This window comes from Accipiter gentilis, chromosome 8, assembly GCF_929443795.1.
Source record: "Accipiter gentilis chromosome 8, bAccGen1.1, whole genome shotgun sequence".
NCBI lineage: Eukaryota > Metazoa > Chordata > Aves > Accipitriformes > Accipitridae > Astur > Astur gentilis.
In genome coordinates, this window is record NC_064887.1 from 13,787,536 (window position 1) to 13,931,714 (window position 144,179).

The 144,179-nt window shown below is 37.9% G+C and overlaps 2 protein-coding genes across 2 annotated transcripts in view; one reads left to right on the top strand and one right to left on the bottom strand.

The window, feature by feature from the left end:
* Positions 1-9,181: 9,181 nt before the first annotated feature.
* PIGK (phosphatidylinositol glycan anchor biosynthesis class K) lies at positions 9,182-84,138 on the bottom strand. The gene is made up of 11 exons (XM_049808587.1): positions 83,574-84,138; positions 81,828-81,881; positions 79,500-79,591; positions 75,730-75,865; positions 72,434-72,545; positions 71,994-72,090; positions 71,549-71,666; positions 70,682-70,792; positions 65,563-65,735; positions 31,455-31,530; positions 9,182-9,808 (listed from the first exon to the last, which is right to left on the bottom strand). Exons 1-11 carry the CDS (start codon positions 83,709-83,711, stop codon positions 9,692-9,694), a joined length of 1,224 nt encoding a protein of 407 aa, XP_049664544.1. The 5' UTR covers positions 83,712-84,138; the 3' UTR covers positions 9,182-9,691.
* A 15,928-nt stretch (positions 84,139-100,066) lies between these two features.
* The window catches only part of AK5 (adenylate kinase 5), a 99,642-nt gene continuing 55,529 nt past the window's right edge, over positions 100,067-144,179 (top strand). The window contains exons 1-6 of the mRNA XM_049808586.1: positions 100,067-100,566; positions 102,428-102,614; positions 103,606-103,773; positions 109,885-110,054; positions 110,162-110,275; positions 123,548-123,739. Coding sequence (XP_049664543.1) covers positions 100,507-100,566; positions 102,428-102,614; positions 103,606-103,773; positions 109,885-110,054; positions 110,162-110,275; positions 123,548-123,739 — 891 coding nt within the window. The 5' untranslated portion in view covers positions 100,067-100,506. The remainder of the gene's footprint in view (positions 100,567-102,427; positions 102,615-103,605; positions 103,774-109,884; positions 110,055-110,161; positions 110,276-123,547; positions 123,740-144,179) is intronic.

The window sequence follows — 144,179 nt, forward strand, 5'->3', positions numbered from 1 at the left end:
CAAGGCCTTCAAAATAAAAAGCACAAATTTAGACAGCTCGAGCTGGTTGCCTCCGGAGCAGGAACCCAAACACTAAATTCCGTGGGCAGTTCCACCCTTGCAATCTAAGTTCCTGCCCCTCACACCAGAGTCTGGTCCAATAGTAATGTTTGGGTCTGGGGTCTTCTCTCTCTCGCTGGCTCCTTCTTCTCTTCTCTAGGAGGGTTCTTTCTCCTTCCTATTTTTTAGGTTAGTGGTTACTATGTCTCCTTTTTCTGGCTCAAACTGGTTCTGGGGCTTTCCAAATCTTACTCCTCCAGAGAACAGGTCAAGAGAACCATTAGGGAAGCTATGAGTTCTGCTTTATCGTGAACGACTACTTTCAACCAGCTAAACAAAGTCCTTAAAGCTCTCCAAAACTTATTAACAGCCTCTGTAATTTATATACATTTCTGCGCTATTATAGCCACACGATCTTACACCATTATTGCCACGCACTGTTTATGTCTCGTTCAGGTGTGGTCTGCGCACTCCTGTAGCTCAGCTTTGCCACCTTCCACAACAGCTCTTATGCTGTGATACGTGCAACTGGAATTCAGAATGATAAAGAAAATCTCCAACTAAGAACAGAAAAATACAAGCATTGCTTTCTGTTGTTTTGGCACAATGGTTGCAAGATGCCCAGCTAACAGCATTACCATACAAAGCAAAAACACAACGCACTTTGAGAAAACCTTCCATGCAAAGTGTTAAAGCACCTCAGAAAGACAAGTTAATACTGTTTATTCCTGAGTACGGAAACTGAGGGTGGGGGAGGTTAAGAAACTTACCAAGACCAAGCTACAGCCTTGGAACGAGATTTTAGAGATTCAGGTCTGCTGACAGCTGCCCCTGGCTCTAGCCAGTAGAACACATAATGGCAATTTCATATATTATATATACATACACATTAACAGGAGTATAAATTAGTATTCTGAAGGAGATGCTTACCTGGGTCTTGTCCTGCAGTATTTCTCAGGCAAATTTCATAGGAAACTTAAGTGATTTTTACCCAAAATAGCTCTAAGGAGGCAAGGACACGAGAATCTAAAAATAGCTGGAAAAACATAGAGGGATGCGGTGAGGGGAATCTAAAGAGTAAGGAATAAAACATGGTTTGTGCTATCTTGCTGTATTCCCCTGGAATGTGAAGATCAAAGTCAGGCTGGAGCTGACAGGATGGAAAGTTGTGGCTTAGTAGCAATGGCTGTCCAGCAGAAGTTTCTTTTCAATATTCCACATATCAATCACATGTGCCACAAAAACTCTGAAAAATTCTGATAATCACCTCTGACTAATGAAAACTAAGTACTCTATTTGATGCAAGGAGATGCCATTTCCAGTTCAATTAAAAACATAGCTTAGGGATAAAAAAAACATAAAGAAACAGTTAAACAGTGAAAAGAGTACTTGTAAGATGGCAAAACATAGTTCAAAAGAGAAGAAAGTACAGAAACCTTAGAGGTATCAATACTTCACCTTTCCTCATGCATCAATTAATACCGATGGCCTTGAGTTTCCAGCTGCCTACTGCAAAACCGTACCTTGCATATCACAGGATTTTATAAAGAGAAAGAAGGAGAAGAAAAAAAAACGTTAAGGACAATCTCCTTTAAAAAACCCTAGGAAATATTAAAGGGCAAGAATCTAAGGTGGTGAGAAATTTCTCTGTATTGAAGCAGAAAAGTACAAAACTTAAAGGATGTTTTGTAAAATGGCTGTAAAGTGGCTCTGCTTATGCTAAATACCATTAAACCCCCTAGATTGTTAAATGTTTTCTACACTGAAAATTACAAAATGTGAAATGTCAAATGATACCCTTCGACCACCGTGTGCACAGAGTTTCAGTACCACAGTGGAAACAAAGATGGTGACTTCTATCACGGCTGACTGTAGAACAGGCTCCGTGGTAAATGCAGACGTGTGGAAACAGACCATGAACCAGCATCTCCTTCCCTTCTGTGGCAGCCTCCCAGGGGTGCCACCAAGAGAGCACCCAGCTGTCACAGGACACACTCTTGCACTGCCAGCAGAAGAGGGAGACCTTTCTTTGTGTTGTCTATAGTTGAACACCAGACCAAGCCAAAGAAACTACTCAGCAGATGATCAACATACAGTGTCCCTTGTTCACTGTGCAACTTTGACCGGGAGTCATCAGGAGACACAAAAGACAGAAAACTACAGACAAGCAACCCAGCAACCCAGACAAATGGATGGAAAACTGTAACAGAGAACAGAATTAGCAGTCATAAAGAAGATATACTGGCTAAGTTGTAACACAGCTTTTGTAAGAGAAGTCAGGCCTTGCAAATCTATTTAAACTTCTTCAAAGTTCTGAAGCAAATGAACAAGAAGATCCAGGTGATGAATCCACTTGGAGTTCCACAACTAGTTTTGCAAGGTGTCTCTTAAAAGACTTCCAAAGAAGTTACGGTACCACAGGATAAAAGAGAAGATCCTCACCTACGGAACCCATCTGAATACAGGAAATGAGGCTAAGTGGATACATCATCAGCTTAAGGTTACAAGCAGAATTCCCCAGGAAAATATCACAATATATTTTCTCTGCTTTTCTGTACTCTTCTCTTGGCACCTACCATAGGTCATTCCTACACACACGATACAGGAGTTAGACTCTTGTCTAAATAAATAGATAAATAAAAAATATGAAAAAAAAATTGTATCCAACGAACATCAACTTGTACACTGAAGTCCAGTTACAGTCCTGCCATACTTAAAATGTGCCAGGCAGCCACAAGATCTAACAATAGTAACTGCATTCTCATTTTACTGAAAGCAATGGCAAAACATCTAGCTCAGATGGAGAGCAAGACTGGAACCTTTTTAACAGCCACGGAAAGTCCCCTTAATAATTTGGTTTCTCAGAACAGGTTCATCTCCTTTAGGAGATGCCTAGTGATATTTAAATCTGCCAGCTTCTTTACACAACCCAGACAAACTGTTAAGGTAATATTGGTAGCTTTTAGGATACTAGATAATTCCTTAAGTACAGGGAAGATAAAAGGAATCACGCATACTTAGCAAGTTACAAGGTTTTAGGACTTTGCCAACTTCACTTTGGCTATCAGATCAGCTGGATCGTATTAGTTAGGATCCAAACATACAGCATGATGCGAAGCTGTTAATAGCAAAATGAAGGAAATTCTGAAGGGAACCATTTAGTGTGGCTGAGTTGAAGGCAAGAGTTTAGGTTAGGTTTATGTTTTAACAAAAAAAGGCAAAAGAAGTGAACAGATTTATAACCTGCGAGGATATGCTTCCCCCACTGCATGCTTGCTGTAACCAAGCTGAACACAAAGCCAGAATTGAAAGAGGTTACTGGTATTCAGTGGGACTGTTCATTTGTGGTGGACAAAATTGAAACATTTCCCACTACAGCATCTTTTTTTAAAAAAATATGGCTATACATCTGTAGACAAGCATTACAGAAAACACTAAAAAGCTATTCTTTGTCACTCCGTTGCAAATGATATTGCAGAAAAGGAGCAGCTATACATAAAGGAGCAACAGCAGCAAGTGCAGAAAACCTATACCAAAAAAAATTCAAAGATAGGGACTACTGCAGAGAACAGTATGTAAGACAACTGTACAAAATACAAACGTACATTGCAGTGATACACTGATGGCCCTATTTGGCATTCTGCTCGCATTATAAAGACCAAGGGAGGTAAGAGGACCCTAAAATCATCACAATTTGAGCCATAATATTTTGAGCTACAAAAAACCACTACAGAGAAAGTAACTTAAAAAACAAACAGCAGTATCTAATGCTTCGTGATGCTCTACATTGGTAAATAACGAAGCATTTGACAAAGGAAGTAAGTACCATTATATTGGAACTGGATATAAAGAAAGGACAGAGCCTAAGCTTAAAATGCCCACTACATGCAAAACCAGTGGACCTAGTCAAGTGTTTAATATATGACAGCGTTATTCCAGTAAGTCCTGTTGCAGGCAAGAAAGGAAATGTATTTGCTATTTTGAATTAGCCAACTTTGTCATAGAGACTAGTATGACATGCCATGAATCTCCCAAATAAACCACAGCCCAGTGGCCTGGTCTCTAAAGAGCTGTGTCACCAAAGCTGTGTAGTGGTCAGCAGTGTGGAAAAAATCACTTCAGAAACAGCATCTATGCTAGAGCTTTGCCAGCACTGCTGCTATACTATCGAAACAGTCTGCTTCTGGTATAGCTTGTTTTGTACAATGGATCGCTGTAAACAATGTCACCAAAATAACCTCTGCTGACACAGTTTGCATCTCTATTAAGCCTGCTGGCCACAGCAGCAAAACTGGCTCAGTTTTGGACAAGGTTTCAGTGTTCTTTGTGCAGATACATTAAAAGAAAGAAAGACCAAAAAAAGCTTCAATCTAAAATTTGCATGGGGAAGAAGACGTGGCACAATCAAACATTAATACATGTACATCTTCATAAACTTTGAACTGAAACCTTAAATGCTATCAATTTAATCACTAAATCAGGCAGAAATCCTCATTAAGGGAGAAGTAACTCATTTCAAAGAACTTGCAAGTGAAATTAGTGAATTATGAAATGCTCATTTCAGAGTATGTTATGCAGTCTATACAAGTTTCCATCATAAAACACCAACGCTTTCAAGATGCATTTCCCTACAGCATATTATTTTTAAAATTTCACGGGAAAGAAGGAAAGCAGAAATAATAGTAGACAGCAGAGAATATTATCTTCCATGAGAAACACATTTCTCCATTGTATTTTTTCTTTTTAAATTTGCCTTTCACCACTTAAAAAACGCAAAAACTATTATGCACATTATTTTACAGAAGTGTTGAAGGGACATTTGAGAAGAGGTTTTGTGGCACATATGATCGATTTGTAGAATATTGAAAAGAAACTTTGTCAGGACAGCCATTGCTACTGAGCCGCAAATTTCCACTCTGTCAGCTCCAGCCTGACTTTGATCTTCACATTCCAGGGGAATACAGCAAGATGGTTGAGAAGACACTTTTCATTATATACGCTGCTACTGTCTGTAGTTCTTAACTTTATGGATAGATTAGTCTCTTGGGTGAAATATTTTATGTTTGTTCTCAGTCCAAAGGTGAATTAGTCTAGAAGCATGAGAAAATTCTACCAGGTCACACACAGCTCTGTGACACAGACAGAGCTGGAAGATCTGTACACAGGGACACTGAGTTTTCTGCCACCCCCAATTTTTCTCTCCTAATTGTACCACATGCAAGGGTTGCCTTCTCTCCAAATGCCCCAGACTCCACGAAATACACCATTCCCACTTTGTGAATTGCCTTCCACTTCGTCTATTTTTATCAAGTCCAAATAATTCTGCATTTGTAGAAGCTTTTCAGTTCACAACACAACAAGTAGTGGATCAAATCTAACTACTTATCGGCAACTGGCAGCATCTCATTTCCCCATCTATATTGAAGGGGTAATTAGGTCAGTTTTTTGAAGTCTTCAGACGAGAAACTTCTTTTTATTCCTTCCCTCTAAGTATCCATCAGCAAAGAGAAAGAAGAAGCTCTCAAGCTTCAAAAAAACATTGAATGACATGCTGTTAGTAGCAGGATTGCCAAGGCTGCAGACTTTGCTTGTCTGCCTCGGTGGGACAGTTCTTCAGATCTCTCTTACAGGAATACAGTACAACACCTCCCTCTCCTTATCACTTCGCAAATGCTCTCCACCCACGATAAATTCACAGTTGAATCTGGTCTTTGCTCCTTCGCAAATCACTGAGTACTATGTGCAACATAGCCCTGCTTTAGCACACAATGATGCCCATCTGAAGGTACATTAGACCATGAGATCCATTCACTTCAAGTACATTTTGTGGATGTGGTACCAGAGAATGTAAATCCCTGACTGCTGAAACAGAGGATGGAAATCAGCTCAATTTGCAGACACTCAGCCACAGAATTGGAACCAGATTACATTTCCTCTTCTGTAATCAATAATGGAGACCAGCTTTTAGGGGGAAAAAAGACACACACCCACCCACCCCCCCCCCAAGTCCCCTCTCTAGAAGAGATACACTATTGATAATGACATTTGTAAAGATACTTTTGAAGAGTCTATGATCTCTGCTAATGCTAAGATGACAGCATTTCATGGTGATAGTCACATAAATATAAAACGATTCAGCTGGCACAGACCAATGAAACGCTGATTGTCTCATCACTGCTCAGGCTTCCTTCTCCACTGATGTTTGTGGGAATCTTACTTTTAAGCTACACTTACTTGTAACAAACTGAAGAGTCATGCATTTGTGTAAACATTTGGGCATGGTCATACAAAACAGCATTCTCAAACATATACAGCATTTCATAGATAGTTCGGAAATCAAATTAAGTGCAGAGACGTGAGAGAATGTGTATGTGAGTATAACCCTACTGTTAATTTACTGTTTCTTCAGTTCAATAATAGTAATGCATTTCAATACGTGATCCTGAAAGAGCTGAAAAACTGAAATGAGGTAACTTACTTGTATTTTTATCATCCATGAGTATTCTAAACAACATCTGGCAACCCACTGCAAGACCTGTCAATGCAGTTACATAGTACAGAGTGCAGACATGAATGTACAAAATTTTGCAAGCACAGGCATGCTTGGTTCACAGACCTACGTAGACTCACAAAATGCTGAAATTTAATTCTGCTCTAGAAGTTTCTATGCAAAGAAACATCAGGAAACTGCTATCTGGCTTGTTTTCTGGATTCCATTAAAAAAGTCATCTGTGCACAACGGAGGAAGCATCTATACTGCACAAGCACATAGTTTGGCCTGCAAAACACAAATGGTTTGTGAGTGAGAATGACTTGTCTGGTTCCCAGAGCCCAGATCCCAAATTGAGTTTGAAGGGCTTTCAGGGAAAATGAAAAGATGACTAAATAAATAAATATACAAAACACATTTACAGACAATTCTGTGACATTTCTATACTTGCTTTCAGACTATAACTATTCAAGGAATAAAAGTTATCACAGTATAGAAAATACTGTCTCATTAGTGTAGCACAGGCAACTTTATGGTGACTCCGAGAACGATCTATTTCAACTCCTCACTTTGTGCGTATAAAAACGTTAGAAATGCCTGAAGCATAGTTTGCTGCATTCCAGTCAAATTGTTGTTCTCACTTCAATTTAATCACCTTCACTGGCACACTTACCGAGTGCTTCTATTCATAAATTGCATTTTAATAACCCACCTAATTGCCTCCTGCTCCCCAAGCTGATAAGCTTTTAAAAAACCAGCATCTTTGGTATCTTCTGCTACTTGCAAAATTCAGCTGAGTTCTGTAGATGTTTCTATCTATCGCTTCCTGCAAAAGGTGGCTGCAAGAGGGAAAGAGAAAAATTGAATAAGGCCTGAGGAGTCTGAGGAAGTGTAATTGCAATTGAAGCAAGGCACAAAGCTCTATCAACTTCACTTTAGTCACGTTTTAAAATGTGACAAAACTTGCCTATAAAATAAATATTTGATTAAAATATTCATTGAAAAAGAGTATCAAAGGCTGGAATATAAAATGAAAGCTAAGCAAATCCTCTAAGAAATTCTGCAGGATTCATTTCTATACCATGTCTACACATTCCTATAGTGTCTCTCTACAGCAGATGTTAGCTGATTGTTGCATTAGAAATAGCTGGGCGGGGGGAGGTTTTCTGATTTTAAGAAGTCACAATTGTATCAGATTTCAGCTATGAAGTTATTGTTTATGAAGGGTGCTATCCAAAACAACCAACCCCAAAAGCCAACACATTGTGAAGGGATCCAGAAATCCAGCACTGGGAATGCTGCTCAGACCCATTCACCTCCTCGCTCTCTGAGGGAAGCACCTCCAGCAAACAGAGCTTTCATCTTTCACATTAAGTTGCATTGCTGTTGGCAGGGGATACCTGTGCATCAGTTATAAAAAAATGTCTCATCGGCAAACTGGGAAGAAATCTCTAGTATTATTTATCACAGAATATCAGTTTACAGAACTGTAAGGACAGTGATGTAGGAATACTTTTATTTTAAATACAGATTAATTCCTGTTCCTGGTGCTTAGCACATCCTACTGAAAACAATTCCTGCTGTTCACCAAAAGTGCAACAAAGAGGTATAGCAGGCAAGTGTTTACCTCCTGATAATGGATCATTTTGTACCTTCATCCTATCCAAGCCTAGCAGATGTATGGAGAAAAAAAAATACGGTTTTAATACTCAAGAGAGGTAGTACACTGCTGTTTTTATAGTTCTCTGGCATCGGCCCTTCAAAACAGCCGGAAGCCTCAATGGCTGCCTTCTCTGTAGCCCTCCCAGTCAGTGTATACACACAGCTCTGACAAATTCACTACCCCTAAAACGAGGCTATGATGCCACAATCAATCTGAAAGAGAAGAAAGACGGACAACAAAAAATATTTATGCACTCAGATTTTTATGTTGTGTACAATGTGAAAATGCTCGATACCATATTCTAAGAAAAATATATATATTGCCTGATATTATGTGTGATTACAAATAATTCCTAATAACTTTTAGAGACACATATCTAGCATTTACACCATTTATGCATCATATAAGCTTTATTATGATTAAGCTACAGAACAGGTTCCAAAAGCATACTGCAAAAGCTTCTCCTTGCTGACAGACTTGTTTCTATACATGCACAAATTTGTTCCTCTCTTCACTACTATTAGCATATTATACAGACAAAACTCTTTTAGCATACATTCATCAGTAAATGTCCAAGAAGAACAAATCAATATGCCAAAACAGAATTTACAAAACCTAGGTGATAAAGCTCATTTTCCAAGAGCTCAGAAACTACAGAATACAATAGTACAATTTATAACATTTTTATCCTGATGCCAGAGTGTGTTTTCTTCTGTGCAAAAATGCAGTCCACTGAAAATCCTGAAAGCATCCGACTCCATATTGGCTGGAGTGAAAATACAACACCTATGAAGGGTTCCTAATGGACATGGTAAAGTCATAGTTTCACTTTTTTTGGCATTTTCTGAAGTAGATTCAGCGAGGTCATCATATATTTTTGTTTCACTTTCACTAGCTCATAGAATCCTAGACTCAAAACTGCCTAAGGTGAAAGGACTGAGCTAAGGGTTGTATTTAACACGGAAGAAAAAAGAACAAGAAAAAAAATATCAATATATTTTAGAGTACTTTTATTTTTGTGAAGAAAGCTTTCAATACGTCACACCAAAGTCTGCAAAATGGCTTAAGTTTTTATTGATAAAATGACATCTTAAATAATGTTCTGCACAACGTCTAGTTCTTTAGTGATAAGTTGACTACATCTAAGATGTACTTTGAAGTACGGGGAAAAGAATTTGCCCATTTACAATTCACAATCAACCTCAGAAATTCTGTTATTGTGTTTAGGTCCCTCCTCTTTAAGTTTAACTAGAAGGAAAAATTCCTCAGAAAACCATTAACATATGTTTAAAACAACACAAAGTTAAAAAAAAAAGTCTAACATTAAAACCATGTCAGACTCTTTTCAGAAAAAGAGGCAGAAGAGATGACTTCAGAAGAACCTTTAGAAGCAAGATCTCAACATTGTTTTTCACTACAATTTTAACACGCATACAGAACTCAGGTGACACCAATGAATCCAAAGTAGCAGTGAATGCAATCATCTTGCTTGCTCAAATTCAGAAGATGTGTTTCATGTGCTTGATTCCATATGTTTTGAAGAAAACCATGATGATCAATGCCCAGAGTCCTAAAATAAATCCTCCAGGAGGATGCCAGTCCTTTTGTTTTGGTTTCTGGAAAACAACCAAACAAACAAAACAAAAAAACAAACAGAAAGAGAAAACCAAAGAATTTATACTTAGTTTTCACATGAAACAGGCACTATGTTTATCAAATGCAAAAAAAAATCCTTGCAGTAGAGAAAATACCAATAAGCTGTATTTCTTCATAAAGTAGAAGCATCTTTCTTCTTCATGTGATGGAAAGGCTGATGGGAGGTGAGCTGCCACTCAAGCAGAGAGGTTAAGTACCACAAAAAGGCCACTAGAACTGTGCCTGAGACACCACTTTGATGGTGTGTATCAGCGTTGTGGGACATGTTCAAACTCATTTGTTTGGACAGAATTTCTCGTATCTGGTCTCATGTTAATACAAAAGAAAAATGCTTTCCTACAAGTGAAAATGTGAAAAAGAAAAGACAGTATTGTTTTTCCACTACCTAGTATGTTTTCTACAGCTCCTTTTGTACTCAGAATTATGTGAATAAACAGATACCTAACCATGTAAGAAGCTAAGATTCATTATTACAGGAATATTATAAAACAAAATAGAATTGTTTTTAATGTCAATCACATTTCCCAGGGGCCTCATTGAGTCTAACTGCCTTTCCTTAATGTAGAAATATTCTGCAATTCAAATACCTGTCCCTTCAACAATTTTTTCATCTTCACTAAAAAGCTTGAATTTGTTAAGGTCTTTTCTGTCTTACACTTAGCAGTAAGACAAGACAAAATTTCAGATACTTCATATTCAGTGAGAAATGGATTGCAGAAGGTAAGCTGTTATGTACCCCAAGATCTGTCTCTGGGGCTAAGAATAAGGTGAAGCTACACAAATACAAAATTTTAGTTAAGAATATCATGACAAAAATATCAGAATTACAGTATTTATAAGTATAACTCAGTCCCTCATACCTGTGCCTACTCTTGCCCTCAGCAGGTATGTTTTACAGATCTTCCTTCACAGACGGAGATGATTTACTATTACAATAATAAATACTGAAGTGCTTGCTGAGCTTTTTATTCCTGCCTTGCAAAAAGATCTGCACTATTCTGTCCTTGTATAGAATGAGACACAAGGGGCACAAAGAGTATTTTGGTTTTGTTGCATTTAAGTCAAATTTAAAATTCTCTTTCTGCCACCTGAATAACTATTACCAAAGACGATACTGTTTCAATTTCTGCATGAATCTGGCTACGGAAGCTTGTCACTCTCCACTAAATGTAGCAGGTGGCTGGTGAACTTTAATGCAATAAGGAACAGTTTGCAGGGTCTGTTCTTTCAAAACAGCTTTCCTATCAACAAGAAAACAATGTTTGTTGATTGCTCAGCTCCCATTTTCTAAGCTACATAATTTTAGCTTTAGGAGTTTTCTTTAAGTACCATGCTTGTAATTAACAAGTATAACAAATAGCCATGTCACCTGAGACACCGAAAGAACGTGGCACTAAAATATCAATGATTTTCCTCTGATACAGGAATCACAGAATCAGCATTATAATTTACACCAACAGCAACAAAACCAAAGATATAAGCAGAGATGGTGTCTATATAGGCAAACCGCCCAACTTCCTATGAAGCACACTCATCAGCTGCAGTGTACATGCTGGTGGTAATCTGCCACCTCGCTGATATTCACAACCACACATCTCCATATAAACATCTCGGAAAAATCAGCTCTGCATGTTCAAAAAGGCTGCCAGCACACCTCGCTTCTGAAAGTAACAGCACGTGGCACTTCTCCACACAAAGGAACTTTCTTGTTTAAATCCTCCTAATTAACCCGTAACTTTGTATGCATATTGCAGTGCCTGTTTCATCAATCTCTTTGTACTATCAATCTTTCCTTTCTTGGATCTGAGACAAATTCCTTACCACAAAGTGGCACCTGACCCTTTCTAGACAAATGACTTCAATTTGCAGTCAGTGACACTAAAAGGCTCTCTCTCCTATTTTGTATAGAACACATAATTTAATTTCTTTAAAGAATTTATATGAATAAATATTTATAAGGTGATCTATGAGTATGGTTTTACATTTTGCCATGCCACGCCATGTACTGAAGCCTCCGTGGAATTCCGCAAGGAAACGGCGGCCAGTGCAGCAGTGGCTCCGTGCTGGGAAATCAAGGACATACATAGAGTCGGTTTAAAGCCATGGGATGCAATGTTAAAATGTGAAGGATTAAAAACACGAAGGCATGACAAAAATACATATGAGGCTATACAAGAGCCACATACTTAAAAATCTTAAAAATAGATTATCTTCATGAGAAGGATTTACAGACCCAGAAACTGGAATCTACACATAAACCACAACAAAAGGGCAAAGAGATGCAACTCTGTTGTATATCTGTAAGTCAATAGTGAGGTTAATTGAGCACAAAATTATATTGAAATATGCCAGTATTTTCCACTAGGGGCATACAGACATCAAAACCTTAGGAATACCTAAAACAGGGTTACACAGATTCATGTTTAAAGCTACAAAGTATACCTGTAAGAGCTGAAATATGTAATTTTCTTTAAATTAACTTGATCATAGATTCCCAAGAAAGTTCATCACTGAATTAACAATGTAATCAGCTGTCAAATTGACAAGTTCATCCTTCTAAAATCATTAATAACTATGCCATAGAAAACTTCAGTAACAAATCTTCATCCAGCTGGGCACATCAGCTGAGCAGCAAACAGCTCTGAAGTTCCTTTACAAAAAGCTGCACTTTGCACCTGTGAATCACACCCATCTACACGTACGATGGAGTCACTGCTTCCATAAAATAGTCAGCAAATCGTACTTCCAACATAGGCTGGCAGCAAGCTTTCAGCTGGCACTAGATTTAACAGCAGACCCAACGATTCTCTCCTCTTGGCACAGTTGTGTCACTACCAGAAGCACTGCCAGTGTACCTGTGTCAGTGAGGAAGCACGGCATCACTCCAAGCTGTCACAGCTACACCAGCAGTGTTGCATAATGAAGTCAGAGGCCCAGGCAGGATGCCCTTCTATAAACATACGTGAGCCTCAACCGTATTGCTGCAGAAGCTGCTTTGACTATTTTGTGCAGGCAGGCGCGGAAGAATCACCAAGATCTCTCCTAATGGGAAAAACTATTAAAGTAAGAAAGAATCACCTCAACAGCAAAGGAAAACGCTTCCTTTTTAGATCCACATACTGGAAAAAGGTTTAGAAAAGACAGAATTTTTCTCTATGCTTATATGAGTTCTGTGGCCATAAGCAATCCCTAAATAAACTGTCCTTTTAGATCAATTTTAGGATTGAACAGAAAGCATTAGTGAATATAGTTTTTCCCAGATTAAAAAAAATAATAATAAAAAAAAAATTTGTATTTATGCTGTGAACATTGCCTAGTTCAGGGTCTTATTCTAGCAAATGTCTGTGAAAGTCAGGCAATTTTTGAAAGCCAGGCATTTTCTCACTTGCAAGAAAATGCAAAATGGATAAAAAAAAAACATTAAGTGTTGCAGTATTTTAATTTGGAATTAATTATGTATCTTTACTATGCCTAAATTGATTTGAGAATGTGTACTATTAAAAGACTACAGATTGGCTGCAGTACTTACAAATTATGCATAACTTTCTCATATTTGGGACTGATCTGGAAAGCAGAGGCAATAGGTCGTTAGGCTCAAGTTATTCTGAATTTCACTGCTGTAGTAGCCACCTAAGAACTTAGTATACCAAATAGTGCTTACGTAACTGACATATCTAGGTTTGTGATTCATGCCACAATACAACCCCATTATAAACGCCCTCTTTATCTCTACAATAATAGCAGTAACACATAGGTGAAATGCACATACAAAACAGTACAGTGTGTCATGAACAAATACATTTAGCAACTTAAGGGCTAGTCATTAGCAAATTGCTGGAGATTCCAAATTAAAAAGATAGGTAGCTAAGCAACAGCAAGCTTCCTCCTGTGAACAGTTTTCTGTTGTACGCTTTCTAGTTCTGGTAGACTCATTATCCTGTGGAACTTAAAAACAGTTAACAGAGAGTTGCTCCAAGTACTGTAATTAAGGAGAGAATAAAACAGTGTATTTTCAAACTGGATGGGTCTGTAGGGACCTGAATGGAAAGTATCCAAGACTTTCAATGAAGGTCATAAAACATGCAATACTTATTACTCCAATTAAAATGAGTTTTATGTAAAAAATAATAAAGTATTAAAGCTGAAGTGGTAATTAGATTAAGAATTGTTTAATTTTAAAATGTTACATCAGAACAGAAATAAGATTTAAAACATCATGTATTAATATTTCACGTGGAAAACACTGTGTTAAATGTCATTATAATCCAACCCTACATTCCTCTTCCAACTGAACTCCCTTTGCATTAGTGTCATCAGTAAGGACAAAAATACTGGTACAGAAAGCTTTGGGTTAAACTCAGAACCCACGTTTGGATGGTAGCAGTAGAGAAAGCAGTGCATAGTCAGGAACGTAGTAATTCCCAAATGGAAAAGGGATACGCAAATTCTTCAGTCTCCTCCAGCATCTTATACCAAACAGGGCTTTAAGAAAGTAGGCAAAACCTTGAAAATTAATGTGCACATCATCCTTGTTATGGGAGATGTTCTCCCCAACCTGAGGCAGATGGTGTGTGTTTGTACCACGAGTGCAAAATATCCGTAACTGCATGAAAATAAAACATTAGAAGTGCTGTGTGTTCCAACAAGTCCATTAAAGTGGCAGCTATCGTATTTCAAATTAATCCCTGCTTAATTCTCTCTGGAGTTTCAATGCAGAGTACCCTAGACCCTGTTTTGGCCTATTTATTGCAGCATATGTGGTATAAATTATCACCCAGGATTCTGGGGCTACCTGGCAGACAGCAGCAGCTACAGCACTGGGGGGGAAGTCCTGTGCGTCCCCCTCTGTAGAGTTCTCCACCTCCACTACTCTTGGGGGTCAGCAAACACTTGCAGGGAAGTGAAGCATGCTTGCTGCTTGTCTGCGCAGCGCTCGCCATCACCATTAGATCATTGGGGTCAATTTTATGTATTTAGGGGTATAAAATTCCAAGTTTTCTTCTTGGTCATTCTCCATTTAAATGAACATTTCTATTTCTTCCATTGCAATACTAAAGGTTTTCTTTTTTGTTTCTCAAGATACCTAATTTTATGTTGGTGTCTGTGTTAACGACCAGTATTGAAATCTGAAAAAAGATTGATCCACGTTTGAAAACAGGTCTTTGAAATCCAAGGCCAACCTCAGATGCAAAACTGAAACAACCCGTCTGCTTCTCATCTCAAAAAGAAACCACTGATATCAAACTGAAGGATGAGGAAACTCCTTGGAAAAACCAAATTCTGCTATGCAGTGCATTGTGCCAATAGCACATTCTATATTTCCTAGAGGCATTCCATATCAATTCAGGTTTACTTGCAATTTTAAGATTCAAACTGGGTAATCTTCTCAATTCTTATGACAAAAGGACACAACAAAGTTTAATTTCAGAATGAATTTATATGTATCACAAGCAAATCACAGCATTAAGTATGTCCTCAAAGCTTTTAGTGGAAGTATGCACTTCTAATTTGTCAGTTACAGTTTGGATTTGGGGTCCTCACAGGGGGGTGGGGAAATCAAATAACTCCAGCCATCTAGTAATAGTTAAATCCTCTTTTGTGCCCACAGCAAGATTAAAGTCATAAGAGAACTCCAACATAAACAGTGCCTGTTAATCTGCAGAACAATTTAAAGCACTTTTGTCTAATCTCCCATTTTGTATTTATTAACCACAGTGCCGTGATTACTGATATCTCCAATATTGATAGAATAACGAAGAAAGTTCACTCATCAACAACAAAAACTCACAAAGGATAAGGGAAAGAACAGCAGTTAAAGTAAATTAACATATCAATGCCAACAACTGCATTTTAAATATTTACTCTGAAAACTGTATAATCACCATAATGTAAACTACAATACTGTTATGATAGCATTAGTTTTTCCTTTCCTTCTAAAATACGTAATCTATAAGGGCTTTTTAGAAATGAACTTCTACTTATTATTCTCTACGTTCAGTCTTATCTCTCAGCATTACACAGCACTTTGAAGTTCTTTTAGTGGTTTAACATTTATTCATTAATCTTCCAACCTGTGACACAATACATAATATATTTCTTCTAATCAAAGGGAGCTTTCCCAGCACCTGGGACCCAGTGCGGTTTAATTCCCAGACAAGCCAGCACTCAGATGAATGATGCCCACCTGGCAAACACAATAGGGATTGTACTAGGGGGCCTGCAAACCAAGGCATGCGATTTGCTACATCCAAAGCTAACAAACACATCTCTGTACTGGCAGCAGCAACCATTCATACTTATCTTCGACAGACTGACCCAGCCCAACCTTTCTAAGGAGCACAGCACTCCCGCTTCCCTCCTTGGGACATCTAACTTGGATTTCCCATAGCATCGCTGGACCACAAGTGAGTCCATTCAAATGCTTTTAAATCCATATGCTCCGAGGCAGGTTTTTTCTTAATCTCGTAAAATTAACTGTATGCCTTCGAACTTCCATTATGAAGTATAATTTTGATCATTCAAATTCAAATGAAGTTGTTTCTGTTTATATGGAGAAATCATGATGTTCATAAATTATTATGCTATTCCTTTCAAAGTAGTAGTGACGCTTCTAACCACATGTTTTCTTCTGGATATCCCAAGAGTATCTATTCATTTCCAGGTGACAGGCTGTATTAACAACAGATGTTAGACAACATTAGATCTTATACTCAATATGCCATATTGAGTACAAGATCTAATCAAATATCTCAACATCTACATTTTAAGAAACTGGAATCCAAATAAATATTCCTTATTCACATCGTTTTTACTGCTCATTTTTTAAATCTCTACAACTATAATTTAGAAGTTCTCCTTTGCCCTAAGCCATGTGCTACATTATACATGTGTGTAGGAGAGCTCCACATTTTCTAGCTCCAGCTTGCACAACTCAAAACAGCATTACATTTAAGAGGCAGGCAGGCATGAAACACTGGATGGAGGGAGAAGCGGGGCTGAGGCAAAAGGTTCCTGCACATTTATATAAGGAAGATCAAATATGGCTGTGTTTTTAGAGCAAAATATTTTCATTTTCAGTGAGAAACTAGTGTATTACAGCTGGTGATAGATCAGTTTGTTCCCCACCACCACCCAGCTTTTAAAGGTGATTGTAATATTCAGTAGCTTTGCGCTCATATGCCAGACAAGTATTCTGACCCAAGTTTGTATTGTACGTACTCTGTGAGCAAAAAAAAAAAAAAGGAAAAGGAAAAAGGAACTATTCTGAAAGATCAACCTAGTATTTTGGCTACTCTAGCTGCTATACAACCTCAAAAACAAATCACAAAACATGGACACAGCACAATACAGACAGTTACTTAGTGGCTGCATTACTCCTACACCAGAAAGCCATTTCTGTTACACTTCGTGTGTCAAAGAACAAGGAGTCCCAGAGAGCAGATCCATTCCTGCGAAGAGTTTTTGTTTGTAGCTGCCATTAAGAAAGAATGGCAGATTTACGGTATCATAAATATTCGCTGTTCCCACGTGCCATTTGCATGACACTAGGTTCATCAGTTGAATGCTACATGGACGTCAACAAAGACCATCCTTCTGGAAGAATGAATGAGTGTAGCTGAGTATACAGGCACCCTCCCAGACTACCGCATGTAGTATGTACAGTATCAACATCTTTCCGAAAGAGTAAGTCTTTAAAAAAGATCAAACCACAGATGATCTTGTCTAGCCGCAAACCAGTTGCACATTTCCTGCCTCCCATCCAAACTAACCACAGGTTACTGCCCTACTGATGTCATGTTGTCACTCAGTCCCCTATAAGTACTACTACCCATCATCTGTTTGTCAGCCACGTATTTGTAGATGGTCTTTCGTTCTAAGTACTCCCTCCCGAAAATACGCAATCACTCACTACTTCACAGAGCCTTACCACTGGAGCTGGGCTTCTCCAGGAACACCGAGCCAGAGGAGACAGCTGTCAACGTGCAGGGCCTCTAACCCCTGGGAAAGGCTGAGGGGAGGAGAGAGCTGGCTATGGCAGGGTGCCACAAACGGAGCAAGAAAGCCAGTCACTACAGAAGTAATCACTCGCACAAAGCTGAATCACAACCTCATGCAAAGAATTTGTGCAGGAACAACAATGCAGGATGCTGTCTTGTCTGTCCAACAGCATGAACACAACTGCTCCATTACTGGAGTCTTCATTCATTTACCCCTTCCATTCATCTTCAAATGGAAATGATTTCATCAAATTTCAACCCTCTGAATTATTTAGGAAAACAATTCTAGACAGAGCACTAGAGAGCAGCCTGCCAATATCTCTATCTCTGGCCATTCATCAGTCCTGTCAAGAGCTTGTGAATTACACTGCCGTGCTCCTCACAGCATGCTGTTGAAGGGTAAACAAAATATAATTAACTTAACACCAAAAAAATCACCAATAACACCTCAAAGTTTACATGGTTAAGTGGGATAAATGTGTGAATATATTTGGAGCTAACAGTGCCTTCACCTGTGGAAAAGTGTTCAGAAAGGTATCTGCCATCACAGCATTGCAAAATATGTCAAGCTAAGATTGATAACATTTATATTTTTTCCTTATCAATGTGAGCTTATTGGTAACAGCTACTTTTTATGCTGCATAAGCTCAGAATAAATATAGTAGATAGAAGAAAAAACCTAGCAAAACCGTTACTGCTAATTTTACTACTCACTGAAATACCATTTAAATAAACACTGTCTATCAGAGAAGCTTTCATGTGTAAACAATAAAAAAGTAATGATTAATAAAAACTGTACAAGGACATGTGAGAAATGAAAACGTTACAGAACACTGAACTGATACCAGAAAATGGAATTAAATCTTGCATCTTGGACAATCTGCTATAACATACTTCAGTAATCTGCTTTATAAAGAAAGGTCCTGATCCTGCATATATTTAGTGACAGGTAACACAAACTAAGTCAAGAATTTAGTCTTGCACTCAAATCACACATGTGCTTACACACACACACTAATGTTGTTTCTATGCCTGGTACAATCAGTATTAAGCAATAAAATAAAGAGTAAAGACTAACAAATACTTATGCCCTTTGTCTGAGGATGTAACAGCATCACCTCCTTTCCCTCCACTCCACACACAACCCTGCATGCACTTGGCTTTCTTATTCCTGGCATTATTATTCCAGGGACACAAACACAAAACACCAGAAACCTGGAGAACTAATTTAACAGCCAGAATGGATGCTGACCCTCCTATCCAGGCCTCATTTCACAAAAACTGCATGGCCATATTTTACTTTTAGTGGGGTAGTTCCCATTCACAGCTTTTGGAGAGAGAAGAGCTAAGGAAGACTCTGACCACTCAAAGGTACACATTAAGAGAAACTGAAAGTGGGTCTTGATGGAAGTCATTCAGCACCGTCAGGAAAAGTGATAAAAGCAGAATATGCCACATCCCCGTAATACAGCAAATCTCTGTCTTTTCACCAGTTTCTACTGCAGACAAAGCCACAAAAATTCTAGGGAGTGGGGCATAATTTGGGGATGCCAAAGGCAGCTCTTTCATAGCCCAAAGAGGCTTCTGCAGAAAAATTAGCTGAAAGCTAGGAAGAAGACCTTTCCCTGCATATAAAAGAAAAATTCTTACTAATCAATGACCACCTAGGAGTTTTGCTTACTTTCATATTTGCCAATAAGTCTCATTCCAAATGCAAAGCTTGTTCCACCAAAGACTCCTCCTACAGAACAAGCAAAACTGATCACCAAAATGAAAGCAACTCTGGAACAGTATTTCTTCTGTTAAATACTGTATTTACTAAAAAAAAAAAGTGATTTAACTTGCCATTAAAAGGTTTTGCTAAATCAGTTTTCCTGTAATTAGGGAAGTCCTAAAATTTATTTTAGGTCAAGCATAAATTTTAAATTAGTACCCTAGCACTTTATAGGCTGTTACGATACAGACAAGATTTATAAATTTTTAATTCAATAAAGATTAACAAAATAAATGTAGCAGTAGCTCTTCTTTCCATGATATTTTCAGCTTTTAATTTACATTAAAAGACAATGAATAGAGTTATTGAGTAACATTTTTTTTTTCATGTAGACTTCTACTGCTACTGTTTACTATAATAATGAACATGATAGTCTCCACAACCCCAAAATTATACTGGTAGAAATTACACTTTCTCACTAAGGTTTCTGTGGTTTAATTGTCTTCATGTAATATTGATATTTGGCACTTGGATGTAATTAAAAATAGGGGAGCCATTCTTAGAATACTATTCCAATCCATTAGGCAAATTTTCTCACTATGATATGAAAATTTTCATCTACTTAATTAGCACACCTACTTCTTCCAAGCCTAAGTGCACCTGAGCTATGTTTTATGATGGCCCAAGGAAAAAAAAAAAAAGAAACCACAACACATCAATTATGCCTCCACTCAATTGTACAACTATTTTAAAATATGTGAACAGTTAAGACAAAATTGAAAAATTACCATAATAGGCTTTTGACACTTTCCTGCTTAAGCAAAAATTAATTCTAACTCCCCATTTTTATGCAAAGCCTTTATAATTTCTCTAATCTCAAGTTCCCATGAGAGAGAACACAATACTTTCAAGTACAAGAGTGTGAGGCTTGGCATCTTCTCTTTTTAGTCATGCAGTTTATTTGATGGAATTCTAAACCGCTAAGCCTCCCTTTGTGCTTAATATAAGCCACCCTCAGTGGAAATACAAGTTAATTTAAGTAAAATTAAGTTTTAGGAAGAATGCATTCTCTTGCATAGAGAGCTTCACTAAAGCAAAGCTTGTTTAAATGCAGCATCTGTTTCCAGAATTGCTCTAGAACCTGTAATAAAAATAAGACTAAAAAGAAACAAAATTTTTAAAAGGTACTTTTACATGTGAAACATCATAAACATAAAAACAGTCTAATGGAATAACTTATTTATCATTTTACTGTATGTTTTTCAGTTTCATCTTGCATCGTGCGTGAACACGCTCTACCAATGTAACGAATTGGCATGTTCTAGGCATAAGACATTAAACATCTTCTGTTTTATTAATTACTGGTGATTATTATTAAAACCTACTACTTATGTTACAAAAGTGAATCGGCTACATCACTGTTACACACTTCCACACACCTTACGGTGTGTGGATCACATACTAAATTCACGGAGTTTTTTCATACATTTCTTTGCCCTGAACCACAGTTGAAGTATTTGTACCTCAGATGCTATACTACAGCAGTACATGGTGTATTATGGTGCCTACAAACCTATTAAGGTCACAGAAAGCTTGTGCATATATTTAGTCTATTCCCATGTGAGGCAGAGGTATATTATTTGCATACCATTATGCACTAAAAACCTATTCAGCTATCCCCACTGGAGACAACTCACCACAGTGACCTAAATATTATTCACTTTTCCAATATTTGAAGAAACAGCAAATAAATGGGACCCAGTGCAGACAAATCCAAAAAGACTCAGAACATCTAAGAATCCAGGCTTATAAATGACAAATGCAAATGAATGCAGACCAGTGTATCACAAAAAAATCTCACAGAAGCAGAGAATGATGAAAAAAGTGAATTATATGCTTAATAGAGGACTACAATGTTGAGAGTGAAAATGGTTGAAGAGATAATTTTAGCAAAAAAGCTCTGACGTTAGACAAGCTTATTATGACCACAAAGGAGAGCAAAGAGTCTCAAACCACAGAACTCACTTAAAAATAACCTCCTTACATTTGCAGCAACAGCAGCAGTTCTAATAACAGCTGCCCAAAAGAAAGCAAGATAGCTATTGATATTTTATCTATAGCACTGTGCAACAATTCACATGATGTTAGCAATTGAGACCCATGGGACGCATACATACTGCTTCTTCAGTAACAGCTGTAATATTGTGCATACTTTCTGTAATCACGTACATGTACTAACATGCCATAATTGTCCTCTTCATTTATATTCCCCCCATAATGACAATATTTTGATTAAATATCTACCAACTTCTACTCACTCCCCTTTTCTAGTTATCCTTCCTGATTTCAATATAGCCACAAAGAAGGGAGAATATAAATAAAGTATCTTACGTACTTTGTGCAGGAAGTCAGAAAAGGTTAACATAACGGTCCTTTACGGCCTTAGCCTACAAATCCGAATCTCTCACCGTTAACCTTGTTTTGCTTTTTGCCAACATGCTATGTGAAGTTTACTTTAAGCTCTAAACATTTTTGAACCTGTCTCTTTCTGTAAAGCTCTCAGCACAGCTACAGCACAAGAAACAGTAACCACAGTCTTAAAATCAGTTGTGAGCAGGTTGTAAAGCACAACAAAAGGGGATCATGGCACAATCAGTCCAAAGCCAAAACAAAGACACAGAAAGAACAACAGTGCATATTGAAAGGTTTGTGCATACAGGATCTTCAAACACATGGCTGATTCAGCTGCAAAAAAGCACAAATCATTTTTTTGAACATAAAACATAAAAGTCTTAGAATTCATGGTCATACAGCTATTACTGACCCTTCACATGCAGTTATTTGAAGTCCAGATGAGTAAACCAGAAAGATCTACAGCACTCTATAAAGCCTGGCACATTACAGTCCCTTCCTGAACCTCTGCCTTCATTTTACATCTTAGATAGTGCTTATTAAAAAGAAACTATTATAGGAATTACCTCTTAAAGAAGCTGCAAATCCAACATGGCACCTCTAACAATTACAGCAACTACAGACCCAGGGTATCTTTTCATATGTTTTTTAACAGTATGCCTGACAATTCTGTATGCTGGTGGGTATGAAACTGATGTCTCGTAATCCATGAAATGGATGATGCTATGTTCACATATAATGCCTCATATTACCAGTATTTTCAAGGGCAAACTGAGCACTCCCATGATATGCACAAAAGGCTTAAATTTATTTCAACTTTCCAGAGTAATAATTATTTTCACACTCTCTCAGCTGCTCATGAGAAATATAAATATAAACAAAAGTTTTCAGGGAATATACATACACTTTATCAAATATACATACACTTTATCAGTTTTGGCTGATACTACTTATTCTAGTTGGCTTTAGAAGTTCTGTAGTCACCTACCCAGCAAGGCTGAAAAATGCCTTTTTTTTTTTTTTTTTTTTTTTTTTAGCAGTAGGTTTCAGCTCACTGCTGTGCTTAATGGGCAGAGGACTCTAACAGGAATGGGGGAGAGTGGAGTGTGGCCACTTGAGGGTCAGCCCCTAGTTAAATTATTCCAAGCTGCCTGTCAAACTGATCTCCCATCCTGTGCCAAAGAAGAATGAAGATACAATGCCAACCTTTAAATGTAAAGGTTTTCATAGGTCAGGGAAAGAAGAAAGGAGAGGTGACCTCAGAATAGTGAGCAGTTCGGTGCTATACTTCTTCATCCAAACTGCAAGATCTGCACAGCCTAAAATGGTCATTTTGAAAACACTGCATCAGTTGCATCTCCCTGAAGACGTGACTATTTGAGGGAGAGCATGGTCTAGGGGTTACTGTCACCTTGCTGGGTACCACTTCTGTGAAGAAGTGACAAATTCACATTTCAAGACATGACAGCAGAGACTGGACCCTACTGGTGCCCAGACAAGCTAATAATGTACATGCACATCAAACAGAACGTTTTGATAACTGCTCAACTAACTGTTCTCAACAGAGCTGTGTAATGGGAAAAAAAAAAAAAAGAGAATTGTTTTATTGTTTTTAAAATATACTTTGCTTTCATTTTTAAAACAACGCAACGAAGGAGGTAAAGTTATATGTTTTAATGCACAGACAGGGAAGAAAGGCTGGACCATGCATGCAACGTTTCTGGCAAGAAAATTATACGATCCTCCAACTCCAATGTCTCTGGGCAGCTGGAACAGGCCATGGCAAAGTTTCGCTTTCTTAGCTTACAAAAAATGTTCAGTGTGGTATTTCTAGTAGGAAATGGTTAAAAAACAAGAACCCCACAACCGACTGTTCAGGTTCCTAATGCAAGATACCTTTCAATGCATTTAGTTATTCAATCCATTGTATTCAGCTATAATTGGAAGAACTTAATACTACATTCAGTTCCCCTGTAAATGCTTGGTCAGCAACAAAAAACACTCATGCTTCTTTTCTGGCACTGCCAAGCAGTGTTCTATGCAAACAAAAGAAGAGTTCCTCATGACTGAATATTTCAGTAGTCTATCCTTACAGAAATTAAGTTCCTCATAATTACTGCTAAATTTTAAGATATGGAAGGCAGCATTTGAAAGAAAAATAATTCTAAGATGCTTATCTTTAATGTGTCTTGAAGACTAAGAGAAGAGCTTCCATCTAATATTTCAGCTTAACAAAGGGATAAAGAAGAAGAACTTTCCCTGCGGTTAAGAAATAGTAAAATAATGATGCTGGATAGGCAGAGAGTCATCACCTACAACAGTCCTTTAATGGGAAGACAGAAGAAAAGAGACTGCTTTACTAGGTCTATGCTTCCAGAGGGCTTCCCTCATGCTCAGATGAAAAACATAACAAAAGAAAAGCAGCTGTGCCTTGTCTGTAAAAACAGATCATCAGGAATTTATGCTAACTCTACATTATTATATTCTGTGATTGGAAAGAACTGATGAGAAAAAAACAACAGCAAATCAAAAAAGTTACAGTTTAAATCTTTTACAAAAATACTTTATGCTACACTCAGAAATATGCTCTATTTCAGGAATGTTATGACTTTGCTTATGAAATTTCATTAGGCTAATGTGCTACTTAATTTCTGAATAAGAAAAAGAAAAAGAGAGACAACCTTACTGTTTGCGTGGACTACTGGCTTACAAATGAAGGTCCTGAATACCATCGCTGACTCTGCAGTAGTTACTAGATGAAAAAATGCCTGAAAATGTTTCTTGTTTAATGTTTTGCCAGTAAAGATCTGTACCATCTACAACCAAGTCAAGAATGTGTGTGGTGATTTCTTGGAGTGATTCAGAAAAACGGGATTATTCCATTCTTAATTTATTATTTACACAAAACAGTACTATCAAACTAATTAAGCACTCATTCTCTAGATTTAAAGGTACACATTGTATACATTACATGACTCATACACACAGGAAGACTCTGCTACTCACAGTGTTTTTAATCAACCTTTTATATTAGAAGAAATATTAGAGAGTGAATTTCAAAGCACCCATACGTGCCAAGTAGCACACAGTGTTGGCAGGAATATCTTTGCTGCTCTATGACATATTTGTTTGCTAGTTGGCAAAACCATGCAGTAATAGCTTTTCACAGAAAGTTTTGGTTTGCTCCTTTTGAGCACTGAGTTTTCTACCAGGTAACATCCAATTTAAAGGAAGCCAAAAAACTTTAAATAATCTCTAACTTATGCAACAGTGAGAGAAATTAAATCGACATCCTGGATATAATTTAGGGAAAGAAGCAAGTTCTTATTTACTGGATAACATCCAGTCATGATTCCACTTGAGACCACTTCCATTAGAGTTATAAAATGCAGGCAAACCACCTCTAGGTTATACAATTCACAAACATATGTTCAATACAGAAAAGAAAACAAATTGCAAAAAAACCCCTCAACTTAATAAAACACGTTAATTTCTAACTCCTATATATCTGAAGTGCTGGTTCAGCAAAAGGTGTTCAGCACGCCTGGGTTTAGTTCTGCACATGAATATAGTCAGAATGCCTGAGCCCCAGAAAGGACTTTAGGTCAGCTGGTGAGGAAGATGATCTTGAGAGATTTCCATGACATGCATCAGAAGTAGATTTTCTGACCTCTAGTCTGGAACAGACATGAACACTACCAGAACAGGCTGCTGTTCTCCATATACTCCAAAGCGGCCACAAGAAGTGGCAGGGGTAAGGGAACGCCACCATCTTCAGTAAGTTGCTCAGAACTGCCAAAGTAAAGCCTGACCATGCAGGTGTCCTAGTGCAAGGTGGCATGACACAAGGCTTTTTGTTGGGTAGCCACATAATGTATTTTGTTAAAATAAAACTGAATTCTAAAGTGAGAGTACTTTCTAATCTTTGATAGGATTTCAACCATCCTGAAAAAAATCAGTTCTGACAAAGAAAAGCATCCCTGAAAAGACCTGTGTCTGTGCTAACAGGTGCAGCAAAATTTGGACCTTTTGGTGAAAGGTCCTCTTTTCCTATTTTCTCTCCGACATCATCTAGCTGAATACCATGACCAGAGTTTTAAAAAGCAAGCTATGCTTTAAAGTTATTTTCAAACACAACTACAGGGATGGATTTTCAGAGAACGTATAGATAGCTGGGTCTAAAACTTTACACATCCAACCTGACATAACTAAGTATCACAAGTTGCTTTTGAACCTTTTAGCATGTAAAGACACAATGAAATGCAAGTATCAATTATCAAAGTACTTTAAAACTTTTAATAAATTATTATCCATAAACTAAAATTACTGTCTGCATCAAAAAAATCAGAATCTGGGCTACTGCTGTGCTATTAAACACCTTGCATACTTGACCAAAGTTCTGAACACCACTAATGGTTTTTATAAACCATAAATAGGAACCAAGACTCTACCATCAAAACAGATGTAGACTGAGTGCAAAAGGACCTCTTGAAATGTAACAATTGCCAAAGGGCAACTGCAAGGCAATGGGCAAGGCTCCAGTGTGATCCTGAATTTTAAAGTTATGTTTTCAAGACTGTATCAGCATGTGATGGGTTAATTTTCACATCAAGCATTTCACAAAGATTGTAAGCCACATAAAACCACTTTAATGTAATGTTTGTGGAAACATTTAAGTCTGAGACCTAAAATTATGTTATAGATAATCAAAAAATACTTTAAAAAATCTATACAACATAGTGTGTTCTATTTTTTAATAGTTTCAACAGAAATAGTTTCAACAATTTCTGCCAAATGCTGCTAAAGAAAACCTCCCTCAATTAAATCAGTGTGAAACAGGAAAAACATCAACAAATGCAACAAAATAACACCCCCCTACTATGTGAGAATGAGGTCCCCAGAACTAGTAAAAACTAATCTTCAAAGCAAAAGGGGTGGGTGGAAGAGGGAGAAGGAGGAGGGCAAACTCATTACAGAAGCACAGAAATTATGGAAACAAAGACCTTCTTGCAAGACTTAATACAGAACTGCAACTCTAGAGTCATCTTTGATAACCATCAGCCTCTGGAGATCCTCCTCCCATCTTCTTTCTTAAATTTCTTATTTCCCTTACTGTGGGCTACAGTCAATACCCTCAAACTAGACTGGATGTGGCAACTCCCTAACGTCCTCCAAGTTTAAACTCAGCAAAGCTAATGGTGCTCACGCAAGTTGCTCAACTGTAGTCTGGAGTAGAGAGACATATTTACTCAACAGGGTTAGCATGATCTCCCAGTCATCTCCTGAGATTACAGAAGGCATTTTCCACTGAGGCTTCTACAGAGAGGCTACAGAAACACACTGGTTAAAAACCCTACAAATACATACCTCCAAAAGGAAACTCAATCTAGTTTAATTAGAAATTATATCTAACATTCCCCCATGCATTCCCTTACATGAGAAAATACCTAGGAACTTTATTTTTAAGCAAATGTGCAATGGTAAGCCATGTCAAATTTTAAGTAAATTCTGCAATTGCCACGATGGGTTGGAAGTTAGTTTCCTGAAATACCATCCTGTTTTAACAGCATGTTAATTTATCTGCTTAATTTTTTACAATGGACTGAAATACGTATGCAAGTTGATAGTGGTCTGAATTTGCTGTTTCATTTTGTTTTCAATTATAACAACATCAGGAGATCTGGCATTTATCCACTGAAATATGCCTTACATCAATAAAACATTCTTCCATCAGTAGCACACCTATAACAATTTAAGTCTCAATACCCTAAATCCCAGTTAGGTAAAATATGGTAGCACACAGGGACATTCAGAGCATGAGCACTGGCACTGAAGTTAGGTACTTTTAATAATTATTAAAATACATTGCTGAATTGGAAGGCCAGCAGTGAGTATCCTTTATGATAAATGAAAACAATCTCAAATGCAGTTTCTGCACGTTCTTTCACCAGACCTGTTTCAACTAAAGACAAGTGCAGAATTAAAGTAGTCTCTCCTTTTTCTCCCCACCCCCTTTTTTTTTTGGCCTTACTATTTCTGAACTTACTCTAAGTAGCAGCATTGTATGCATAGCTGTACATAAAGAACCTCATTAAAAAAGCTGTCTTATGTGGGTATTCCTCTAAAAGCTTAACTTTTGCCATTTTATAAGTTTATATTAATGACCGCATTCCTTTACCAAGCACTAGTGTTTTTTTATTTCAGTTAAAAGCACATTTTTCCTTTTCGTTTCTGAAAATGGAGAAAGCTCCTTTATTTAGAAATGTCTGGTTTTGGTTCATGTCTAAAAACTAGTGGCTTAAATGTTAGTATTTGTTTCCATTCTGTTATTTATTTTCATTTCTTCACATTTGTCTTTTTAATTAACCGTGGTCTAATGTGTTAAATATAACGCATTTCTGAGAATTGGAACTGTGAACTTTATAGGGTTGTTATTCTTCTGGTTTTATACTGCTATAATAATAAATTATTACTAGTGCCATAAAGTTTAAGATCAATCCCAAAATCAGATCCTGGGTCTCCTTTTGTTAAGTAGGTCAGGATGTACCAAGTCTGAAATTTTCTTGTGGAATAATCAGATTAGAAATAAAAAAGTAATTTCTGTTCATTAGTATATTGTTTTTTAAAATACCAGAGATGAAGTACTGAAGAGAATGTTAGAAATCACATATAAATACCCAATGAAAGACTTTTAGTAGTGTTCAGGAGAATAAATTGACAGAGAAATCTGGACAGAATTAGCAGCCATTTTGGCTACTAACTGTAATTAAAATGTACTTTGGCATTATACTGATCTAGGATACCTGTCTACCATTGTGAAATTTTAATGTATATTTATGCTATAAAGATACATTACTGATGCCTTTATTTCTGCCTAGAGGTAAACAAAACATGCGTTAGCATGAAAGTTATCTTACCTGTGATACAGAACCAACAACGAAGGCCCACACTAAAACACAGCGATTACCCATTTGGATAAAGCATGATAACACCACAAACACAATTCATTTGCTTTTCATTCATGTTTTCACTCATTTTTTTATTTCTTATAATTTCTTTCTTTTTTTCTTAAAGATATTTATTCATATAAACTTAACATGGCCCTTGCGCTATGTGTCCCAATTGTCACAGGTCCCTCAGAAACAATACATTATAATCTTTGCAGTGCTAATTCACCAGGACACTGGTGCAGAGTATGCTTAGGTGATTACAGCTCCTAGAGTCTCAAAAAGGGCATCACCATGATACAAAACCAGGGCATGATGCCTGACACGAGAGCTAAACAGTGGTCATTTTATTCTGTTTCTCTACATCAAAGACATTTGTAGTTCTGTTGGGTCTGCTTTGCTGCCTTGCACAGACCACAGCTCTATACTACTAGTAAATTTCTTACAGCAAACAGATAAGAGTACATAAAAAACAGATTTTTGCCTTTCCACAGTGCAATGTTCTATTGCAGTATAACACACAGTAGCCAAATGAACCCTCCGTGGTTTTTACCCACCTAATGTTGTAAAAATATTACTATGACATTTCATCTGGTCGACCATCTTAAAGGTTAATTCTGTTTCCTACTTGAGATTTTCCTCTAGGTGAGCCATTCCGTGCACTTTCTATTTACTGATTCCAAACAACCCCCAAACTGTTTCATTGCTCACTCTCACTGTTAAGAGCATATTGACTGGCTGCCTGCTCTGCTGTTTAATTCATTTATGCTGAGAGTCAGGCATGAAGACAGAATTTTAAATGTGACATTTGCAGGCTGTTGGGTCATTTGAAGCTCTGACAACACCAGGGAGTTCCTGACATACAAACTGGTCCTGATTTCCAATCTTCCATCTTCTAAACACATCAGAGATTCTTCCCGGAGGTGCACATTTCAGCCAAAAGTTTTAAAATCCCTCGTGTTTACATCTCGCAGAAAAGACTTGTACACTTTAAAGTTTTAAAATAAAGCTTATGTTTCCTTTAAGGTAAAACCAGCACTGCCTGCAGCATGCAACTCAACTGCTTAAAAACACTGCTTGACAAAGGTATTTGGAAAGATCTACAATAATAATTAATACTAATAGGATTTTGTAAGCAACTTTGACATTTAGTGGACTTTTATTTGTTTCTGTCGATCTTTAAGCATTCAAAACCAGCTCAGTCTGAAACCACAGCTTTATCTAACATCGTCTATCTGGCTTACTGCTATCCTGACCAACACCACGTCCCACTTTTCAGGTTGGAAGTCTTCCTTATCTCAAGGCAGTGAATGGACTGTACCATTTTGTCTCCCATGATGAACTATCATTATCTTCCCCAACTTTCAGGTCAATTTTTCAGAGTATACCTGATTACCTGAAAGATTCCATACTGCTAAGGTACCATTAGGAAAACAGTGATCTGACCTATGCAGTCCTGACTTTGGAAAACTATAGTTACCTGTCCCTGAAGCAGGACTCACATCTACAAAGTTTAAAATAATTTTTTGGTGGGAGAAAATTCCAAATGACTGCAACAGAACAGGCCTTTTTGCTTTCTTTAAAGCATCACCAAGAAGGGAGATGCTAAGTCTCAATACTCATGTTTTACAGTATATCACAAGTTTTATGTTGCTATTTCTACAAAATAGGCAGAGCCCACTGTGACTAACAGCAAAGAATAAGAAGACATGTGAATGCACACTGGACAACTAATCTACCACCAGGACAGATTGAGACTCAGACCTTGAACTTTGAGAAAACAGCAAGAAGGGAGTAAAGAATCTTCTGCAGAGAAAAGATCTCTTCCTCCTCCTTGCCATAAACTGGGGAGGAAAAAAAAAAAAAACCACCAAACAAACAAACCCGACTCGCTATACTAAAAACTGTAGCCTTCTATTCAATCCTAGCTCAGATGTCCACATCATCCCTCATTTGTTTACCTAAATCAACAGAAGGGTATTATTTTAAATAAAGACACAGTAAGAAGGCACAACCTAAGCAAAATCTCAAACCCTGGGTTTTTTTATTGTGCAAAACAAAAATCAAACAAAAAACCCTGTGCAAAGCAGAAAGTAGGATGACACTGCTATAGTTAGAAATAGTGCTAATTCAGAACTGTATTAGGAGAGGAGATTGTTTTCCCTACTCAACTTGTCATTACAATTACTCTACAACAATGATTCTATACTTTGGCTGCTTTTTCAGGAAGGGGAATATGATTTAGGTCAGGATGCAAATTTGAAGAAATTAATGGATTTTTTTTTTCTTTTATATCAGTAGACACACAATTTTAACAGCAACCTCTGAAGTGTTAACTGTGTCATACTGCAAGCATCTTTTCATTGCCATATTCAGAATAAGACTTTTATAATTTAATAGTTGTCATCTGAACAAGAGTATGTTGTTTTTACATACTTCCAGCATGAGGACATTGATTCTGTGTGACCTAAAAAAGCGGTTTAAGTATTAACAGATGTTCATTCTCAAAGAAAATATGTAAAATAGAAAGACATACCTGGTGTATTATCTGAGCTACAGGAAGTTGTTCAGCATATTTTAGTGGTTCTGTTGCCAGTTCATCCTTTGGAAGCCTGGGAAGAAATGAAGTTAACGTTTATCAAAGTTAGTACAATGTTTACCAAGTTAAATTACTGAAATTTAAGAGTTTTGAGTACATTACTTTTAAAAGTGTGGTATCTGGGAGATTATTTTGCTTAAGATGAAGAAAAAGTGTATTTTAAGATCTTAATTGAAGATATTTCTTATGAAGTTGAGTGAAATAATAAATTTATAGTAAACAGAAATGTGTGGATTTTTTCCCTGACCAAAGCACATAAAACATAAATTTAGCAGCAGAAACCTAAGAAAACCTTTGCATTTAGTTTTAGATGAACAAAGTGCTGGTGAAAGCTGGATTGAAAGCCCCACAGAAAAAAAAAAAAGTCTCATGCATTTACAGACCACATTCAGCACTGTCAACAATACAAGCTTCTTCACTCAATCCTGCCAACGTAATTCAAATATGACCATCTCAAAAGGCAAGAGGGATTATTCAGCTTTTCCCTTTTTTGCTGCAAGTGCACTTCAGTGTTCAGCTGTGGTAGAAGTTCAACACCAGAAACATTTGTGCATTTGCCAGCACAGTAGTGTGTACTACTGGTTTCAAAAAAGCCAAAGAACTAGCATGAACAAAAAGAGTGAAATACTTCACAAAGAAAATGCATCATACCCCTTTACACTTCAAATAAACTGTAGTTGCAACTGAAAATTCAGAATCCATAAGTAGTCTCTTAAAAGAATATTTAAATGATAGTAAATTAATATGAAAGCATGTTTTAAACCCTTCAACCATACTGCTTTCACCTACTGGAACTGCACAGCACATGCTACATTTTCAAAGTATCATTCAAGGTTTTCATCAGCCATTCCTCAATCTTTCTGAAGAGTTCTGAATACAGGAATTTGAATAATGTTACAAGAAATGATGGGGGGGAGGGGGGGAAGATCCCTATGAAAACAAGGCCTTTCTCTGAAGCTAAAGCAGAATTACTTTCAGACAAAAACTGTGGCCAAGACATTATTTTCCAGGTTCAAATTACTACCTTATACCCATTCTAGTCAAAAACGATACACACTTGCTGTGTTAATTGACCTGCAGACCAGCTGTCAAGTAAAGAGCCAGAAACTACAGGCTTAGTCCCTGGACTGGGAATCAACAGGCTGTGGTAAAAGAGAGGACAATAAATGCACATCTCTTCCCTTTTCCATTTCTGAATTTCTGTTGTAGTTTGACATGCTACTAAGCTCCAAATAAAAGCCTGAATACCCAGAAATCTGTAATGAACAGAATATGAGGAACTATGAAAGTCTTGCTCTATATGAAATTTAAAAGCAGAGAATGAAAGAAACATGGCAATATTCCAAAGATCAGCCTATCTAAAACCATTTAATGTGCTTAAGAAAAATTAAGTAAGCAAGCTCTGAACTACTACTGAAGCTGGTCTACTGAAACAGCTCATTTACTTACACTTTTTTAGAGTTTTTTGGACTATTATGGCAATGATGAATTTGTACTGGCAACATGAAATATACTGCTGTTATAGTCCAACACAACTATCAGAGCTCAGAGTGGGCTCAGCAACTCCACTGCAGCATGCAGAAGGAACCTTACCACTCATTTCCTTTTTATTTTCTATCATTTGTGGGGTCCTGACTGGCACACATAGCACTATTTAGCTACCCGCAGTCAGTGTGAATTTGAGATTACTTCTGTTCTACTGGGAGCCTGTTAGCTGACATAACACCTTGATTTATGGATACCAGCTACATAAATCCATTTCTTAGCCATAGTTCTAGATATGAAACCACTGTACACAGAACAAAATATTCATCAATATCTTGAATACTTATCTCTACAGTCTTTACAGGGACACTGCAAATCTGGGAAAAAAACCCAACTAAAAACCCAGTAACTCAAATCCCCAACTAACTACTTCAAGCTGCAAGTAACTATAAACTGAATATTAGCAGGAAAAAAAAACCAAAAACCAAAAAGGCTTATCTGTTGTATTGAGGACTTTGTACATTTGGCAATGTTTTCTCTCTAGACAGAGTCAGCATTCCCTTGCATAGTCAAACAATCCTTGATGACTGCAGAAAAAAAGATCTCTCTTCAAATGTCAAAGGATTAAAAAAATAGAGAAAGATTATCAAGATAATTTTAAGCCTTAGGAAGCTTTATGAAAAAAACAGGGAGGGGAGAATAGTATACACATGTATTTTAAAGTAATTAGATTTAAATTGAAGTTAGTCTGATAGGCTTTCAACATCAAGAAAGACTATTTTTTAGTTTTTTTCTAATTTACTTTCTGAAAAAAAAATCAAGTCAATTGAACTATACTACACGTTATATGTATATAAAATATAACATACAGATAGGTACATGTTAAAATATATATACATACATGTGTCTACATATATATAGCCACACTATAATAATATGTATACACACATGCACACAGGTATTTTGGAAGACAAGTTCAGAACCATTCTCTCAAAATTTTCGCTTAAATGCCATAAACTTCTTGTATACGTACTCAGTGATGTACTAGCTATCAAGTCTACAAAAGAGAGTTTTGATTCTTCTCTCTTGCAGATAAGCCTCTGCAACTGGAGAAGCATGTATCTCAATCTTTTATATGAAACTGCATAAATTAAAGCATGGAAGCTCAAGACTCTTGACAGAAAAGCTGTATGAAATATTGCCCAACTATATCCTCTACCGGGAGCAAATCATTAACTTGAGCTAGCAGGTATGATAAAGCAGCGTATCCCTAAAAACTTTTGGGCATTTGAGGTTACTAAATAAAGTGCAAGAATAACTCACAGAAAATTATCTTTGCAAATTTGACAATAAGAATGTAGTCTTCATTATTATGATACTGCAGTACTATCATCTAAAGCCATTGCATGGTATTTTGTCAAGGGAAAGAACATAGCACCTCCTCCTAGTATCATACGGTCAGATCCATCTAACAAAAATTAACTGCGAGAAGATACACAGATTATTGAGCCAACCTAAAGCATCAACAAGTTCTTACTGACCATAACTGATGGGGTTTTTTGGCCTAAATTCATGAGCATATGTATGGCTTCACAAACGTTTTCTTGAATGCTTTGTTCCCAGCTCTTTTCTCTTTTTTGATCAACTATCAGAATATTTCAACACATTTTTCTAGGGTTATTCTCATCTGCTTCTACTCATGATTCTGACCAAGAGTCAGATCTGAACTGTTATTATAATCACTGTTCATATCTATTTACACATTGGAAAATTAAAAACATCTAATACTAGTGACATTCTTTTTAGCTAAAAAGGGGAATTGCCCCTAGAAGTTATGTTGCATTTTAAGCAAATAAACATAAAAATTTTGTGAGAAAACCACATTTTTTGCTGCTTTATCTTGCTAATTTTCTTATCAAGTGATACCACCTGTGACGGAAATTGAACTTCGTGACAGAAGTACCTTCCAGGCCCCAATTTTCAAGTTCTTATATACAGTCAGTTTGGAAAATGCTTTGAAGTGCTTCAAAATGTCCAGCATGCTAACTTCTACCAGTGTAACTATGTCAGTTAGCCATACACTACTTTCAGCACTCATTTTAACAGATATAAGCAATATAAACTCCTTTGAAGAGAATTATATTACTATGAAGGCTCCACAGATCTCGTTTTCATTTCTCAGAGCAAGCACCAGATTACTGGTCTAAACATTAGTATAACAGTTATAAGGCAACTTCCTCTAAATTTCTTTTTGCTTCTTTTATCTTACCAACAAAACCTGTTGCGCAGTCATTCCTTCTACCAAAGGTGAAAACTGGATGATGCAACAAAAAATTGCTACCCTATAAGCAGCACGGAGGATGAAACACGGCATAAAAAAAGTCTTCCATGAAACAGCATCCATCCTGAAAAGCTCCAAGAACAGGAGTAAAGTCAAGACTTGTCTGTCCTGAGAAAAGGCCAGAAATGGCTACTGGACCCTAAAATCCCCGAGTGGGAACAGAGACTATATTTTAAATAGTCTTTAAAAAAAAAACACAGAGACAGCTCACTACCAGTAAGATCAGGCAACGTGGTGTAGCTCACACCTACATGGCTGAATTCTCTCCCCCAAAGCAGGGGTTGTATCCAAACCTGGCCACTCTAGGCACGTATTATGCCCTGAACCACATGCAAACATTGTCCAGGAAAGAACTAGCTGGCATGAGCCAAAATAGTATCAGGGACCATGCTAACAATTAAACATCACATATGATTGCAGACAGTACATCAGTCTGCCTAACTTAGAAGCACAGAAGGAGCCTCATATTCTGTCTTTAAGAAAATTACATTGGTTAGCTTGGTCAGTTTTGCAAGCGGATCCAAGAAAAGCCAGAATCAGGGCAGTTAGTACCAAGGAGAAAGAAACTTGCTGCAAAACTGCTACTTCATTTTACACTATTCCTAAGATTAGTGGCCCACCAGCATAGGGTGTCCTAGACTGGCAGAATTAGCTGTAAAAGGCAATCCTCTTCTAAAAAGCCTAAGGGATAGGAAGGCCATGACTAGAGAGGAGAAAAAGGTCAACACAGCAGAGGATGTTGTACTTCCTCCTCTTTTGCAGGTTGGAGGAAGAGAACAGGTCAGGAGAAAGATCATCTCAATTGCAACCAACCTGACCTTGCTTCTCCCTTTCACAGAGGGATGCAAGTCAATTGGTTACTACTCTCCTTCCAGAGATAACTTCCAGATGCCTGCGGTGGCATTCACTTTTGCTCAAAACCAGCTACGTCAGGAGAAAAAAAAAAAAAAAAGAAAAAAAAAAAGAAAAAAAAAGTCTCAGTTGATGGGATTTTTGCTCAAATCATGTGGTAATTTGAGGCTGTAATTTCACAAAATTAGCTGGCCTTACTGTTTAGCTCATTTATATCTGACACTTACACCTTTACAAAATTAAGGGCTAATTTGTTGTAATACAAATGTCTTTATATGTTTAATTTCTTTCAAAACAATTCTATTACAAAAACAAAAGTCATTTTTCATGAATTAATTTTCCAGTAAGAAATTGTCCTTTCTGTCTCAATTGAGCATGACAGCTGAGTGCTGCCAACAGTGCCAAAGCAAGCTAACACAGTGGCATATCAGCATATATGGCATCACGCCTGACAGCTGGTAATGCAAAACATAAGGAGATCTTGATTTTCAGGGAGAAGACTAGAAAGAAACATAAAATCAGAAGAGAAGTGGGAAGCAGTAAGAGATAGCAGAAGAGAAGGATCTTGAAAAATTCAATTTAAAAGTTATTTTTATGCTGCCACTGTGACTGCTCTTAGATGAAGGAAAGTAAGCATGAAACAGAAACTGTGGAAAGTGAATCTAAATCCAGTAAAATGTGTCAAGATATTTAGTGAAAAATCTTATTTGTTATTTATATTTGCATGCTTGCTCTTATGGGAAAAAATCCTGAGAGAGTCAACGTGTGCTAAATAAAAATAAATCCTTAGCATCAAGAGGTGGCACATTTTGCCACAAGTGCTAATCCAGCCTATGGTCTGCTACACAGAATAGCTGCAGTGGCTTTAGGGCAGAGATATATTTTATGTCATGCAAGTATTACAAAAATACAGGGAAAAAAGAGCAACATCGGATCACTAACTAGTTTGCTCATAGCAGAAATGGGCTGTTAAGACACTTCAGGAAAGCGGTAAGTCTAGATAACAGGACAAGCCATAAAACCTGGCTCTCTGGGCAAATATAAAAATTCCCTAATTATATGAGGCAATAGGACTAAGGCCAGTATTTCTTCCTTCCTATACAGTCTCTAGATTTGATGGTTTGGACAGCTCACACATTCTTTCATGCTTATGATCCACGCATGGGTCATACTGCACCTCTTTGAAACTATTGTTCCTTGATGGTAAGTCCTAATATATAACCACCTCTCTTGGAAACTACACAAAATCAAAGTCAGAGTGTGAAGAGTGTAAAGAGGATATCAGAGACAAAAATGCATCACGGAAAAAGGGGGTTGAGGATTACCACCCTTTTTTGCTGTAGATGCATACAACTCGCACTGCTCCTAAAGTGCAGCCTGGTTTGTCTGACACGCAACTTCTGAATAGTATGACTGAAAATACTAGAACGAATTGTCCCACTTCTAGAAGTGGCTTGAAAGCAGAAATACTGCAGCTGATCAGTCAGTCAGTATGTGACCAAAGGATGCAAATAACAGCAGTGGCCTAAATCAGGCACCCCAGACTGAAAGGTTGAAATTATTCATCTAAACCTGTGTATAGTACTGATAGCTTTATTGACTGTAAATACATGAACATGCTTGCATCTAGCAATAAAAAGAAAACAAAATACCAGAGCTTTATGCACCACATCAGAGAAAGTTATTAGGTTTCCTATTAAAGAGAGGCTGAAATGGGCTATGTCGGGTTTGAGTGAATAGTTTTTAAAATTGGCCATTGAGAAATTTATCTACCATATCCATACTACAGAAGATTAAGAATTAGACCTTGGATTAACGCCAGGTACTTGATCTATCTGCTAAATCCTAACTTCACACATACTTAAGAATAGGGTATGTTTAAACACCAGAAGCACTAATGTACATGGAAAATGCCAGTGCTTAAAAAGATGAGATCATGGTTAACTCTGCTCTTCCCCCAAAAGTGTGCTAATCAATCCTTTTCCTACCTTTTTCAGGGAATGCAAGATTTGCCTATGAAGTATGTTTACCACATGGATAGTCACAAAGAAGAGAAGCAAACACTTGAGAGCATTACCATTCCAGGGCACTTCCTCATGTCTCCTTCATGGCATTAGTTTCTTCAGTTAATTCAGTTAAAGGGTCAAAACAAGTGTTTCAGCTACTTAAGAAAGCATTTAGTGTATGCTTTGTTGCTGCAACCTTTGCTCAGATAAGTACGGATGTCCCCCTCTAAAAACATTATATACCTAATAATGCAAACAACTTAATTCACCACCACAGTACTGAGCTTTGGTAAACTGGACAGCTGTGGCAGCTTACCTTGGGAGACCTTGCAGGACTGTCTACCAGAATGCTAATGTGCATCTTTTGCAGTTTATTGCTGTGGCGTCTGAAAGTCACGTCTTTGAATGAGTAAGTGATTAGTGCATATTCAAAGCTGAGGAGAGAAGGGAGCTGGGTCTACAGTGGAAATATGCAGGTGTTTCATAAGTACAGCCAAGCACACCAAGATTCTTCAGTCCATGAATGCTGTGACTTCCACTTCCTGATGCCTGCAGAACTTAATGCAGCAGGTGGCATACTATCAAAGATGGCTTAAAAAGAAGACTGCACAAAAATGAACAATACAATATGGAGATAAAGAAAAAAAAATAAATGGAAGGCAAAAATGATCCTTGATACAATCAAAAACTAAAGCAATGTTAGACACAATCAGATTCATAATTATCTGAAGAAGGAAGCTACTGACTTGCATTGAAAAGAAAAAATGTTTTACTTCAGTGTGCTGGCCTTTACAGAGAGATATTCCTGTAGAGTAAAGCAGCAAAGCATCTTATGGTTTAGAAATGCAAAACACTTTCTATAATCTGTTCATTTGTTTTCAATAAATGAGAAAGATATTGACCCAAACTAGTTGTACAGACTTATTCCTGGAGTTTAAAAAAAACCTTAAGTCTGTGAATGTACATTGATTTCTGTTGAACCTGATCATAAAGAGGTCTGTTGGTGTTCCCAGAGTCTGCCAGACACATTGAGTTATCATCTGTTGCTTCACAAGCTGGATAAAACTAGACTGTAACAAATGTTTCCTCTGCCTTTCTGTGATCCACACATAATTTCTTATGTAAAGAATTTCAGGTGACTAACCTCTGTCAAGCCACATATTCTTAACCACACCAAGATCCTCAAAAGAGGTAATAAAAGTCTATAGCATGTTTTAACAAAGGTTGACCAATATTGTCTTTCTGCTCTTTTCTAGCCAATGACTTTTGTCAAAATATGTTTAGTTGCTGAAGGGACTCTCTGTTCCTCCTGCTCCTATTTTTATGCCTAGGCAAGACACAGGGAAGGAATTAAAAAGAGTATTAGCTTAAGTAAGCAGAACTGGCTTTGCTGCTACTGGAAAACACATGACCTGTAGGGCTTCATTTTGTTATCTCAAATATTCCACATTTTAGGTAAATTAGAAAATCTCTTCTGAATTAATTTAAACTTCAACATGATGATGATGCTGAAGCACAGAATGCTAATCAAAAATTGGAGATAAAAAGACTAGCTAAGTCTCTCCCATCAGTGAAAATCACCATATGAGTCCACAGCTAAAAGTAGGTACCCATTGCTTAATGTTAATTCATTCTCACAGCAGATAAGGTTGGGTTGGGGGGGGGGGGACGGACACACGACAAAAGTGTCAAATTTCCCAAACTGGGGGCATGTTTATACAGACAAGTCCAGCAATATCAGAGGAGCTTCTACTGATGGTCCAAACCAGTCAGAAAAGAACATCGCCCACCTAGCTGAGCAAACGTTCAATCTAGTTTGAAGGGTGTATGTGCTGTATCTAGTAACCAAGGCTGCAAATTTCCCCCTTGGACCTGGTACTTCCTAATTGCATGGGAAAATGTTTAAAAGAGTCGTTAAAAAAAACCCCACAGGTTATTATTGCTCTATGACTAGTAGTTTGGAAACTCGTGACTGAATTTCACAGAAATCTCAAAGAAAAAAAGACCAAACCCTCCCCTGCCACTACATCACACAGTCAGTTTAAATACTACTACCAGTGCATGTTAGAATTATATTTTCATCTGGATAAAGCAAGCCTTTTCATTTTTAATAACTGAAAGTTTATCAGCAGTGCCTAATCTTTACGTAGACCAATTCACCACCTGCCAGTGCACAGAAAGTTAGAAAAATCACCAGGAAGAAATTTTTAAAACAAAGAATTAACATGGGAATGTGCCAGGATAGCAATTCCATTATTTAGTGGCCACAATTAGTCTTTATAGCAAAGTTTAGTTTTTGTTTAATACCACTGTTCCTTCCTGCATATATTGAAGTTAAACAATGCATCTGCATTTGTTTATATTGTTACACTTTTCAAAAAGCACCTTCTAAAAACCCTGTAATATACACACCTTAAGTCCCAGTATCTCTACATGTACGGTACATATTTCTATTTTTATAGTTCATAAGTTACGTAATGTACCATCCAGCTATAATTTCTCGTGAGACTGCTTAGTTCACTACAAGAATCTGTCAAAGTAGTAGTGGCAACGCCTGTTCTCTGCCCAACACCACCCTCAGATCTTCTACCTTACCTCCTCCATTTCAAGCTTCCTACTTTACTTTTTTGCCCCTTTACTCCAATTAATAACGTAGATAACTACACAAAATTATAGAAATGTTGCTTCTAAAGGACTTCTGGTGATCATGCGGTTCAACTTCCCAACACCAGATCAGGTCACTCATGGCTTTGTCCAGCTGAGTCTTCACAACCTCCACAACCTCTCTGTGTAACATGGTCTAGTACTACTTTACCCTCTTTGCAAAAACATTTCACGTAATGTACAACCTGAACCTCCCAAGCCACAACCTAAAGCCAAAGCCCCTTGTTACCAGAAGAAGAGTTTTACCTTAACCATCTCTGTAACTGCATTTCAAACTGTTGCAGTCTGCTACTACATTTCCCATCTTTTCAAGGCTAAGCAAGCCCAGATCTCTCAACCACCTCTCACGGGGTGCATGCTCTAGACCCTGATCATATTGGCAACCCCTCTCCACTGTCTCAGCATCTTTCTTGAAGAAAAGGCCAAAAGCCTGACAGTATTTCAGGTGGGGCTTCACCAGCATCAAAGAGAAATAATAACAATATTGCTCAATCTGCTGATCGTATTCCTCCTCAAGGAGCTCAGTAGTTAGCTTGCCTTATTGATGATGATGGCACTCTATTGATTGTTATTCAACCTGGTGTTCACCACAGCCTCCAGATCCTTTACAGCAGGGCTGCTAATCAGCCTGTCAGCTTCCAGCCCTTACTGATATGAAATAACAAGAAAAGACACCAATTGAACTTCTTTCTACAGATGTATAAAAGAGCATATATTGGTACCAATAAAAGGCCCAGGTTTTCTTGAAAGAAACATGCTATACACTGGGCACTCAGAAAATTAATCATAAAAATTACAGTTCTGGGCTTTTGAGAAGTGGTTTACTGTGCAATCAAGTCTCCCCTGAACACTAGACATTGCATTTGATCTTTCTGGATACAACATGATCAGTAACACATTTCCATAAAGCAGACAACCAAGATACACAAAGAACTGCAAAACACTATACCACAAAACTTAACCAACTGCTTTCTCTTCTTTCACGAGTACTGTTCCTCTGCATAGCCAACTCTAAGAGTTCCAAGAGTGGCCATGGCAGACAGAACTGATTAGCATTCCAATCAGCTAACAGTAAGTGCTTTAGATCTCCTGTCAACTCATGTACCTAGGTAACATTATACTGCTAGGCCCATTAAGAGGGCTTTTCTTCACAGAAAGCTGCACAGAATGTATGCAGCTCTTAAGCTTTTTATCAGCCTTACCTTCTGGACCGTGATTTTCTGTTATTTATAGATGACATGCACTTTTCTGTCTAGATTCTGTTTTTGTTTGTTCTTGCTAATGGCAGATGAAACCTCAAGTTCAAATACAAACACTTAACTAGATTATATTCTCTGAGGCCAAGGTACTGGATGTTACTGAGTCTGCTGATGTTGAACAATGAATCTATTAATGTTTGACCCTGTAAAGCAGTCATCCTTTTTCTTCATATTGGTATTTTATGGTCTGCCTTTCTGTCCTCACTTACTGCATAGTATTAGGACCAGAAAGGACTCGTCTCCTGTCTACCACAGACCACTAAGTATTAACCAGAGCACCCTATATGAAATTCAGTGACTTTACAAACTTTACAGACTTTAAGCCCAAACAATTTTAGTGGTCTGCTCCCAGGAACAAAAGCAGCAGCAGCAAGTCCTACTTTTCCTGGGTCAAGTACATGGCACACCACTTGCCAACCTCCCAACTAGCATACAAACTTGGGAATTCCCCTGCGTATCCAGGCAAGCCACTAGGTCCGACGTCTGTGGGACAAAGAGAGGGACACTATGTCTTCCACTCAATTGAATGCTGTAATAGTTCCAGCATCTGCCAGCTATACCTGCACAGGACATATGCCTGGATTTGCAAGTTATTCCTGGTTGCAGAAGCCAAACAGTAGCCTGGACAAGCCAGATTTCTAATGTTCCAAGGTGACTTCTAATCCAAATACTTGACACAAAATCCGGCATCTCAGACACCTGCCAAGTCCAGATTTCCGATTACCTCACCCTCTTCTTGCTGGGAAGGGACAGATGCAGTAGCTCGGAGCATGCCACAAGCTATCAGCTCCCTTTCTGTCTGCAGTCTCCAAGGGACAAGGCTAAAGCAGGAACTGAGCACCTCTGAGGGCTGCAGGCATGTCCCTCCCAATCTTTCGTTCTCACTTACCTTAAATTCTCTGTAGTGTTTTATCTGTCTTACTGCAAGAGTAAAGAGATAAAACCATTTAATACAAAAAAGCTTTTTTACAGAATTTCCAGTTTATATCCATCCTGATGTTGATAGGAATTCTGCAACATCTTAATCATCGACATTGTAAATGCTAAGCAATGTTTAAGCAATCATCAAAGATCTTCTTTATAATGTAATAAAGTAAAAGCTACTTCTATGAAATGTTAAGTTCCTAAAAAATTAAGTAGTACATTTTTCAAGAACAATTACATGGGATGGACCTTGGCCACAGTAAAAATAATTTATGAGTTAGCAGAATTATTATGCTAGCAAAAATGTCTAACAAAGACTAGTATTAAATAGTTATTTTTGAAAATGGGACTTAAACTTTTAAAATTAAACCTTCATTATTCAGTCAAACCATGCTCAAACTTAAGTTGAACACGACTTTCTAATACCGTCTTACGGATAGAGTATATACATTAAATGGGTTGATCTGGATTTACTTTCCAAAACAAAAAAACATTAAAAAAAGAATCCACTTCACTCTTTTGTCAGAGGATTGATCATGTTGTTTGGTGTTTTTTTTAAACAAATGTAAGGGTTTACATAAAAATTATTTGCAATTTTAACTAAGATTGAAGCTCTGGTATTATTAACCTAATCTGTCTTTATCTCATTCTAGCAGTAGATTCTTCCATTATTTAAGTCATTTTCTGCATATGTTTACAATCTACAGAACATTGAATCAGTAAATCTGAATGTTAAGTACACATTATCAGTAGATACTATCAGCAAGAGACTGTGTAAAGCAGAAAACATCACAATGCCAATCTGTCACTCAGCTTTTAGAACTTCAGGCTCTCAATACACCTTACATAGAAGAAAAAAAATCTCCAATGCTGCTAAGGTCCTTCACAATCCTATATATAAATATATACATGTCTGTGTGTGTACACATATACATAAAAGGCAACTATGAAAACAAGGCAAGAATTAAAAGTTTCTTGGTTCATTTAGTACAGATAATGAGGCCAGATTTCTCTTTTGCTGCCTGTATATGGAATACTAACAGTTACAGAATCATAGAATCAGAGAATCATTTAGGTTAGAAAAGACCTTCAAGATCATCGAGTCCAACCATCATCCATGCCCACTAAACCATGTTCTGGAATACCTTGTCTACATGCTTTTTGAATACCTCCAGGGATGATGACTCAACCACTTCCCTGGGAAGCCTATTCCAATGTCTGACAACCCTCTCAGTAAAGTTTTTCCTAATAACCTAAATCTCTCTTGCCGCAACTTGACGCCATTTCCTCTCGTCCTATCTCCAGACACCTGACAGAAGAGACCAGCACCCACCTCAATACAACCTCCTTTCACGTAGCTGTAGAGAGCCATAAGGTCTCCCCTCAGCCTCCTTTTCTCTAAACTAACCAGCCCCAGCTCCCTCAGCCGCTCCTCAGAAGACTTGTGCTCCAGGCCCCTCACCAACTTGGTTGCCCTTCTCTGGACACGCTCCAGCACCTCAATGTCTTTCCTGCAGTGAGGGGCCCAAAACTGAACACAGTACTCGAGCTGCAGCCTCACCAGTGCCCAGTACAGGGGAACAACCACCTCCCTGCTCCTGCTGGCCACACCATTTCTGATACAGGCGAGGATGCCCTTGGCCTTCTTGCCCACCTGGGCACACTGCTGGCTCATATTCAGCCGGCTGTCGACCAGCGCACCCAGGTCCTTTTCTGCCGGGCAGCTTTCCAGCCACTCTTCCCCAAGCCTGTAGCACTGCATGGGGTTGCTGTGACCCAAGTGCAGGACCCGGCACTTGGCCTTGTTGAACCTCATACAATTGGCCTCAGCCCATCGATCCAGCCTGTCCAGATCCCTCTGTAGAGCCTCCCTACCCTCAAGCAGATGGACCCTGCCTCCCAACTTGGTGTCATCTGCAAACTTGCTGAGGGTGCACTCGATCCCCTCATCCAAATCACCGATAAAGATATTAAACAGAACAGGGCCCAGCACTGAGCCCTGAGGAACACCACTTGTGACCCACCACCAACTGGATTTCACCCCATTCACCACAACCCCTCTGGGCTCGTCCATCCAGACAGTTTTTCACCCAGCGAAGAGTACACTTGTCCAAGCCATGAGACACCAGCTTCTCAAGGAGTATGCCATGAGAGACAGTGCCAAAGGCCCTGCTGAAGTCGACATAGACAACTCCCACAGCCTTTCCCTCATCCACTAGGCAGGTCACCTGGTGATAGAAAGAGATCAGGTTGTTGGAGCAGGACCTGCCTTTCGTAAACCCATGCTGGCTGGGCCTCATCCCCTATTTGTCCTGCACATGCCATGTGAGTGCTCTCAAGATGAACTGCTCCATAATCTTCCCCAGTACCGAGGTCAAGCCGACAGGCCTGTAGTTCCACGGATCCTCACTCCGACCCTTCTTGTAAATGGGGGTCACATTGGCAAGCCTCCAGTCCTCTGGGACCTCCCCCATTGACCAGGATCGCTGATAGATGATGGAGAGTGGCTTGGCAAGCACCTTCCACCAGTTCCCTCAGTACTTGTGGATGGATCCCATCTGGTCCTGTAGATTTGTGAGTATCCAGATGGCATAGTAGGTCACTAACTATTTCCTCCTGGATTAAGGGGGGTATATTCTGCTCTTCATCCTCACCTTCCAGCTCAGGGGGCAGAGTACCCTGAGGATAACTGGTCTCCCTTTTAAAGACTGAGGCAAAGAAGGCATTATGTACCTCGGCCTTTTCCTCATCTCTGGTGGCTACATTCCCTTCTGTATCCATTAAAGGATAGATATTCTCCTTGGGTTTCTTTTTACTGTTAACCTATTTGTAAAAACATTTTTTGTTGTCCCTTACAATAGTGGGCAGATTGAGTTCTAGCTGAGCTTTTGCCTTTCTAATTTTCTCTCTGTATGATCTAAAAAGATCCCTGTACTCCTCCCAGGTTGCCCGCCCTTTCTTCCAGAGATGATAAACTCTCCCTTTTTTCTTCACTCGTAGCAAAACCTCCCTGTTCAGCCAGGCCAGTCATCTTCCTCGGCGGTTCAACTTGCAGCACACGGGAATAGCCTGGTCCTGAGCCACTAACATTTCCTTCTTAAAGAATGTCCATCTCTCCTGGACCCCTGTGCCCTTCAGGACTGTCTCCCAAGGGACTCTTTCAACCAGTACCTTGAAGAGGCCAAAGTTTGCCCTCCAGAAGTCCATAGTGGTGGTTTTGCTGACCACCTTCCTTGCCTCACCGAGAACTGAGAATTCTATCATTTCATGGTCGCTAAGCCCAAGACAGCCCCCAACCATCACACCTCCCACCAGTCCTTCCCTGTTTGTAAACAGCAGATATAGCAAGGCTCCTGCCCTGGTTGGCTCACCTACCAGCTGTGTCAGGAAATGATCTTCCACACACTCCAGGAACCTCCTAGATTGTTTACTCATTGCTGTGTTGTATTTCCAGCAGACATCTGGAAAGTTGGAAGTCCCCCACAAGGACAAGGGCACACAATTCTGAGACTACTGCCAGCCGCTTGTAGAATGATTCATCTGTCTCTACAACCTGGCTGGGTGGTCTACAACAGTCTCCCAGCACAATATCTGCCTTATTGGCTTTCCCTCTCATCCTCACCCATAAGCACTCCACCTTGTCATCAAAATCATGTAGCTCTGTACAGTCAAAACTTTCCTTAACATAGAGAGCCACGCCACCACCTCTTTCTACCTTGTCTATCCCTTCTGAAGAGCTTATAGCCATCCATTGCAGCACTCCAGAAACAATACAACAACTCCAATTGCACAGTAATATGCTCAAGAAAAAAATACAAAGTGAGGGAAGCACAAAGACATGCAACAGCCGGAAGATTTCTTTCTACAAAATTTTGCATACTACATATTATCAAATACATGAAGTCTAGTAAAAAGTTTACATTTGGTCCTGCACCTTTTAACTTAATATTTTAAATGTTTTGTGAAAAACAAACTTGGTTTCCAAATCATCCATTTTCTCTCATGTCTTCATGAATGTTCAACATATCTGTCTCCAAAATTGAATGTAAGCACCATGGTGGCAGGTGTGTATCTTTCCTGTATATGTTCATTTCTCAGTTGCAGTGGATCCTCATTCATGAGTGGGACTCCCACACACTATTACAATATAAGCAACCAAAATTATAGGCAGTGATTTTTTTCAGCAGGAATACCAAAGTATTTTAATATACATACTACTAAGCCCTTCTGCTTGCATCATCATACAATTCTAGTTTGGTTTTGGAGTCAATGATAACCAAAAGTGTATGATGGCAATCAAGTATGCTGGTCCTCTACCCAAGGAAACTAAGAAAAGAAGTATTTTCTTTTTGCATTTTAAGTCTAATACCTCCACAACAATTTTTCTATGTCTACCCTGTGGAGGCTATACATTCTAACAAAAACTTGTAAAACTCAGAGTATGTGCTGACTGTTTGTGGCTAGTATACGTATTCTTTATGGCTGCTGGTCAACTGAGATTTCATGGGCACAGCCTTTTTTATACTTTAATGTTTCCCTGCCTTATTTCCTAACACCCCACCCCCAACAACAAAAAAGCCAAACCAAAAACCTGCTTCTACTGCATTTATCAAGACCAGGATGAATGCAGCAAACACACCCATCCCCACCGATGAATGTATAAGTCACTTTGAAATGAAAAATTTCCATTTCAGTAAATATACTGTTCGGTGAAGTACTGAACTCTCACTAGAGAGCTGCTTAGTGGCTGCAGTTACTGTCTTATTACAAAGTCCTGACTGAAACGTGATAATATAGTATTTACTGATGCACTGTATTCATTGGGAGAGAAAGGCCTGAAAGACAGATATAATGGGGAAAACAGCAATAAGAAAAACACCTGCTATCTCAAGCTGACTGCTAAGCAGCTGACAACATTTTCACTGCAGCAATTGCCCTTTAGCACAGGCGGGGTTTCCTCAGTATCAAGGTAGAACCACAGTGCCATTGCCTTCTCAGAAGAGTTGGTAGCCTGGAGTCCACTGGGAAGCCATACAAACTCTGGTAAAATATGATTTATGAAAAGAAAATGACATTGCTGATGGCTCCCCGCAAGTGGAAAACCCCAGGAATTTCTACTTATCTCAAGAATATGGGGGGTTTCATTATTCAAATACTTTCGCTACTGATTTTGTGGCTGTAAAAAGATGTTGACCAACTATTGGCCAGTGCATCTTTAGTAAAACCACCATTATGTAAGAGTTCTTTTCAATGGGAAAGGAGGAAGAGAAGGAAAAGAAAAAAGCAGTTACAAAATGAGCTATTGAGAGATGATACAGTCTGAAGTCGAGACAACGGTATAGCCACTGCAATACAAACTAATAATGTTATATTATAATCACCTCCAGGAGCACATAGAAGGAGCTTTTCCAGGTTTGGGGGTTTGTTTTGTGGTTTTTCTGGCTTGGATTTTTTTTAAACAAAACATAATAGAAGCACTGATCTATCAGACATACTACATTACCCTTTACAGACCAACTGCATACATTGTATTTCAAAAATTATTTTCTACTGGAACCTTACCACTCTACTTCTATCAGTACAGTAAATTGGCAGTACGCTGTGGTAACTTACTGTTTGAAATCTGTTTTTCTCGTAAACAAATAGTTTTAATTGTATGTACACAATACTGCTGTAAAAGTAAGCAAATCCAAAGTGAAACTGGCAGAGGATAAACAGCAATGAAAGAGAACCTGAGAGGGAATTCTCCAAGCAGATAAGTCTGAAAATGCCTCAGTAAGCCCCTAGGAAGCATATTATTTCACAGCAGCCACTTCTGATAGCAGAGCGAAACACAGTGGAAGTCCTCTGCTACTTCCTCTGTGAGCCACCACCCCAGCTATGAATACAGCATCATGACACCAGCCTACACTACAAGAGAGTCAGATATGCAAATTAAGCCAGAACCAGTATGCACTTTTTTCTTGTATGTGGAAAGAGCAGTCTAGGAACTATTGCAAATAATCACAAATGAAAAACCAAAGACTGTATTTTAATTTAGTGAAAGACACCGTTTCCCCAAATTTATTCATCTGGAGAGAAATATTTTTCAAGGTGATTTATTTGCTTGCACCACCTAGTGGGGTTTAGTTTAATCTACCAAAATAGTCAGAGTTCAGTCATGTTCCTACCTCATGACATTAGTGACAGATCGCATTTTCTCACAACTTGCTTAATATTTCAAGCCTGCACGAACCACAAACTGCGCTACACTTCTAAGTCTCCACACACCTATAAAAACATAGCACAAAAACAATGCTAGAAAACAACACCTATTTTGCTTGTATTAAGTTCTGCAGGAACTAACAGATGTCATAGGAAACTGTTTCACAACATAATGTTTACGAGTTTCTAATTTGAAGTACATGTCAACAGTACCTTGTCAGAGCATACCATATATAATCTCAAGTTTTAACAGATTGTGTTACGTGATAACAAGGCTGCACACTGAGATTTGGAAGATTTCTACAGGACTTTTCGATCAAACCTCTGGCAGAAGCAGGCACACAGCACAAAGGGCTGTCTGCAGGAAAGAGGGCTCATCAGGGAGCAGCAAGCACCTGTGATAAAGTGCAACTGCAGCAGGAACAAGCACCTACATTGCCTCTGTCACAACAGTTCCTGGTTGTTCCATTTCAGTTTGTGCTTATAAGATGGCTGCTTTATAATCCACGGCCCTAGTACAAAACTTCACTACATGAAGTCCAGACACATTGGAAAACTTCTTTTCTCAAGTCAAATCCCAACCTGGTAATAGACAAGACTTCATTAAATACTCCACTTAGGACTTGTATTTAAACACTGAACTGATCCAGAATACATTTTCCTTATAGTTATTCCTAAGGAAAAATTAACATGCTATAGTAAGACGCATTTAATCATGCTAGAGAGGCACTACAGAATGTTTTTTAGATGGGGCAATTAAACAAACAAGAGATCAGTGCCAAAGTGCTTCTAGATCTCCCACCTGAAGTTTCCAGAGCAGGGCCCTTAAGCATTTACAGAAATTCACACCACCTTTCTTTTTTACAACATTCATTATTTCATGATTTCAGCTTAATCAGTTTCAGTTCTCACTTCCAATATAGACATATATTTGTAACTTGTACAGTATCAGAGTAGAAAAAAAATACTGTGCCCACTTTACAATCAGGAACTCATCACAGATGTTTCGTCTGGATTCACAGGAAGACTTTGGGGAATAATGCAAAACTTTTTACCCTTCTATAAACTTCCGTATGAGACAAGAGGAGAGGAAAACATTTTCATTTCACAGTGGTTTATAAAATAACCCAAATCCGTTTATTCAGAAATTATGCCTTTCTTCCCAGAAGAAACAGACACTAGTAACAACTGCAGTGACATGTATGCAAAGCCCCAGGCTATAGCACTGTCTAGTACAGTTAAGTATTATTTACTAATATATGATAGAATCATATTTTAACAATACCACAGGATAACTGTGCTGCAACCAGACACCAGCAGAGTCCTTTGAAGAGAAGGCAAGAAGTGAGTCAGACTGTGTTTTAAAGAAAGGATAAAGTGTTTTTTGCTTTCCTTCTCGTACTCAAATTTGTAGATTGTTTCAATATTCACACAAAGCACTCTTTCAGGACAAAACATTGAAGTGCATTTTTCATAGTTTTCTTATTTGCTTAAGGTTCCAACATGGGCCATTTTGCTCTATGAGGACCAAGATCAAATTTAAGACTTAATAGCTGCATAGGAAGTAGAAAAGAAATGATGCTTGCAATTTTATTCCACATACATTTGATGTTTACCCACATTACCCCTAATTCTGCACAGCTGTGAAGCAATATATAGGCAAAACACTAGACTTCATACCCAATACCAAATCACTGCAGAATCCTGACTCCATTCAAAAAGACAAAAAGTATCAAAGTTCAGCCTTTAAATTAATCACTGATATCAGAACATAGGTTCAGACACAAAGGCATAAGCAACTGACTGTACACATTATTTTATGTAAACCTGTTATGTATGGGCAACTTGCAGCCCTAAACCTACCAACACTGCCCTTTCTTGGAATTTTGATGTCCAAGAATTTTAAAGCTGCCTTTGCCATTCCTGTACTGAAGGGAGTGCTATGCAGTCAGTTGACCCAACATACCACCCCATGCAGAACTTGCATCATTCCCACTGTGGGACCACATTTATTAGGAAGACTTCTGTTCATGTTTATGCCATGAAAGGCATTTTCAGAGCCTATTCTACCACACAGGTTAAGACTGCAGTTACTCAGAAAATGGCCTGCAGAAAAAATAAGAAAACAAACAAACAAACACAAAAAACAACTCCTAAAACTTTCACCCATTTTTCATCAAATTCATGAAAGTATCTCCTTAATAGGGTCTAACAACACTAAAACTTCTTTATTAATAGTGGTCCTCATATTTTTATTTTAAAGACAATCTGCTGCTTATCAGGGATTTCTAAGTGACAAAAGCTGAGTTTGCCTTAAAATTTCATTTTTAGTTTTTAATGCTTTATGAAATGGCCCTCATATTTTCTGTTACATTTCTCCTCTTTTTACTTAGCTTCTGTCTAAAGCACTGGTGGTTGCTATGGTAACTTTGGCTTTTTTCCCCACTGTTCATGCAGGTTTTTATCAAACCCAATGACTTTTTTTAATCTTATCTGCTCTGTAACAATAGTTCCTTGACTAAGGTGCTGTATACTGTACCAGATGAGAATCCTGGTATTTCACAGTAGTAACTGGAAAAAATGATCAATTTTGCTAAATTCTGAAAACTAGCAATTGAAGTGGGGTTTCTTTGGGGGTTTGTTTGTTTGTTTTTTAAATGTCTGAGTACATTTCTTTCTTTTAATCTGAATATTATTCAGGTAATATACTAATTAACACACCAGTAAATATAAGATAAAGCAATTTTTAAAAATGCTTAAGAAACAAAAAACCTCATGTGGTAACTTCTTATGAAAGAAAATTAATCACTATTGTTTCACATAGACTAAGCATGACACAACTAAACAAAACGAGAACTCAGTTATTTTCTGCACTACCACTGCAGATTAATATCAGTTCAAATCTCCCTGTCAGAAAAAAAACACTTCTGGTCACTTTAATAAAATACTTCTTAAGATTAGTACATAGTCTGTTATCAAGTTGGTCTATAACCTACAGGAAACAAACTGCATATGCCAACAAGCAGATGAATTACATGCAAAGGCTTGAGCCATTTCCAAGCACTCTTCACTAAGATTCTATTTTAAATCTATTTTTCCAAGAATATTTAAGTTTAGGGTTAAATTCTTCAATGCAGATTTGTTCTTGAAGTTTTGCTTTTCCTTGAATTAATGCAAAGGAGATGCTCTGTGGGCATTTTCTACAGGACAGTGTCATCTTTTTCTGCTCCAGATAGGAAGCACCTCTCACGAGTACTTATCACCTTACTCACAAAAAGCAACTCAAAAACACAGGGATTCAGTTAGACCGGGCTGATTAAACCATTACACAAAATTTATCCAACATACAAGACTGAGCATTAAAAACATAAATCCACACCAAGCTGTTAGCAACAAACAGATTAACTACTTCACTCAGTAAATAAGGCCCACAAGTAGCATTCCCAGACTAAAGTTTTACTTGAATATGGTTACCTGAATCTGGCCCCTAACTTTACTATGTATACAGGCAGGGCCATGCTGGAGACAGTTTGGTCCAGTTCAGTAGAGTAAGCTACTGAAACAACCTGTGGTAAAATTAATTCACCTTAATACTGTCACCCTCTTAAGTAATATCAATAATATGAGCAAAAAATAGAAAGGCTTTACAAACTAAGAAAATTACTATTTCATGGAATTAAATCCTGAGAATGATTTTGCATTAGTTTGTTTGGGGATGGATTGCATTCAATATCCATTTGCCTCAACAATAATAATTCACTTTTTTGTCATATATTATGGATATGAACATTTTCCTCAATTTCAGTTTTTATAACCAGAAACACATTATGGTTTTGACTTGAATAGCTGACTAACATATATATATTGCTGTTATATCTGATTATATTGATTTCCTGATTCCCTCCTCTCCTATTAACATTTTTTTTCCCAATTCAGTTTGAAAAGAAGTATACCTAAAAATTACTCTCATTTTACAAGGACAATTAGCAGTGAGAATACATAATCTATAATTTGCTTCACTTCATTTCAGCAATTTTGTTTCTTTTCAAATTTCTGGTGAAGTTAGCTTTATTACATAATTATTCTTTTGTACAATTCTGATTACATTTAGCAAAATAACCTGATTACTAGATGAGCACAATAGGCACAAAATGCATTAATACATTAATTATTCCCTGTTTCAATTTAAATTACACTAGCTTTACTAAGACTTCAGTTTGTTACCATGTGCAGGTTGCATATTCATTTGGCACATTAAAAGATGGTGGAATTTGGCACATTAAAAGATGGTGGAATTTCCTCAGTAGGTGGGATCTCCTTTCTCATGATATCTATATCAGCCATAGTTTCTACAGCTTTCCCTTATGCTCACAGACAGATATAGGCAACAGTCGCATAGCAATTAGGTGTGTTCCACAGCTGCATTTTATGATATAATCACTGACATGTAAAATCAGTCCCCCCCCCCTTTTTTTTTCCAGTCTCAATGCATCTTGTAAAGGACTTCATATTACATCCAGAGAAAGTGGAAAGAAACAGTTACAAACCAGTAAGAAGCAATTATCTAGGATACCTAAACTAAGTACCTCTTGGGTGATGTACTACCATAAATAAATTCCATGTCACACTAGTAATCACTATTATTCTAAGGCATCTCTTGCATCTATTATTACCAGCTATAAACCTCACATATATGTACACAAAATTCAATACAGTGACAATGATAATCTTTAAGAACTGCACTGTAATTTTAAATGCTTTATATTTGGTGTTAGCTGAATTTAAGAACAGTCATAATTTGGCACATAATTACCAAATGACTCATGTATACTCTCTTATGGTGTTAAAGGAATAATTATGTTTGCATAAAACCCTGATTGTGCAATATAATAAGAATTTTGTGACCAGTAATGGAAGTCCTCTGTTTGCAGAATATATACACCACCAGTACTTCCCCCCCGGCCCCGACCAAACTGGAAGCATGTCCTTCCCCACAACCTTCCAACAGCCACCAGTGCTGCTGGAAGCATCACCAAGAATGGCAACTGGGGAAGCTGTTTTCGTGGTGCTGCTTAGATGTTTGCTCATTAGTAACTGAACAGACAAACACACATCACTTAAAATACAATTACTACTATAAAATATTTAGAGCAACCACTGACGTAAACCGACTTTGACTCTACGACATGAAAAGTTTTCCTGCCACAGCTAGCATGGTACTTTCTCCTATCCTTCCTAAATTACTTTAGAAACCCCAAAATTAATTTGCAGTCTAATATTTTTCAAGTGCCATTAGATTCGCAAACCACGTAGAAATATTCTGTTTTAAGGACAATCTTCCATCTGACCACATTTTTTGTGCACATACACAGTTTCCAGTTTTAAAACATTACAGCAGAGTGCAGATTTATCCATTTTACAGACACACCATATACTTTTACGGAGACATTTGTAAAAGCTCCTAAGCATCTAATAAGATAGAAGTCAGCACAGAATATGTTGTAATAAAGTACCTATTAGTAAAAACTGTATCAGAGGAAAACCACACATGAAGGAAAAAGGAACTAGGGCACTCTATTTGACAGCTAAAAAAGAAACAGAGGTTACGTCCTCTATGGCTGAGATTTAGAGCAGTTTCACTTAGTGGCTGTTCTGCTCCAATTCCCCAGATAAAATTCAGACCTACAGCAAGAAGTCTTCATTCCTATTTTATTCTAGTGGGAAGTCACGGATCAGACTCTTAAGTAACCAATAGGAAAAAACCCAAAACCAACCACAACGAAACCTAGTCAGTGGGGAACTATGAAGCTTAAATATTATGCTACAGTTAAATTGAGATAAACCTTACAGTAACTACAGGGTTCATTATATTGTCACAAACTAAAATGAGTCATAAATTACTAAATATGTAGAGATGTAACTTTTGTCCTATATTTCAAACAGAAAAATATTACTGAAATTTTAGAGCAGCTGAAACATGCCTGTGGCAACACGTCTCACTTGCAGGTAACACAGGACCAGAAATCATCCAGGAATACAAGTAACTCTTTCTGATTTTTATCTCATTTGAATTATTTAATACAATTAAATTATATGCACCACCCCACCTGTCAAATTTAAATAGCTACTGTGGAACTACAGGAGAAACATACTCTTATCTGCTTCTTTCACACAGTTTACACTTAAGTAATCTTTCCGACTGCATAGAAAATCTAACCATTCCTATCCTTCAGAGCACCATGCTGCTCAGGTAATCTTTCTGATTGCATAGAAAATCTAACCATTCCTATCTTTCAGAGCACCGTGCTGCTCAGGAGGAAATTCAGATGTATGATCTGCAAGCCAAATTTGTCCCTAGTTTAGGAAACCTTCTGCCAGCAGAACCGTCGCCCTGGACTGCAGTTCCAGGAAAGCAGCCACGGGGAAAACATACTGGCACCAAGCAGGCTCAGCCCTCCTGTCCTTCTAAGAGCCCATATGGGGTCTGTGCAAACTGAAAAGCAAGTCGTGCCGTCGAGCAGGACGCCTTCAGCCACTCTGGCTAGCACATCCTAGCCACAGATTAACTCTGCCCCCTCCACGATCCAGTGCCCTCAGTGAGGAGCAGAAAGACCATCTGTTTTCTCCTTGCAGTTAATCTCCCTCCCACTGAGGGCAGCAGGCTCTGCTATGCCAGTGGAGTACAAGTTAAACAGACTAACGAACTACCCGGGACCAGCTATGGTACAGATACCTACGGTGGGATACAGGTTTTAGTGGCTCACTCTGACAGCTGGTTTGGCTTTTCTAAGCAGAATAAATGAGCCCAGCTTTGGCTTAAGAACATGCAATGTCCCAGGCCAGCAAAACCACTTTCAGCTAACGGTTAACTTGATGAGGGTACTCAGATTTCTAATATTAAGTGTGAATTCGAACATTTTGCAGAATAAGTACAAGAGGTAGCCTGCTTCTACAAAATACCCCTCCACGCACCTTCTGAAGCTGTATGAATCCAAACATGTCATTTATCATTCATCACTGAAAAATGAATAACTAATAAGCATTTTTAAAATATTGAGATAAGAACCATAAGAAGAGTGAAAACATACCATCAATATAATCTGTTGAAGATATTCTGAAAGGTTAGCAGAGTTTTTCCTTATCCTTCAATCAGTGTCTAAAAATGTGCCAATACGTGGCCAGTATAATTCAGTCTTTTCCTCTGTATCTGGTCCCTGCGGATATTTTTTTTTTTTTTTTAACATAGCAATTACATACAGAATTACACAGAAAATACCACTGTAAAATTAAAAATCCAGGAACAGAAGGCAGGAGAAAGGTGCAACATTGTTAATTGTTTCAGTTTCTGATCAGCCATTCCCTTAAGTATTGGAACAAATTTGTATGTCAGCTAGGCTTCAGCAACAAACTTTTTTAACCAGTAGGAACAGAAACTTAAAATAGCTATCATATAATTCAAGGAACTTACACTAAAGCAACTGTGAATACCAATAATCAACATTTATTCTTCCTCACAGGAAAGGAAATCCTACCCCCCACTGTGGCCTTGCCTTCTCTTGGGAACTACTGGATTGACCTGAACACTCGGCAGGGTGGGAGGCAGACACACTCTCCCTCTCCAAGTTTGCTTCTAAATCCTCATTCCTGCCAGTCAACAGAATGCTATTCAGGTAATGCTGTGCTCTCACTAATTCTGTATAGTATGAACAAAGTGAAAGTAGAATTCCCTAAACAACACTGGTGGTTTCAGTTTATATTTTTTGGAAGTCCAATTATTTGAACAATTCCCAGGATCTATAAGAACCATAAATACAGTTTGGTTATATAAAAACGTAGTAATTTCAGTTTGCAATGAAAATATATTTGTTCCACTTATGACATGAGAATATACTGCTTTCAGTGGTAATAAATTCTGCTGCTGTATTACAAAATAAGAACACACCTCTACACATATACACACAGTAGGAACTTCCAGTTCATTTTGTGAAAGGGAAATCCTGCCTGTCTTTATGTTCCAAGTTTGATCTGACCTCTAGGCAGATGACTAAGGAGTTTACATGCTTTTTAGTTCTTTTTCAATATTATGTAAAATTGTAGCCAATTTAGTCTTGGTTTTTTTAACAGTAACAGGCATAATGGAGATGTGCTGTCACCATTCTATCAAAGTTCAACATCCACAGTTGCCACTATATTCCCTTGCAGCCCCAGGAACCTCTAAATAGTAACTGCAGCCAACTGAATTAAGTTTACCAGGATTCAAAAGACACTAGAACATATCCACCCCTGAACAACTATTCCTCCAATTCCCTTTGTAACCCATTTTCCTCTTCTTTTTACTTTTTCCCCTTCAGGGGATGCAAAACACTCTATGTGTTTCATTACTTTTTGTTTGTATCTCCTGGTATTTACCAATACCAACCTTTCGTGCAATCATGGTCTCCTGCCTGCAAAAATGCTGAATAAATCCCATTTTGCAGTAAGTTCTTTGTTTACAGAATTGCTTTCTTTTCCTGAAAGATCAATCTTACCACACAGATAATATTCTGCTGTCCTACAAATTTCATATAATAATCTTAGCAGTAGCTTGGGCACTTTGGTAGACGTATTCAGCATCTGTTATTTCCTCCCCGCAGTTTCTATAGATTTCTGACACCCTTGACCAAGCACATAAGACAATCTCATTTTGTAAAGTAATATTAAACAGTGTTCAGCAAGCCATCTGTAAATCCACTTCTTTATGTGATCAGAATCGCCTTTTGTAACTACCTCTAGTTTTCCTTCCATCCTTTGATGCAATTGTGACTTCCTTGCTCTCCTTTTGCCAGAAATTCACACTAGTCTATTTGAACAGTTAACTGGATAGAGAAGAGATGCCTAGCAATAATGCAATGTGTTTTTTTGTTGTTTTGGGAGTTCAGCTCTTCTCTCACAACTCACATTTCACTTTTTTACTAAAGAACTAGGGCCCTTAGTATGCTCACCATGAAGCATAATTTCTCTGAGTGTAGTAGAGCCTCCAGAAATAAGCAGTGCAGGGAAACATCTTACTATCTTCCAGACCATCATGCAGCTTACCAAAATCAACAATAGGGCTTCAAGGACTTGTATTTAAGTAGTAAATTTAATAGCTCTATGACAAGAGTTTTGGTCCACCAAACACCTGACTTGAGAAAAGTCTCTCCTATTGGGAAGGCTGGGAGATGCAGATAGACATCATTTTATAGTCTTTTAGCCAGCAGTTAAATAAATGTGTTGTGAAGGCAGAATGCCCCCTTCCTCCCCCCCCCCCCCCCCCCCCCAGCTTTGGACAAGACATGAATTTTCAGTGGCAGAAATCTCTGACCATCTGGAAGGTAATCTCTCAGGCACTCAAAAAACAAGTGTAAGCTTTTTCACAATATCAAAACAGGGAAAGACTAAGCGCATTTGCATATGCCTTAATACCATATCAAAGAGATCAGCAATGTTGCTTGAGCCCCGGAGACTTAATAGTTATGTGCCCAGATTCATTTCTGGGGCATAAGGAATACTAACGTATGCCACAAAATTCCAGAGACTTGACAGCTCCATAATCACAGCTTCAAGCTGCCCATTTGCTCTTTGCCCCCTGTTTTTCTACCACCTAGATATTTTCTTCTTAATCATACAAAAAGGGTAGCCTAACAAACATCAGTAGCAGCTCTGGTACTTTGGACAGGAAGTAAATAATAGCATAACAATTTCAATAAAATTCTATTACTATCTCAAAGCGCTGAAAACATGCCAAAATTACATGAAAATATTTCCTGGTCAGACTTATGCCAAATGCTACAGCTGTTTGCATGGTCTTCTTGAGCGGCAACATACAGTACAAAACTACAGAAGTACCTCTAAGAACAGACATTAATTTGTATTTAGCACCTGAACAGCAAAGCAAGAAGATCAAGCCAGGACCTCCATATAAAGAGCACTAGAAAGACTAACGAGCACTTCAGAAGACTAGAATTACAGAGCAGCCCACTCAACTGCAAAAATAATAGCAGGTAAAGATCACACTAGGGAAAAGAGACAAAGAAGAAAAAACGAGACAAAATAAGAATGCTACATAGGAAAGGTGTAAAAAGGAGTGGGTAAAGGAAAAAGAAATAAAAACCCTAGACTGAACATCCTATGATTTCTGGATATTCTCAGCTATCTAAATGACATTAAAATTTACTAGATTTACTTAAGACCTCCCTCTAAATCTGCCATACAACAGCTTTAGAAATTACCTGTCCATTACCTAACACTACGATGTGCATACGTCAATTGGCATATGCAAGCCACATATGAAGAACATGTAGCTCCTGGACTCAATTCAAAAGCTGAAGTTAATAAAAATATTGCCATTGACTTGCATGTGCTTCACAGCACCTCTACAGACAAAGAGGTTTGTTTTGATGTCAAAGCCTACTAAAATTATACATAGAAATAATTATCTGTAGATTCAGCAAAGTAGTGTTCCGCTGAAAACAATGTGAAATGATAGAAGCCCAAGCTGCTACTAATAGTTGAAGGTTTCTTATAGAAGAAATGCAGGATGCCACACAGAACCCTACTAAAAGTTGGAGGAAGAGGTAAAAAATCATCCAAGACCAAAGAAAGCCTGACCCAAGAGCTACAGTTTTGCAACAAAATGTCTTTTTTTTTTTAACCCAAAAACCCCCAAACTCTGGCAAAAAGGATGGTCAAAAAAATACTTTCAAATGAACAAGTAATATATTGCTCAAAGCTCCTTTTTAAAATATCTTGCTAAATAGGGACTCTAATTACCAAGCACAGCACTTTCGTGTATTTAAAGTCTTCCAAAAACAATTTATACCTGCAGTTCCTTTTGATATTGTCAGTCATCCTTATTTATGTTACACTGACGTTAATACTAGTGAAATTGTATCCTCCTATATAATTTTTCCTACTATAGCCTTCATATTGATTTTAGTCGCATTACCTTGAAAAGTTTTTTTACACTAACAGCTATAGGAGCGTATGTATATGTGCATATGTATATATTTATCTTCCCTTAGGCAAGCAAAGAAATAGTACATGTATTTACAAAATACTTTAAGAAATATAACACTTAACAACAAGTATTAGTTCACCCATCTTTTTTAGCTACTTGTAGGCTATTAAAACACAGATGGATCAAAAAATCCACACTTAGCAGTTTATTCTGTTGCAATGGTAAGATATTAAAGAAATACTACCTGTGTAACTGATTAGCATGTTTCATGAAAAAAAATTATGAAATCCATCTGAAGATGTTTCCAGAAAAACAACGCTACCTGGAATCAACAGCTTCATAATCCCGCTGTCAACTCAATCCAGATTAGTAGAGGCCAGCTAATTTCCAAGTACTTTTTCTTTTTATACATTACTTTGAAACCAAAACACGTTACATATCTCCACGAGGTTGCTGTCTAGCGGGAAAAGTGGAAAATAAAATAAAAGTCTCACGTTATCCCCTCAAATTTACACCAAAGCACAAAAGAAGTTCAACTCCTTCCTTCCTTCCCCAGCTGAAGTAATTTCAAACCGATCACACTGATGGGGGGGGGGGGGGGAGGGCGGGAACCACACACACACACACACACACCCCCCGCCGCACCCCGCTCCGCGGGGCTGGAGCCGGTGGCGGGAGCTCGCCCGTTCCCATGCTGCCACCTGCCGGCACCGGCCGGGCACCGCCGCCCCCCCCGCCCCCCGCCCGGAGCGGGGCCGCCCCCAGCCCCGAGCCCTCCGGCGGCAGCCCCGGCATCAAAGACCTTCGCGTCTGCGTTGCGCAGCGCGGGCTGCGGCTCGGGCGGGGAGGGCTGCCCAAACCTGCTTCTGCAAGGCGGAGCACGTCACCAGAAGAAAGCCGGCAACTTTTATCTTTCAAAGCCTTCGCATAAAGACCTGGTGGGAAACGCAAACGGCGGGGCGGGGGGAGCCCGTATGAATTTATCACTGACGTAACAGCAAGTCAGGATGCGAGCGAGAACTGGGAATTTCTCGGAGAACAAGAGTTTTCACAATTAGTCCTAAAAATGATCCGCAAAACTTAAAAGCATTACAAATCTGAGGCGTCTGGTACAAAAAAAAAAAAAAAAAAAAAAAAAATCCACGGTGATCTCGGAACAAACCCAGCCTTTTTTAATTTAAGAAAAGCCCACTGAGCTGAACAGCATCTACTAGCCTAAAATATTACCTATTCGTTCACAAACTGGATCCCCGTGGGTTCAGGAACACACAACAGCAACTTTACTTATTAAGCACATCAAACTGAAAATAACTGGTGGAAAAGAAAAGACAGGAAAGAGACAGAAAAGAGACAATAACACACAAAAAAAATAGATTGAGAGAACATTAGCTATTAACATACTGCAAATGAACCAATTACTCACAATTATTCTGTTACACAAGCATCCTTCCTAACACAAGTGGCCAATTTATTTATTTTTAGGAAAACAGTCACTGCCAGTAGTACCACAATTCTTCTTAACAGAAGTATTAAATATGAAGCCCAATTCTCAAAAGCAATGAAACTAGGATGGTTTTATATGACACTCTCTTTAATTCACTTCTTACTACCCTCAGGAGAAATATACATCCCAATTTTTACCAGCACTTTCTGCTGATACACATCTTTTCCTCATGATAGCAGCTGAAAAGGAGAAAGTGTTCCAACGGGCTGTAGCTTTACAATCCAAGTTTAACAGAAAACACTCCTAATTATTAGATGTACTGAACCCTGCAAGGCTCCTTCTCCAAAGATGCATCATTTTTTCTACTCCTTAATGTTTACTTTTTGCTCTTTTATGGAGATTTAGACAAAAATATAATCGGCTGAAGCCCCAGAACGCCCACACTGTCAGGTCTTCTGCTAAAATCGGCAGCTACAAACCCAGTCAGGACTGCGGCAGCTGCAGAACAAGCCTTTTGAAGTGAACCTGGTTTAGATTGAAACTGCTATGAAGAAAGGAAACAGCAGAGGATTCTTCTTTTTATTTTTTAAAGCTTTTACTCACAAATATTCACCTACTACTACGTGGATAGAAAGCAAGACTCTTTTGGTTAATTAGTAGTTGTTCTTTGTACAAGTCTCAGCCAAAGCCAAAGGAAACTTCAAAGGCCTCACTCGTCAAATGTCACAGCTTGTGCTCAACATGAAACTGCCAGTTCTGATCTGGTTGCACAGCTATACATCACGCTGAGCTTGGGAGTGGATCCCTATTACTAATTAATTGCTAAGCAATTGTGTAACAAAAGAACAAACTTCTGTTGAAAAGATTTGGCAAAGTCACAGCAGTCGGTTAGTCGAAAACTCAGTCTGCCAGCAAGTACAATCCCAATACATGTTCACGCCTCACATGACAGCATCTTCTTTACCCATTATCTGTGTAATCCATGGTTTATGTCTTTTGTTAGTTTGGTTTTTAATGCCTTATCTGCACATAGGACATCTGCAACTTTAAAACAAACAAACCACATCTAATGTGGACTACTTAAGACTGCGTTAGAGTCGAGGTCTGCATTTCATTTTCTGGTTATGCTCCGTAACACAAATATTCTGTAGCATTCTACTGCCACCAGTGCGTAAAAGGAAAAGGAAAAAGGTATCCAGCTAACACTGTGGGAAGAATAAAACAAAGAGGAAATGATTCATAAAGGAACGAAGCCGAGAGACTGTATCAAATATTAAACCAATAAAACCTCTGCAAATTATCTTTTAGGGGGAAAAAACCCGTAACTGGAATGCAATACAGAAAAAAGGAAAAGACTTAAGATTCTGCATAGATTTTGTCAGAATAAAACAGATCTGCACATTCAGTAACCAACGTAATACATAAAAATTCATATTAGTGGTATATATTTGTGATCTATCAGATACTTCCTGGTAAATATTTCTTGCAAACCTTTAAGGGGCACAATTTCAAGTCTACATGACCTTTCTCCTCTTCACAAAGGCTTTTAAAACAGTGTTAGACATGAACAAGATTATTTATGACTAATTTGGAAGGATTATTCATTTTTAGTAAGATTGGTTTAGATCTCTCCCAGTGATACCAAAAAGAATAAACCAGGCTGTGCTAGCCCCATCCTTCCCTAGCTATTTTACATAAATGTGCAATCTGGGGCATCAACAGCCATCACATTCCCAAATGCACAGAATGGTTTAACTAACACTGCAGAGGTTAAGAATATGCACTCACATTCTCTCATTCAAGGGTCATTCTTACATTAATTTGGGACAATCTGGGTAGTATCTATTCCAAGATCACACAATTTGTGAAGTGTTCCGACTTCTTAACAACCTCAGAAATAGATGTGTGTAATGTTTATAATATTCTTTAAATAAAACCAGAGTAACGAGTTCTTGCAGAGCAGATCCTCCAAAACTGCATTTTTAAAAAGCATTAATATTTTACATTAATAAATTCACTTCAACCCATAATTCTTAAATTTGTTGTAGCAAAACAGATCTGCCATACCAAGAGGTGCTGACCTCAGAATTCTGTTTAAGAAATTTATTAAGCACTCCACATCACTATCTATACAATTATACTGCAATTTTCCAGCACTTTTCTACAAAGACCATACTTTCTTCTCCATTAAAAACACATTCTCTATAAAGTCTTCCAAAGTGGTAACAAGAAACTGAGAACTGAAGTACTTTTTTGGAAAATTGTATCTGAATATAGTGCAATGAATAACTTGCTGGTTTACATGAGACCACTTAAAAATGGTCATACATGTTACAGACTTGAGGCAGTATTCCATAAGCTGCTGCTGCTGTGTGCTTCCATTCCTAGGTGTACAAGTTCTCAAAGACTCTCCCAAGCTAAAGGAGAACTATTTAGCTATTAAACCAGCATGTTTCCATCCCTTCTGATTTCACAGATTTAAATTAACTGGAATTGCCATGATAATGTAATACAGCTTTCATTAAGTATCAGAATATTTCACAACGATAATATTCCTCTCTGTGCATGAGTGCCCACTTCTGAACATTGCTTCCATGGGTCCAATTCACTGGTGGGTCAATATACCTAAAAAACCCTCATATATCGGCACCAAACTAACTCAAAGAAAAAAAGAAAAAAAAAAAAAGCTGAAAATCCCAACCAGTCATTTCTTGTTTCAGAACAATAAAGTTGTCCAAAACCTATCTCTCCTTTTAATCTTCCACAAATTTGAAACACACATAGGTAAGTTTTCACCATGGTTTTTGACTGGCAAAATGTCTGTTATTTGCCAAAAGCTTTTTTATTCTTCAGAGAAAAAACAAATGTAGTGTCACTAAATACTGTTCTAAACTAAGGCGTCACAGAATTAGCTTAAGATATATATTTATGGTTAGTACTAACGTGCATGATACAGATAAAAATACAGTACGAAAATAAAATATGAAATACACCAAACCGTGTAGGATATTTTTAATTATGAGGACCAGAGCTACTATTACCTTTAAAATTAATAAAACTGCTATCCACTAACTTGTTCTTTGATCTGTGCAACAGTAAACAAGCTGGACAACAATTTACATAAATGTAGGAGTTGAAAAATATTTCATCCCTGGCATAGCAGACTATTTCAATCCTTTTTTTTCCCTTCCTAGAGGACAGTATCATGAAACATAAAAGATGCAACAGAAATGGAAGGGCAATGCTAAATAAACTCTACAGAACAAGCACATCTTCCTTTACATGTTCCCAATAGGTGGCAACAGAATACCAAAAATACAAAGTAGTTTATAATTCTTTCTTCACCCACAAAATAATGGAAGCCCTGTTACAACTTCTATCAATGAACTTGCACCAGCAATTTTATTCAAATGAATTGTTGCATCTCAGCAACAGAAATTCCCAGGACAGTTGATGTCAAAAGCCAGAGAATTCACAGAACAGAAACAGAGCATTTATTAAAAAGCTAGTTGTTATGAAACAACTAACTGATGGCTTATACTCAGAGGTTATCTGAGGGAGTAAACTATTACAAGCAGGAATTTACAATAACAAAATATTTCTGCACATTAAAGAAGAAATGTTAAGGACAATTTTTTGGTTTTGACATTCACACCTTGGTCTTTAGCAGTATTTATTTACAAGCCTGAATAAAGGGGTGAGCATTTTTAAACAAAGTTTTCAGCTGACAAACCCCAACTTTATCACAGTAGCAGGTCCATACTAACTCCCTGATTCTTTGTAAGAAATGCCAAGAAATCAGAGTTCTTCCTTCCTTTACAGTTACATGACTATTTCATTTCAGTCGCACAGACCTATACAAATCAAGTTTAAATAATGACTACTTACTTGCTTTCAAAAACAGCTAAGTCACGGTCCAAAGAAATTGTCTCTGTCGTAATTTCCACCTTTCTCACACTGCCAAAGAAGTCTGTTATCAGAACATTTTGAGGGTCTCGCTGAAAGAGATCAGTTCGGTGACCAGGTGTAGAAACACACAAACTTTTTGGACAGACCTGAAACTGGAAACCAAGATGGAGAATCATATCCTGTTCCTCATTCATAACAGTCTCTACATATACCTTCCACAAAGAAATTGCTATGAAAAGATAAATGCCACACATAATTTGCATTAGTTTCAGTACAAGCTCCACAGCTGAAAAAAATGGTTGAACAAAAACATTAAAAGGCATAAACATCTTGATTATGCATTTCAGAAAACCTTTATCCTCACAATTATGCCATTTGAGTTTAGAAATGCTTCTGTGAAAGCCAACCATCAATTACATCTAACTGATTAAGTGCACAAATGTATTTCTGAATACAGATGCAGCAATGCTGCCATAACCTTCCAAAAAGCACAAGTGGGTATAAATTCTTTGTATTTACCAAAGGGAGGCATGCAAGGTTAAACAAGCCTTGATAAGTAGCTAATAGTAAAGGCTTCATAAAGAAGCAAGAATTTACATTTTGATCAAAAAGAAAAAAAATCTCTTGGGTCTTATTTCTAGTTTATGGCCTGCAAATTAATGAAGAATTAGGATCTTCAAATATCAAGTGTTTTATGTACACTGAGTTCACAAAGACATCCTGCCAAACCTACAAATTAGCTGTATACCTTATTATTTATTTTACCCACGTATTTTGTCTACATATCAGATCCCCTATATCCAGCACACACTGCAACACCTGGAAGACAAAACCAGGACTAACAAACTGTTTTCAACTGACTCAATTCTGTATAAAGGAACGTTTGCAGAAAATCAGAAGACAAAACAGTGACAAATTTGTTGTAGCATTTAGAATATCTGACAAGACAGCATGCCTGTTAAATAACAAGATTGTTATCTACCAAGCAGATATTCAAGGCAAAACCAATGCATTTTGGATACAATGCCATTTTACACAAGTCCTACCACACTCACCAGAAAAGTCTCTAGTATTTCCCACCTGGAGAGATTCCTTATTTCAAGGCATCTTGTAATGCACGTAATGTAATATAATAAATAATAACTGGTTTGTATTTTCATTAATAATGCTACATAGCTTAAAGTGCCATGAAATGCAGTCTAACGCCTCACTCTCTCTAGCCTCCTTGATGAGCTTGGAAAGTTGAGTTCATGTCTCAGTCATTAGAAGGCACTTCACAACCAAACATACAACCCTACTAGACACGGGAGCTAGACACACAACCCTGCTAGACAAAGATGCTAGCTCTACAGTGCTCTGGACGGTTCCATGAGTAAATGTTGCTGTCCATTCAACTGTCTCATGGGCTGCCCGCAGACATCATGGTAACAACATGCGTTGTATTGAGTCCTTGTATACTCCAGCAACATAGAATATTTAACAGAACAGAAGAATGTACAGAACTATGAAGGACACTCTCCACATGGGTACTCATCTTCCTTAATCTTAAATTCTCCAAGTGATTTTCACAAACAGGTCCATCAGGCACTGGGTCTAGAGCTCATATACCTAATTACATTAGTCATGGGTCAGCTCTTAGAAGGTTGCATTCTTAGGACAAAAGAATAGCTCCTAATTAGCTCAATGCAGATGCAACCTCAAGTATCCCAGATTATGACTGACAAAACCTGTGAGTTTCAGTCCCTATTTCCTAGCAGAAATTCTGTGCTCAGCCTGATGCAAAATGCATGGGCTTCTGTGGCTTCTTCCCTTAGGACAACAGAAGCCCTACATTTAAAAAGTTTCCCAGAGAGGAAACAAGGTACCTGGCTTTTCTTCATAGAGGACAGATTCTATCTCCTCATTCCTCCCTTCTGCCTCATTACAGTTTCTCTTTCATACCTTGTCTTTTTTTGTCTAAGTCTGTAAGCATATGGCATTAGGCTGCTGGTCCAGGGAGACTTCAGCTCACTTTCACCTTTACCTTAACTGAAGCATACAAGCACACATATCCACTGAGCTCTTTTTTAATGATTCCCAACTCTCTTGTTGGCAGAGTATCACACAGCTGCTGAAGAAATGATAGGGGCAGATCAAATCTTTCTGTTATCCTCCCTGTGAAGTGAAAATGAACTAGACAGCATCACACTTCCCATACAAAGCCACTTGTCAATGCACACAAACCCTCTTAAGTTTCAGTTTCACCAAAATGCAATGAATTTTCTTCAACTCTGCTCCAACTAAGGGCTCAAATATAAAAACTAAGTCTCTGAAGTAAGCAATAAAAGCTAAGTATTTGTTTTAATCCCGCTATTTGATGCATAAATCTATGCTGCAGTTATACCACTGAGCCTCTCTTCCAAGCTCTCAGGAGAGTACAAATGTCCCAAAACAACTGCATCAGCACTGAAAGTGGGAAATTAATACTGCACCCAACTATTTCTAACCTGTCCCACAACAATTTACTACCATAAGATGCTGAGACGAATCCTGAACAAAAATGTGCAATGGCACTGAGAAGGCTTCAGTATTAAAAATCTACCTATACAGTACCTGTGTGAGAAAGACCTGCAAAGCAATTACACCACAGCAGATTAACAGTAATAACTGACATCTTCTGACCAAAAAGAAAAAAAAAAAAAAAAAAAAAAAGGGGGGGGGGGGGGGGGCCAAACACTGGCTAAATTAAATACATTTGTTCATGTGTAGATTCTTCCAATTTTTTTTTAAGTAAGATACTATTCAAATAAAGCTAAACAATTCCCCCAAACGGGAAGTTTGTTATCTTGACTTTTCCTAACAACATTTTTAGGTATTTTACGACAAATGATATCTCATTTAGAAATTTATTTGAATCTCATTTTAAAAGTTCAAATGTGTGACATTTCAATTTAGTCTTTACTTTTTTGGAATTGTGATCAAACCGAAACTCAGTCATTGCACAGCTTTATGCTATCCCTTAGCAACACAGATGGAGCAGGTGGGGAGTAGGTGGAGTGGATTATGAAAAAAGATGTCTCATTCTTTGCAGGAATGCAATATCCAAATCTTAGGTGGATGTGAAGAGAAGCTGTTTTAAGAGTAGCTGGAGAGAAGTAAAGAGGTGATGGGATAGAAGCGGTGTAACAAATACACAGTACTTCTAAAAGAGCACACATTAGATATATCATAAGATCAAACAACTAAACATTAGCTAATAATTTTAAGGCTAGTTAGTGAGCCACTTCATATGTTATCCTGAGTTTGGATGGTATTATTTAAAAAAAAAAATTAAAAAAATCAGGCTTGGATAAGCAGTAGGTCTTCGTTCTTAAACCAGCACAACACTAACAGTGCATTCCAGTGCCAAAGTATCTCCTGTAACTGTTGGCAAATAAATGGGCTTATATCCTTACCATGGACTAACCATATGTCATTTTGGAACTCTTAGATGAAGTCCTGAAAAGCATGAACTCAAAATTGAGAGGTCATGTTTGCTGAAATAGGTGCACATTATGACTCAGTACGTGATCATCACAAATCATTATATATTTGGGTCCATTCTCTTCCCTTCCCTGAGGAACAATAAGCCAATCGACGTACGATGAGATGACTTAAACACGATGTAAGGAATTTACCAGTATGGGCTAACTTCCCACAGCTCTTCCTGAGCGTTTGACATATAAGCAAAAACAAAAACGCAAGGGAGAATGTTTAGATATCTTCTTCAAAGAGCTCAAAAGTTAAACTACTTGGCCAGCTAACAAGTTTCCTACACTTTTCACAACAACTGGATTAATATCCAGCTGGCTAGACCAGTTACACCATTTCCCAGATGGTGTCTTATACAGTAGAAACCACTGTTAATTTTTTATGACTTCTTTTTAACATCAATTCAATTTCTGCTTTACAGAATAGAGTTCTAAAGTGCTGTTTGAATGAACTGGCTAGAAGAAGATACTTAATCAATAGAGAACTTGCATATTCTTCTATAACAAGATTTATTTTTAAGCTATCTGTATCCCATGATCAGAAGTTATTAAATTACAGGACAGAATTTCATTCCCATGGTAGTAAATGAATCTTGAATCTTAGTTACTGATTCAATTCTGTTCACAACACAAAATCTGTCAAGTGTGGGCTGTTTAGAGTGAATTCTACTACACATCTAGCAGCCAGGCTAACACCATCCTCTGTAGACAGAGGGTGGCATAAAACTTTTGAGCAGCTGCTCCTTTTACAGAAATGAATCAAAGACAACATGTTCTGTAAGTGGTGGCTCTTAGATCACTGATACAGCATGTCAGGATTTACAGCTACAAGGCACCAAAGCATAATGTATTATTACAATGAAACTAGTATGGGAACATGTATAAAGGGTTAATAGAGTAAATAAAATATGGTTACTTTTTATGTAGTCTTACCAGTGTATACATCTAACTGTTACAGAGGCATTTTCATAGAATTTGTCATAGGTTATCTGGTTGTTGGGTTTTTTTCTTCCTCCTGCCTCATACCTGAAAGCTACAATTAATATTTACCTAAGATATAATTAACTCCAAAACCTGATGTATTTGGACATATATTACTCTGGAATCTAAGCAGATATAGAGAGAAATTAGTCTCTGCAGTGTTTGTGAGTGCACGGACAGAATTTTAACTGTTTAATCACCTTTGCAAAATAATATCAATGGCTGCCTTTCCCCATCTGCAAAGTGTCTCCTATTCATTAAGGTCATTTTAGAAACTTCCTACTATCATTTTTCATGTGCAAATACTTCACTCTATTGAAATGAATATTAAATGAATACTTTATTAATTTTTCAATAATTAAAAAAAAAAATCTGGCTAATTTTGGTTAATGTTTTCTGTAGCCAGCAAACCACTTCCACAGAGGACAATCCTTGAAGAGTTACACAACTACATTTAATAATGGCAAAAAGACCCTCCCCTTAAAGCTGCTTCCCGGAGAAACAGCAGGAGAACAAAAAGCATTTGGAGAACCCTACAGACAAAATAAATTAGTTTTGAAACTGTTAACATCATTAGCATATTCATGAATGTTGAATATTCTACTTACTAAGTCATTCATATTTGTCTGACTGGCTGGATGAATTTCTTCCAAGAACTCTAGCACATAGAATGTGTATCTGTCCATAAGATGAACGCCAATCCCAAGATCAGGTTGATGCTTAAAAACAACACACAGCAGTTATTCAGCATTTGCAGGAGAGAATTCAGTATTTAGGAGAGGGAACAGAATGTAATAGCATGTTACAAATGTTAAGCATGGTTTTTTGTTCTTAGGCAAAGAAAATGACTAGCCATGAAGAAACGTATTGTTGACAGGCTGAATAATACAGTTTATCTTCATTTTTCTGGGCTATATCCTGGTAATCTCCGTGTTTGCAAAAAAGCAGGGAACCCCTTCTTCTTAATGGTCCAGTACAGATTTGTGGGCTGTCTGAAGCTTCTTTGGACTTGGAAAACAGGGCTGAGAGAGACAGGTTCAGGTAATCCTGACCTGCTGGTTTTGATCTGGCTAGGATCTCTCTCCTATCACTCCTTCTGCAACTCGGATGGGATATAATTACGAAACCTGAAAGGTAGTGGGTACTTTTTTTGTGCATCACGTGTAAGAAGTCCTAGACTGAATATTCCCCACAGATCTCCCAGCAGTCTTCCCATAAAATTTCTTCCTATCCTAGGCAATGCATAAATTGGCCAGCAAGCACAGAAATCCATTGTTAGCCTGGGTCTTTGGGACAGTGCACAAAAACAAGCAGGAAAAGCACACTTAAAAGTTTTTTCAAAACCACACTTTGTAACTAAATACCTTACACACTTAGCAATTAGAAGGGAAATTTTTAGATAAAAGTCAATGGGACCTATGCTTTTAGCTCAGGTACTTTGAAAATTGTCTTCAGGATCACAAAAATCTACTTACTGATAAAGAATCTTCTCCTACTTGGCTGCTAGCCAAGGCCATTATATTAGGTGAATAAAATCGTTCATACATGGATGCTCCTTGACAAGTATCAATAATAAACAACAATTCATTGTACCTGAAAGAAATAAACAGCCTCCTTACCCATCTCTCTTTAAACAACACATACATACTTTGTTTTTTAGTTACCAGGATAGCTGCTAGGAACCTAAGGAACAGAAGAGATTGTAACATGTGAGTTTAGTCAAAGCAACACATTTAAGCAGCTCTAACTGCAGGAAGCTGAAAACAAAAATTAAAACTCTTCTTTCTGAATGCAAACTTTCATCCAATTTTATGGACAAAGATAGTATTACTGCTGAAGGGTAAGCAAGGTCTACCGCTAAGACTTCAGATGTGTTCATGAAAGATGGTATTTAACCTCTAAATAACGCTTTTTTCTTACCTTCTTTTCTGCCACATCTGTTCAAAGGCATCAGCAAGTTCTACATTTGTGATTTCTTCAGAATCTTGAAATTTTAGGAAACCATTTCCACCATGGCCTGACAGAAAAATCAGAAGTTAGGCAGGTATGTAAGTTAAAGGAAGATATTCAGCCCAGTGGACCATTTTTCTATAAAAAGGCAAACACAATTCTTTCTCCAAACAGACTCCAGCAAAAGAAAATATTAGTACAGTAAGAACAGTACACATACATCATTTAAACTGAAAACTTTATTTGCTAAGTACTGCCTTCCAGGTTTTTTTTCTTGATTAGTATGACATGCTAAAAAAAGAAAAAAATTATTTTATTTGTTTGGACTCCTGATGGGATTTCATGCTTTCAAACAGGCCCATCCAACTGAATGACAAACATCAATAAACTATACAGAAACCTGTTATTACCTGTCATATATATTAGAATATTGCTTCTGTCATCAGAAAGAAGACGTTTAGATCGCGGTGTGCTTGGTGGGATTCTTCCTGTTAATACACGCAAGAAATTTTCGACAGTAACCTATGAATAGAAGGATAAAGTAATTTTCTAAAGAGAAAAATATTGATTAACAACTCTAGGCTAGGTTACATAAATTCAATAATGGAACACTAAAATATGTAGTGTATCTAAGCAGACGAAATATTGCACGGTATAAACTGCATAAACAGACATTTTCTGTTTAAGGTTTTACTGCAGGTTCACTATCATATGGTACCTTTTACTTTATTCCACTAACATCAGCCTGTTGCTTTATTATATCCAGTAAGTCTACTACCATTATAATCTCTAAATACACTTTCATTGATCTAAAAGCTGTCAGTGTATAACTTTATTCTGCCAAAGCTGCCCGTGTAGTCATGTGACGGTCTGACAAATTCAATGTCTCAAACATCCGCTAAAAGAGCTTTGGTGGACAAAACGACCTTTGTAAAAATGCTGGAGTTTTGTGAACAGGACAATGTGGACAGAGGAGAGGGCCCCACAGAGGGTGGGAACGCACTTCTCCAAAGCCCCAATTCCTTATCTTAAGTGACCAGGAGAAGGAACACAATTTATGCCTTCCTGGAGGAAGAAGGCCCCATGGAAGTTGGGACTGTGCTTCTATCTTAAGTGGTCATGCCAGCAGGAAGAGAGGCAACTCCACAATGAACACCCCTCCCCAAAGCTCACTAACCGATACCAGTGAACCCCGGGTGTGGGAACTGCGCACGTTGAGATCATCAACTAACACACTATAAAAGAGGAGAGAACGAATCCTCAGTGCGCGCCCTGCGGAACTGGATCTCTACACTGGCTGGACCAATGCTGGACCCAGGACTGGTGAAACCCCTCTCTTCTCTCTTTCTTTCTTTCTCTCACTCTCTCTCCCCCTCTTTTCCTTCTCTCTTTTCCACAGTCCCTGCACCTCATCCTTTGAAACATAAACCGTTGACCAAGTCTGAGACTAAGAGTGGACCTAGCCACCCCTGAGCTCCTCTTTGAGAAGGAGTCCAGAAAGCAAGGGGGTCTGCTCTGAACCTCGTGACTCAACGGGAGGGCTCTCCTTCTGATACATTTCACGTTCCTTTTTCCATTTCATTTTCCTGTACTTCCCTCCTCTTCTCAAATAGCGGCTTAGTGACATGTTGCAAGGTTCATATTAACAAATTCATGTGTACTTGGACAAAGTTAGCTAGGTTGAATAAATGTTGGTTGTTGTTTGAACTCCCCTGGTGTCGTTTCACCTTAATTCTGACAAAGGAAATCTACGAACCTGAGTCACTCCAACTTTGGGACGCGACAAGTCACAAAATGCTCCAACATTAATGTGTGTTACCATGGAAAAATAAAAGTTTAAATTTCCTCTGCAACTCAGGAAAGGAAAACGAAGGTCAATTTCAGTTCTGTAAATCTTTGAGTAATCAGGTAAGAACCATCTGGATGGTGATTGCAAAACATCCTATTAAACACCACTTCCTCTTCATGCAGATGTACACAGCTCAAATGCTAGCAACAAATCCATACTCAGGAAAAAATGTCATAAAATCATAGAATGGTTTAGGTTGCAAGGGGCCTTAAAGATCATCTAGTTCCAACCCCCTGCCATGGGCAGGGACATCTTCCACTAGACCACACTGCTCAAAGTCCCATCCAACCTGGCCTTGAACACTTCCAGGGATGGAGCAGCCACAACCTCTCTGGGCAGCCTGTTCCACTGCCTCAGCACCCTCAAAGTCAAGAATGTCTTCCTTACATCTAATCTAAATCTACCCCCTTTCAGTTTAAAACAGTTACTCCTTGTCCTGACACTATACTCCCTGTTAAAGAGTCCCTCCCCATCTTTCCTGTAAGCCCCCTTTAGGCGCTGGGAGGCTGCTCTAAGGTCCCCCCAGAGCCTTCTCTTCTCCAGGCTGAACACCACCAACTGTCTCAGCCTGTCTTCATAGGAGACGTCCTCCAGCCCCCGATGATGGTTGTGGCCCTCCTCTGGACCCGCTCGAGCAGGTCCATGTCATTCTTATGCTCCCACAGTACTGAACGCAGTACTCCAGGTGGGGTCTTACCAGAGTGGAGCAGGGCAGGGGGGAATCTCCTCCCTCAACCTGCTGGTCATGCTTCTTTTGATGCAACCCAGGATATGGTCGGCTTTCTGGGCTGTGAGTGCACAATGCTGGTTCATACTCAGTTTTTCATCCATTAATATCCCCAAGTGCTTCTCTGTGGGGCTACTCTCAATCCGCTCACTGCCCAGCCTGTATTTGTGCTTGGGATTGCTGGGATTGCCCCCACCCATGTGCAGGAGCTTGCACTTGGCCTTGTTGAACTTCATGAGGCTCACACAGGCCCACCTCTCAAGGTCCCTCTGAATGGCATCCCTTCCCTCCAGTGAGTCGACTGCACCACACAGCTTGGTGTCATCACCCAACTTGCTGAGGGTGCACTGAATCCCACTGTCCACGTCGCCAACGAAGATGTTAAAGATGATATATGTTAAAGATGTTAAAAAGAACATATCTCTATTTCAGTGTTGTATCTTCACTTCTTTATACAAAGCTTCAGAGAAATAAAACATCTACTATATACTTAAATATGCTCCTATAAAACTTTAGTAATGATTATATAGCACTATGAAACCATGCAATTGATGTCCAATTTAAGATCAACTAGTGAAGACACTGCCTGTTTGAAGGAATATTACCCCCAAATGAAAAGGTGATAGAATGCAGATTTCTATATAGTAATTACTTTACAGTAATGATTAGGTTATGGCTTTTGTTTTATTTTGATAGAAAGCATATGCTTAAAATTAGAAATTTAAGTAGGTCTCCCCAAAAAACATTTCACTTGCACGCCAGAAGTTTCGCAGTGGTGTTAAGTGTTTGCAAGATGAGACACTGAACAGCCATTTCCAAAGAAGAGAAATTTCAGTAATATGTGTGTATTCCTAATACATAAAAGGAGTTCCACATATTCTTTTCACTGTGGAGATTCCATTATTTAAAATAACCAATACACAACATGTTTCTAGTATAATAAACTTCAAATACAAAACCAAGTATCAAGGTGGGGAGGGATGTGTGTTTTAAACCTATGAGTTCATAATAAAAGCCCAGCCCAAGACCAGTAATGTGAATAGAAAGACTTCCTCAGACTTCACAGATGTATAAATCTTAAGACCAACACTAAAAACAAAGACCCAGTGACTTAATTAAAGTGCAGTCACCTCATAGCTTCTGTAATCCACTTCCACATCATCTCCATAGACATTTAGCTCCATGTTTTTATGACTAAACACAGTAGCTGGTTTGGGATTTCTGGGATTACACGCCATGTCATCTGCCAGCATCAGGACAATGTGACTATGGAAAGTAAGACAAAAACATTTCAGGCATTCTACTTTCACATAACAGTCAAACAGAAATTATAACAACACTGCCCCACGATTACAACAACAGCTTATAACATTAAGAAGATTCCTGGAATTGTAAGTGAAACTTTTCTTAGTTATACCCTATTTACTTATGAACATCAGCACTATTATAAAGATACCACACATGGAAATGCAGCTAGATGTTTTTCATCTACAGGATTAAGTTAGGCCAAAGATAAGCAAGAGAGTAGTTGACATTAGCAACTTTATGGTACAGACTTGCCTAGAGCTAGGCTGGCAGAACTCTTTATAAAAGAATCTGAAGATTTTTATGGGGCACTAAATCATTTCATGCAGCTCCACAGAAGAAATCCCAGCCTGTTTGCACCTTCTCAGACAGATCAATTAAAAACATTAGGACAATTTTTAATTAAATTTGAGGAGCTCCTGAACATTTCTCAAACCATTATACTACATCTGATACACTACTGTGTGATTATCTGTGTTAATGGAATTTTCCTGAAGAACACAAGTGCACTGGCACCATGTTTTCTTCATAGTACCAAGAAAAAAAAAAACAACCCAGAATTTCACAGTACCAAGAGAAAAAAAAAAACAGCCCAGCACATTATAAAGCTCTTCCAACTTGCACACAGCCAAAGATCTGTATTTCACCTGGCAGGGTCAGGCTTGGGTCAAAATATGAAATAACAAGTAGTCACTGGAGACTGTTAGCACTAGGAAGAATGTGCCAGAGATGTCTGGAACAAGGTCAAGTCAGTCCTTCCCTCAGATAACCTTGTCTTGGATATAGTTTCTCCTGGACTGTGATCTTTGTGTTTTCCCAAACAATGCTTAACAAAAGAAAAGCTCTGTATCCTGCAAAGAATGCTGCTAATTCAGACTCTCAGGCACACAGTGATAAATTAAACTATGTTCTGTTATTTAAACATCATTCCAGTGCTTGTCATAGTTCACCTATATGTCTGCATGAGCACTTTAAGAGTAAAGTTATTCTTTATTAAGTGCTGATATGCTCCACATTCCACAAGACGGCGGGGGGGGAGGGAGGGAGGAGGAAGAGAGAGAAATGCTGTCCAAAATAACATGAGCATAAATCCTCAAAAATAATCAAATTTAGTTATTTCAATGGGAATAAAATGCTGCCATAAATATGAAGCTGTAGTGACAGAAGCAGGGGAGGACAACTGCAGAGGAGAAATCAAGGGTTTTTTCTCCACACATGCACAGCAGTACAAAACTATGTTTATAGAAGAGTATCATTAAAAGGGAATTAGTTGGAAGCAAGTGTAGAACATGTGCTTTGTGGATTTACTGAGATAGTCAGGTGTACATCAACTTTTTGTATTATACTTAGAATATACCACACTAAGCCATCACTAGGCCTACAGTTTAGCACTGTATTTTTGCTAGGAATGCGTCTATTAAAAAAAATTAATAATCACGCACACTCATTAAAAGGTTCTGCATAGTAGTAGCACAAATATGCAAAGTTTGTATACTGTATGGCATTCTTAAAAGCATATGAAATATCCCTTGGTTAAACAGAACCACTGTGTACAAGTGGTTCATATATGCAGCAAAACAATCTAGGTGTTAACTTGCAGCTTAACTGTTAAACCAAAGTAATCTAACCATATGTTTTATTAATGCTATTTTCACGATGTAAAACTTATACTGCATAATGATTCCAGGAATCAAAAAGAATTTCTGGATTCATTTTGGCTCTGTTTCATTTTAGCAAAACTTTTCTTTTATGAATTGGAGCATTGTGCCCACATGTCAACAAACCAGAGCAACTTACAGTTATAAAATTTTCCTAGTGAGTTCTGTTGTTGGACAAATCTATTTAAGTCACTAAATTGACACAGGTCCATTCAAAATGAGGCTATGCACAAACCCCTCCAAAAAAACCAACCCCAAGAATCATAGAAAATGTTTCTTTTTAAGATGTGATTTGGAGCAGAAGGGGGTTCAGTCTTATCAATATTTTGAATGAAGTTTTGCAGCAAAGAAAGAAAAACAGAGGAAGAAGTTTGTCTAAGTGAGAAACGCACTCAAATCCATGTAAAAATTGCTGCAAATTTGGAAAAAAAATAGGCGTGCTCTGTCTCTTCAGGTCTCCTCCGATGTCTTACTTTTGAACTTAGCCTAAAGCATTGCTGGCTTTTTGAGATTAATTTCCAGACCCTTGTGTATGGGCAAGAAATGGATTAGGCTATAATCAGAACAACAGAAATCTCCAGCCATGCTATAGTTTTTGCAGTATTTCTAAAACTGCCACCTATTTTAACCTTAACGGTGAAGATGGATGGATGCAGAGAAGAAAGTTCTCAGGTAAGGGCAGAACTAGTGAAAGAATTTCTAAGGTAGTGCCTAGGGCACCTATGCTTCAATGGCTATACAAGAGAGAAGACATGCTTCTGAATGAGATGTGCCAAAACCTGCCACATTTCTGTGGCTTTCAGCCCACAGTGCTTAGGCAGTACGTTCCCCTAGATTTACAGCCCCCAAATGCTTCCAAAAATTAGGTTTCAACATCCCCTCTTTCAAAAACTGAGAAGTCATTCTTTTCTTTTTTAAAAATAAACACAGGAAACAGCATGATACTGCCACCGAGTCACAGCTGAGTGGAAGCTAAGTGGGACTCCAGATACTACAGTTTTGGACTTGGACAAAAAAATGCCATACAACTTTAATCCAGGGGAATATGCATTTTGCAGTGATGAAGCAGGCCATACTTCTTTAGGCAGACATGCTGCAGAAACTCCCAGTCCTCTAAACTAACATTAAAAACCAGGACACGAGGATTTCCATAGGAGCCTATGGAGATATATATAGCCCATTATTCAGTGGATGCTGGTGCCTAAAATTCACTTCCACAGTTCTGATACAAGTAAATTGCATTCCAAAACAGCTGGATGGAACTGTGCTAATACCTCTACAACTTCCACTAGGAACACAACTAAAAGACACTTCAGAACAGTTTGTTCACCTTCCCAATCCTGTTGTCAAAGAAGGGATACTATTTTAACCATCGTGTTATCACTAGAGAAGGATAATTTGCATGGACAAAGCTTCTGTTTTCTCTAAAAACGTCATGCAAAATGGATTTTTCAAGGCTACTTTCAATAGGTAGCAGCTGCTTTGTTCAGGGCCTTTAGTTTAGAGACTCTAAACCAGTCGCAGACTTGGAAGTCTCACATTTTAGTACAGTTAGGGTAACCAACATCTCCACACTGAAAAGGAAATTACAGCAAAAGCCGTCTCTCAGAGTAGTATTGTCATTGCTGAATCCATTTATCAATTTTCACATTACGTTTTCACCAATTTACTAAGTGGTACATTTTAGCGACCAGATAGTTCCTCATGTTTTTAATCTTATTAGCCTATGCCAGCTGAAAGTTTTATTATATAACGTGTTGCTTTTCCTTTTGAACAATATTGCCGCACTTTTCAATACACTGATGTGATCACATCCTTCATTTTTACTTTTATCCAGTTAAACTGGGAAGAGAAATGTCTTTTTAAACTGCTTCAGACAACAAGAGAACTTTTATAGCACATTTGCAAGGAACTGTATTCACCAAGATTTCCCTCACCTATCAGGGATTCCCAGCCTCTTGACACTTCTATACACTGAAAGAGTATTTGCAACATGACGATAATTAAACCAGAATCGAGATGTACACACCTTGGGGGGGGGAGAAAAAAAAAAAGCATATTAAATAGTGTAAAAGATAAAAATTGACCTGGCACATTGCATCAGAAGACCGTGATTACAGGAATATCAACAAACTAATAACAAATCAGTAAGAACACAGCAACACCAAGAAACTCGTGATATAAGCTATATAAATCTTTGTTGTACCAAAGCAACAAATGCTGAAAATGTTAAAAAAAAATCTTAACATACTGACTCATGAAAAAATTGTCAGGAAAGCCAACTAAGTATAGAAAGTGGCACTTTAGGGAATAATTCAGCAATAGTAAGTGGATAAGCTAAATTTTTTCATTTGCTTTCTTCCCATCAAATGGAAGAAAAATCAAAGGAAGAGTTCTCATCTAAATACCAAACCCATTCTGGGAGCATTCTTGCACAAAGGCATACGTGAATTCATGCAGAAGTGACACAGGGGAAAATACACTGAGGATGTTTGCATTTAAGGAGTCAAATATAATAAAGTAAGAGTTAAGTGAGCTCTAACCAAAATCTGAACACAGATTCTCAAAAATCTCAAAGGAGTTCAGGCTCTACTGTTCTAACAGGCGAAGGGTTGGGGATCATCCATTCCTGTACTTAAACTATTCCCTAAATCAGAAATTATTTAATCTGTCCTCAAAAACCTCAAACCAATGAGATTTCAAAAACCTTCAGGGGCAATCTGCTGTAGTTTCTTACTAGCCTTATTGTTGTCCTTGTGTTTAACTTCAGTTCACTACTTTTTGTTTGTTCCACACCAAGGACAGCAATTCTCCTTTGGAGACATATTTCCTTGGCTTTTACAAGTCTTTCACACAGACAAAGGAAGAAGCATTTTAGAAGACATTACTTTAAAACCACAAAAATAGAGAGGCAGGAACAAGCATTTAAGAGTTTTTTAATTTTTCAGTTTTACATGTACAGCTCTAATTTAAATACAAACATCTTTAAGTTACATTATGTAGCATCTTCTTCTCTAGCCTTTTCATAAAAAGAAATAAGTAGTAGCTTAAATAATAACAAAAATTCAGCCTGAAAAGACCCCCCTGTGTCTCGATCATCTGGTCAGTTAGGAATTTCAAAAAAGCCCATGGGAATCAGTCCATGAGATCATGTGCTTTTCAGCAAGACTTAAATGTCTGAAAACTAACTGTGGCCAATCTAGCTGTGACATTTCAAGTTATTATCATCTGCCCCTTTCCTCCATTACCTCCCTTACAACACAGTGGAAAATGTGTCTATGTTTTAAATATAGCATATTAATTCAAAGTACTGACGAGGTGGGATTGCAGTACGATCCCAGGCCTGAAGTGCCTGACAGCAGTAAAACCCTCCCTATTTTACTGCTCAAAAAATTAGTAGCAATTGTTGTAAAGCTTAATCATGAACGACTGAAAAAATATAACCAGCAGAGAATCTGTTGAAGACAGAAAGTATAGCTCCTTGGACCTAATTTTGCACCTTCTTTGTGTGTTTTTATGGGTACTAATAAAAGCACCTATTTGTTAATAGTATTAAAGTAGTACTTGATGTTTTAATAGTTTCAAGTTTGTATGTTGTAGAATATAAAAATTATTCCTTTTAATTTTAATTACTGTTAAATTTCCTTTTATATTGCTCAATTTTAGTATCTGGAAAACAAACAGCTGCTACTGAGTAATTACAATAGTGTTCTGAAACAAATTAGTCATTAAGACCTGAATTGTGATTAAGAACCAATTGTGCAGCATGATTCAAAGCTAATAAAAGATTCACGGGAAAGAAAAAAAAAATCAGAATAAGAACAGTTGATCTAAACATTATGTTGCCTGAATTTATTTTGTTCTAAGCCTGTTATCACAAATTAACAGATTGAGTAAGAACAAAAATCAGAAATAAATTGTCAAAAGAGACAATCAAAGAGATATACTTCTCTGATACCAGAATTACACTTTTGTTCAATATGCAGTATGGTGATTTAACTGTTTTAATGCTGTCAGAACTTTTGTTTTATGAATCCTGCCACGTAGCTAGACACTTTTAAGTGCTTGAAATGCAGTCATACTGAAAAGACGATTTTGTTATCATGTAACAAATTTGCAGGCACAATTTCAAATTTATTCATTTCCAAGTCTTTATCTTTCCATTTCCTTCAAATTAACAGAATTCTTGAGTGACTGTTGCAATTACAGCTCCTGATGAAAAACCGTCACCTTTATTGGAAGAAAACAACCTGGACGACACTTACCAAAACTGCCCAGTTATTTGTATGTCCACTTCTAAAGAACTGTTCTGCTTGATCCTGAAAGAAGATATTAGATGTTTTTCAGCAATAAGAAAGAGATGACCACTTGTAGTTTTGTTGTTTCCACAAAACAGTGTTTAATGCATCTGTTCACCACACCTTAACACTGAATAAACCTTACAAAATCTTCGAGGTAGTTTTTCTTATTCTGTCTTGCACATTTCGTGCAAGTTAATTGCTCCAAATCTCTCCCTGAAACTTGCTAAATAACAAAGGAGAAAGAACTATTAGTCACTTGCAGCTTAGTTAAAACAAGAAGCCCACGTATCTCTATTCCAAAGGACGCTCCAAGAACGAAATAAAATGATTTCTTGACCTACAGTTTCTTCCTTAAAGAGAAAAGGTGCTTGGATTACTTTCTGTTTTCATTGCTCCTCTCATCTTTTCAAAAGCAGGTTAAGTGAATCTGCAATTTTAACCCATTTTAAATCCAAGGTGGTTACATTTATCTTCCAAAATCAGGAGCTAAGACAACAACCTTCTCTATAGTCTGTGTTATCCATAGTTCCCACTGTGTTTTGTAGAGGAGAGGGCCCTTCTTTAAAAACCAGCATAAATCAGGACACAGAAAGGGGATAAGACTTCCCAGAGGTAAGGGAATGAGTCTGTCACACGACAAGAATCCACACCCGCTGATTCTTAATCAGACTCTGTTAACTCTCTGAGGGGTACTGGGCTGATGCCTGTGGTCTCACACAAAACACACAGTAACATAAAAAGCCTTTGTTAAAATATATGTATAGCATACTGTACTTCAAGTAGCAAACAATTTGCAGTTTAATTAGAAATCCAAAGACTCTAAAATATTCCTACTGGCTGCTTTTTGTCCTATTTGTAACTGATTTCAAGTATAACCATTTGTTAATAAAGCAGAATTCAAATGCAAACAACACTCCAGACGTAACGTGGGCACTGTGCAAAAACCGTAATTACCGAGACATGAAAACAGTCCCCCAAGAAAAAAAAATACTCGCTCCTTCCGTGTGTAAACGCCTCGCACCTGTGAGCAGGGCAGGTGGCAATCCGGCCCAGGCGGGCCCGGGCAGCTCGACCGCCGGCGAAACGGCCCAGCGCCCCACCCCGGCTTTTAACCGGAGAAACTCTCCTCACGCGTAACTCGGCCAGCAAACGTCCGGAAAAGGAACATAAAACCACCGACTCCTGAAAGTTACATTCCGCAGCCAAAGAGCAAGCGAGGTTCCGAAACCTACAAACGTATTAAAACGCAGGTTTGTTTGGCTGTTGGTTTTTCTGACTTAACACGGTTTAAACGAGTTACACGCGCCTGACGAGCCCCGCCGTCTCTGGGACGTACTCTGCTTTACAGCTGACAGAACGCCAAACGCCCGAGGCCGGGCGGGCAGCCGCCAGCCGCCCCACGCGTTACGCCCACGGGGCCGAGCGGAGCGAGGCGGGGCCGCGGAAGGGTCCGCCCGCCCGGGGAAGACGGCGCACCGTCCGCCCCTCCGCTCGGGAGGGCCGCTCACGGACCGCGCCCGCCGAAGCCTACACGACCCCTGCCAGAGCGCCACGGGGCGGCTCCAGCGGCGCGACCGCCAGAGCGGCGGCGGGGCGGACGGCCCAGGGGCGGCGGGCGCGGGCGGAGGGGAGGAGATGGGGGGAACGCCGGCGCGGCCCAGCGCCGCCCGCCCGCTCTTCCCCGCCGGCCGTTCCCGCCACTCTCCGTACCTGGATGCCGCTGGCGAGCGCTGCGCCGCAGCACCCTAGGAGCAGGGCGGCGGGCAGCGCGGCCGCCATCTTACCCCGCCTCCTCCGCAAGGCTCCGGCCGCCGCACTGCCGGAAGGGGGGAATGGGCCTCTGCGCATGCTCCGCGCCGCCGCCTCGGGGCGGGGAGCGGGGCCGCCGCCTGGCGGTGTTCCGCCGTGCCCGTCGCCTTTCGTTCGCTGCCGGCGCAGTGGCTCGTAGGGGCCTCTCGACGCTTGGAGGGATAGTGCCCCTGCTCCGAGCCACGCCAGGCGCCTAGTCACGTATCGGAGTTCCCTCGGCCTTGCCAGACGCTGGAGAACTTGCTTTAAATTCGATTTTTACAGAGCTGAGGCAGCAACGGTAGCAGGTCTAACCATGGCCTTGAGCATACGTGTTTGTGGTGGCTCTGTCGAGAGGTGTAAGGCAGCCCTACCCTGGCCTCGTCCATCCCTCAGACAGACCCGGCTGGCAGGAGAAAACACTGGCCTCGCATCTCGCTTACAGCTTGGGAGTGTAACAACAGCCGTTTCTCTCGGCCGCCTGCCAAAAACACGCTTGAATCGCTGGGCTTTGCTGAATTTACTGGGAGGGCAGGGTGGGGGCCGTGCCGAGCTGTGGGCTGAGGGTGGCCTCGGGCCTTGGTGGCTGCAGGACAGAGCTGTCATGGAGAGCAAAGGGGGGGGCTGGGGAGAGGGGCCACCCTTGGTGGGGAGGAGAGGGCGATCTGAAAGTAGATCTGTTGTCAAGATGCCTTGCTATAGCCTCACTTGTGGCGCGTACATCCCTCAGTCGATGAATCGTCAGATTTTGATTTCAATCTATTGAACTGCTTGGTATGATTCTTTTATTTCCACTAACTCATCCTGTCACCACCTTTGTCCAGCTGCCTGATGGCTTCGATTAGTGAAGATTCAGAATCTGCCCTGAACCATGGAAGCTATTTCCTGCTCTGTGTACTTGTCATCAGTGATGACTGTCTCAGACAGGAGCATATTTCCATGTATTGATGTTGGTTTGCTGTTTGCAAGCATAACTGGTTTCCTCGATAAAAATAATCACCTGTAATTAGGTCGCCTTTTCTTTTTGTGCCTAAAGTTAATGAACTTACTCCCTTTTGAAGACTATAGTCACCAGCTCCTGTTGTGCCTGAACACGTCTACTGTGTGAGCCTTTTATGAACCTACTGAAAAGTGCTATGGGTGTGTGTGTCCCTTGGTGCCTGCTTGTAAGCTGCGCTGTTTTTCTTCTTGCTCCAGAAAACTAAATTAATTTAAGACTAGGGCCAAGCTTAAGCTTTTTCCTTGCCATTTCAAATGTTTCCACTTAGGTCGCTGATGTGTTCAAGATGTGTCAGTAATTCTAACGGATAGGCAGCTTTCAGAGCAGGTACTCGTGAGGTTTTATAAACTACTGAGTTGATTTAATGCACTTCGACTTGGACAGCTCCTCGTTACTTTTCAGTTCCCATGTGGAGTTCGTCAGATAACATGTGACAGAAGGTCTCAACCTTTGAACTTTTTTCTGTTAAGCTTAGTTCTTTGCTCTTTGCATTTATTACAAATATTCATCCTTTGGTATAATGTGTTTTGGTCAACAGCTTTCCCATAGAAATGTCATCAGCTATATCCTGATGATGCATCTTTGAACCAGGCATAATGACGTACCTCATGCTGACGTTCCTACCAAATGAAAAGTTAGGTCAAATATTACCGAAAGGTAGCTTCAGCTTACCAAGAAACATTCCTAACATGAGAAATAATGAACATCTTTTCTATGAAAAAAAATTAAAAACATCCTATTCACTTAAAAACTCTTGAATCTTCTGAGATTTGTATCACAGGTGACCTTAGTTTTGTCATTCTCCATATACTTGACTTTGTAGTTTTAATAACATTCTTTTAAGGTCACTGTGTATGAGTTGCTGCATAAGGAAAAAGGAAATGGAAAAAAAATCCCCAAATTTCTGTTATGTAGCATTGGAATAACATAGGTTATGACCTATGGACTGTAGAAGCAGACATCTGCTACTTGTGCTGAGCAATTAAGAACCGTAGCAAATTTTCCTTACATGAAAGATCACTTGTAGGGGATGAGACATTTAAAATACTAGGCTTCACCAATAGTCAGAATAGTTTAAGCACACTTGTCCAGTCAATATTGCTGCTATTTCTCATGGGTTATATTGTAGATGTTTCTGCAATCTACAGGAAGGTTTAGCTGGCTCTTGATGTAAAAGCATAGCTGCAAACTCATCAGTCTTGTGTCACATGCTGTTTGCTGCAGCGTGTGAGCAATGCTTGGATCAACTACAGTCACGCTGCAGATGCTACTCTTTGATTGTAGGTGTTCCGGTCATATTGCTGTCTTTCCATCCCAGGGCAGAGACAGCACTGAGTTAGGGCAAACTCAGTATCACAAGCTCATTGGAATATTCCAAAAGAATGGTCATAATTCCCCCTGATTTCTATGCTGCGTAATACAGTGCATAGTTCACTTTTTTAGGTCTGTCTCTGGTTTGCCTTCTGGATTCCCTTAGCCTGCTGGAGTGTATTTTGCAATGGATCTATTTCTTCTTCTACTTCTGGCTTTTATTTCTTTACAGTCTCAGTCTTTCATGGGCTTTAGTATTCATCAGACACGCATGAGTGTGCCAGTGCTTCAGGCATTATTCCTGGAGGTGGTATCACTTCCTTTTTTTTCTCCCCAGTAAGACAGTACCAAAATCTTTGCATTTGTTTTTTTCATCTTTATTCCCTTAGACAGCTCTCAATACAGACTTGGTGTTTGCTTCTGTGCCTGTAGAGGATTTTTTTTGTCTAGAAATTAAGCTCTATGCTGTCTGCTTCTGTTTCTGTGTTCTGCTTTGTTTTCATGCTAATCACAGTATTTTTCATGCTCTGAGTCTCTTTAGCTTGACCTTTGCCACAATGTTTCTTGTACCTCATGCTGAGTAATTAGAAAGGACACCAAATGTGTATCCCAAAATGATTTGTAATTAAAACAACTCTTTAAAAAGCTGCTGTAACTGCAGCTGGTACTCCCATTGGTGCACATCTTGGTGCCCCTCCAGATTCTTTCTTCCTCCAGCAGGTTGCTCAGGCCCTAATCCTGTAATCTATACCCTCTAGAAATTGCCCTCTAAGAGCCATCTGTCAGCTTGCTCCTGTCCAGCATGGAGAAAACAAGCCTAGCCTTCCTCTGAGGAGGAGCAGCAATCCCAAGTGTAACCCCATAAGCTCCGAAGACAGGCATTTGTGCCTGCTAGAGTCTACCTGACACTTTTTGACCACAACCTTTTTTTTTCTACACCAAAAATACCAATTAAATATCTTTAATTTTGTTGGTATGAACCTTGATTATATTACCTATATGTATCATAGTGTATCTCTTCCTTCTTCTGTACTCTTGATCCTTGTTCTGTGTTTCTTTTCCTGCATTTATCAGACTTGCATGTCCTGACTGATAATTTTATACTGTAGAAGATAAAGAAACATATCTTCAGGTGTATTTATGATGCTTCCAAAAGAAAAATGAAAAGGAACTCCTGCAATGAAGTAAGTCAACAAGACTGATTCTTTGGGAATCATCAATAATAGCTCAACTGTATTAGCTCACTGAAAAAAATCAGATTTATTACTTTCTTCATTTTGACTGTCAATACAATAGATTAAAAAATTTTTACTGACTGAACAAGTCTACTACATTTTGGTATCTGAGCTGATAAAATGGCTATCTTCAAATATGGAACATGAATGAAACAACAGTAATCAAGTTAATGATTGATCTTATTCATTTGGGTTTTTTTCCATTTCTGTTAGTGGAAGACTGGCTTGACTACAGAATTTTTGTACTTTGAAAAGATTTACAATAGCAAAGTAATACTGATAAAAAAATATGCAAAAAGAATGTGATGAGAGTAATACAGAACTTCCAAACGAAAATAACTTGAAAAAAAGTCTTGCTTCTAATATTATCGAGCTGAAACAATTATACTGAACTGTGTTTATCAATAGATTCTTTTTGAACACTGGCTAAATACATTAGAACCTACACTTCTGTTCATCCATAGCATAAAGTTGCTTACCTGTACATCAGAATCAAACTAGACAATATTTTTTACTGTTATTTACAAAGTGAGATTATAGACATAATTTTTTACAGTGCTTTTTGAGGTCAGAATAGAACACAGGCAAAAACCTTGAAACCTACAATGAAATTCAGTTGACATTTGTTCTTAATGAATTAATAATCTAACTGGTATCGGTTCTGTCATTAATGACGCAAATATCACCAGCAATGGAGTTTCCATAACGTTGAATTGTATAATAATCCAGTATTTCATCTTCAGAAGACATGAGGTTACAAACCATTCCAACAGCTTATCCTGTTGGTAAAGTAAAATATGAGAAAACAAAATATGAAAAAACAGTGGCAGCCTGTTTACATAGTTCGTTAGGTATAATGGCAGTCATGAAATATGAATGCACATCACATTTGGTCTCAGTGCATCAATATTTTTCTCAATAGAAAACAATGCTGAAAACTTGTCAAAACATTCTTATTTATTAAAATTACAAAGTATGTGAAAAATACAGGAGTAAAAAAAAAGTTATCTTTTTAAAATTACCTTCTCCATTGTATTTTTCCAGTAATATTTTGAAAGGGTTCATTCTCAGATAGAAAATTCATGGGCTTCTTAATTAGGAACAAGGTAAGAATCTTAATTAAATTGCCCTAAATAAAGCTCAGTTTAAAACCATAATTTTCAGTCTTGATTTCAAGAAGTGGATATAACACACTGTGTCTTAGAATCATTAAGAAGTCATCATTTTTATTCCCCTACTACTTCTGACATCTCTATGATAAATCTGTCATGTGTCACAAACACACCACGTATTTGAATGACTCAGGAAAGTCCTCCCTGTAATGATTGAGCTGAAGTAGTCTTAGCTCTGCTGGTTAAATTAACTAAAGTAAAGGGCCATATTGCTGATGGACTAATTTTAGCTCCCAAACCACTAAAGCTTTCATGTGTATTCTTAGACTACTCTACAGCCTGCAATCTTAAGTATATCCTTTTGTCTTCCAAGTAATTTTCTTCATTTGCAAGCAAGGGTTTTCTTACTCCACTGAGGACTGACTACTCATCAGCTGTATGAGAAAACAAACACAAAAGTTTTGAAAATTAAAGGCTGAATGCACATCAGCTTTACCTGAAAAAATATTAGATATTATATTATGAAAATTGTATTTAGAAATAAGATCTACAGTGGGCACTGAGTCAACTTTAAAAAAGGTTACTCATACACCAAGTACAATAACGTTGATTAACATTACATATTTGAACAGTGACTAAAACTGAATGCAGTAAATTGCCAGGAGAGGTTATGTAGATCACTCTGTGATGAGTACTGAAACGTTGTTAGAACTGACTAGTGGAAGATTGCACTCAAGAAGCAAAATTTAAGACAAATACCAAAATAGGCCATTAAGAAATTTAAAGAAATATTTTCAACCAAAGGAATAATTTAATTTTTAAAAATGTAAATATGCATGATTATTTCTGTTTTTCCAGGAGTTATGGGATAGAGTAGATCAAAACACCAAAAAAAATTTTTAGACAAAAGCTCGCTTGTACTTTTTGGAGTAGCTGCTAGGCTGTGAATGAAAGTGGCAGTCGATCAGCAAACCTTAATAATTTCCCTGACTACTCAAACTGTGTAAACCAGAGTGTTGGGCTCCCTGTTCAGTTTCAGTTAGCAGAATACTGTAAAAGCTGCTATGTATCAGGTGGAAAGTACTCATGCTGAACTAAGCATGGAGTAGCCTTCAACATACTATAAATTCTAACTCCGTGCTCTGTGAAATTAAAAGTACGTATTACTTTGAGCATATTTACTGGAAACTGTTCCCAAGTAGAAATGCCAGAATGACTTCATAAATTGAAATCGTAATGCTTGGGAGCCAGATTTTGCTATGATTTATAAAAATGCAGTCTTGTTGAAATTTCCTTCTGTGCAGAAGGTCAGTAAAAGGCCTTTTCACCATTACAGTGCTGGCACTCAGTGCAAGGTGGAATTTTACTTAAAAAATTAAATGGGCTATTACTAAGCAGAAAGTCTAGATGAAACCAAATAACACATTCAGCAAGAAAGTAAACTGGTTACTAGGCAATCCCCCAAATACTTTCTTTCTTAAAAGCCAAATGGTGTGGCCTAAATTGACCAGGATATTGTGCAAACTGAGGACAACTGTCCACATGAGAATGCATTCAGTTATGAAATCAATGGAAGTTTTTCTATATTGTTCTGCAACTCTCTCATGAATAAAAAAAAAATCCAAATGCTTTCTTTTTACCTGTCTTTATCTTTGTGTTAAGGGGTGTATCCTGATGAGATTTTTCTAACTGAAAGAGACCATCAAGAAAAAGTCCTAGTGATAACAGGAATTATTAATAGATTAATATGTGCCTGTTGTTTCTATGTATCTGTGCTGTTCTATGACCTGAACTAATTGTTTTAGCTGCTACATATATATTACACAAAAATGTAAAAGCTATATTTACTGCAGTTAATGACCTTTTACATTTTTAAGATAGGCATTCAAATTTACATGTTCATTCAAGGTGATTGATTTTTATATGGAGAAAAGACACCAATCACTCAATCGGTTTCAACTAATCAGTGCCTTAATGGATGCATTTGTAAAAGTATTACCTCAGTGAAAATCACCTTCCTGCACTTTAACTCTAATAGTTCTCAAGGATTTCCTTAAACAAAATTTCTCTCATTATAACATTATGTAAATGCTGGGAAAAAAAATCTTGCACTTTGGCTGCATGTTCATATTAAATATATATCTCAAGAAAAATAAAATATATGTATTTAGCAGGTACAGGAATGTATGCTCTATTTTTATGGACTGCAAGAATTCCAGATTGAAGTTTCACACACAGTACCTTAAAAAGAATAAATTAAGATTATCCTTTTCAGAATAATGACATCAAAATCATTATATGAGTTCAAGGGTACCTAAATGTACTTGCTACTTAGCTTTGGAATAAAGATGATAATCATTTTACTTTGTTAAATATAAAAACAATAAATGCTTTGCATCTGTAAAGCACCTCTTACTGAAGCATCTCAAAGCATTCCGTGTTAATTTAATGTCATCTTGAAACTGGGATACTTCCAACCCTATTCAGAAATTTTGGGTGTTGCTACATGTATATGTATATTCATTTTTGCTTTTTCATCTGATTCTGTTTGCCTGCATATTTCCACAAGATAAGGAAAACAATTTCAATTTTTTTGATTGTTATATATTATCATATTATGAGAAGCATTTTTAATACAGATTCTATTCCATGGATGGATTTTTATCACAAGATTCTAAAAGAGTATTTAAAATTAAGGAGGCCGAACATATTTTGCCTGCCTTATATCCTCATCTAGGAACCTGAACAGTATAAACCATCTTTTCCATTTCCTCCAGTAATTCTATATCTAGTTATGTTGATCTAAATTTGTCATATTGGTTTTCAAATCCTTTTGTGAAATAAATTCATCCATTAGGCTATTTATCTGCTCAGAATTCTAGAAACCAAATGTATTTTCTCTCTCAGAGGAGATCTTCATAGGTTCATAAATGAGAATTTTGTTTTGGAAGGGGAGTATGTCTGTGTGTGCATTAGTAATATTGAATGATAAAATCAGTCTTTTTCCCAGAAATTGCTCATAACGCTGTTTCCATAAAAGAAGTCAGCTAGGAGAGCTGTGCGCTCTACCTCTACAAGTCATGATTCTCTTTTCTCTAGCCCAGAGGCTGAGGGAATAAAAAGTTTCAGCAGAAAGCCAGTAAAATGTAGCAGAATATCATTAATTGTCAATCAACTTATACAAAACAATAAAATGGCAGCTACACTACAGGGTAATTTAAAAAATTCTGTCCAAAACTGATGTGGAGGTGATTAACTGTATAATGTAGAGAAAGAAGTAATTTAAGAGATCTTTGAATATTCAAATCTTTTCCAAATAGTACCAACTCAGCTATAAGCCAGCAACAAAGGCAACAGTAAAGACTATAGCAAAATGCCTGAATCCGATCCATTTGTTATACAGAATATACCCACTACAGGAAGAAAAAAAATTACTTGCTTGGCATTATTGCTAGTAAATTCATTTCTGATTTATCAGATTAAAAGTATTCAAACACATGGTAAAGTTAATAACATCTTAGTTTCTCACTGTCCCAGCCTAGTCTGAGAGCTGTGAAAGATATTTTTAAGACTGCAAACTTTGAGACAGCCATACTTTCAAATTTTTTAGTAAATCAGGACAAGGAACATATGAGTGATTCCAGTTTTATAAGATCACTTGAATAAAAGGAAATAAAAGATACCAGCAAGGCTTGCTTCATGAATCCACTAAGATCCAGAATATACAAGGAAAAACATTTGAAGAAGTAAGGGATCACTTTTTCAAATACACAAGAGTCAAAATAATATTTTTTTTTCCTGAACATCTATGAATAAATACGAAAGCCACAGAGTTTGTCACTTGTACAGCTGTGTCATTTTATAGTAATCTGCCTCTTGAGATAAGCTCACATAGGACCAGAACTTTGTAAGGACTTCTCCTGAAAACAGCTGTCCTTAACAAGCTTCTCCTGAACCCTGCCTTGTGTCATGACTCCAACATCCAGGCAGGGCTTATTTGCTTTCCAGAACACAATTGCCTCATCTCTTAAGAGATATTAGTAAGACAGAGCCAAGGGTCCTGTTCAGCACTGCAGTTGAACAACTACTCAGTTTTATTGGATAGCATGACAGGAAAAAAAAAAGTCTTGGTGATTCAAGAAGTGCTGATGATTATTAGTAATTTCAAATGTTAAAAACTATTCAGCATCAGGCTCTACCCAATATCAGGCTAAACTCTTTTCTTCCGTTTAGCCAAAAGTTTTCAACCCATGCTTTGTTGAATCTGAGTTCAAGTTCAACCATCATATGACAGTTTCATCAACTGTTCTGTTATCTTTGCTAATAAGCCATCTGGCAGGGTGTCATCTTCTACTGAAAACAGGTGTTTGTTCCAATTCTCATTTGTTATACTGTCAAGAAAGCATTCATTGAAGTTGGTGACTAAATTCAGGCAATGTTCCTGTACGTCAGCAGAAAGTCAGGATGAATTTCGAATTAACATTTAAACATTTCCATGGTTAAAACATTTGCCAATTTCTCTCATGTCTCTCAACTCATCTCATTGTATCTTAAGATGCAATTTCTTTACTTGCCCTTGTTCTATATTCTGATTTTTATCTAATTATTATTAATTGCATATTTTAATCTCTCTCTATTGCATTCTATTCATTGCGATGCAAGAACAAAAGGATGAGTTCAGGAGCCTTAGATCATTGAAAAATGACTTATGTCAATCAAATTCCCCTCCCCCCAAAAAAATTGTTCCTTACTATAGAATTCAGAGTTGTGAGTCAATACCTGCCTAAGTTACAACATTCCTGTGTTTAGAAAAGAGGGTTTGGACAGTCATTTCCCACTTTATTATGAAATATGAAAAAGAAACAGAGCTTTAGCTCTAAAGAAACTAAGTTCTTTAACAATGAAACAACAAACACCAGTGGCTAACCAACATTTTGACAGCTACTACTTTGTCGCAAATACTGAATACACAATGAATATGGAAATAGGTGACTCTGTTTACCAGAACGCTAGTTATTGCCATAATCACTCTCAACAAGAGCACTTGCCAACGTTATTCCATTGTGAATCCTAATTATAAAAAAAATTGCCACGTCACAGAACAAGATTTTTTTTCTGAATATTTATTTTATTCTTTGGCATACATGTACAGCCTGCCAAAATTAATAGTACTTTTGTTTGACTGCAGTGAAACAAAAATCTGTATTTGTAAATTTCCTGTGGGCCCTCTCCTACTTGAAAAAAAGCCCAGTTGGGAATCCTTCTTGACCCTAGGTAAAAAAAAATTATATCCGACTAACTTGCACATTTTTCCCTATGACTTGACATCACAATGTGTTGTGCCACTGTAAAGATACAAGTATCAAAAAGTGTTGAAGGTTTCTCAGTGTGAGCAACCCCTGAAATCATGATATGACTCTTCTAAGCTCTTCATATAGGAAGTTGGTATTACTTTCAATTCATTTAGATTTCTATTAGAAAAAAATAAATCAAGAGGCTTATCTTTTCAAGAGCTGTACTTTGTATCAAGGTGATTTTCAAGTAGGGAAGATTTTCACTGTATGGCTGAATAACAGGTTATAGAAATAATGTTGTAAGGCACTGGTCCATTATACCACTGAAATAAAACTCAATTGATAAGTAGCGGGGACTCATACTTTCTGACAATCTTATGCTCCATAGCATTCCCAAGACGAAGTCTAATAGCTGTGCTTGAATTCTTTTCTATTCCCCCCACCACTGCCCACAAGTAATTATTCAGTTCAAGCCTATTTTATTAACTGAATTTTGCTGTGTTTCTTTGTGTTGTGTTTTTGTTTGTTTTTTTTTCTACAGCTACCTGAATTTCCTTAGTTCATAAAGAGTAAACGAGATAAAATGAAATTGCTTTCTGTCAGTATCTATTTGGGGACAATTCATAGATTAGAACCTTAAAATCTGTGGCTGGACCCTTAGGATGAAAAGGCAAGGAAATTAAGACTTTACTGGAAAAAAATAGTACAGCATTTCTAAGTCATTGAAAATTCAATATCAAATTATTTGGAGTATTTATTAATCAGTTACTGTAGAAAGGTAACTGAGGAAAATAAAATAATCCTCCCCAAAAGCAATTTCTATAGCACTGGGGTGGGGGGTGGAATTTCAGTTTAAGTGACATAAAATAAAAGCAAAAAGCACCAAGAAGCTGTAATGGATCAGACTGCAAGACTGTGTAAGCCGCCAGTCTGTGTTCTCACCAGTAGTGACCAGCCATCTTAGGGACTGAGGAAGAAGGAAAGAACAAGGACAGGAAAACCTCAACAGGATCTCCTGCCTTCCATCTCGCAGAGGCTTAAGGAGTTCCTGAGGTGGTAACCTTGAATTTATTAAGTTATATAATGCCTGTACAATATCCTCATACTATCTAATTATTATGAGCCAGATCAAGGATAAAGACTTAAATAGAAAAATATGCATGATAACTGGGAATTATTTAAGAAATGCTAAAAAACCAGCCAAAACACTAACAAACTATGACTGAAAAAAAGAAGAAGACAGCACTGATTAAAAAGCAATTTGGCCTGAAAATAAAGATACGTAGGAATAAGAAAAACATCTGTAACAAATACTAGAAGCTGCAAGAAATATATGCGGGAGATTTAAGAAATGTAAAAAAATGAGAAGGGAAATAAAATTATGTAAAACCCAATGGTCAGACTGGTGGAACAGCATTTAAAAGAGCTGTTTTTCTGAATAGAAGAAAGAAAAGGATGCTAACAATATTATTGGAATATGCTTGCATAGATATAACAAAACCAATTGGAAGACTTCATTAAGTATTTCTGTTCTGTATATAGAGAATTAATCAGATGATGTAATTATACCATGGGATGATGATGAAACATTCTCCTTACAACTGTAGTTGGGAAAGTTTTATAAGTAGTAGCCACTAAAAACAACTGAATGAATCTGCATATTTGGATGAGTTGTATCGGAGTTTTAAAACAGCTGGAAAGGACATTTCGGGCCTCTAAGAACCGTTGAAATATTTGCATGCTGGGAATATGTTAGACCAGTACTTTGAAAGGGTGGTGGCGTAGGGAATTATAGGCCTGTCTGTCTAACACAGAAAGTGGAAAAACCAGAGCTGATAAGAACATACTGGAATATAGTATATGTAATGTAATTAATGCTAGTCAATGCTAGTTTTTGAAAAATAGTTCCTCTCAGATCTATCCACAGATACTTGTTCAAGAAGGTTTGTTTTGGCTGATGAAGGAAAAAGTGCTGATCTGATGGCATTTATTTAGTGCTGCAGGATATTTTGTTTAGGAAACCTGAATGAAACAAAATTAATGCACATATATTTAATGACTAATTGACTGGTCTCAAAAGTGAAGTGTAAATGGAATATATTAAGTAAGTTTCTGGTTTGGTCCCATGGGAACTGTGTTTTAGCCATATGCTGTATAACAGTTTTATTGATTACCAAAAAAAAAAAAAAAAAAAAAAAAAAAAAAAAAAAAAAAAGAAAATCACTGGTACCACTGGCAGATAACAAAGACCAGGGAGGTGGTAACTCACAAAGGGGACAGCTCATTGGTACTGAGCATGCCAATTTCTTGGTAAATTGGCTGCAAGCAAATACATGAAGTTATACATCAAAGAATAAAGAGCAAGTGTTGATCTTAGAGTGGAGGCATCTATGTGAGAAAACAGAGTTGAAAGCAGAGCTGCTGGGAGTCTGCTAGATAACCAGCTAAAGGTGAACCCCATTGCAACACCAAGACCAGTACCCAAATTCAGTCCATCAGCGTGAAAACAACAGAATGAGGACTGTGAGGATGTTATAGGCAGGCTGAATCACATCAGTACCTGGCACTGGTGTGACCATTTCTGGAACAGTGTGTCCTGTTCGATGCCTTTGCTGAAGATGCCTGTTGATAAATTGGAAAGAGTTCAGGGAAGGGTCACAAGAATGATTACATTGTAATTGGAAAATAAAAGCTACAGCTATTTAGTTTATGAAAACAAAGGTTAAAGAGTGACTCGATCATGGCTTTTTTTTGTTTTCCTCAGCAGATTGAAATATGCATCCTCAAACTTTTAAGCGGCAGTCTTCTTTCTTCCCTCCCAGGGTTTATTCATCTTGGAGTCCTCAAAAGTGACATAAAATGGCATTTCTGGGACTCAGTGAAAATTAGATCCAGAGATTAGATTTTTCTAGGTAGATTTTTTACTACCTTTCAGTTAGTGATTTCATTCACTTAAGTAACCTGTTTGGATATCAGTAGAAAAGAAAACAAAAGTTTAACGTAGTGGAAAAGAAAGAGGAGGGAAAACAGCAGGTTTTTAAAAAATGTTAACAACACTGTAGCAAAAGAGTTCAGAAACAGGTTTCTCATTAAAATGAAAAGATCGCTTTAGCAATCTTGGATTAATTTACACCACACTAGGCACAATATGGGGCTGCAGGAAGTTCTGCATTTACATTAAAATGCATATTATTTCTGGATCAGAAGCATATAATTCAGCATATTCTATTTAAAAGGCCACACATAATTGTTTTACTTACAGAATCTACACATTCAAACCGTCCACGTATCTTGCACCAGCCCGTATAAGCACATCAATCCGAGGACATCAGTTCTGATTTAATAAAGACATCTAGCAGAGCAGCAACTTATGTGAAAAATGCCAGCCACTAGCATTTTGAACAGGCACTAGACAAAAAACTAGAAGACTCTTATGAAACACTGGGGGATTCTGAAGTGATTTTTGAAAACACAGAACCTAATTAAGCTTTGACTGAAGGCTATGGGTGTTAGGTAATTGGTTTAACCAAGAAGAGAAGGCCCAGACAGCATATTCCAGCTGATCCCATAGTAATTTCATATTAGTTCAGCTCCAGTTACTGGAGGAACCAACAAGAATGAGAACGGAATCAGTCCAACAGTACAGAATCCATAAGAAGTTTTCAAGATGAATTTCCAGAAATGTTATAATTTTTGCAGCAAAATTTTGTTCTTTCTACTGTAGCTTCTTCCCCTTCAGAAGAGGTAGGAAGTGGCAGAAGTATAGCCAAAGTGATCCTCCAGCCTCACCCCAGTACCATGAAGAGCTGTCCGTACCTTCAGGAATGGGCAGTGCTCAGGAGTTCAGATCCATGTTCCCATTTCTGTGAACTTTTTTTTGCATCCTGTGTTTTCTAAGGCAGTAAGACCACTTCATTTCCATCCACACTCTTGATCAGATACTGTTAAATGACAAACAGCTAACCTTCTAACAGCTGCTTTTACGTTCCCTACATACCTGAAATGACAAATAACCCAGCTTTGTATGTCCATTTAGTTAACATATTCTTAATCTGTTGCTGCCAATGTTCTTCAGAGCCTTTGAGAAGCATCCACCTGTGACCCTGTTTCAATATGGGGATTTTGCCAAAGGCAAACACATAACAAATTACTTCTAGAAGGAGGTGCCATATTATTAGAATCCAAAATACCCTTTCCAGATACATTTCACACATGCAGTCCGACAGGTTTCCTAAATGGCCCTATTTTTGCTGAGGTGGTAATTTCTGCAATGTAGAATTTGATTTTGTGCAACAAAAATCAGGTCAGCTTGAAATCACTCTTTTTTGAACAATAATTTAGATGTGCATAACAATAATAGTTTTATGGCAGAATAGTCAGAATTTGTATTTTCTGTTAGCATTATCTAACTAAGCAAAATGCCTGGGAGCCTACAGTAAAAACCAAACATCCCAGACAAGACTTTACACAAAAAATTTTCACATTCCTGAGGAAGATGCCATGGCAAGCATATGAAAGGAAATATTTTTCTCTATCAATCCAGGACATTGGATGAATTACTGATTTACCCAGAACCGTTGAATATATAACAATATATATGCTGAAATCCTATAAATGGATTTGTCTGAGACTATGACAATACAGCTGATTTTTTTTGTATAAACTAAAAAACCAATAAAATTAAAACCACAAAATGCCAAAAGCACAGCTGTTTCTTCCTAAATAGAATGGCATCTTCCATTTGCCCTCCTTAGGAAAGAGCTTATTTTAAGAAAATATCTATTTAATTTAATTCAGTCTTCCTCTTGTCAAGCTTCGTTTAAGGTCTTTTAAAAGCAATTATATCTCCTATCTTTTGATCAGGACCTTGGAGCCTACTCTGTTTTTTACACAATCAAAATTAAGATACTGTGCTTTTCAATGAATTTACATTTAGATGTATTAAAATCTTAGCAAGAGAAAGTAGGGTTAAAGTCACATCCAGAGTTCAGGGGAGGATGAGAAAGACTGCAGATGAATGCTGATTAAACTCTCCAGCAAAGGCTAACATCTTCCTTAAACACGAGAAGTGCCAATTCAGTGACATTACTGCAGCTTCCCTAAGTGGACACTACTGGATTCATAGAAAATGGAGCTGGAAAGGATTTTAAACTGTCTAATCCAAACTTCTTCCCAGAGATACTCCAGCTGAAGTGGAAAATAGGCCATCCATCAGTCAACTGCTGCAAAGGGCCGTTAGTGGCTGCCCTTCTGTGGAAGCTGCTGGGAGTAACTGGATGACTTGGAAAACTTTCCAGTCCAGTTTGTCAGAAGATCATGGGACTGCCCCTGGGGCAACATTTACCAGTTTGGGGGATGAACAAGGACTGGAAGCCTCTCCAGGAGAAAGGAAAGTGTCTACATAAAAAGCTGGAGGCAGGGCAGAGGAAAAAGAGGGCAGTTTAACTACAGAAACAGCAGAACAAAGAACATGGCTGCAGCTGAGAGGGAGAACCTTGTCAAACTGATTCTGATCCACAAATCACAAACAAGGGGGAGAAGTTTCTTAAAAGACTCCTGAGAAGACCTATCCCGTGTCTGAGAAATACTGAGATACAGAAAGCAGTTGCTCACGGTTGTTCGTAACCTTGCACTTCTGTAACCTATTTCTGTTAGGGTGTGAAACTACATGGATGTTGTGTTAGAAAAGATCATCAACAAAATTAAAATCTAATTGGACCATCGGACTTGATATAGGACAATTAAGCAACTGAAATAATCTACTCTGACTTCCAGCATGCTACAGAACGTCACAGAAGCTAATCCCTACTTCGCACACCTCAGAGCACATCCAGAACGATGCACCCTGGTTTGGGTTCCCAAGTAAAAGAGGGATGTTCATAAGCGTATGTGAGCTGAATGGACAGCCCCGAAGGCGGTCAGGGATAAGAGCACTTGCCCTTGGGGAGGGGTTGAGCGAACTGGGCTTGTTCAGCCTGTGGCAGGCTCAGAGGGGACGTAAGAGCAGCTCTCCAATGCTTGTGAGGAGGTTGCCATGAAGATGGAGCCAGGCTCTTCACAACAGTGCAATGGTGGGCACGAGACGAATCGAGACAAGGGAGGTGCTAACTGAATAGGAAACCCTTTTTCACCACGAGGCCAGCCAAGCACAGGTTGCCCGAGAGGCTACGCAGTCTCCGTCCTCGGTGGTTTTGCGAGATGAGACTAGATAAAGCCCTGAGCGACCCGGTTTGACCTCAAGAGCTGCCCTTGCTCTGAGCAGGAGGCTGGACCAGAGACGTCTTCAGGTCTCTTCCTGCGACCTCATGACCACAGATGCTCACGAGCGATCCTAGTTCGTGGCCTTTTACCAGCCCGAAGCGTATGAAACGCCCCGCTCTTCAAAACGCCCAAACCCGATGCCAAGGGCAGAGAGCCCGGTACACCGGGAAGCCTCCGCTACCTCTGCGCTACCCCCGTGCACAGCCCTCCCCGCAGTCGCTGCCTCAGCCCTCCCAGCGTGCGGGGCGCGCCTGAGGACGGCAGGAGCAGACGGTGCCTCCCGGGGAGCCGGGGCCGATCTCTCCCGGGGCACCCTGCCCGCGGCTGGCAGCCAGGCGCAGCCCCTCGCCCGCCTCCGCTCGGGTGCCTCGCCGCGGGCACCCCCGAAACTTCCCCGGCAGCCTGCGCACGCTCTTCCTCCCCGCCGGGGGAAAACGTGCTCTCGCTCCCTCCGTGCAGCGGGGACGGGGAGGCGGGCAGCCTGCCTCCCTCCTCCCCCCCGCCCCGGCTCGCCCGCCCGCGGAAGCCTCGCCGAGGCTCCCGCATTGCACCGCCGCGCCGCGCCGCGCCACGCCGTGCCGTGCCGTGCGCGGGGCTCGGCGCTGCCCGCCCGCGCCCCCGTCCCCGTCCCCGGCTGGCGGTATGAGCGCCGGCGAGGCGAAGGAGTATCTGGCCCGCAGGGAGATCCCGCAGCTCTTCGAGGTAGGCGAGGCGGAGCGGGGCGGCGGGGCGGGTTGGAGAGGAGCGTTTTCGCCCCGTCGCGGGGGTGCCCCGCGCTGGGACCCCCGCGGCGGGCAGCGGGCCGAAGGTGGCTGGAAGGACGGAGCGGCCAGAGGCTGCGGCGCGCCTGCCTTGCGCGGGGAGCCGCGGCGCGGAGGGGCTGGCCCCCGCCCCGCGCCGCGCCGCGCCGGGGGGCGCTGCCGGCCCATGGCGGCGCCCCGCGGGCCGGGGTGGGGGCTGCCGGCCGCGGAGCCGGCGGGGGAGCGGCTGCCCGCCGCCCGGCTGCCGGCAGGCTCCGCGGGCGGCGGGGCGGCCGCGCCTGCCCTCCTTCAGCCGCCTGGGGAGGGAGCGAACTTGGGCGCCCGCAGGGCAAAGGACCCCCGGGGCCGCGCTGCCGAGGAGTTCAGGCGGGGGGTGTCCTTCGGGTTTTCTCCGGGTTTTCGTCGGTCTGGGAGAAGGACAAAACCCACAACTGCTCAGTGAGGTTTTGTTTAGCTTCCTCCCAAGTTACCTGCCGCTAATGGTCGATAATTACTTCTCGGTGCAGTGGGGATTTTTTTTTTTTTTTCCGCCCGAATCAGACAGACATCCTGCCATCTATATAAAACGCATACACACACGGAGACACGTAGGTATTTCCCCTGCTCTGCCCTCAAGCTAGACCTTTTTTTATGTATTTGAAAATTACAGGACAGAGACCGTGCTAACGTTTTACTAACACGTTTAGAATGTGAATGGCTTAACAAGAGATGCAGACAAAACTGTTTTTCTGTAGAGACGCAAAGCTTGAGCCAGCAATTTTAAAAAAAATGGTGCATATCTTCTACAAAAATATATGGCTAATTGCTGTGATTGGTTAAGTAGCATAATAAGGGCATAGATGCATAGAAATTATAGCCTATTTTATAAATTCAAATGTGTGTAAGTAACAATTATTGTACGAACTGCAGATAACAAATAACTGAGCAAATCCTGAATTGGAGCTATTCATTTTTATTACCAACACCAACTGTGACCCTCAAGTTTATTTGCACAAATATTAGGAAAAGCACAAAGGAACATAAATCATCCTGGAAGACATTTACTGTTAAAGAGAAGGTTGGATGCAGTTGTCTTGCGGAGAGGTGAGATGGTGACTTACGTGTCACTTTGTCAAGGAAAATCAATTACCATGCATCAGAGGAGAGCCTGACTTTCCTTCTTCCACACTCCCACAGGCGCGCTGGGAGCAGAATTAGTACTGTAGGCAGGGGTTTTCTAATGGCTGGGAATTTCTGGCCAATTAAATCTGGAAGCACCTATGAACTTTGGGTTTGGGTTTTTTCCCCAATACCGATCAAGATGGTATTTGAGTGTTTCTCGTGATTGTTAAAAGTCTTTTTTTTCATTATTTGTGTAAGTGTTGACTCAAGAATATGGCTAAGATACTTGTGGGTGCACTGGTCTTTAAGGAAAAGATACGTTTTAGTGATCTAATAGGCTATGCAGAATATGTAACTTTGGGGGCTGCCTAGGTTGTGCGTTGCTCTGCACATATGTGCCAGTAGTCGTTCTAAGAAAAATGTAGGGAACTTTTTTACTATTTTCAGGTTTTATTACCATGCAAACAGACAAATATAAAGACATGGCCATGAGCTTCTTGTTCTGAATCATTTTTGTGACATTGGCAAACCACAATTGTACGATTTTTGCAGGCCTCGCTCTCACGCATTGGCTTGAAATGGGTAGTCTGAATATACAAGGAATATGGGGTTTCTCTGTGTAAAGTAAAATTCAACGTAAAAGTGCTGGTTTCTTCCTGACATCTATCATTATAGCGTGTATTTCTGATCTTACATTGCAGAGTTTGTTGAATGGATTAATATGTTACAAACCCGATGACCCGGTTGAATATTTGGAAAGCTGTTTGCAGAAGGTGAAAGAGCTTGGAGGGTCAGAAAAAGTGAAATGGGACACTTTTGTGAGCCCGGAAAAGAAGACCCTGCCTCCACTCAATGGAGGACAATCCAGGAGGTCTTTTTTCAGGAATGGTAATGTATTAAGTATAAAAATGATTATATTTCTTGTACTGTGTGTGGTTTTACATCCACTACTGAATTATTTTGTACATACTTCTATAGCAGATCATGTCTCATTCTAATTTTCCTTAGGCAAAGGACTCAAGGATTCTGTTTCCTTGTGTTTTGGCATTTGTTTTTCTTCTCCCATAACGGATGCTATGCAGGAGGAGAAATTGTGATCATTTTGCAGCCTAATGATGGATGTTTGGTGTGTAAATGTTTAACACATTAGTGGAGAGATTTCTCCTATCTTACTTAAAACATTTGCAAAGACAGGGGCAAAGTTGACTCAGTGCAGTTGGCTTATATTTTTAGTTGGTCCTTATGGGTGACATACATACTAACTTCAATGCAGTTACACTAGGTTGGTTTTCTAGTTTATATTGAAGCTATATGCTCATTTACTAAATACAGTGTAAATTATAAACTCTTAGAAAAAGGTGCGTCTTATAAAATCTAAGCAAATGTCATACCAATACCTGTAATTATTTTATTTGTAATGCTAACAAAGAGTAATTAGCTCATCTTTCAGTTGCCATAGTTATTCTTCCTTGCCATCCAGCATTTCATTAAACTAATTAGCAAGAATACTATCTCTATCGCTGTGTACAACATGTATCACCAAGAGTTCTGTTTAGTAGCACAGGTTATCTGCGCAATACAAGGCTTTTCTGGTGAGAGGCCACTGCTGAACTCTGGGTGCTATGGGCAGATTTTCACAGAAAAGCTGACGTTCTTGTAAAAAAACACCAAAGAAAACTGGCTTCTAATGGTTCCAATTTAATAAATCAGCTAAATAGAAGCAAGGAATATTTAATATACTGACACCAAGCACATTGTAAAATTAGGAGATACTTATAGTTTATGTTTATTTATTATACTTATTTAAATCTGTGTACGCAATAGATTTTGAGTTTTCTGTGTATTTCCACAATTCCCAGTTTATCTTACTATTTTACAGTGATGCCTGATAATTCTAACTTCCCATACCGACGGTATGACCGACTCCCTCCAATCCAACAGTTTTCAATAGAAAGTGACACCGACCTCTCTGAAACTGCTGAGCTAATTGAGGAGTATGATGTGTTTGATCCTGCAAGACCTCGACCAAAAATTATCCTTGTCATAGGTATGAAAGCAGAGTCATTTTGACAAGATTTTATCTTTGTTACTTTGCCTTTTTAATTTGTTCTGCAAATACCTTGAATGCCTATATGTATTTAAATACAATTTTTCCATCTGCTGTAGCAAGTGGTGCAGCCCAATTAGAGTGTATCAGAAAGTGAAATTGTTAGTGCTGAAGATATAGCATCCCAACTGTAAGCATTTTAGGGGTTACAGTGAGCACATGTGGCCATGTTCTGTAGACTGGATGCCTGTTAGCAGCTGGAGAGCTTACGGTTTGCTGATGGAGCACATCCGCCAGTTTGATTTAATCTAAAAAAAACCCGGTTCATGCATTTCAAGACAGCTCCACCATGTGAAACAAAGTGCTCTTCCGAAGTGTGCTCTGGATCTGAACTAAAACACTATCGTAGAAGTATCAAAGCTGCTCACAAGAAAGAATATTTAAAAATATTGGATAAGCCAGCTCAAAAAGGTGATAGGGAACTGTTGTCCTCTATATTTAGAACCTTGAAAACTGATTGGTGTGTCCAGCGGAGTGAGCGTACATGGTCACTAGTCCATTGCATTGATAAATTAATCCCTAGATCTATTTGGCAAATGAATCCTGTGCCAACGCCAGGGAGAGTGAGTGATCAGTTAGCATTAGTTAATTGTGCTTTCTCCCCAAGTTCTCTCTTGTGTGCTGTTTAGTGTCCTTTCTAAACAACTCATATTTTCTAGCCTCAGACAAGCATACTGTTTATTAAGAAATAGCTACAGTTTAAATCTAGATCAGCATTTTATTCTATTTCTGTATTTAAGTTCTTTGAGTTAGTTTCCGTGTCATCTGGGATGGTTGTCTTTTGAAATTTTACTGCCAGGCCTAATTCTCTGATTCTTTGGACTGTTTAAATAGTTACAGCACAGGTTCCAGGTGATGGAGAATCACATTTTTAGTCTATAAAGCCTTATTCATATTGAAGAGAGATATTGCTTCCATAACAGAGAATAGTATGTAGTATAGTAGAACAGAATAGACGTGTCTTCTCTGTATTATAGAGTGGGATCTCTAAGAACAGAACGTCCTCTAGGTTCTGCATCCAGCAGTTCTCAGAAATGTGATATTGGAATATACTGAAAATAGAAAACCAGGCATTTTTCTAGATATTTGTGGTATGCTGAAAGAATTGCTTAGGCATTTGAATTTTCTTAATCTTTTGTTTCAGAATTACAAATCTCAACATGCAGGTTTCTCCATGCACTGTTGAACTATAAAGCTTGCATTAGATGGAGAAATAACACATGCCTTTCTTTCATCTTCATTAATTAGCTAGCCTTCCTTTTCATAAAGGAGAAAAACTGGCTCCTTTTCAGTGACCACAGAAGGATCTTAATGCGTTGAAATCCATGTAGCTCTGTTGCAGTAGAGTGATGAATGAAGGTTTGATCTAGGTGTGATAAAGAGAGGTTGGCTTTCACCTCTGGAACTGAGTGCAGGGGTATTTGAAGTGAAATCTTTGAATGCCAGCATCCAGTGAACAGACCAGGGATTTTACAGAGCTCTTCTTTTCTCCCATAGATGTAGGAAACATTGTAAACATTCTACAAAGCCTATTTAGGGTTAATTTCCAACTGAGTTTCTCTGAATCTAGCTATTATAGTGTGGTCTGATAGAAACATGATACTATATGTAGCTTAGCAGCTATTGACCAATTTTGTATAGTATCACAAAAATTTCTTCCAAATTCAACTTTCTATTGAGAAAGCACATAAAAACACACACTGGAAAGAACAAAAGAATAACTAATATACTGAATGAAAGAGAGAAAATGAAAAAAATGTACTATTAATTTCAAGATACAAATATTATACACAAAAATACGTTGCATATTTTTCATTTTGCATAAAATGCTGGTGAGAACTTCAGTTAAGCAAGGTGTTTATGTCTAACTAGTGATGACTAACCATACTGCCAAGCTCAGATGGTACTGGTCCCATTCATTGTTGGGGACTGAAATGAATAGAAGTTAAAGACCTGTCTTCTGCTTCACGTATTAGGTGAACTTTTCTTTAATAATGCATAAGCCCAAGATCTTTTTAATGCTTCCATAAAGGTTTTTACAACTTCTTTGCTTTATGAAATCTATCATCCTTATAATGAACCAGGCAGCTGCAAGGCAAAAGAGAACTCACTAATAAAGGTGGGGGTTTTGTTCTTTTCCTGTGTTTGCAGAAAAGTCTTCTGGTGAAATGTAAAGCTATAAAGCTGCAAAGTGAGTATGTGACTGGATTTTAGAAAAATCAGATGGAACCAGCCAGAATGGCACACGCATGAATCACTGGAAAATTAAGTTTCTAAGGCATTATAACACTAGGAAACTAGATTGTGTTTAAAAATGTGCTTCCTAACGTATTTTGACAAATACATTTTTACTACTGATACAGCCTGAATACAAAGATCTTAACAAATGAATTATCTGGTGTCATTAGCCCCTTAGTTCAGTATGTTTTTAAACTGTGCTTGATTAAAAATATTAGTTAATATTAAAAGAGTATGTTTTCCTTTTATAATCAAAGTTTAAAGGACAGATCAAAGATAGTGCTGTCAGCAGGCAGCTGGCGTGTTGATTTGTTAAATCCAGTCCACAGCTAGATTTTAAAATCATAAGTCTTTTCAGAAATCTTATTATTACATTAATTTATTTTGAATCTGCAACAATATAAGCAAAATTGAAATTTTTAACTTCCATTGAGAAAACTAGATTAAAATAACCGTTTTAGGAAAAGTTTTTGGGGCATACAAATCTTTACTTGAAACCAGTTAGCAATTATAATTTTAGATGCAACAAAAGTTCCTTAGTCTAGATGTCTTCTAAGAAATATGTAAGATAATCAAGCTTTTCTTGAATAATGTATAATCTCAGAATAAGTGAAAAGAATGAAAATCAAAAGTGATTTGATTTTCCTTTCTTCTGAACAGTTTGTCGGTATGATTTATCAAAGAGTCAGGAATGGATACATAGTTCAATAAATTATAATAATTTGCTGTGGGAAGTAATTTTGTCCTGTCACTTCCCTCTTATTTTATTACCTGAATGTTTCCCCTCAGATTGTAAATGGATAATCCCAGCTTGCTATAAAGGGATATTTTTGGATTGAGAAAAACAAAATGTATGAGAAGTTTATGAACATTAAAGCAAAGACTTGATTAGTTTTTTTCTGCTTGTGATTCAAATTGGAAGAAGTGCCAATCTACACATTGTTTTTCTGATTCTCTTTAATGGCACTCCTAACAGGAGTGTAAAGTGTATCATCTACTTAGTTTCAAGAAGTTTTTTTCAGTTATTTTACGGTTTTACAAAGACTGATGTTTCTTCAGGTAGCAGTTCTGTTTTTCTGGCATCTTTTGTATCTCTGCTGGAATGCGGATACTATTTTCCTTGTTAAATTTTCTGTTTCTAATTTTCTACATGTTACTTATATATGTTTTGCATCTTTATTGTTTCCGGGGTGCAACATAGTCTGTTTCAAACTTGTCTTGAGTCTCCAGGGAAATAAACTGAATTTCCTTCCTTTGAAGTTTTCTATATGCAGGAATTAAGCACAGCATTGGCTCCAGTATGTTTTATAAACCCTTTTCTCCAAAGCATAGTCACAACCTACCGCCCCTTTTTTCCAGTAGCGAGGATTATTGCCAGTAAATAAACCCACATAATTCATAGTAATAAATGTTACACCTATGTATAAACACACACTCATATAAGATACATTACTTATGTTATGCTCATTAGATTGCAGTATATGGCTTTATACAGAGAGAGAGGGTTGCTTATGGAAATCTTTACACAGAGCGAACCGACATTCCAGTAACGAGTAGTAATCCATTCACCTGGCAAAATCTGCTCCATACAAACTGGCAGCAATCATTGAACAATTAGCTGCACTTTTTTGTGCTGTTGTTTTCATCTAAGCAAGAGAAAAGACGCTGGGAATCAGTTACTCCAAGCCTACTATCATTCCAGATTACCAAGAGTCTGTAATAAACTGTAAACTATTTTGTTTGAACATTTTTATCAGGTACGTTTTTGATACAGGAGTGAAACACAACATAAGGTTTGGTGAAATGCATTTGTCATGGGGGAAGGCTGAGCGTGCCATCAAAGGGAGTGGGGAGAGCCGAAGCAGAATTGCTTTGTAGCCATTTTAGTGGACCAGATGATTCCTAGTATATCAGATGCTTGCGTATCTACAAAAGGGAAACATCCTTTATTCTAACAAAGAGGATAGCTAAACGGTCTATGAAAGAAGGAGTTCAAGCTGAAAAAACTAAGCCCATCTAGACCACCTAGAAGAACTGAAATGGAGGAATAGCTGTAAAATCTAACATAATCTGCCAAAAGATAGAGAGAAAGCATGTGCCTTTTTAGGAGAGAAACAGCAAGTGAACTGAATGAGGGGAAAATATTTTTCATTTGTAACCTTACTGTACAGAGATAAGACATAGTTTTCCTTTCATTTCTTTGCTTTTATGTTCTATGAACACCTGTAGCTGTATTGACTAGTTGGATGTTACAGATAAATGCTTGTATTTGCATTTGTCTTAACCTGGCTTGATTTAAGCATAGTTTAAACTAATTGGATAATGATTAAAACCTTTTTTTTCCCCAAGGGTATAACTAAACTGTGGGCAAGGTATGGGAACACCTGAACAATATGCAAGCTTCCCTGCGCATTCTCTTCAAATGTGTCCCTATCTGAGTTACAAAGGCCAGGTGGAGAGTTACTATCACAGCGTCAGGGGTACAGAAGAGTTCCTAGTGACTACTGGTGACACTGAAATCTCTCTGACATGCAATACTGGGGCACAGGTTTGAACCTGGTTACACAGGGAGTGTCATAGCCATATATGAAGAAATACTGCAAAGCTTATCCTGCAGTCAAATATGTATTAATTATATAAATGCCTAAAAGCTATTTATGAGAATAATACGGTAATATAAGAATAATAATATGGTAATAATATGGTAATATAAGAAAGAGTTAGAAAATTGCTAAGAAGCAGCTCCTCGTATTCATATTTACTTTCATTGCATTGCTGTATTTTTTAAAATTCATAGAAAACATATATTTTTAACAAATCTTAATTTTTTGTCTGTTGAAATAAAATTCAGTGTTCTCATACACAATACACCAAAATATAGCTACTTAGTGTCGGGAATTAATATAAACCCACTTGTTTTGGTTTTGCTTTGTTATGCTATTCAGTAACATACACTTTTCTCTATATAAACATTTATTTTTAACAAAACAATTCCCTATTTTTACCTACTGGATTCCAGTTTCTCTGTTCTTCACATCATAAAGTCTCCTTTTAGTTCAGACGTAGTCTGATTTTTCCCTGCTATGTAATATAATTGTTTTCTGTGATTTTGATATATATACTGCCTGCTATATTGAAGGGTCTCTTTATTTTTTAAGTTGTCTAGCAAGCTGAACCTAACAAATTGCATTTCTATCAGATGCTTCAAGCATCAATACCAGAAATATGCATGGTTCAATAAAAGTCCTTGTACGAAATCACTATGGAAACATCTCAGCTGATTATTTAATATTTTTCTGTCTTTTAAAATTAGAAAACCTCAGAAACTCATGCAAGCATATTTAGGAGCAGATTTTATTAGTTGCATTTCATGACTAGTCCATTGATTTAATTGGCTTATTTAACCAAGTACGATTCTTTCTAACATGGATATGCTTCAGACTATCTGGCTCTATCTTTGGATTCACAGAGTTCAGGAAGGGACCAGTTCATTTGTCTGTTCCTCTATTACAAATCAAGAAAAATTCCTTTCCAGGAACAGCTTTAAAATGAGGTCAAGCCTGAAAGACTGTGTTTATTTTTAATTCACAAGTGGTTTTTTGGTTTTGTTTTTTTTTTTACTTCATTTTACAAACTGTTACCTTTATGATCAGGTAGATGAGAACCATTTCTAATGGCTGGTAACAAGTCATGCAACTACAAGATTTGCTGTAATAATGGTTGGAAAATTGGTGCCAATAGCAAAGATTTCACATGTGATTGGGTACTTCAGATCAAAGGTTAATTTAATGTTTTGCTTATAATTACCAATAGGTGGCCCAGGAAGTGGTAAAGGAACACAGAGTTTGAAAATAGCAGAACGTTATGGATTTAACTACATATCAGTTGGTGAATTGTTAAGGAAGAAGATCCACAGCACAAGCAGCAATAGAAAATGGAGTCTAATTGCTAAAATAATTACTACTGGAGAACTGGCCCCTCAGGTACAGCGTATCCTGTGTTAATGTTTACTTTTGTACATGCTGTATTTATGTGCATCATCAAGAAAAGCTCCTTTACAGTATTAAATAACTTCTTTTCTCTGTGAAAGGAAACAACCATAACTGAGATAAAGCAGAGGTTAATGCAGATCCCTGATGAAGAGGGTATAGTGATTGATGGATTTCCCAGAGATGTTGCCCAGGCGATCTCCTTTGAGGACCAAGTAAGAGATTGTTTTTATTCTTAAAATAACATACATATCTCTACAACAGTTAAGCTTCTTGAAATCATCAGTCAGATTCCAAGAAAGACTAGATGTTATTTCTAACTGAGCATTGCTCTTTAAATCTTTGCAAGTATGTAGTTACAGATTGATAAAAGGTTATTCTTTCGGTTTACGTTATATGACATCCTGTCTGAAGACAGAATATTATATAAAAAGGCAATGTGGTAATATAACCAATAATCCAAGCCTCTTGTCTCTGTAATGAAAATCCTCTCAAGATGAAGAAGAAAAAACATCAATTCTAATAATTAATATTGTTTGTATCTTAGTGATTTAGAAAGGGGGAAGACATTATATTTCCATATCTATTTGTTCAATTTAATCTACAGTAACAGAAACATACTTAAATCAATATGTATCTTCACAACACTTTTAATCTCAAGTTTATTACAGTGCATTGAAAAGACTAGAATAAAATAAGGGTTAAAACTGCCCATGTTTTGCAAGTTTTTGTAAACCAGAAATTATGCTTTTGTTTTAGAAATTTAGATAATTTTGGTTATTCTAAACTACAATTCTAAGGTTTAGTCAGCTAAAACTGTATTCCCAAGTTCTATTCACATGTTGTTTTCATGTGTGTATTTTAAACTAATCTAAAAATACTTAAATTCAGTGGAAAAACAAACAGTTTATGTCATTTTGAGATCAAGCGCTGTTAACATAACAGTTATGGTCACAAGTAAAGGTTGCAGTTTCAGTGCTGAATTTTTAGAGCACCCTTCATGCAGAGTGTTTCAAAGTCCTTCACAATTGCTGGTGTACTACCGTTTCTGTACTTTGAATTCTAAGTGACATTGCCAAGACAGAAGTAACAAAAGAAAGCAGCTAATGAGGCATTTCATTAGTGTGCTTTTATAAGGTATTCTTCTGGGCAAAATTTAGAAGACTGAATTGAGGAAATTAAAGAAAACAGACAAAATAGTTTATTACAGAAAATAGCCAATGACTGCCAGCTCTATCTCCTTGTATTTAGCAAAAGAGAAGATTGACTATTCTATAAATGAAACAGCAGAAATTTAGGCTTAATGGTCATTTCCTTGCCTTATTTTTTTTGTCCAGTATATTGTGTGGTAGTGTGACTTAAGTGCATTTCTTCGTGCTATAATTTTGTGCTGATGTGTTTGATGAAAGAATGGCGGACGTGAATCTGGAAGAACTCATAGGAGTTAAATTAAGTGCTTTGAGTTATCCTAGGGTCAGATTCTCCTTCTAGAAAGGAAAACCAGTTAAACAACACTTGAGTACCTATAGGGTCCATTAGTAATACCACTAAGAAGTGGAGTCCAGGAGGTAATAGAAAAAGCTCAGGCAGTACTGAGCGGTAGAAGGGGAGAAAGATGGACACTATATTTCAGATATGTTTGAACCCTCCCTTTGCACCATTCTAATACACTTTCACAGTGTTTCCTCACTTAACCTGAAATATTCCCCTCTGCCAGCCCGGTTAGTTCTTGTTGACTAACTTTGGCTCCTTTTGAGCATGTGCTCTTGCTTCAAGGATGCTGTAGATTGGTCTTTTTTTTTTCTTTCTTTTTTTTTTTTTAGAGAAAAGCGAGGATGGATTTAGTTGTTTTAGTCCTGACTATATTCTCAGAGAGTTCCTTCATTTTCAGTCTAATGGGATTTACTAAATCATACTCCTCAAGGCCTGATTCTGCCTGAAAGATAGATGACCATCTGAGTCTCTGAAAAAATCCCAGAGCTCTTCACGTAGGGCCTCCCTTCAATCTTATCTGTTCTAAAATAAATATGGGAAAGGAAAGAAGGAATCACAGAGCTTTTGTAGGAGCATAGGAAAGAAAATTTGGTCTGTTTAGGCTCCCCCTTTTTCACCTTTCTTCACAGTTGACCTCTTATATGAGCATATCTAAGGCCATGGAAATAAATGTACAATGGATGTATATATTTCAACATCTGTTTAATCCAGTGAGATATAGTCAGTGTTTTATCCTGGATTTATATTTTAAAGAAATAAAATATGTTTGTTGTTTCTTTAAAATTCTCTGTTTAGTAAGCCATAATGCTACACACATAAGTAGGAAGGTCTTGTGGTAAGGCAGGGGGACTATCAGCAGATGTGGTACCCATCTTCTTTCACAGGATGAGACTGACAGTAATCCATGGCATGTCAGGTTATTTACATTAAACGTGCTAACATTTTTAAGGCACTCAGAGATCCCTCAATGGGAAGTGCAACTGAGTTGTGGAGAATTCAGTAATTAACTGCTGTGATAATTTGTGTAGGTCTGCTGTTAAAGATGCTATGGGTGTTTTCCACAGCTTAGAAATGTTATAGCTTTCTTGCTAGCAGTGTGTAGAAGGACAGAACAGAATTGTTCTCATTACCAAAAAGTGACAAGATGAGAAATAATTAGTTGAAATTTCAGCAAAGAAAGTTTTGATTAAATAGTAAGACACTTTATAGTTAGAAGATCTATAAAGCAATGGAATATCCTTCTGAAGGAAATGGTGAAATCCCACAAAATGCAAATAGTCAAATTGCATCCTCAGAACACATATCTGTTGATAAAAAGTTCTGAATAAAGAATTAATTCTTATTGTTATCCCTAATTTTGTCATGGGTGAATACTTATTCTTTCAGATGGTCCCTTTAATGCTTATGTACTTGAAACAGTAGAAAAGATTGTATGTCACAAGCCATTTTAAAGGTTACATTTAGGGAAACTGCCAAAAAATGCATGAAGTAGGAATTACTATTTATTTAATAATTTTCCCTCATTCATCATCCCTTTGCAGCTGTTAATTGTTTTGATTACAAGGGTTCTAAAATACAATTGTGTGCTTTCAAACAGTGACTTTATATTATTATTTGTTCCATAAAGCAGCTAGAACACTTTTGGATTTTATGATGTAAATTAAAATAATGATGGTAAGTTTGTATAAGGGTAAATAGAATATGCTGGCTTTCTCAATTCTTTCAGCTGTATAGGATATAGAGTAGATGCCAGTGGGAGGAATGAGCAGCAGGGACAAAGGTGACTGTACATTTATCCTTAGTCATTTGAGTATGTTGGGATGCGTATCGGAAGCTTGAAATAAGCAAAGAAGCATTCATTTTAAAAGTGGCATGTTCCACTATATAGCCTTCTCCTTTGCCATTGTTTACACAGACAGAAATGAACTCCAGTAATATATGTAGTAATACCAAAAATAAATTGTGGGAGTAGAATGTGAAGGACAAGTTATTAAACTGAATGGAAACAGAGATGAGTAATACAAGATACTGAGAGAGTAGGTAAGGCTGGAACAGGGGCTGAACAAATGTGAGGAAAATAGGAGGTCTATAAGCAAAACAGGCTACAAAAACCTAACATAATTTTAGTTCAGGAAAGCATGTCTAGTCTTCATTGATTATGAGAAGTCTATATTGTTTTGTTACCCATATGTTATTCCTCTTTGTGGTGCATGATGCAGTGGCATCAAGAAGGTTTCTGGACCCAAGGTCACATAAAGGACCAGGAAGTCAAAACTTGGACTAGATGTGAGTTGGCCACAGTGGTCAGGGAAAGGTGGACCAGGAGAGAGCCTGTATGGTTTTTGGTCTGAGCCACATCATCTCCCCTCTCTCCACCAGCGCATGTTGTGGACAGTAGGTGATGAACAACTGAAGGGCAAGACACAAATGGCATAAAATCTGTCTTGCTCCCAAACACTAACACTATAGTTCCCCGAATGCTGTTTACTGAACCTTTTTGTATATATTATTACATGGCTTTCACCAGTAAGAACTGTGCTGAGTTATTGTAAAGATAAACTAATTTATATTGGAAATGGTTCACCATATTAGTAGCAGAAAAGGAAGAGGTCAGCTAAGATGCCTGGTTTCTTTTGCAAGCACATGTAAAAAAAAATCTAGCTGTGCCATGTTTATAGACATCTTTAATGTAACAAATTATTTATGCTAAAATAATTCCTTCAGTTTTATGGCTCACATAGCTGTTATTGATACTTGACACTATTTGAGCTTTCATAATCTCTTCATTTTGTGAAAAAAATCAAATGGATACACATGTCTGAACCCTAGTTACAGTACCTGTCCTGCATCATGTTGTAGTATAGAAATACACAATGATAATGAATTCTTGTTGAACTTCACTTGTAATTGCTCTTGGTACTACCAGCACATTTTTATTCCTTTGACTAATCCAGAAGCTGAACTTTTCTCTGGGAAAAAATGTTATTTTTAGTAAACGAGTCAAAGCAAACCAACTTGTGCTAACATTCCCAAACATAGGTATAGCTAAAAGATGACGATTTCTTCCTTATTATGTTGCCAGGCTCTTGTGTGGACAGTGAGTTCTCAATGTGTTGCTAGGCAGAATTGTATTAAAACACATTGCATCTCAATGACTAAAGTGCCTAAGTTAAAGCAATGTATCATTTGCGGCACTCACAGTATTTCTCTTTCTGCTCAGATCTAGAAACCAGAAGTAACAAACACTGCTTCCAAGCAATAATGTCAATCTGGAATAAGTGGATTAAAAAGCACTTTTACACATCTGAGGAATTTCACGTTTAAATTAAAGCTTTTTTCCCCACTCTTTTACTGAGTTTTGTTAATATTACTGTTACTATCATCCGTATCTTTTGAGCAGGAAAGAAGTCTTTAAGATGGCATTAGTGATGTTTTCAGATTTTCAGCAGTGCTTGCCACCTAGCAGCAACTCTGCCATTCTGGTCACTTACACCAGCTTCATTTCTTAATGGTCAGCTACTCATTGCAGACTCATTGCAGCCTGTGAGAACTCACAGCCATGAGCACTGCAGTTTTCTCTTGAGTTTCTCTCAGTTTTCTTTGAACTTCTTATCTGAGTTGAAATAAGGCTTGTACTTTTCTCTTTGAAAACTGAATACATGACATACAACTTCTCTCATTGGATTGTTGCCAAATCCTGACTCTCATTTCTTAATTCCAGAAAGCAGAGTCAATACTGCCAATACTTTTGATAGGGGTACTTTTAATAAAACCCTGAAGTCATGTGACTATGAGAATCTCAGCTCTCACTTTAAAACAAAGTTCCAAGAAGTCATGGTTGTGGAGAAAAAAATGAAAACATGAAATTTAATGTCTTAAAAGCAAATAGAACTTCCACTTTATATATTTGTTTTAAATATATTCTAATTTCTGCATTCTGATCATTTTGAAATCCTTCTGCATAGTAGCACATCTTTAATACTGATTTATTTAGCCTTTCAGTTTGAGCCTAGGTGTAAAGCTATCCTAAACCACAAATTTCTAAGGTATTCATGATCTCTGCTGAGTGCAAATAGTAGAAAGGTGTTTAGATTCCAAGCACACATTCGAAAATGCCAAGGAGAAAATGGTTTATTTACCATTAACCTGTCAGCTTGAAATTCAGCAAGTCATCTACAGTACCAGCATGCTCAAGCATGCTAAATATCTTCCTCTCCAGTAACACTGTAATGAAATGCCTCTGACTGGTGTATTGAACTCAAATGACTTGTGAAGAAGAAACTGCAGTTTGACTTTCTGTGTAATCTCTCACATGGCAATAGGTTTTTACCCTTCCCAGGAGAAACAATTTCTCACTTCAGTATTTTCCAGTTAATTTCAGTTACTGCTTTGGTTTGGGTTTGTGTTTTTTCCCCCACTTTCAGTCATTCATGCATAACTTCCCTTCTGATTTCAGTAATTCCTTCACCAACATTAACCTTGTGAGTTTCAGTGGAGTAAGTACAGGTGAAGTTTGCTTAAAATATATTAACTGTAAGTTTTGTTAATAGTCAAATGAAATATTGAACAGGTATTAGAACTAAGGAATATTCATTAATGAACATAATTTAATTCCTTGATGAAAGAGAAAGACTATTTTTGTGGAAATTATCTTAAAAATATTTTTGTGTTATATGGCCTGGGTGACGACGATATTTGCAGAAGTAAAATCTTAATTTAAATAATAAGCAGAGGCAGTAAATTATATCTGATTCTTTGTTTAAAGTATCCTTAAGAATATTCATAAATGCACTACACCTACAAAAAATAACTAGTTCATCTTGGCTGCTATTTGGCTTAACTTTTTAACTCCCAAATACATATCTTACAAAATTATTATGGGAATTAGTTGTGCTAAAGTAGAACAAGCTATGTAGATGGCACAATATAGGATGCTGGGATGTCCACAGCCTCACAGGCTAAGGACAGCAGTACTATTCCTCCAAGTCCATTACTTAAACCTCCAAGCAGAAATGATGTCTGCAGTCCCTTCAAAGTTTCACAGAGGTATTTGTGGCCAGCTGACCTATGGCGGTCTGACTGCCAAGCTCATGCTCTGCAAAGAGCTTGTCATAGAAAACCTGATGTGTCACTGGTCAAGAGTGTGGGCTCCAGAACAACTAGGAAAATGAATGCAACCTTTCTGTGAATCTTCTTAAGGGGAAAGGATCTGTTCTTTGCAATAGGTTTTTGTTCTGGTAAAGGTGTTTTTTCTGTATCATGGTCTATGTGTCTTCTTCATTTCATTCCCTCCTCAATTTCTATCTTCCTTTTCCCAAATATCCACTTCATGGTTCCCAGCTGATAAGCCTCATGTACAGGCCCCTACTGGATGTATGTACCCAGTCGTCTGTACGAGGAGTGGGAGGGCTAGCACATCAGCAGTGTGCATTGCTGTGGTTCCTCTCATTCATTCTCTTTGGCCCTGTGAGTTTTACATTGCTTTCTTAAAGCCAAACCTGAGCAGGAAGCCTGTGGAATAGTCTTATCATTGTCCGCTCTCCTGGAAGCTAGAGCGCTCTCTGGGCAAAGGCAAGCAGTGGTTCAATTTTCTGCTGGGTAAGAGACCCTAGACTTCAGGTTTCCTATTTTTCTGGGCAAGAGCTCTTCTCTGCTAGCCAAACTAGCCAAAGGAGAGCTCATCCTTTGCTGGTCCTTAACACTCAGGAGAGGACCTGATGTTCTGAATTCAGAGTAGGTGGAGGTGTCTGCTGAGCAATTCTGAACCAGAGGTCTGCTTAGACCTTTATTTGTAGCATTAGCATTAGTGTTTACAGATAGCGATTCTGGTCTACTAGCTGCCCTACACAGGTGAAAATCTGAATCAATTCTCCCTAAAGACACCTGCCTCTCTCAGTCAATTATTAGGGGGCCTAATTATGTAGTCTGGGCAATTTGCTGGAAGCTTATTTTTTGGGCAGTGTCGAGACAGTTCAAAAGCAGTTACCAGAAAAAATTCTATCAGCAGGATTCGTTCTTTGACAACATGATTCATGATTTAGCTTTTATAAAACAAGAAAAAAATATGCAAACAGTCTAGTAGCCAGCAGAGATGGAACTATGAAAAGCAAACCAGTTACAAGGGAGAGCACCCATACAATGGACATAAACTAGCTTGCTAGTAACCTTTACCAATTACAGTAAAATGCACTGTTAAATTAATGACAATTGTTCATGAGCTGTCAGTTGAGTTTTCTCAGGAGTATCTAGTAGAACATACCAGGAATTAAGAAACAGAGCATTTTTGTCTTTTGCCTAATGAGGAATAACGAGGGAGAGTGTAATCATCTAATTTCTAGCAAACAACTACACTACTCTCACCAACAAGAGGAGATGTAGAAAATATCCCCAGGGAGAAGAGAGCATCTTTCCACTTAATACTACTTTATGTCAATAACACCACTGACTTGCATGGAATTACTTTCAATTTACTCCTTGTTCCAGTTTAGGAAGGAGATTCAGACCCAAAGAGAGTAGGATTTACTTACTAGTAAATATTATTCTAAAAAATGAGAGAATGTACCCACCAGTTTTATTCTGAGTTGATGCCATATGCTGTTTGTCTCGTTTAAAATTCAGAAGGTTGTGAATAACCAGAAACCTGTCATTTCCCATAGGCAAAGATTCTCCCTTCTGCTGAGTTCCAGTTAGTAAGCAGTCAAATTCACTTCCCTGAGCCCCACAGTCCTTCCTCACATGCATTTCTGTACATGGATAAGACCCTCTGCCTTCAGCACAGATGAGCATGCTATGGGAAATCAGCATGAAGGAATCCAGTTCTTCAGTCTGTGCTGGTTCTGTACACCTTTTGTACAAGCTGTCTCAGAATAAAACTTCTTCCCTAGTTGTAAAACTCAACAACAGTTAGTTCTGAGTTTAAAAAATAGGTTTGTTTTCAAATGAGTCATAAAAAACCCTTTTCTTTTGTTAGAAAAAAGCAATTTGTACTCATATTTATGTAGGAGAACTAGATATGTTTTTAGAGAAATAATCCCAGATGTCCATATGTTCACACTAGCCTGTTACATTCCAAGTTAAAGTATTTATAAGCATGTCTTGCAGGCAGGTGCAGCTGAGGTAAGTGGAAACAGAGTGGTTCATGAAAACAGGAGTGAAATTTCAATAGCATTTCAGGGGTTTACCCTGCAGGTTGTAAAAGCATGTAGGAGAAATATATTAAGTGCTATTAGATCTGTATACTTATGTATAGAGAAGAGATGTTACTCTTTTGTGCATCTAAAACCAAGCAAAGGCTTATGTTTATTAAATGGTTTTCAGCTACTTTCTGATGATAAAGATGCATATTCTCCAGGTAAAAGATGAATTCATAGGGACATCACATAATCAGAATCTGCTTTGTATTCCTACCTCAAATATGCTTGAATTACTTTTTGTTTGGACTACAGAAAACCTTTTAGACAATACTTCATTTGAAACTAGGCTTCTTGAACTGAGAATTTGAAGCCATTGTTTTCATTGACATTTTATTTCTGTAAGTGAAATGTATTTCAAATTATAAAAGCCAGAGTGTCAGAAAAAAATAGTTTTAGTTCCTAAAGATACAGTCTTTTGTATTGTTGCTGTTACTAGTAAAAAAATTAAGAACGACAGTACTCAATTCCTGTAGAGAACTGTCCATTTTAAAAAGCAATAGGAAATAATTAAAACCTCATTACTTAATTTTCCACAGTAATTACTGTGTTGTACCTCGTTATTATCCTCATTTTATAATTAGAAAAAAAGAAAATTAGGCCCAGGGTGGGCTTTCCCATTTTCTTAAAAAGGAACTGACCCCTGAAGCCAGTGCAGTTTGTGGGAGCTAAGCAGATGAGAACCTGCACAGCTGATGGTGTCGTGGTGGCATTCAGATTCTTCCCTTGCTGTGGGGCTGCACTTACTCAGCCAGTTTCTTTAAAGAACTGAGATTGACTGTGGAAAGCTGCACTTTCATGCTTGTGTGAAACAGAAGGAGACCTTCCCTTTGTCTCCTTCCTGTTTTTCCTTTAGGGCTAATAATTTGATGAGCGATCTATTTATTCTAAGTACTCTCTGTAAGGTGTGATGCTATATGTGAAGTTACGTGATATGCAAAAGCTTAAGTCCTACACTTGAGGAAGTCTGGTATGATGTCACAGACCTGAGATGCTAGTCCTGAAGATGTTTGGGAGTGAGTGTTGAAAGTGAGGAGAAGGCCAGCTACAGCTTGGAGCATCTAACGATTTCTTACCATCTTTCTTCACTATTATTAGGATCCACAAAGTGGAAATACTAAATAAAGCTACTCACTTGTATAAACTGCTTTTGTCCTCGCATTACTAGATCCCTGATTTGCAGTTATAATTTCTGAGTCCCTGTGTAATGTATGTTAGGGAGCTCCAATCAGCTGGATATTCACACTGGGACTTGAGATGTCTCTGTGCTCAGTCCACTGCAATGTGCATCAGCCATTCCCTTCTGTGAGTTAGCGTTCCATAACCTAAAAGGCTTTGAAATCTGTAGCATTTTCTTTCAGAGTCTGTGTCATAATTTGGATTTCTTTACTACTCCATGCTCTTTAAATTCCCAAATTCCTCATTATGCTTCTACTACTAATGAAGCAACCTTAATTTAACAGAGCTACTTTTAATAATGTCCATATTGCATGAAAGTCTAACACAGAAACGTACTTTCATAGTCTTTCATGTGAATAATTATGTGCCTTAAAGCTATTATCTGGTAGTAAAATTAACTGTCATAATTCATTCATGAAAGGACAGAATAACTGTCAATTATGTGTTTAGAACAGTCTGAAAAGGGGAGGAAAGGTACTCTGGTTTTGTTGACATTGAGGTACATGTGTTAGAGGTAGGAGAGAGCTTCTCTCCCACTGGCAGTTATTTTTAAAAAATAGATTACAAGGTTCACTGCTTCAAAATCTAATAGATACTCATTAAAAATTACCAGAATTGGTATTTTTGGGGTTTGGTTTGCAGTTTGTGTCCTCATGTCTCCAATCATCTACAATGTATGTAAAAAATAATTTGATTTTCTTTAAAACCCTATTTAATTTTCTGTAATGATAGAGAGGCCACCACCCTGCTTGCTGGTGCTGTTTATCAGACTGTCCTTTATTGTTTGAAAATGGCTCTGCTTTTTAGCCACTTTCTACTTCCTCATCTCCATATCCTACTCTGTCAGTAACCTCCTTTGTAAAGGCTAATGACCATCACCCCAATTTTGAAAAGCTGTATTTTGTTTCTTTTGATTTCAGAAGAACCTTTTTGTGCTCAGACTGCCAGGAGAAAAGGCCAGACTGTACTTCAGGTCGTATTTCCTCAAATGACAGAAACCTAGCTAGAAGGGATTTCTTTTTTTTTAAACACAGTTATTAATTTTCCTGATTGTCCACCTGTCAAGTCTTGACTATTCAGTCTAGTGGTTGTCTTTAGGCAATTTAACATCCTTGGGTAGAGGGACCCAGATATAGAGAGTATTCAGAAGCATAATTTGTTTGTTCTGGCCCTCAGTAGCAATGTATTAATAACAACTGTGTAATGAACATAAAGATATAAATCAGTTCCTTCTTAACACAGTAGTAGTTAGAATATATGTAGATGCTTTGGTGATAATTTTGTATAGCTCAAATTTGACTATCAAATCTACATAGTATCAAGCTGAACAAAGGCAAAATTACTCCTTAGATAGGAAACATCATGAGAAAAATGTCTCTTTAGCATTCTTGAGCATCCACCATCATTTGTAATGTAACTAGATTATGTCATTTCTAGAATAGTAAGGTAATTTTTTTACTAATGTTAGTTAAAATTAAAGTATGAACTTTTTTGTTCAGGTAAGTAAAGACAGCAGAAATGACTTTGTGGTTGTATGCGAGAACAAATAAACCCTTTCTAATCTGTAATCAGATAAAAACTTGCACAGTACAATAGGGTTTGTTTTTATCTCAAATGCTTCTTACAGAGGATTCTAATATGTTTTAAAAGGCCACACTAAGCTAGTGAGAAAAAGATTTTTAGGTGAGTCTTTAAAGAGAGGTAGTTTTCTTTGTAAGAACAAGGTGGAGGAAAGAACAAAATCAGATCTTATGAATACAGTTAATATACACTTACCATATCATAGAATCATAGAATGGTTTGGGTTGGGAGGGCCCTTAAAGGTCATCTAGTTCCAACCCCCTGCCACGGGCAGGGACACCTTCCACTAGACCAGGTTGCTCAAAGCCCCATCCAACCTGGCCTTCAACACTGCCATGGATGGGCCATCCACAACCTCTCTGGGAAGCCTGTTCCACTGCCTCACCACCCTCATAGTCAAGAATGTCTTCCTTACATCTAATCTAAATCTACCCCCTTTCAGGTTAAAACAGTTACTCCTTGTCCTGAAACTATACTCCCTGTTAAAGAGTCCCTCCCCATCTTTCCTGTAGGCCCCCTTTAGGCGCTGGGAGGCTGCTCTAAGGTCTCCCCAGAGCCTTCTCTTCTCCAGGGTGAACACCACCAACTGTCTCAGCCTGTCTTCACAGGAGAGGTGCTCCAGCCCCCTGATGATGTTTGTGGCCCTCCTCTGGACCTGCTCCAACAAGTCCATGTCATTCTTACTCTGGGGGCCCCAGAGCTGAATGCAGTACTCCAGGTGGCGTCTCATGAGAGCAGAGGGGCAGAATCACCTCCCTCAACCTGCTGGTCACACTTATTTTAATGCAGCCCAGGATACAGTAGGCTTGTAGCCCCATTTTTTAAATCCTGTGAATTCAGGTGTTTGAGCGACTTTAGGACAAGAGGAAATAGCCTCAAGTTGCACCAGGGGAGGTTTAGATTGGATATTAGAAAAAATTTCTTCACTGAAAGGGTTGTCAAGCATTGGAACAGGCTGCCCAGGGAAGTGGTTAAGTCACCATCCCTGGAGGTATTTAAAAGATGTGTAGATGTGGGACTTAGGGATATGGTTTAGTGGTGGACTTGGCAGTGTTAGGCTTGCGGTTGTACTCGATGATCTTAAAGTTCTTTTCCAACCTAAATGATACTATGATTCTGTGACTCCTGTTTTTTCCACCACACGTACTAAATAGTGGTGACCTCCGAAGACTGCCTGTGAACATTTAGCAGCATTCCTAAGAAAGTGGGACTGTGATTGCTTTCCCCACCTCAAGCACCAGAGGTATCAGTTCTGTAACTGTTTGATAGCTTGAATAACCAAAATTTATGAGGAACACTAAAAGCCATAAGGGCAACTTGAATTTAACTGGGAAAGAGCTAAACTTCCCCAAAATTTTTTTCTCATTGCTGTAAGGTTGTACTTCCTGAACTTTAGTGCGGGGATGGGTGTCTCAGAAAACGGTGCTCACAACACAGACCAAAAAGGATAGCAGAAATTAAAATCCTCTTAGCTGCCACACCTAATCTCCTGAAAAGTGCACTGAAGCTTGGGTGAGATTAGAGAAACAGAAAAAATGTTATAAGAAACTGTGGATCTTGGAACAGGTCTGTTTTCATCTGGTTCTAGGCAACAGTTAGCTTCATAGTGGCTGCTGGATTTTAAATACCACCTTACTTAAAGACTTTTTACATGGAAGACATACAACCATCTTCCTGCAGAATATGAGATATTTATATTTTGCTCTTTTAGAAGATTTTAATTTTATCTAGAGGAACCTTTTGGTAATTCAAATGATGAACACAGTCTTCAGAAGGTTTTGGGGGTGAGGTTAAAAATTTTCATTAAACTTTCTCCTTAACATTTCAGGTGAAACAAATTCACTAGCCTTTGCATGAGACAAACAAGCCCCTCCTTAAGCCTACAAATTTTCCTTAAAAAACCAACAGAAAATGAATGACTTCAAAACTCCCAACTTCTGCAAATGTAGCACATCTGAGCCTCACCTAATAATGGAACTGCTGAGTCCTATAGTGTTGGATAGTCAACTCAATCACAGACTTCTTGAATTGCTCTTTCCACAGATCTGTACCCCAGATTTGGTGGTGTTTCTGGCATGTTCCAGTCAAAGGCTGAAAGAAAGGTTACTGAAGCGTGCTGAACAGCAAGGGAGACCTGATGATAACCTGAAAGCCACTCAAAGAAGACTAATGAATTTCAAGCAGAATGCCATCCCATTGGTTAAATATTTCCAGGAAAAAGGACTAATCATCACAGTAAGTCCTTTACTATATATCTCTGAAACCTTAATTGTTGTTATGGTTATACTTGCCTTCTTGGACCTTTTGTTTTACCATAGGCTAGATGAGTCGAATTATGTTTTAGGTACACACCATGGTTACTGAAAACAAACTTTCAGTTTGCTGAGAGAGTATTTTCTGCAAAATGCAGTAACACAGAGCAAAATCGATGTGCATGTAGATGACATGGTAAGCATCATGTCAATTCTTTGCTGCAAGCATAAATTGCTTCGCCAGCTAGTTGCAAATCCTTTGCTCAGAAATTACTTGCATGAAAGAAGACCTTGCTTTGAAACACTCATTGCTATTCCAGTGCCAGCAATTTTATCTCTTGCAAATAGTCTTGGATAGTTGTCTTGAGAGGGGAGGAAAGCAGAAAGAACCTACATTCTAACAGAAAGCATATCTTGAGTTGGATTAAATCAATACAGGTTCTTCAAGGAATAAATATATCTGGCTGTTTACTGACTCCAGTAAATAAAAAGTCCTTAGATTATCTTATCATTGTTTAAATATGCCTTATTATGTGGTCACCTACAAGCCTGAATGTTTCAGATAAAAATTTTGATGACAAGAAAATTGCAATGTAAATAGACCACTTGGATATCAGTAAGAATACTGATTTCTGCAATATCTGGGGCAAGAGAAACTATCTCTAAACACAGAACACACCAAAATCTTCATTCATAAATGAAGCCAGAAGTACTTTTTGGAGGTAGGGCTAGCAAGTACTGCTGAAGTATTTAAGTGCTTAACGATGACAAATTCAATGAGCAGTTGACAACAGTTGAATTATTGACATGTTCTAAATTGTGGACTCTGTCTGGTTGTAATAGTGCACAGAACTTGGTACCACATATGGTACCATGAGAGCACAGATGGCCTATTTTGTTTCTTTTGATAGCCTAAATAACTTAGGTAGTTCACATTGGTATGTTCTCCTCACGGCAAGTATGACTAATTCTATGTGCTGGTCAGATTCATGATGGGCCAAAGCATCCTTAATTGCAAAGTCATCTAATGATGTTGGTAGCCTTAATAATGCACTTCATCATCTGTCAATTTCAGAATGAAAATCCCAGGAAATTATTACACTGTTTTCTCCAGAGAGTATCTGTTCTGTCTGAGGATTTTGATTAACTCTGTTTGGAAAGATGAGAGGACTGGAATTCTTGAACGTTGCTCTTTGTTATTGAGGGAGTGTGTATTTTGTGACATTTCTATAGCCTTTACAAGTGCTCCTCCTATAGAAAGCATACTTAGCTCTTCAGGGAAAATGTGCCTTTGTAGATAAAGCATGTGAGACATATCGATAGAATTCCTTTTCTGTTTTTCCTATTGAGGCTTCATTTTCTACTTTTTAGCTCTCTTTCTTGGGAGTTCTAAAGATAATTTAAATTGCAGTATTCACCTTAGATGTCTCTTCCCTTCTTGAAGAAATCAGATGTTTGTGATGGCTATGGAAATGGTAACATGACATGTGAACTTTATATTAACTGTTGATTACAGGACAAGGAAACAGGCTATGCAGAAAATACTGACTTGGCAACATGTCAAAAAAGTCTTTAATATGAAAAAAATCTGTAAGATTTGAATTTACTCCTTAACTATATGGTATCTACTCAAAGTATGTTAATATAATTTCATAGAGATCTAGAAATTACTCTAGATTTACATTGGTGCAGAAGTGAAGAGAATTAGACTTTGGAAGGGAGACTGTGTTGCTCACCTGTCATTAGAGCTGCTATAGTGCAGTTGCATTTCCCTTGTTGCAAAAACAGGATGCGTGAGTAAAGCCAAGCCCTGAGAGTTAGATGCATGAGTAATTTCATGGCCAGTGGATAAAAGGATCCCTTTCTGTAGATGATAAAGAATATATATGGCAGACCTCATTTCCATAGGATTTCAGTGCGTATGGAAGATACATTTTGCAGTTACCTAAGGCAACTAAGTTGGTGGGGGATGAATGAGAAAAAGGAGTAGCTGGGAAAGGAGTAATAAATAGAGATTAAGCATGCATACTGCAGAGCAATCAAGCAACTGAAAATTTCTACAAAAGGCCATTATTTAAAACCATATGACCTTGAAAGAGAGGAAACATATGCTAAGTCCACATAGAAAACTACATACTACTAGAGCAAGTTGTAAATTTAAAAAGTGTTTTTAAAAAACGGTTATTTTGTCACCATTTGTTCTTTTTCTTAGCGCTCAGTTTATAGATCAGCATTATCTATAGAGTTTTGACATTCTTCTGACAACATAATTTCTTTTCATATGTTCATTGTGTTAGAAATTTATTTGTCCAATGGGAAATCTAAGTATGTTTCTGCCAACTTTCTGTCCTATCGCTGTAAGCAAACATCAATGGAGATAACAGATGTTTTCTTACTCCAAATGGCTTTGATCCCATTGTCTTCTTCATTGATGAACTTGAGCTTTCTTTTGGTTTTGGGAAAAAAAAAAAAAAAAAATTTTTCAAAGCCTTCCGTCAGTGGAAGAGACAGAGTTTTCTTAGAAAGCCATGGGATCCAAGAACCATGGCAGTCCTCATCACCACCTTCTCCTGGTGGAAGCCTTGTATCTTCAACTTGCCTTTCCTAGTATGTATCTGTATAATACACATGTAATATTAACACTTCTACATACAGTTGATGCACTTGTGCATGCTATTTCCCTACAGAAGGAGGAAGCAAGGAAGAAAACTGCATTCATTCTGCTGATCATAACGTTGAACCTGGAAGGCACTGAAATACTATGCGGATGAAAGCAGTGTAAGAACTAGAACAGCATAACATAGAATTACACTAGCCTAATTCCTAGAGGTGTGAATCCTTGAGGCAAGGTCAGGCAAGGTCAATGTTGACCAGGAGGAAAAAAAAAGATTTACATTTTTCTTAAATCCCTACCTGTACCTTGTCACTGCTATTCAATTTTCTAAATCTCAGACATTTCTTCTACCTAGCATCATGATTCTACTCAGGGAAAAGAAACAGAACCATTTGTCTTACAGAGAGTTATCATTTTAGAACCACAACTCAAATTTTAAACGTCTACTTAAATATGTTTTTCTTCATCAATACACAGACCAAAAGAGAAAAGAAAAATTCACTGAAATCTAACTAAATAAGATTAATGAGTAGACATTTGATATAATTATAGTCTACTGTTAGACACTGCATGAGCAAGAAAATAAAAAACAAAATTCCCAAAGAATATTAATTTTCCTGCTCCAGCAGTTATTCTATACTGTTTTTAACATATTTTGGTGAAGTTAATAGAATTAAAAAACATGCTTTTCATTTCAGATCTTGTTGGTTACATTGCTTAGGTGTAATTCTTTCATCGTTTTTTTTTTTTTCCTCTTGATCTTTGATAATTTTATACAGTACATAGCTTGTACTTGTTTGCTGCTCTTATGCCTTATGTTTTCAGTCAGTGCATGGTATCCCTGCTCTCAGAGTCTGATCCTGGTTTCTGTTTTGAAGGAAAGAAGTGAGGGCCCAACCTATAGCACTTCTAAGAAACGGGAAGATATAACTCTGTCCTTTCTGAAAAACTCCTTTGGAATAATGAAGTTGGAATATCCAAGATTTTTTATTTTTGTTCAAATTGAACAGATCTGTAAACTTCATTAGAATTAAGAAAGAGAAGTAAATATCTGATATTTTCATGAACACACAGTCTGTGTTTCAGATTCTTTTTAGCAATCTGTCAGTAGGTCTAACAAGTCAAAACCTGACTTTACTTAAGTCAAATTTGATTTCAGAAAGTATCAAGACAATAGCAATAGATATGACAATATGGGACATGGAGTATATAAATAGATGTATATGCTGGCATTTATTGTATCGGTAACTTTTAAAAAATCTTAGAATATTATCTATTGTTTATCTAGACAATAACTAAGCCACAGGTTACTGGGGGAGGAAGATGTTAGTTCAATTAAATTATAAAAGGGAGAAAATGTAAGTGCCTAGATGATCTGCAAGTACTCTGATTTTCAGCAGAGGACTTAGTCCTGAACACAGTTTAATCCATTCCTATATATCCTTTCTGCCATCTAGCAATTATTTAGATGAATATATTAGAATATTGTTACACTTGGTCTCAGGTGCTGACATGACAATTGGTATATGTACCCAGCCATGCCCAATAAGCCAAGGCTACTATTGAGGTGTGGTCACCAGTAGAGAACTTTAAAATAAAAGGGTCTGTGTATGCAAACTTCTAGACAGTGCTTGCTGTTCAATTAAAAATACTTACGTGGTTCAAATCATTCACTTATGAGAATCATTGTCAGGTACTTTCTTATTTTGGCTGCACTACTCCCAGAGATGCAGTATGGTATCATTTAACTTTCTAACACTGATTTATAAGGGTTTCCCTCTTTTTCTATTTTTTTTTTTTTTATTAGATAATAATGAAAAAGTAAGGCAAAGAAAGAAAAAAACCCCGAATCCCTATGTAACTAATGTTGCTTTAATGCTTTTAATGTGGTTGATGTCCTGAGGGAGCGCTAGCTTGGTCTGAAAAAATGTGCTGTGAGTTACAAATAATAAAAAGTTAATCCTTCTCCCTACGCCCACCCCTGACACCCCAGCCTAGATAAACTGTGTTTTGGGAGAAAACTGGTTTGTGTTAGCTGAAGGTCTAGTCCAGCACATCTTTGTTGTCTGGTGAGAACTTGCTGTTAAAGGAGATTACTATTAAAAGAGTTCCTTAAGAATCAGCTGGAAAGTTAAACTGAAAACTGTTTTATTGTTTTGTTAATCTCAAGATACATTTCTCTTTGTGCGTTTTATCATTATTAGACCTGCTGCTATGAACTACCTAGCCTTTGTAGGATAAAGCTCAAGGAAACCACATTCACTGACCTTTGAATAAATTACTATGATGTAAAATTATTCTAACTAGGAAACCTTTTCATTTATATCCCATCAGATGCCATTCATCCTACTGAAGGGAAGTTTAGAGAACACAACAATACAGCATGGTAGACCATAATGAACAAACTGTTGTAGCACTTGTATCATAATGTCCCTAACTCTAAGTCATAAACAAAGTCTCCCACAGAAAGCAGCCTCTCCCCACAAGAAATGGTTTTTTTTCTGCTCAGCTGACTTGGTTAAGTTGTTCTCAGTCATAAGGACAAGCTATATTCTGGAGAGAAAGGAAGGAGAATTCAGAGGATAGTAGATGGTGCCCACACAGTGAAAAATACTAGAGTTGTACTTTTTTTACTGCTCATTCACTGAGGAATATGCAAGAAAAAATTATGGCTACTTATTTTTATAAAATGAAGCCACTGGTAACAATCAGCCATATTCAGTAAAGTAAAAATTTTGACCATGCTGTGGTTATTGCTGTTATGTTTTTATCAGAGGAAAAAATTATCAGAGGTGAGGAGGGCAAGATAATATGCAGGATTTGTATCTCCAGATAATCTGTATTTCAGAACACAGTTATTTGTATCAAACCAAAACTAATTGTGGGAAGATGGTAGAATATAGCAGAAGTTGGGTAGAAAGGAAAAGGCAATTAAACTTCAACTCTTTATTCTGCCTTGTTCAGATGGATTTTAAATCTCTGCTATTCCCACCCCAGTGATACCCATCAGCCAGCTATTGGTTATTTTGAAAAGGAGCTCTAAATCTCCACTTTGTCTGGACTCTAATCTGGTATAGATACTGATATAGTCATTGGAGAGATCATTGGGTTACAAAAATCTTTCAGTCACAGTTACTAAAGCTGTTCTCAGAGAGCGTAGCTGTTCTTTGTAGAACATATCTGTTGGTCTAGACAGAAAAATAAAAATTACAGAGCTCATTGTCATAGCAGTGAAGTTTCTCCTACTGGAGACAGGATTAGGTCCAGTCTGCCTTATTTATAATAATTCTATGTAAGCATAGTGCTTCAGTGTCAACCTTGTTATGTTAATAAGCCTGTGTGTATTAAAAAAAAAAAAAAAAAAAGACTGCCTTTAGTGAGACAAAAATGCTAAACATTAAAAGAAGGCTCTGGTCCTTATTTAAACAGCCAGAATGGGACAGCATCCTGTAGCATTAAGTGCTGATTTCACTAATATCTTCATTGTCTCATTTGTCATTTTAGGGAATTTACCATGCCTATGCAAAACATTAAAATGACATTCAGATTAGTCAGAGAAGTAAAGAGAACCCAGAAAAAGCAGCTGAAGCTGGAAATGGATTTTGAGCACAAATTTAGAAGTTAAATAGTTGCGGGTGAGGGAAATAGCTTATGTAGCTGTCTGCCCTCATTAGCATCAAACAAGCCTAATGGCTGTCAACTGTCACAGAAAAAATTCCCCACGGAACTGTTATATAAATTTTTCTCTTGATTTGGTTAAAAGGGGGTTTTTGCTATAGCATTGCACACTGACATGAACTTTAGCTACAGGCTGTGGCTTACCAATATGCTGGCAAAAATATCAGTTATAATCAATTTCTGAATTTTCTGTGCTATCATATAGCTGTCCAACTTGAGGTTTTGGTTTGGGCTTTTTATTTATTTATTGAGCTGTGAATGCCGATACCAAAGGACTTTCAATTACTCGTTCCTCCTTTAATTCTGGGCCCCTCCCCAGAGAAACGGGGGTCCTGCAGTCCTTTCAGCAACTCTCAAGGTCAATGCGGATCTTATTGATAGCTCACTGTTATGAAAAGGCATGATCTGAACCGCCACTCTGCTTCCAGGTCCCAATGGCAGCCACCGCCAGGCACCTCTCCCAAACCAGAATCCAGCTCCAAGAATCTTCTCCTCAGTGGAGGAATATGCATCTGATTTGGCAGAACGCAGAATGACTAGATGCTCTGTTTTTATGGTGGTGATACTTGCTTTCATCCGTACAGTTTTGCATTAAACAATCCTTAAAAAGAAAATAAAAAAAATCCCACACCCCCTTGCCTGAAGTAATGCTAGGAATAGAGACTGTTAGCCACCACATCCCCCACGTGCTCTCATTTCTCCTCTGCAGTCTCAGGATCTCATTTACATGCCATCTGATGCCTTGGATCTTGCATTTTTGGCTACAAAGTGATACAGACTTGGCAGGAATGGTTTCACTCGAACTTGGCCTCATCTGTATCTGAGCATAGCCTTTCTCCCCACAAGTTACAGATGTGGGTTTGAACTTGCTTTGCTTTGTGGAGGGTACTGAACTGAGATTTCCCATTGATTGGCTCAATGCCACCAATACGTTTTCAAATGCCTCTCAGTTTAAAAATACAGCAGTCATATGCACAGTTTGTAGGAACATGTTAGATGTGCTTTTAACATGACTACTACACTGGCTCTTCAGGGTACTTGTGGTTTCTTGGCCATGACCAAGTGGGGGTGTGAAGAGGAACCCAGATAGCTTTGAACATCAGCTGTAGCAAAACTTCAGTGTTTTAGGAACTCTTCAAATCAAGCAAGGAGTGTGGGCAATTATTTGTGGGAACCTCGAGACCAGAGGTTTTGTTTGAGATTCAGGAGTCTTCCTCTGTTTTGCTGCATGGTTCCTAAATCTTTATGTGGCTCCGTGAATGTATATGCTTATATAATGACAAAAAAATTTTCTATACCTGGAAAATGAGATGTGGGATGGGAAATAATTACTATCATTTTTTCACTTTTTGGTGATTCAAAGCAATGAAAGGTAAGTTGAAGCCTAGAACAGGTAACTAGATCTCTGCAGACACAGAAAGTCAGCTAGCTGTTATTGCAAATTAAGGGGTCTCTGTGTCTCTCCTATGTTTGATAGCTCTTTTGCAGAAAAACTGGGATATGAAAGAGAACTTGGAACTGTTTCCTGTGGAACCGCTGAACTAGAGAAAGTTTATGCATGCTGTTGTCACTGCTAGGTTTTATACTGTGTCTCAACACTACTTATGTGTTACTGCTTTGTGAGGTATTTTGAAGAACATACAAACGAAGGTATTTAAATGAAATTTATGTAGAAATGCATCTAAACAGTTTGCAAATATATGCACATTTTATGTGGAAAAGATAGATAAGTAATTTGTGCATATTCGGAAGCATGTGCACCGTATACACTTCCCAATGTTCAAAATTTTTCCAGCCTTTGATTATATCATTTATGTCAACAAGTTAAGTATATCAGAATTACTAATGTCTGCTAGAGAATGACCAAGCTTGGAAACTTGCCATCTGTGTACATGCACGCATGCAGGGAAAACTTGAGGGTAGAAGATCTTTGCTGAGGTGAATAGCATTAGTGCAACCCTATTTTCTTTACTATCTTTGGAAACATGATAATTTAAATAAATAACAGCTTTTTGAAATCTGCCCTGCCCCCTGTACACCCAGTAGCTTGAATGAAGAAGTAGACTTTGAAAAAAGAAATAAACTTTGACAAGTCTAGCTATAAAATTAGCCATTGATGAGTGCATGAACCAAGCTGATTTAGGAACTCCAGAAAGAGAGGGAATGCTGTTTCTGACAGCCATACTATCCCAGATTTTATCCCATTTCTGGCACTGAAAGCTGATACATGTTTAAAATTAACAGAGTTTTTTTTACAGATCTGAAGCTAAAGCTGAGATAAGTAATTAAGCCAAGTTATCATGCAGAGAAATGAGCTGTAAGAGATATTTAAAATAACATGCCCTACATATTCTTCAAGTTATTTTAAACAGTTCATCTTAAGGTAATTAAGCTGTGTCCTTTGGGTGAATATTAGCTTCTAATTTCCATTCTGTAGTTAAAGTGAGGCTTAAAGAAGATTATTTTTTCCTATTTAGAGGAGATTTATATTAAGAAACCAGCCTGGAAAAAACACCTCATCTCTGGGAAGTCCTTTTGTTTTGAATCAGGAATACTTGGCATCCATAAACAAACTTCCCTATGCTAAACCACACCTGATTTTGTGAACATCCAGCAGAAAACCAAAGCTGCATTTCAGCCATGCTTTGCTGTCAATGTTACTTTCTTACTAAACGTTCCATGAGTGGTTTCCAGCTCTGATTACCTCCTATGGATCTTCCCTGTGAAACGGTTACAGTCAGCAACTTCCCGAATTCATGGCAAAATTATTTTGCTGCCAGTTGATCGAAAAATTTTAGATATCAACTCATGCAAGTTGCTACATCAGTAGAATCAGGATGGTCTTTCAGCTGTCGCTCTGACAGTCCCATTAAAAAGTTACTACATTTGGTGGCTCATGCCTTACAATTCCAGTTTTTAACGTCCTTATTTCCTGAATCTTAAGTTGGTATCATTAGCTATTGTTAAATATTTCTATTCCTTATGCACATGGCAACTGAATGTTTGCTCTGATATCAACCGTACTCAACTTTGATTTAAATGGGTGAAATGAGACTGAGCGGGCTGGGCTGTAGCCATGCAATCTAGTATCATCCTGTAATTATTCGAGCATTTGCTCCTGTTGCTCATTTTCTATAGATGTACTGCATGAAAGAGAGTGGAGACATAAAGGATTACACTTTCTTATTTTATAATGCATCGTAAAGATAAATTTATTCACATAAATGCTCAGGTATTGTAATGACGGAAGCCATTTAAGTGTGAAAATGGAGAAAAGATGCTGAGACTGTCAGCAGAAAGTCTGATGCAGTTAATCTTCTGGACCTCTTCTGGCATTTTTCTCTAGCGTTCTGGAGTCTTATTGCAGCATTTAAGCTCAACAAGACAGGGTTTGATGCAGCTACAGTGTTGATGGAGAACTGAGAAAGCTGAAAAGGTACTCATCCATTGTGTGACTCAGAATGCACCACACATGACGGTGCTAAAGTGAGAACTATAGCCTTGCCCTAGTACATCTTGCCCCTTGCAGAATATCCTTTTGAATGTTTCTGATAGCTCTTTGGAGGATTTTTTTTTCTAATAAAACTAAAGGATATCTACCGAACAGTGCTTTGAAGAACTGTATGAAATACTTCAGAATTAGGACACACCGCTATTATGTTAACACAGCACTTCACTGAGGTAATATATCCTTGCTTCTTAAATTCACTGATACTTAACACATCAGCTAGCCACTAATATGGCTGGTTTGTTCCTTGTACTGTGGTACATCATTTTAGTGTTAGCACAAACATCTCTGCACAGCGTTACTTTGCACCACGTAGACATATCCTAAAATTCTTGGCAAAGATTCTCTTGTGAATCCTCTGCAGTTTGTCTTTGCTATAACTAAGCATGTTTCCTTTATCCTTTTGCACAGTTACCATCCTTCCTACTCCCATTCGTACCTTTCCATCTGATACAGGACTGCAGTTTGTTCCATTAATGGCCAGCGAATACAACTATCTGTTCACTTTGTTGTCATCGTATCACGTTCTGCAATTCAGTAGTCTACTTAAATAATAAAATGGGAAAAGAAGCCTCACAAGACATGACTATAACACTGCAATCACAATTATCATTGTAATTTTCTGTGAAGGAAGAACTGTTGTCTTCATTCTCAATGGTTAATCTCTTTTTATGCCAAAAACATGGTCATTCATACCAGTTGTGGTATAGCAAATAGAGGACTTAATGTTTAAAATGTGGGTATGATCAGTTATTTATATATCTAGGATCGTTCATACATATGTTACCCTTTGATCAATTTTGTTTAAAATATAGTTGCTAAATTTACGTTGGTTTTAGGTAAAGCTTAACATTTTTCAGTATGTACTCCACTGGATTTCTCCTCCCATCTTTAACCAGAATGTCAAATTGAAGCTTCACATTCATGTTTTCAATACCAGTACTTCAAAATTCTCTGCTCTGTCTAGCATGTCAGGTCTTGTCTTTTGCTGTATTCTACCATCCATGGTGTTTTGGTAATAATACAGTTTTTGTAATGCCAAGGTCATCTCCCTCTCCTACCACTGCAAGATGCCAATTAGGCAATTTAAAAATATACTTTTCACTAGTTTCCTACTGTGTCCTGCCTTCTGTGCTTTTTTGGTCTGCTCTTCCTAAAAGAAAAGGCTTCTGTATAAATGCAGAGTCCTTACTAAAAGGGAAGCTAGAATGCAGGCAATACAGTCTTTAGTCAAGTCGCTTATTGGTCCTTAATACACTGGAGAAAACCCCCCACCAATCCTCTTTTATCTGAACCATATTGCAAGAATTTCACTATATAGATTCTACACAATACAGCTCCACAAAAACCCAAGGCAGCTCATTTCTGTTTCTTTTACAAGAACATTATCTCTGCTGTCCTTCAGACTATGTATGTCACCTCAGTTTGCTGTAATGGCCATTAAAGGTTTTGTGGGTACTTTAGCTTTCATCTCTGACCCTGTTCATAGGGTGCAAGACACAAATGAGCTCAATTCCAGTAGTGTGAACAGAGGCTTTTCTTCATTTATGCAATTCATGTTCTCTCACATCTCTTGAACTTTAGAAAGAGGGTCAGGAGCCTTGTGAATTCTGAAGTGAGTTTGGTTTTAAGAACTATGCATTATATCCTTGAACTACAGCCAGGAGACCACTCCTCAGAAAAATCACTAAATCTAGTAGGGTGAGCGTAATACAGAATAAGTTAAACATATCTGGATATTCTCTCGTGGGCTACGTTAGGACTTGGTAACAGAAACCATGTCAGTGTTTCTTGGAAAGATATCTCTACTAAAGCCCTTAGCTTAACAACCAGTTATGTTAAGAGAGAACTTTCAGAATTTATTTGATAGCTTCTTGTTAAGGCTGCACAACAATTTGTTATAACCCCATTATAACATACCTTATAAATATTAATTATTCTTTAAGTTAAAGGTTACAGTTGCTCTTTTTACATTGAGCAAAGTTCAAACAAAATTGCAAAATTCCTTTTTTCCCCATGAACTGCACAAGCATGGTGAACTTAGCTGTTTAAAAAAAAAAAAAAATGCCATGAAAAAGCATTTACTAGAAAATGACTGACACTTGAGGCATGAAACAAGACCTAAATCTAACCTTTTCAAAATGCATGATTTGGCTTGAGGATGAAAAAGGACAAATAAAAAAGTCTTAAGCAGGGATAGAATTATTCACTGGAGTAAGGATGGGACATAAGTAGGTAGAGGGAGTCACTCTCTACCTCAGTGATTATTTATGTATTTACAAAAGTTGTACAGCTCTGAGAGAAGGATATGTGGGAAACCTTTTGCAAATTAAATCATAGGCATGTACCCAGGGTCTTCATTACATGAGGTAAAAGAGTATTGCATTCACATCAGGGAATCGGTTAAAAATTAGCTGGTGTGCAAAATCAATTGCTTGCAGAGCCAGCATATATAAATGGGCTCTTTGTAGATTCTCACTTTCCATGCTGGAGGAAGGAGGAAGTCAACAACATCCTAAGACCCAATGGAGGGCTTTTAATGGAAGTGGGATCTAGTTTGTTCAGTGTAGACTGGTCCACATGAATTTTTGTTTGATAGGGTATTTGTATTTAGTCAGTTCCCCTACTCCCTTGCCATAATTTTAATACAGAGTAAGCTTTACAAATAATTACAATCTGCCTCCAAATTATTTTTCTTCTTTTACAGTATAGACTACTCTCAAAACTAACAGAGTCAAATAAGAGATTACAGTTCCTTGGAAGTTCGGACAGTGACTTCCAAAAGTTTCTGGGAGCTAGAACACTATAGTCCAAGCTAAAGGAAAATTTCCTTTCCTCCTTAGCAATAATGACTATATGGAATGCAGTCATTGTTTCAACTTGAGATTTTGAAAACTAGTTTTAAGAACTAGCATGTCTGAACTGTTTTGAAAACTCTGCAAATCTTGTCTTTGTTCTATAAATTATCACAAGTCCACTTTTAGAGTTAGTCTGAGTATTGATACTTCCTGCTTAACATTTATCATGCCCATTAGAGAAGACTATGTCCCTTAGAAAAAAAAATTTACCGTTGATATAATACTCCATAAGAGTTAGAAGATCTAATAAGATTTATGATATGCAGAAGGAGGGAATTGGAATTGTATTAATGATTATTAATTAGGATATGATTGGTGAGATCCACGAACTGAATTTTACTATCTGCACAGTGCAATGCCATATATTGTATTACTTCAAAACGGGACAGGTAGCCAAAGAATGCCAGGAAACTGAGTTAACATAACAGGTTCAGGCTTAAAATAATCTGAAATTATTTTTTGTTTAAAAAGATTTTTACTGTCAGATTATCCAAGTCAACTTATTCAGAATTAGAACAAAAAAAGTTATAGAAAGAGAAAGGAATATTTAAAATACTTTGTTTTCTATCTCATTACAGCTTAAACCACGTGAAAGGAGAGTGGAAACCTAAAATCCCCCCCAATCCCTTTTGTAAGAAAAAAAAATTGGGATGTATTCACACTGTCTTTTTTTTCCCACTTCAAGCAATTTCACTGCAAAAGTAAAGAAATCTTCAGTTTCTTGAATGTCTTTTGTTCAATTGGAATCTTAAACAGAAAAAAATGCAGTAAAAGCAATCTTTAAGTCTAGTATCAAATTAATTGAAACTAAACATCACAAAACTTAATAATAAACTTGTTCTACCCTTAGAAATTGCATCTTAACACTTCCTTCATTTACTGAATCTATTAAAAATAAAGACAAAATTACTTATACCCATTCGCATTGCAACTTTTCAGAGTATCTTGACCAATATGAACTATAAATAATTTTAGAATTTGTCATATATATCTCATTTCTTGTATTTTTGTCTCTTGGAAGCATGCAAGAATACCCGTTCACACTTTGAGTTGCTTTTAACAGTGCTTCCATAAGCTTATACTGAAGAAATTTTCAATTGCTAGCATAAACATGCATTAATTCTTAGTCACAATTGTATAGCTGTTTTTTAACTGTTTAGAAGGAGAAAATACAATCAAATCAATGTTTTCTCCTAAAGCCTATCCTGAAACCAAACCAAACTTGTTTTCCAGGGTCCATAAGTGTGTCAGAGCCTATGCCATTCACTCTCTGGATAACATGAATGCTTTTAATAATAATTTTACCAGTAGTAAAATTTTAATAATAAAAGAAAGGCAAACATAAATCAAACATTCATTATATTAAGGTAAATTTAAAACAATGTATAATTGTTAAATGTTCTAAATAGCTGTTATATCTAGTCACCGTTTGAGTTCTAGTCAGTACTACAACACTGGTGAAGGTTGAAAGAGGTACACCTTCCATACACTTTGAGCGGACACATTACAAAAGCAGACACTTTGAAAACACTTAGTTTTGTAATTCGCTGCCCATGTTTTGCCAGAATCCCAGTAGAAATTACAGGTGTAAGATTGAGATTATTCTGCTAAACTAATCAAGTCAGAAAAAAACCCATACTAGCATTGGGCAGAAAATGGAAAGGTAGAAGCTTCACAGATATTTATTTGTCTGCCATTTCAAAAGGTGACATTGAAAAAAAACATACCATAAGAAATGCCATGATGTAGTCTCATCCAACAGAACAATACAGGAATTGTGAAGGAGCTGCGGTGATGGAGAATACTAGCCAGAAGCTGCTTTAATACAGAGAAAACCCCCAGTTTATAAAATGATTAGTTTAGTAAGTGTAAAGTAGTGGATTCTCCTTTAGTATATCAAAAGTTCTAATTTTCTGTGTAAATTGATGCAGTGGTGAGTTATAGCAGTTTTTATAGATAATGTATAAATACTCAATATATATATTTGTTTGGCTTGCTTTTGCAATAAACTCTTGATATCTCAACAGTGTATTAATACTGTGGTATTAGACCTCAAGTATTAAAGTTTCAAGTATTCTGTAATTCACTTAGCTCAAATGAACAGGTAGTGGACAGCCAAAGGTAAAGTTATAAAATTATATAAAAAGAAAGACTGTGGAGGCTTCATTTTGATCTTTTTGGCATTTTTTTTTTTCCTACCTTTCTCCTGCAACACACACTATTGTTCCATAACATGCATTTCTTGACAATATCCCTATCCCTTCTCAGACTTCATTTCCGTAGTCAGGGTAAGTGAGCTGCTCTAGTTTTCTGATATGTACTTTCTATTTCCTTGATCAATATAGTGGCCATTCTCCATACTACTCATTGACAACACATGCCTTGGACATTTCTCATGCTTTTTTTTCATAAACCCATTATATTATTTAGTGCTTCCCTAAAATTATGTTTCTTTTAATAGCCTCTAGGTAGAAATATTGTCAGAAGCTTTTGAAAAGTTAAATAAATTATGTCACTTCATCCACTTTTGTGTTATATTTAAAAAAATGCTTTCAGCCTACATAATCACATGGGATTTTGTCCTACATTTGTTTCCAAAAAATACATGCTAGATGCAAGAATGTCATATTCCATGATGACTAAAGCAATAGTTTCTGTCAGTATCTGCTTAGCTTGCCAGCTTTCATTTATAAATCAAATAGTCTCTTTTGTGCTCTGAAACAACATGCTCCAATAATTTAGACCGCTAAACAGAACTTTATGGTACAGAAATTAAAATAGCAGTGCACTCACTTCTTGCTGCAGGAAACAAATTCATGTCCTTCCTGAGGCAGTGCAATTGGCAGTTGGTTTTATGAGCCTATCCTGGCCTCAAACTGACTTTTGCTGAATATTACCCTAAGTTTGATATGAGTCATACTAATAGAGATAAATAATTTATTTCATTGAAATTTAGCACTCTTCAGCTCAAGATGACTAAAGGAGGGCCTACTATCAAGGATTTCATGCCATTTATGAAGTTTATTAATATAAAGACCACCACTGGAAATACTACTTATCCTAGGTCAGAATTCATTTAAATACACAGAAACTTTTTATCTGGGAAATAAAATTTATTTTTGTCTTCCAAGGAAAATAGAAAAACTAATAATTTTCAAATGTTCTAGTTCTTACAGTCTGAAATTCCACTTCAAATAACAACTGTTGAAGATGAAATGATCTATATTGCTAAAGTCTTAGACACCTACAAATGTCAAATTATTTCCTGAATTCAATGAAGATTTTGCATGTAAAACCCCCACAGCAGCTCATGTTTAAGCCTATGGTATACCCTATGTTTGGTCTTGCATCTGAGTCATTAGTTCTTGTGCTTTATTATCTAGTTAAATTTGTAGTTGAAATTAATTCAGGACTTCTCTTGTTAACTTTCAGTTGGTAGCATTCTTCCTTAGAAAACTGTGATGATACATAGGCAAAAATCGTATTTTTGGCAATAGTTGTTATGACATCATCTAATGGTAAAAGACCAGCCTACAATATTTTAGTATTTTTCATTCAGAATGTCTGCCACAAAAGCCAGCAGGAGAAATGCTATTGTTCTTGAAAGGGAAGTATTTGGCAGCAGTATCAATGCTTTTATTGAAGCGAAGTGCAAACTATCACTGGAAGAAAATACGAAGAAATGTCTTTTATTTCTGAGTTTTTCTAAAATTTGTTTTTGTTGCCTTATTTGAATTGCACTTGTTGCTTGTATGGACCTTTGCTGGGAAACCAGTATTTCTGTATATTTATTTGGGCTGCATGTCTGCGATCTGTGCATGCTGTGGGAGCTGATGGTAGAAAATGATTTGGTTTTTGTTTTGAGCAAAAGGGACAGTGATGCGGGAGCTCCAGGAGCACTACAAGCAGGGGAAAACATATATTTTTTAAATGTCATTCAGGAAAAACCTCTCTACACACAAACATATGCTGTAATCAGAGCTGTTTCACTGAACTGGGTGCTCTGGGAATGGGAACATTCCAGTACTGGTCTCATGTGGTACTAGAGGAAATAGGGGAATTACGCTGTAGCAACTTGTCCTTAACTGGTTTATTCCCAAAGAGTCCCTCAGTTTACATGAAATATTGTGAGCTCCCAGAAACTTCTGAAGAACGAGGACACACCCAAGCCCCATCAGAAGTCTTCCTAGGTAAAGATGGAAGAAAAACTACTGGAGGACAAGCATTACTGCTGTGGAATGAAAGAACAAAAGCATTTGGGGAAGAGTTGGGTAATTCTAGATCTTCCTGTAATATCACTGAGCTGTACATAGCAAACAGACAACTACAGCTGCTATTGACTGAGCTTCATGCAACTTGTTTGCACTGCTCTGCCTTTTGTCTAGGTTTCAAAATACTGAATTTTACACTTAAGCTTCATAATTTGCAGCATCACTGTGAGCTCCAGTAATGCAGGAGAAAAGAAAGGATATTGCAAGCTAAGACACAGAGGGCTGTTAAAGCTGTATGAGGATTTGGATAGCATCCAATCATACCTGACTCTCTGTAATCAGTAATGTCTTTCCCCTTCCTTTAGAGTTAGGTGCATTAAAGTAAAAAACAATTTATTCTAGACCCAGTGGAGGTGAGAGTAAGATGATCTCTCCCTCAGGCTGAATGTTTTCCTGGGTTCTACAGGAACAGAGTAACAAATAAATGATGGAGCATCTCCTAACTCAGATTGTAATTCAGTTTTCCATTCAAGCTCTCAGCAGTGATCTGTCTTGATGCTTGACACCACTGTTCTGGTTCTTTGTAATACCATTTGCCTCTTTAAAGGCAATTTCCTTTAAAAAGTAAACAGATAGTGAAAATTACTCAAACAGTAGAATGCATATTTTTTAAAACAAGAAAAAGTAAATGTTTGTGCTTTCAAGGTAGAAAAGGTCTCTGTATGTGCATATACTAAAGCATGTCTTTGTTTTTAATTGATCTTCAAAAACAATTAGTATAGTTGACTTTGCTATAGAAGTTGATGGATAGATGTAATACATGTCAAGGTGCATGTTAAGGTGCACTTTTCAATCATTTGCAAAGAGAATATGCATGGAGAGTTTATATGTAGAGGTGTTGGCTGTATTTATGGCTTGAAAAGTTACTTCTAGAGGTCAACAAGTCAGATAACCCAGAACAAACACATGCAAATTCTGTCCCTTAAGTACTATGTGAACTAATGCATATGCTGCCTAATTCAGTTCTAATTCATGATGACAGCTTCAGAGAGAAATAGAATATTTATTGTGGGGGTTATAGTAGTGTAGAGAAATGGCTGAAACATTTTGAATTGCTTATTACTGACTATGTTAAATTAACTTCAGCTTAAAAAAGTTAGAGAGATACAAATATAGTGGAGCACAATGCCTATTCGAAGCTCAGAGCCCCTCTGAGGAAATGGAAAACATGATGCAAAAATGATTTCAGAAATAAAACAGCAATATATTTGCTTTCCACATAACAGTCACCAGCTATCCAGATGAATATCCTTATTGGGGAAAAAAATTAACAAGCCAGTGCTCTTAAATATGTGCTCAGACAGAAAGGCTTTGCATCTTAGTGTTATGAAAAGTATGTATGTTCCAAAACCACTCTGTGGCATCACTCTCTGCCTCCATCAGCTTCCCTACCAAACAAGTAATTGCTTTCCCCTCAGTTCATTGATTTTCTACCTACCATGCCACCAAATTATTGATCTCTCCTCTCATCCCCAGTCAAATCTAGCTCTCCTTCAATTTGCCCATTTTCTGCTCTACAAGGGCCTGTAATTGCATGGTGTCTTTCCCATCAGCTCTTGCCACCACATTGCCCGAGGCGCTCATTTTTAACAGCTGAAAACTGCTATAAGTCAGGGTGTTGCTCAACATGATCACAGCATAAAGATAGAACTTCTCCATCTTTCTGCCTATCAAAAGCTATTACTCCACATAAACCTACAAAGACAGACTATTACTCCTGCTTACTGTTAATTGTTTCTTCAGATAAGACATACCATTTACTTGGTGTCATACTGTTCCATATTACAAGTATGGATGCTGGCTTAACAGAGTTTTACTGTGAAGGAAATTAAACTGCCAGAACATCTTCACACTTGTGTGCCATGGCACTAAATTCTTGAGTTTAGCATGAAATAACAGAAAATCACTTTAAGAACTAAAACACCCAAAGCCTCTCTTTTGTGGTAATTGCATTGTTTATGTACTGCCAAATTAATAGAAAAGGGAGATGATTAGCAATCGAACAAGTGTCCCAAGATATCCTCTTTTGTACTAATGTGGGAATGGGCCAGAATCTGACACAATTTTTGTATTTCATATCAGCTATAACAAAATCCCTAAATCTATTCAGGGTCCATCTCTTTGTTTCTAGAGGATCAGAGCAGGTTTGATTTATCTGTGTGCATGGGTGTGCATGTTTGTGTTTTCACATTTTGTGGTATAAGGCACTTAAATTAGCTGATAGTTTTTGTTATAACTCTGTATTTACTCTTTTTGGGGGTCATTTCAGTTCTCACTAATGTTACTGGAAAATGTTATTTGAATTTATTGTTTTAATTTTAATTTTTTCTTACCATACTAGATTCTGTCTATGCACCTAATGTGTTAAAAAATTACACAATTAGTGGCTTCAAATTGCACCTATTTTGAGTAAATGAGTTGGGATGTACAAAAGCTAGCAGCAGCCCCTACAGAACTGTCAGCTCCACTCAGGGCTGGTGAACGTTCAGCCTCATGCTTGTTTACAAGTAGCACTCATGGCAATAGACACTCGGATGACAAATGGAACTCGAGACACTCCAATGATAGAAGTATCAGGACTCTGCAATGATTTATTAATGCTCTGTGGAACTCCTGTGGTAAAAAAAATAAGGTGTTAAGTAGTTTATTTTAGATAACCCAGAGTATTCCTTAGGATTTTAATAATGGTGATAAAATCTCCAATTCAGTTTCTTTTCTAAATTTCTGTGTGATAGCAATTTCTGACCTCTTCTAATTGCATAATTTTTTATAAATCACTGGTAAGCTCTAGTGTAATTTCAATTGTAGTTTTTCTTCTGTACGTGATACAATATCATATAAAAAATTAAACTGAGTTTTCAGAGTATTTGATGTAAAAGAAAGAAAGTATTAGAACTAGAGAATGGATTACAGAGAAATATCTATCCCCTATGTCCCCTTCCCCAATTTTGTGGTGTTTTGGAGATTTTTTTGTTTGTGGTTTTTTTGTTGTTTTTTTGTTTTTTTTTTTAAAGAGTATTGTTAAAAGTACTTTATAATAGGGAAACGTTCCCTGAGCTCCCGGTCTGCACATTGCAGCTTCCTTCCTCAATTCCTCTGCTTATTATTTTTTCCTATACAAGGCTTCAACCCTTTTTTCCTGTCCTCCCTTCCCAATGGTTATTATCCTACCTTATTTATTTTTCCTCACATATTTCTATACTATTTTCCCTTGTTGCTGATTTTTTTTCTTTAACTTTTTCCACAGTTCTCTAGAAGTAACTGGACAAGTCAATTACCTTGTAATTATTAAGAGAAGCAAACTAGGGATGGAACAACAGTAATAAAGGGATTTCTGTGTGGGTGTCTGAAAACTGTAAACCAGCACCCATACACTTGAGTGTGTGTCACACTTTACCTTCTAGTATTACCAAGGATAAAATAAAACTGGTTCTTATTTGTTTTCACTCCTTCAGGAGTAAACCCCTTCCTAAATCAGTCTGAATAAAAATAGC

Bases quoted from the DNA above. Each gene is read 5' to 3' on its own strand.
- PIGK (XM_049808587.1), bottom strand. From the start codon at position 83,711: ATGCGCAGAGGCCCATTCCCCCCTTCCGGCAGTGCGGCGGCCGGAGCC. The intron at 72,546-75,729 runs GTGACTGCACTT...TTCTATTCATAG, and splicing joins TGGATTACAGAAGCTATGAG to GTTACTGTCGAAAATTTCTT. The intron at 31,531-65,562 runs GTAAGTAGTCAT...ATTTCTTCCCAG, and splicing joins TTAGCTGTTTTTGAAAGCAA to GCTTCCAAAGGATGAACTGG.